Raw genomic sequence first — 144179 nt, 5'->3', positions numbered from 1 at the left:
GCAGCAACTCATGACTTGGAAATGACGATCTCTTATGGAACCAGTGATGTCAGCAGCGAATCAGGACTTGGCAGTGATGATAACACACAGCTCTGATCTCTGTGTAGATGTGGCAACAGAGTCTCTCTCTCTCTATCTCCAACAGTGCAACCCACTCGGGTGGTCTCCTCTCATTGTCCTCTATGAGACTAACCTGAACCCCAGAATTCTCCTTCCCTTTCTTCCTGCTCCAGGTCCCTGTTCTCCTGGAAATTGTAGTTCCATCCCATCCTTGTCTTAATAGAAAGATGTCTCCTGGCGGCTACATTTCCCATAGTCCCAAGTAGTTCCCACCAGTCCTCCTTTCTCCCAGGCTGCACACTGGCCAAAAAGAGATGTGCCCAATTTAAAAATTTGTTTTGTTTTGGATTTGTCCATTAAGTTAATAATTTTGTTTCAATGTACTCATTATGTTAGAATTATTCATTTTCAGAATTTGTTTCGTATGTTATTTTCAAATAACAATTATATGAAGATGGCTATATTCATTCTATTTTATTCTATTCTAATCTATTCTTTTATTTTCTACTCTATTCTATACTTTTATTTTCTGTTCTGTTCATTTCTGTTTTATTCTATTCCTTTCTTTTCTTTTCTATTCTTTTCTATCCTTTTAGTTTCTGGTCTATTCTTTTCTTTTTTCTACAATTCTTTTTCAGAATTCATTTCATATAATCATTATTTTCAAATTGATTAAAAATTTGAATATCAGAAGATGGCTATATTCGTTCTATTTTATTCAATTATTTTCTATTCTATTCCTTTATTTTCTATTCTATTCTATTCTGTTTAATTTTATTCTCTTCTGCTTTATTCTGTTCTGTTCTATCCTTTTATTTTCTATTCTATTCTACTATATAACGCAGCCTAAGTAGGAATAATCTTATTTCACTTCTATACCTTACTGTATTTATTGCAATATGTTTACATTTCGAATTTGAAATTATTATTTTTTAATGCAAATTAATTTTCGAATCCAAAATCATTTTCAAATTTGAATTCATTTTCAAATTTTAATTTGGATAATTAGTTTGTTATAATGTATTTCAGATTCATTGAAATATGTTACTATAGTGATTAAAAATTTGGATACATCCAAATTTCCAAATAACGAACATTTTGTCATAACAAAATTAATCGTACATCTCTACTTGCCAATCATTGTCCTCAGATGTCCCAGGAAGGTGGGCAGGCTCTCCTCCAGACCACTGTGGCTGGCTCTCCCTCTGTCTCTTCTTCTCTCCCTTCACTGTCAGTCGTGGAGAGGAAGAGCAGCTGCAGCACCAGTGGCTGTGAGTGAGCAGCTGCAGCGCAGGCTGTGTGTGTGTGTCTGCAACATTGCTGACAGCCTGATCCGTGTGGCTGCCCTCCTATGGTGCTGCGGACAAGGCTACAGAAATATGACTGTTTGAATAATGGAGCTATGATTTACCTTGTCATGGGATTACACTCATGTTGTACAATAAATGGTCTTTTTGAGGGAACATGGCTATTGATCATGTATTTTTTATATGTTGAAGTGTTGTTGCTATACAGTACACTTACCTTACTTTATACATTATTTCAGGGGTGTCAGACTCCATTTCCTTGTGGGCCGTATCAGCATTATGGTTGCCCTCAAAGGGCTGGTTGTATCTGTAAGACTAGATGTCCAGGGCACCCCACCCCCCATTACATCAGATGTCAAGAATCCCACATCCTCCCTAACATCACCGTGCACCCCCTTTGGGGGCACAGCTGGAAAACAGAAAGTGCAGGATCTGGAGGAGGACCAGAGGAGGAGTGGAATCAGTTGCCAGAGTCTGCTGCATGCTGAGACCAGAGGAGGCAGAGCTGAGGGGGTACTGTAGCTGCACTGAGAGGTGCAGGATTTGGCAGATCAGTTCTATTCTCCTGTCTGCTGCCGAATGCTGAGACAAGGTGGGGGTGGAGACAAGGGGGTACCTGCAAGAGAGGTGCAAGGGCCACATGAAATGACCTGGAGGGCCAGATTCAGCCCGCGGGCCTTGTGTTTGACACCTGTGCAGTATTTGATACACAAACTGCCCATGGTAGTCCATTAACACTAGTTTTGCAAAGCAGGGATGAGAAACACAGAGATCATTCCCTCTCTACAAAGCTCTGTGTTAATTGTAAGCACAGAGCTCTGGGCTGTGATTGTACACAGCCGATCAGCAGGTCCCGGCCATTAATCATTGGCTGGGGCTTGCTGACAGGTTGCACAGTGGAAGCAGGTTGGCAGGGGCACATGTGGCAAAATCCAGCAGCGACGTACGGGTATGTCGCTTTGCCTGTGTGGTCCGTCCGTCTACAATGCATTGCAGGCAGGTGATCATTTAAATGCAAGCAGTGTCAGTACCTGAATATCACCCTTCTGCAGTACCTGTACAGCAGAATTTAGAATGAGAGAGAAAGAAGCAGCACAAGCAGCCAATATGTTTATGTTCTGACAAGGAGCATGCTGATAGGAGAAGAAATCAGAGTAACAAATAGATGAGCTCATGTCAGGAATCAGCGGCAGAGATGCCCAAGTCTGAATGGCTACACCAGACTATATATGTTTTAAGTGAGATTTATTCACAGTGAAACACAATCCATCTGAACACCCACACACAGCCAACATAAAAGTAACATGAACAAAATCCCCAGTGACAGAATACCGGACTAATAAACCTAACAAACTGGAAGCCTAACCAATAAAACTAACTATATACAACATGTACAAAGGGAGGAACATTGACAAACAAGGTAAACTAGAGATGCAGTGAACAGATGGGAAGAGGGAACCAGGACTGGGATCAGGAACAAGGCAAACAGATAAGAGGCAGCAGGGTACAGGATGACGTCCAGGAGCAAGATCAGGAGCAGGATAAAATGGCATACAGTATCTGGCAGCAAGCAAGGAAAAACACTGATGCAACGTGTAATGGCCGAAGAGGACCTATATACCCGCCCAGCAGCCAGCATCAGGCGGAGATTGATCACTGGAGACTGCTGGCTGCTGGGAGACATCCGCTGGTGGACACTGGAACTACAATCCTCCACCCAGGAAACTACAGTGCCATCAGCAGGTGATCCAGGTCCCTGACTGCTCATCACTCTACTACTTCTTCACGGTTTTATTACAGGCTGGGGAAAGGAGTATGTGACAGCCTGGGCTCAGAGGAAGTGGGTTCAATGATACCAGCCATAATTCAACCCAGAAGACTGAGTACATCTTATGACAGAAAAGATATACTGTTATGGATACCTCCAGACAAAAGCTGCTCCTTTTTATCCTTTACATTTTTATTAAACTATAATTTATTGTAATTCACTGGATATCTGCTTTAATGGCTAGTTTATGGCCACCTCTAACCATAATAAAGGGAGGTATCTGAAGCTTCATTTGCTGCAGCAGGACCAGAGTTTAACTTTTTCTTACAGTAATCCTCAAAACAAACTTGGGAACATAGTTTTACAGTTTCCATATTCATTGGTGAACTTTGTGTTGTGCTTGGAGTTCTTTCATGTATCTTTGGCTATTCTTGGTATTTTTTTCTGAATGATTTAACAAGATGGCTTGTGTACGACTTTCAGAGGAGGAATGATGGAGTCGTCTTGTGGCAGAGGTACAATGAGCCGTGTCTGGGAATGACGTATGCAGCAACTCTCCAGTGGAAACTATTTAGCTGATACAACCAGATTTCAGAGACATGAACCAACAAATTGCATGTTACTAACTTAGACTGCAGTACTGCCTAACCGCTGTGCAGAACTTCAGATTTGTAGTCATGGCCTCCTCGCAGCACATTCCAGGAAAACATATCTGACTGCATGGGCTTTTCTTTAACAGATAGATCTGGAGATCTCTAGACCAGTGTTTCTCAACCTTTTTTCAGTCAAGGCACCCTTTAAAATTCTACATTGTCCCGAGGCACCCTTTAAAATGAGGCACCCCATTCTAAAATGGGGTGTCTCGATACTGTCCATAATTTTAAAAGGGCACCCCATTCTAAAATGTGAAAAACTATTCTAATAGTTTTATATAATGCAGCAACATCCACACATGTAGGACACGTAACACTAGAGGTGATTTATTCTTCCAAAGCAAATACACATTTACACGCTGATAGTGACTAGTATTCCAATGTTTCTCTTCTCCCTCAGTTTTTCTCCATCACTGAGCTAAGGTGACCCCAGCACTGATGGAGAGGTGCAGGGGAGGGTCAAACTAGGATTCTGTGCAGGCAGCTGACATCCTCCTTATCAACTGATGATGTCATTGGTTGTCAGGATGCTGGTGGCTAGAAGGTCGTAATGGTGCACAATGAAAACCTGTGGCTTTGTGTAACTAAAAGGCAGGCTTGTTCCACCTGTTGGCTTGTATACACATTTTGGGCATTTGTTATATATTATTATTATAATACAGGATTTATATAGCGCCAACAGTTTGCTCAGCTCTTTACAATGTAACGGGAGACAATACAGCAACAATACAGTTCAATACAAGAGGGATAGGAGGGCCCTGCTCCTTGGAGCATTTTGCCAAGGCACCCCTGAAGAAACCTCAAGGCACCCCAGGGATAAATGGTAGATCCCACGACTGCTTTAAGCAGTCGTGGGATCTACCATTTATGTATGTATAGTAAAAACAAAAAAGCTACATATATTTTTAGTCTGTATGTAGCGCTTCCCCCGCAGGGGCCACTTGATAATGCTTGTCCCCAGTGGTTTCCCTGATCTTGCAAGCCTCCCGACACCTTTGACACTGGGTTCAGACATATTTCAACAGTGTAGAATAATAATGCAAGAGACACGGTTCTTTAGTAACACCTCTGTATTAGACTTGTTCAAAAGAGTAGGCCACAGAAATAATGGGTTTAGGATATACAACTCCAGTTAACACATAAATGCAGAACTTTGGTAAAATAGGAATAATCAATTAGCAATGTTTAACAGATTACACAGTCTTAAGTAGTAAGCTTCAACTGTTACTGTAACACCAGCTGCAAGAGGGGGAAGAAAAGCCTTGTTGACTTATCATCCCTCTGGACCACCAGCATCGAAATGGGGAATGCAGAGAAACCTATACTCTGCTATGAATAGATATAAGTTCCCCAATTTAAATAGCAATGGCCTTAAAAGAGAAGAGGTCCCTTTAACTAGAGATTGCAACTTGAATCCTGTGATGTCCTGTCCTTAGTCCTGTGATGTTTAAAGTTCCTGATATGGTGGTGTCTGTTGTCTTCTGCTAGCAATGGTGGGGCCCAAAAAAATAGCGAATACTGGTAATTCAATGAAGTGGTACAATGCAAAGATGTCCTGGTAATGAGGTGTAAAAGTGTCTGCATGCAGTGTCTCTAAAGTGATGACAGAAAGAGGTTGGGCACCCACCGACTCACCAATCCTATAGATAGCACAGCCTCCTAAGAGCAAAGTTCTTGCTCAAGCTCTTGGCTGTTTGCAGGGATGTGCGGAGTTATCACCTGAAGGCCTGTTAGCGCAGCAAGCAGAGATATCTGTGTGAAGACCAGACAATGACAGTCCCGATGCAGAGACGCTGCTACGATCCCAGTGTGGCAATTAGTGTCGCCGATGTGCTGAACTGATGTGCAGAGTCCCGAATCAGTAGGCCAGCAATCTGTCTCTGGAGGAGACCGGCAGCCCCTCTTTGTTCAGCTCTGAATCCCACACCAAGAGAGAGAGACAGTCCCTTGCAGGAAATATATCTGATTTTCCAGCATTCTTCCCATTCCCCAGCTTTCAGTTGTAGGTCAATCAGCACTCAGGAATACAGGATGTAATGGCTGTAAGACTACAGGTCCCAAGATCCTCTACAGTCAGAAAACTGAATCCACTCTGCTAACAGGAAGTGATGTAACAGTCCCAGTACTGGGCACTAGGGAGAATGAATTAATCATAGACTCATCGTAAATGTCCCAGAATGGCATAATGATATAGCTGTCACCTGGCTACACGTACAAAGTACATCCCTGGGAACTCTCAGGAATGACCTCTGACCCCCGAGACACGGACAATTTTAGCCCTATTTTCAGAATGAATACTTAAAGAACGAAAGGCAAATCTTTTTTTTTCATTTTGGAAAGAGCAAGGGTGGGTATTACCCATGATAGGTTTTTTTTTCTTCATCTCTGTGTCATCTAGGAGATTTCTTTTCACTTCCTGTCCCATAGCCAAATGGAAATGGAATTTCATGTTGTCACCAGGACTAGTGACCTATATATATATGATAAATGTGAGCGCAATGTATAAATGACCAAAGAAAGCAGCTAGCATATAAAGGTAAAACCTCAACACCTCAAAGTAACAAATATACAGTAAATAAATATGCAGTGCTAAAAAAGTATAAATCCTATATAGGCAAATGCATAAACGTAAAGAATGAGGGGCCGGTCTAGGGCTGCAGGGTCATCAGGCTCAGCAGTGGACACTCAAGATAATGTCTCACTCCGCTCACAGATTCATCAAACAGCACTTGGACATTGGCTAAACGCTCCCAGATGGCTCCACCTTATGAGGCCAGAGGTCCTACAGATGTAGATTCAGTATTCTTGTTCATCTGTGGCTCCACAATACAAGGCGTAGTCTTCTACAACGATAACCTGCTATCCAGCTGCCACACCACGATCGATCTCTAGACCTAGAGAACGATCGTGGTGTGGCAGCTGGGATAGCAGGCTATCTGCTGAGCCCAGGGGTGGACTGACAAATCATGGTGCCCCCGGGCAATAGGGGATCATGGGGCCCCTGTGTCCTTGCCCAAACTAAAAAAAACCTATGAAAAAGGTACCAGGGGCATTTCATGGGTCCCCCTAGTGACCCTGGGCCCTCGGGCAGTGCCCGAGTTTCCAAATGGTCAGTCCGCTCCTGGCTGAGCCTGATGACCCTGCAGCCCTAGACCAGATCCCGATGACCCCATCATTAAGGATTTACATATAAGGCGCATATTATATGTACTTCTGGTAAGTGCATCACTTTACCAGATTCTGGCACCAATATTGAAAGTCACGAAGCACGGATTACCATACTTTATGGACATCATTATTTCATGATTGGACTCACTAACACTGTCACGGTACTATAGTTACGTCATCCATAGACGTGATTTCACTGCACTAACTTTTGCGCTCACATCAGCGCCCCCTCATTCTTTATGTTTATACATTTGACTATATAGGATTTTTATACTTTTTAGAACTAGCGACCTGGTTGGAATATTATCCCTTGATTAATGTTTTGAGAACAACCCAAAATCTGAGATTTGACCTCATTAGAATATTATCTCTTGAATAATGTTTTGAGAACAACCAAAAATTTGAGATTTTCTTCTACTTTCACTTTCAATAATAATGGTAATTAGGACAAATAGAGAGGGATAATCTCCTTAACAGGGGCACAGACTGCAGTAAAAACCCGAAAGGTGTTCCAATCTCTCTCCACTCTGTCCAGATCTAAAAAAAAAAGGTTTGCCTTTTGTTATACTTTAACCCCTTCCCACCCACTTAGGCGTCCCTTGAAATAGTTTGGAATGACTGGGCGGGGAATCGGAAATCATGTGATTACAGTTCCAGTGGTCACATGATTGGAAGTCGGTCTCACTGGCTACTGATCTTTCTGTACACCAATTATTGTCTTTTGGGCCCTATTCACACATGGTGATTTGAAATCTCTGGCAGAATTGCTGCGATTCTGCTCATGATTCCAAATTGTGGTAAAACGTGACAATTTTGTGTGCCATAATTCTTCATGGCACCCCAAACGCAGTGCAATTTTGCAGGTCCTGGAAGAGTGGTTAAGCAGGCTCTGCATGCTGTGTGGCCCCTGTACCGCCATGTACATGAAGCCTTTAACTATAATTAATCTATAAGAAAATCTCACATTTTTGGGTTGTCACCAGAACAGGTATATAGGGGAATTCTTCCAACGGGGACACTAGTTCTGGTGACAACCAGCGATTCCCTCACTTTAGAGGGATTTCCTCTTACTTCCTGTTTTAGCTATGGGGCAGGAAGTGAGGGGAAATCTCTGCAATGGGACACAGGTGGCAAAAAACTGGCAGGGGTTATACCCCTTTAGGCTACTTTCACACCTATCCAAGCTGCGGCTGATGAGTTTTTCCGGTGCATTTTGCAGTGCAGGTTACGTATTTCTCCACACGTTTTTAATGCATTTTGCGTTTTTGGGATGTGTTAATGTTGTTGGATGCTGTCATGAAGGAAAATGCACCAAAAACGCATGTATATGCGTTTTTCATGTGTTTCAATTTAAGTCAATTGAACCTAATACGCAACCTACTGACGACAAAAACTCCCTGACCCTTTCTAAAAAACTGCACTGGTTGAAAAAGCACATATGTGAATGTGACCTATAGGAAATCATGTTCAATGGACTGTAGTGTGTGTCTGCAAATCTGAAAACGCTCTGCAAAACTAATAGGTGTGAATCCAGCCTAAATTTTACTTTAGGTTGAATAATATATCTGATGCTAGTTCTGCTTTAACAAAAACGTAAAGTGTTTCTAAACCCACAACAGTAAAATCAGTCTGTATATGCAGTAAAGCATGCTTGTTTTACTCACTGTGGAACCTAAGGGGTTAATCCTCTGCATTGTGTAAAAAGGCTGTTTGACCCTGTCTTCTCTGATCCTCCCCTTCTTCCAGTGTCCCCCTCTTATCTCCTGATAAGACAGAGTGTGGAATCACTCTGCACATGCTCAGTTTGGTGTGTATTGCTAGAGAGTTTTTTTCTTAAAATTCTTTGAACAATGCATGTGATCAGTACAGGGCGAATCAGCACTCTCCAGACAGAGGCCAGGGGTTCTGCATTATCCTAGAGCAGAATGAAAACTCCTCCTACAAGCTGTAACCAGTACTCTGCTGGACACTGATAGAAGTCACAAGACTGCTCTAACTGCTGATGAGAAAAGATATTTAGAAGTTTATATCTACTAAAATAATTGCACTTCCATGTTCTGTGTACTGTGGGAGACCAGATATAGAGAATGCAGGGTCCGGGGTTTAGTAACACTTTGAATAGAACTGACCCAAAACCACTGAGTGTTTCCTGCTGTCCTCAACGTTCTTCATTGCTACCACTTGGGAATCCTGTTGCAGAAATAATGATCATCCACTCAATCAATTCACCACGTGCTGGCTGGTGCACACTAGGGGAGCAGCTAATTAAAAGCATGGACAACACAACATATCCTAGCACTACGCACCACATTTTGTCAAAGAGCACCTGTCTAACCTGCAGGCACACTTTGGCAAATAGACGTGAAAGCTGAAGACCTCTTCAGTATGCCTAGGTCTCCTGTGACCCAACTCTAATCAGTTAAAGCATCAACAGATATACTACAAAATATTCACAAGTTTATCTGTACAGTTCATTTGTGCCTCTGCCCATCAACCAGAATTTGAATCTGCAATGGTTGATTTGTAAGGGGTAGGTCTGCGTGCTTTGAATGCAGCCTTGCCCCCCTCCCCCACGCAAGGCTGCGATTCAGATGACCAGTTTGAAAAGCTGTTTCACGCTAGTTGGGTTAAAAGCACTGACGCCAGCAGAAGAGACACATGGTGGAGGGAGTCTGGGTCAGGATACGGCTGCCTCAAGCCTCTGTCTGCAGGTAGAGAAAGGTCATCCAAAGTGGACCTTGCATGAAAATCCAAGGTCCTCTTATTAGGTTGCCTCCACGCCCAGAATATTAGTATATAATTACATGTTGGATTAATATACAGGATTTATATAGCACCAACAGTTTGTGCAGCACTTTACAAAATAAAGAGAGGCAGTACTGGTACAAGTAGATGTTACAGGGTGTAGTTAATATATTATATTATATTTTTGGTTGGTACCGTAGCTATAGATTTATAGTACTGGTACAATACAATTTAAGACGAGAGGGTTAGGAGGACCCTGTTCATGAAAGCTTACAATCTAAAGCAGGGATCTCCAATATTTTTAAATGATGTGCAATTTTACTATCCTTCAGACTTTATTGGGGCCTGATAGTGGCCAGTTGGAGTAGAAAAATCCCCAGTGTCAGTGGGAGTAATAGTACCCCATCATTGGTGTCAGGGGTAGGAAGAGTGTCTCATCGTTGGTGTCAGAAGGAGTAATAGTGCCTCACCATTGGTGTCAGAGGTATGAAGAGTGCCCTATCATTGGTGGAATAGTGTCTCATATCATCGTGTTGGCGGGTAGCAGGATGCCTCACGTGTGGCCATAGCGAGTAGCCAAGCTGACCTCCAACATAACTTCTAGGTGATACAGAACTTTTGCCCAAGACTCTTCCTGATATGTGGGTGGCAGTTCCTCTCCACCCTCAGGGCTGTGTGGCACCCCTCACTCCCAGGGGTCCTGTTTGCTGGCTTCACCTCTCTCAGGTCTGACAGACAGGGGACATCAGTAAAACTCTCTCACTCTAAGGCAAACCGAGACTCAGTGTAGTTTAAGTTCTTTTACTGAAGAACCTCAAATATTAACATGGCTCTTTCGAGTTGCAGACCCCAACACAGTTCCACATGCAGCACATAAGGAACATTTGATCTTATACCCTGCCAAAAGATGCTCACTCCCTGTAGCTCTGCTACCCTTCTCTTTCTTGGATAATGACGGGAGGAACCTAGGGGTGAACCAACTACTGAGGTCTTCCTCTGGACCTGAACAGACCCACTGGGACTCTCCTTCTCCCTCAGGGCTATGTTGGGGAACTCCAGGCACCCTGCACTCCCCCAGAGGAGCAAGTGCAGTAGCACAGCAGCTAGAAGTTGTTCTTCCTCTTCCTCTCCAGTCTGACCCACCTCCTTCTCAGATCCTAACTAAACTGCCAACCTTTTCCAAGAGGGAGAAGGCACCTTAAAGTGGACCTGCTCTAACACCTACCTACAAGTGGGAGAAATAATGTTTTAAGGGCTGGATAAATGTAAGCTTCTGGCCTGCAAACCACAGTTTGGAGACCACTGATCTAAAGGAATGGGAAACTGATACAAAAGGTAATAACTGTGAGGGGATGAGTTGTTAAAAAATGTAAAATTCAGTTGTTAGCTAGAGGTGGGATAGGCTTCCGTGAAGAGTTTTCAGGAACTGACAAAAGGTGGACAGAGTTGTGAATGGTTTTGTGTTTTGTTATTATTTTGACTTTTATTTGTTGGGTGATTGGAAACCAGTGTAGGGTTTGGCACAGAGGTGTAGCAGACATGATTAGTAAGACAGGCTAAAAGTACTATGTTAAAGAGAGAAACAAAAACAAAATTGGAAGAAATACATATAATACTCATCTTACACCCTGACTTCTGGTAGCTTATTGTCAGTCAGAGTTACATCACTAGCCCTTGTCCCAGGGTTCTAGGAAAGTTGAGTAATCAATATCTATTGATAATGCTGTCCTTTACAGGACTGCAACCTCATGGAGGTTGGGATGTTAAGCTTTCCAAGATTCCAGAAGGGAGACAATTGATGTAACCTTTCACTAGGTGAGGACACCGGAAGTTTGGGTGTAAGGCAAGGATGTATACCTTTTTTCACTTTAACCTAGTGTGTTTTAACTGTGTGTGTGAGGGGCTATCTAATAAGGAAACCTTACATTTTTATGTGAGGTCCACTTTATGCACAGGCTCTCTAGAGCGGATATACAGGTAAAATAAAAAAGTTAGGTTTCGGATTACTGATTAAAGTAATCGAAAAACATGGATAAGTGCAAGGATCTCATGGTTGCCTTGCAGATTGTCTCCGCTAGAGCTCTTCTATGTGCTTCCAACAAGATAAGATTCCCCTTGTGGAATGCACAGTAATCTTTGGCAGATCCAACCCATTAGCACTGTAAGTACATTGAATGATCTAGACGACTCAAGCAGACATTGTCCATGATAATGACTCTTTGGTCTGGTCAGATATACAAACAGCCTTTCTAACTGTCTAAAGAAAATCATAGCTTGAGTATACACTCTCAGTGTCCTGTAGACATCAAGTTCATGTAAATTGTCTGGGTTAGTCTTGTCTGTGAATGCTGATAAAACCCAGTTTTGATTAATGTCAATATAGCACTACGATGAGAGCTACTGATTTTGGGTTCCCCTTATCCCTGCACAGCCAGGCAACACACAGTTTTCAACTTTGTTTTGGAGTCAGTAACCAGTTCATGGGATTTTTTTTGTTTTGTTTTGTTTTATTTAGAGGAAACCAGCTTTGATGGGGTATAGGGGTATATGGGATGCCCAAATTGACTTGAAACAATAACTCTGAGGACAAGTTTCTAAATTCTGTACAAAAGGATGGATACTGGACTTTCTACTCCCTCTGGAGTTGCATCAGTCTCTTGATGGATCAGTAACACAGCCTCTGTAAGGAGCACTTGGTCCCCTCTTTATATGAACCTCTTCAGACCCCAGATAGAACCTGCCCATCCACCTGACTGTCTTGATGAGTATCCCAGAGCAAGAGATTCTAGAACAGACTTGCACCACTGCCCCAGGGAGAACCCATTGGTATGGCACCTTGCAGCCCTCTTCCTTGTAGGCCCTGGGGTTGTAGAGGTACTCACACTGTCCTTGTGTCCTGTAGATTTGGGCAAACTACTTTCAGGCTTTTCGCTGGGCTAGTTTTCTTCCAGGCTAGCAGGCTGTTCTTCCTCAGGGACTGCAGGGCAGTGGAGCTCCCTGTCAATGTCCTTCTCCCATTCTTGCAACATTCAGCCTGGAGGCAGAGCCCCCCTTCTCTGGGGTTCCCTCTCAGGCTACACAGCAGTACACTCAGCACCCCATCTTCCACTCAACTCTCCTACTGGCCAGGCTCTTGCATATTTATGGGCTGATTAGGCCACCTTGCCAGGCCTCCTGCCTGGGGATTAGCCAGATTCCCATAAAAATGCAGAGCAGCACCTTCTGGCTTCCACTTACTAGGTTTTAGAAACTTCTCCAAGCTTCTAGAACCAGATGGAGATACCAGAGGCCTGACCTGTAGATCCCTTTAGTCTGACCTAAAGTAAACCCATTAACTCACACCCAGGCTTCTAACAAGCCTCTAACTATACCACAAACTATGTACACCAGAGGGCTCTACATCAAATTTTAAGGCAACTTATGGGATCAATCTCAGTACTGAATATAATTTGACAAATGGCTTAGAGAAGTCCAGTTGGGATAGTTCATTCTCTAAGGTGTGTAACTCCAAGACCTATTGGGCCAAGATTATTGCAACCAAAAGCAGCCTAGAATGTCAAGTCTGTGTTGGTACAATTATCATCCAGAGCAAACAGCAGCTCAGAAAGGTACTTGAGGACCAGAGACAGGTTCCATTGAGGAAAGAGACAGGTCCTATTAAGGAAACAAACTACACTTTTGTCTAGCCTAAATGTTAACAGCAAAAGAGGTTTCATGGTCTGGTCCACCCCTAAAGGCTCTGCTTCATGTCTGAATACAGTCCATTTGGCTGGGATATGAACTCTGAATCCACTGAGAAAGAAATCCTGTCTGGAACTGACAAATGTGCCTGTGGGCCCTACGCACATTTGGTTTGCAACTGGAAAGCATGCCCAGGGAATAGGACATTGGCAAAGATCAGGTGTCAAAGATTTGAAGTAGATGAAGAAGATATTGTGATTGGGAAGAGAAATGGTTCTCCTGGCTGTATTGAACAGGGCTTTGAAATTAACCAGCTTCTTGGTGGCATTTGTTGACTCTTCTCCGGATTTATAAACCATCCAAACTATAGGAAAGTCAATAGCAAGAATTCAGTCTGTGTTTGAAGGACTTCTCTGCAGTGAGGAAATCACCCAGGTAATGGACATGAAGGCTCTACTCTCTGAGCAGGGCTATAATTGAGATCAGGACCTTTGTGAAGGTTCTGGGTGATGACCGTCCAAATAGCAGGCATGTGAACTGCAGGTAGGTATCTGTCAAAGCAAATTGCAACACCTCTGGATGAACAGGTGGATTGGGATATGAAATTATAAAGCCATCAGGTCCACAGACAACATCTAGTCTCCTGGTTGAATTAACAATTATTCTCTGCAAGGCCTCCATTCTGAAGTACTCATGAAGAATGTATCTGCTAAGCATCTGCAGATGAATGATGGGTATATTTCCATTTGCCTTTTTCTTCAAGAGAAAGTAGAACCCTGATAACCTCGCTGCTGAATAGAATGGGACTATTGCCTTTTCTTTTGGAGAATTTGTTCATACTGGCCAGCATTACCTCTGGGTAGTTGGAACAGTAGTTAGCTTGAAGAATTTCAAAGATATAAGTCCAGGAATGGTTTTACTAGATGGTTTATCTGACCCAGGGGTCTTGACACTGGTCCATCTGGACCCGTGCGTAACATTGTAATCTAGCCCCCACCACACCTGTCATGGAGAGCAAGAAGTCAAAATGGCTTTGTGGGTCCAAGGAGGACTTGGTCTTTAATGACTTTAAGAACATAGTTGGAGTTCCTCACCAGTTTCTTCTGAACTCCTTACCTTGATGATATGCCCTGGAATCAAGGTTTCAGGACTGAGGAATATTTTGCCGTCAAAGCCTATGGTCTTTAGGCAACAATACCATTTTTGCCTCCTGTTGCCCTGGAAATTGCTGACTCTAATTTAGAGCCAAACAAGGATTTTCCTTCAAAGGACTGTATGGATATGGAATTGGCTGCCAAAGATTGTAGCCATAGTGCTAATTTGTCTGTGCCAAAATTTGTCCTTGCTGACCCCTGGATTATGCCAATTAACAAATCCTGCATGGGGTCCACAGCGGTTGCCTTGAGGCCAAAAAAGGTAATGAAAGGTATTGAGCTGAAACACTATTATAGAGATTACTGGTTGTGTTGGTAACGGCATGACTAATACCATATGTATGCTTCTATGTAGGACTTCAGAAAAGTAAAGTGTGGGGTAATCATACAGTTCTTTTCTACAAGGTGGTCACTTGTGGTGGCACTTTTTTCAGTAAAAACTGTCTAAGAGATTTCCATCACTTAGGAGAATTTTGGTCTTACGGTACTTCCTGTTATGTCTTCGAAACAAGATGTCAAGGGAAATTTCCACAGGGGGATACAGATGGCAGGAGATTGCTATAATATATTATGATATATATTGTATCGGACAAATTGGAAGGATTCCTTATTTTCGGATGTTAGTTCAACCCAAGAGAAATGGCATGAGTTGATTGGACAGTATTGATTGGCGTCATGTGCATCTGAATTAATGAATGGAAATTCAGATCCATTCGTTATCCAAGTCCGTATTATCGAACAATTTAAAAATTTATTCATTTCCCCATGGGCCCGAACAACTATCGCATCATGTGATGTCATCTGAATGAAATTAATGCATGCATTAATTGCGTTATAACTTTTTTCAGATTAGTTGACATTCGTTACTATATCCATTTGGAGATTCGCATACATCTGAATCTCCAAAAATAAAACTTTTGTCAGAAAAACGATTCAAAATGAAACACACATCTAAATGACTCAGCGGAGAGGATTTCATGTACATCGAATGTGTGGATGGGGAAATCTAATCTTTTTTTTTATCTAATCCGTTAGTTGAACATAAAAGAAAAGAATCATCTATGGGTTGCCTTAGATACACTATATTGCCAAAAGTATTGGGCCTCCTGCCTTTACACACACACAAACTTTAATGGAATCCCAGTCTTAGTCCGTATGGTTCAATATTGAGTTGGTCCACCCTTTGCAGCTACAGTTGCAAGAAAAAGTATGTGAACCCCTTGGGATTACGTGGAGTTTTGCATGAATTGGGCATAAAATGTGCTCTGAACATCACCTAAGTCACAACAATAGAAGAACACAGTCTGCTGAAAATAATACTACACAAACATTAGATGTTGCCATGGTTTAATTGCACATAACATGTAAACATTCACAGTGCAGGGAGGAAAAAGTATGTGAACCTTTGGACTTAATAACTGGTTGACTCTCCTTTGGCAGCAATAACCGCAACCAAACGTTTCCTGTAGTTGCAGGTCAGACCTGCACAACGATCTGGAGTAATTTTGGACCACTCCTCTTCACAAAACTGTTTCAGTGTAGCAATATTTTTGGGATCTCTGGTGTGAATTGCTCTCTTAAGGTCATGCCACAGCATTTCAATCGGGTTGAGGTCTGGACTCTGACTGGGCCACGCCAGAAGGCGTATTCTGTGCTGTTGCAGCCATTGTTTTGTTGAATTACTTGTATGCTTTGGGTCATTGTCCTGTTGCATCACCCATCCTCTGCGGAGCTTCAGTTGGCGGACAGATGGTCGTACGTTTTCCTGCAAAATGTCTTGATAAACTCTGGAATTCATTTTCCCATCAATGACAACAATCCGTCCAGGCCCTGAGGCAGCAAAGCAGCCCCAAACCATGATGCTCCCTCCGCCATGTTTTACAGTGGGGATGAGGTTTTGATGTTGGTGTGCTGTGCCTTTTTTTCTCCACACATAGTGTTGTGTGTTCTTCCCAAACAACTCAATCTTGGTTTCATCTGTCCACAGTATGTTTTGCCAGTAGTGCTGTGGAACATCCAGATGCTCTTTTGCAAACTTCAAACGTGCTGCAATATTCTTTTTGGACAGCAATGGCTTCCTCCGTGGTGTCCTCCCATGTACTCCATTCTTGTTTAATGTTTTCCTTATTGTAGATGAGTCAACAAAAATGTTAGCATGTGCCAGAGATTTCTGTAGGTCTTTGGCTGACACTCTGGGATTCTTCTTTACCTCATGCAGCATTCTGTGCTGTGCTCTTGCAGTCATTTTTACAGGACGACCATGCCTAGGGAGAGTAGCAACAGTGCTAAACTTTATCCATTTGTAGACAGTCTGTCTTACCGTGGACACATGAACATCAAGGCTTTTGGAGATACTTTTGTAACCCTTTCCAGCTTCATGCAAGTCAACAATTCTTGATCGTAAGTCTTCTGAGAGCTCTTTTCTGCGAGGCATGGTTCACATCAGACAGTGCTTCTTGAAACCAGTAAAACAGGTGTGTGTTTTTTAAGACCAGGACAGCTGTCAGCAACACATCCAATATCATCACACTGATTGGAGTCAAGGTTGGCTTACTCCTGGCTCCAATTAGCTCTGGGAGAAGTCATTAAGCTAGGGCCTCACATACTTTTTCCTCCCTGCACTGTGAATGTTTACATTTTATGTGCAATTAAACCATGGCAACATCTAATGTTTGTGTAGTATTATGTTCAGCAGAATGTGTTCTTCTATTGTTGTAACTTAGATGACGTTCAGAGCACATTTTATGCCCAATTCATGCAAAACTTCACGTAATCCCAAGGGGTTCACATACTTTTTCTTGCAACTGTATAACAGCTTCAACTCTTCTGGGAAGGCTGTCCACAAGGTTTAGGAGTGTGTCTATGGGAATGTTTGACCATTCTTCCAGAAGCACATTTGTGAGGTCAGGCACTGATGTCGGAGGAGAAGGCCTGGCTCGCAGTCTCTGCTCTAATTCATCCCAAAGATGTTCTATGGGGTTGAGGTCAGGACTCTGTGCAGGCCAGTCAAGTTCCTCCACCTCAAGCTTGCTCATCCATGTCTTTACGGGCCTTGCTTTGTGCACTGGTGCGCAGTCATGTTGGAACAGAAAGGGGCCATCCCCAAACTGTTTCCGAAAAGTTGAAAGAATGAAATTGTCCAAAATGTCTTGGTATGCTGACACCTTAAGAGTTCCCTTCACTGGAACTAAGGAGCCAAGCCCACCCCTGTAAAACAACCCCACACCAGGACTGTTCAACGGCAAGAACCGATCTCCTGGAAGCCGTCAAAACCAGACATGTCCATCGGATTTCTACACAGAGATGCATGATTCGTCACTTCAGGAAACAAGTCTTCACTGCTCTAGAGACCAGTGGTGGCATGCTTTACACCACTACATCCGACACTTTGCATTGCACTTGGTGATGTAGGGCTTGGATGCAGCTGCTCGGCCATGGAAACCCATTCCATGAAGCTCTCTATGCACTATTGATGTGCTAATCTGAAGGCCACATGGAGTTTGAAGGTCTTTAGCTATTGATTCTGCAGACAGTTGGCACCTTCTGCTCACTGTGCGCTTCAGCATGCGCTGACCCCGCTCTGTCATATGACGTGGCCTACCAATTGGTGGCTGAGTCGCTGTTGTTCCCAGTTGCTTCCACTTTGTTATAATACCACTAACAGCTGACCGTGGAATATTTAGTAGCCAGGAAATATCACAGATGGACTTATTGCACAGGTGACAACCTATCACAGTACCATGCTTGAATTCTGAACTCCTGAGAGTGACCCATTCTTTGGCTGGCCGTACATTATACAATTATCTTCCAATTTTCTGCCCAATTTCCTTTAGATTTACCTTCAACTGTGTAGTGCAAGGGCCTGCCTAATTGGTTACAACTGAAAGTGTTATTTAGGTTTGTCCTCCTATTATATGGTTTTTGGTAAATCTAAACCAAAAATCTCCAGATAATTGTATAATGTATGGCCAGCCTTACACCAATGTTTGTAGAAGCAGTCTGCATGCCTAGGTGATGATTTTATACACCTGTGGCCATGGAGGTGATTGGAACACCTGAGTCCAATGATTTGCAGGGCTGGCCCAATACTTTTGGCAATATAGGGCATATACTTTACTGAATGCTGTAGCTTTAAAAATATTGAAATATACTTCTGAAGTGACATTAACATGTCATAGCTTCTATGAGTTTTCAGCAATTGTGTTTACTTAAAGTTTAATAGAGGTACTAGAAGGGAAGGGAGTTGAGAATTGAAGCATGGTGTAACATTTAAATAATGAAAGTTATTTTTTTCCTTTTAAATCAAGTGAGGAAAATCTCATTTAGGCATAGTTCCTTAAACACCAGCCTTTATTCCGCCCCCACCACCACCAGCCGATGATTCATCCAAGAGAGACCTTCGCAGTAATCAGCTCTGTGGCCTCATCAGCTATGACCTGTCATCAGCGTGATTTACAGAAAATGACCCCCCTCCAATGCTAGCTAGCCCAATTTAAAGGGAAAGTACAGTGTATTTTCAGTAAGCCCATATTTTAAACTATTATTGCAATGTTTACTCTAATAAGGTCATTTCTGAGGTCAGGTTCAAATTTCACATGCTTTCTGTATCATATTTCATTGGCCGCATTACATATACAGATCTCTCTGTAGTAGCTGGTGGCTAATTCGATGCATATCCTAAGCCTCCCCTGGGGCAAAATGGAATGTTCTCTGGCTATATTCTGTAAAGATTGAATGTTATTCTTTGAAAAAAAAAAAACAGTGATAATGGGAGAAATACCGCATTATTGCCATTAAATGGCGCTGATGAGCATACTTATATCCTATGATACTCAGCGCCATCTAATGACCATAATGTGGTATTTATCCTGTTCATTTTCTCTCTTTTTTCAAGACATTTCATCTTATTTCCTCTTGCACCTCCAAGGCAGGAAATAAAGGGATATTTCCTCAGTGGGACACAGGGAACAAAAAAATGACCAGATATGGTTTTAGTTCTTGCCTAATTGATCCAAAAAAAAAAGTGTTGATTATATATACACAATGGGGGGCATTTTTAAAACTTGTGAGTGCAAAATCAGGCTCAGTTCTGCATAGAAACCAATCAGCTTCCAGGTTTTATTGCCAAAGATTAACTGAACAAGCTGAATTTAGAAGCTGATTGGCTACCATGCACAGCTGCACCTAAGTCTGTTATATTGTAAAGCGCTGAGCAAACTGTTGGCGCTATATAAATCCTGTATAATAATAATAATAACTCTGAATGCACCGGTTTTAGTAAATCTCCCCGAATGTGTCTTGTTTCCTTAAATCACAACTTCATTCTATCAAACAACGTGGACTATTGTTATCTTTATGCTGCTTGCATTAGTAAATAGATAGGAAAGTATATCGTGTTTACTTGTTTTAAACTTTTTTTTTTACATTTCTTCAGTAACTTCCTAGGCAAATGATATACATCCAGGGGCAGACTGACCATTTGGAAACTCGGGCACTGCCCGAGGGCCCGGGGTCAGTAGGGGGCCCCATGAGATGCCCCTGGTACCTTTTTCATAGGCTTTTTTGAGTTTGGGCAAGGACACAGGGGCCCCATGATCCCCTATTGCCCGGGGGGCCCATGAGTTGTCAGTCCACCCCTGTATACATCACAGGAGTCTTCAGGAGAAGAGGGAGGCATTCTCAGCTAAGCACACCCTCCTGCATGCTAAGGGCAATAGGGGATCATGCATCATTCCAGGAAGTGATTGCTACATTAATCATCTGCCCCTACTCATGATGGCCATGGCCATAAATGTCACGGGGTGTTTTTCAAAAGCATGGAGACATGGATGTATTTGTGTAGTGTGGTTAAAATATTAAAAATTAATTAAATAACCTTTTTGGTGGTCAGATACAGTGTAGTTCCACTTTAAAGTGGTTGCAAACCTCAGATGACATAAAATGTGAGCAAAGCAAATCCCTCTGTAGTGTGTTTTTGTCTCAATTCAGTGCACTAAGTGTCATTTCTGTCTGCTGCCCTGTTCCTCCTCTATCTGCATGAGTCACTTCTGACAAGTTTTCCTGACACCAAGAGATGGGTGACATGGGAAGGAGCTCCAACACACAGCCTGTGATTGACAGCCACAACTCCTGTGTGCTCTGTGGAGGGGGGTGTGTCCCTTCCCTCCAATCAACTCTCAGAGCTCAATGTATTCTGTTGCATCTTTGATAAAAAAAAAAAAATCCCAATAAGTAAATATTAATTAGTTTGTGCGAAAATTATAGCATCTACAAACTATGGTATATATGCTGGAAATTTTATTTATACTGCTAATGGCGGTTATTAGCGACTTATAGTGGGACCGTGATAGTGTGGCTGGCAATCTGACTCTAACTGTCACTGACATCACCAGCGACACTAATACAGTGATAAAACCAGGGCTTGAAAAAGCCACTCACCCGCTTGCCAAATGCAGGGAGAAATTTCTCTGTGACGAGCGGCGAGCACAGATGAAGCATGGAGCGACTGCACCTGCGCTCCAAGACTCATTGTGAAGCCGAGTTCTGGTTTACAACTTCCGGTTTCCGGCTTCTGCTGCTGAGGGGACAGGTACAAGAGAGGTCCGCTCTCCTCCACTGAGAGGAGACCCCCTCTCCACCGCCGCGGGGGACTCAGGGGGACTAAGAGTAAGTACTGTATACATGTCATATCACTATATGGAGTACAGGGGAGCTGGAATATACATTACTGTATACATGTCATATCACTATAATGGAGTACAGGGGAGGGGGGACATACATTACTGTATACATGTCATATCACTATAATGGAGTACAGGGGAGCTGGGATATACATTACTGTATACATGTCATATCACTATAATGGAGTACAGGGGAGCTGGAATATACATTACTGTATACATGTCATATCACTATAATGGAGTACAGGGGAGGGGGATATACATTACTGTATACATGTCATATCACTATATGGAGTACAGGGGAGGGGGATATACATTACTGTATACATGTCATATCACTATAATGGAGTACAGGGGAGCTGGAATATACATTACTGTGTACAGTTTTATATTTTGGACTCTTTATTCTATAGAAAAATTTAATTTCATAAGCTTTAAGGGGCGTGGTTTGGGGTGGGCTGGGGGTGGGGTTGAGGGCGGACCTGGGCAAGGTTGGGTGGGGCAACTGGTGGAGAGTAAGTTTTGTGACCGGCTAGTAGGTCTGGACTCGAAATTTTAACCCCTGATAATACTATACACTGTCACTGTACTAATAACACTGGCTAGGAAGGGGTTAACATCTCGGGTAATCAAGGGGTTAAATGTGTGCCTAACAATGTGTAATGTGTGTACTATGTGTTGCTTTTGTGTTGCTTTTTACTAAATATCTTTGTTTCTTATCCCCCTCGCTGTGCCTGTACGGGCTGCCCATTGGCAGTACATTGGCGGGCGGTCCGCAAGCGGTTAAACAGTGCTAGTTTTGTTTATATTAGGTGTGACAGGCACTAGCTGGAAAGTATGTAGGTGTTTTGAAGTATCAAAGCATGTTAAAGGGTGTTACAGCCACTTGTCAACTTAATGCACATAAAAATGCAAGAAGGCACAGGAGGAAAGGTGTGAATCCAGCCTAATAGCAAGACAGAAGAAACCGGATCCAAGTTCAGCAGATTTTTTGCTTTTATTTCTAATAGGTTTTTAACTCATATAAAGTTGCATATTTTATCACATAAAGGCATTTCTGGCACTTTTTGTTTACATTTTAAAATCAGTATTTTTGCTAGAAAATGCCTGGGGACCCCCAAACATTCTATATTTTTTTAAAGCAAAGGCCCTACAGAATAAATTGGTGGTTTTTGCATTTTTTTATGTCACATTGGTGTTTGTGCAGCAGTTTTTTCAAGCGCAATTTTTTGCAAAAAAATACACTTTTGGGAATTTTATCGCAAAAAAACACAATACATACATAACCCATTTTTTCAAAATATAAAAGATGATTTAAAATTGCTCACACGCGCGCAACGTCGACAAACAACGTAAATGTCACTATTAGTTGATGCATTCAAAGCCTTTATTATTATACAGGATTTATATAGCGCCAACAGTTTGCTCAGCGCTTTACAACGTAACGGGAGACAATACAGTAACAATACAGTTCAATACAAGAGGGAAAGGAGGGCCCTGATCCTGGGAGCTTACAATCTAGGAACAGGTTACCACTATAGATTTACAAAGGAGGTCTGGAGCTAGAATAACTGCCCATGGTCTGACATTCACGGTGATACCGTGCTCACGTGTGGGACGATCGCTGTTTGTGTGCATGCGGGACCGATGCGTGCGTTTGCCTTAAAGGGGGACTTTAATTTTTTTTTTTTTTTTTTACACTTTTACATTTTTTTTATACTGTCACTTTAAATTTTTTTAATTTTAATTTTTTTTTTTAATTTCTACTTGCTAAGCTTTTTATACACTGTCGCTTTAATTTTTTTTCTATCACTTTTATTACTGTCACAAGGAATGTAAACATCGCCTGTGACAGCAATAGACACGTGACAGGTATTTTTTAGTCCTCATGCACACTGGACGTTTTGATAATTATGATTGATGATGATGTCACTGCGACTTTTATAAGCATCTGGTTTGCAAAGGTGTTTTTTGGTGGATTTACTGTATATCCTTTGTGGCTATTAGGAAATATACAGCATTTTGATGAAAGTTTTGGAGGCCGAAATTTAGCTTTGAACCTGCCATACACGGTTGCCCTGCCAGTACCAACCCACTTGAAAAAAAGTTAATATTCCAGTGAATTTTTCCGAAGGAGCCAGGTGGAAGATTGTTGGCCATGCAGTGACAACAGCAAATCAGATGCAGTCACTGTTGGGTGTTGTTAGAATAGAATAGCTAGTGGGGGAGATTCCCCCATCCATTCTGGCTGTTTGAACTCTGATTTACCAAACCTGGTGCTCTCAGAATCTGGTACAACTGTGCATGGTGGCCAATCAGCTTCTATCTTCAGAATGTTCAATAAAGCTTTGACAAAAAAAAACAAAAACAAACTGGAAGCTGATTGGGTTCTATGCAGGGCTGTATCAGATTTTGCACCCTCCACTTTCAGTTACCCTTGGCTCACTCCTATGCGTTTTTTTTTTGTGAGTTTAGCAGAAACGCATTACAGTCTATTTCACATGGTTTCCAATGGATCTAGTTCCCATCTCTGCGTTTTGAGCTGGTGCTTTTTTTGGACAGGGTCAGGGAATTTTTTCCTGCAGCAGATTGCGCTTTGTGTGTAATAGACCGCAATGGACCGGCACTAAAAACGTAAGTGTTTTGTTTTTGCGTTTGTGTTTTAATAGGAAAGTATGACAGTTCTGTTCATGTAGTGCGAGTCATGTGACTTTTCACTCTATGGAACTCAAGTAGCATCAAAGTAGTGCAGGAACCTTTATGTGTCCAAAGTTGCATGTTAGAGTTAGGGTTAAGGGCTAGGGTTAAATGTTAGGGTTAAATGTTAGGGCTAGGGTTAAATGTTAGGGATAAATGTTAGGGCTAGGGTTAAATGTTAGGGTTAAATGTTAGGGCTAGGGTTAAATGTTAGGGTTAGATGTTAGGGCTATGGTTAAATGTTAGGGTTAAATGTTAGGGATAAATGTTAGGGATAAATGTTAGGGCTAGGGTTAAATGTTAGGGATAAATGTTAGGGCTAGGGTTAAATGTTAGGGCTATGGTTAAATGTTAGGGATAAATGTTAGGGCTAGGGTTAAATGTTAGGGCTAGGGTTAAATGTTAGGGTTAAATGTTAGGGCTATGGTTAAATGTTAGGGCTATGGTTAAATGTTAGGGCTAAATGTTAGGGCTATGGTTAAATGTTAGGGCTAAATGTTAGGGTTAAATATTAGGGCTAGGGTTAAATGTTAGGGCTATGGTTAAATGTTAGGGTTTAATTTTAGGGCTAGGGTTAAATGTTAGGGCTATGGTTAAAAGTTAGGGTTAGAGTTAAATGTTAGGGCTATGGTTAAATGTTAGGGTTAAATGTTAGGGTTAAATATTAGGGCTAGGGTTACATTTTAGGGTTAAGAGCTAGAGGTAAATGTTAGGGTTAAGGGCTAGGGTTAAATTGTAGGGTTAGGGGGCTAGGGTAGAGTTAAATGTTAGGGTTAAGGACTAGGACTTTGATAACTGTTAGGGCTCAGGTTAAGGACTAAGGTTAAATGTTAGAGTAGAGGGCTAGGGTTAAATTTTAGGGTTATGGTTAAGTGCTAGGGTTAAACTGTAGAGTTAGGGGGTTAGGGTTAAATATTAGGGTTAAGGACTAGGGTTTTGTTAAATGTTAGGGCTAAGATTAAATGATAGGGTTAAGGGCTAGGGTTAGAGTTAAATGTTAGGGCTCGGGTTAACGACTAGGGTTAAATTTTAAGGTTAAGGGTTAGAGTTAAATGTTAGGGTTAAGGGCTAGGGTTACATTTTAGGGTTATGGTTAAGTGCTAGCATTAAAGTTTAGGATTAAGGGCTAGGGTTCAATTTTAGGGTTTATGGCCTAGGGTTAGATTTAAATGTTAGGGTTAAACATTAGGGTTGGAGTTAAATGTAAGGGTTAGGGTTAAGGAGTAGAGGTAAATGTTAGGGTTAAGGGCTAGGGTTAGTGGTAATTAGAACTCTAACCCTAACAATTACAGCTAACGCTAACCCTAACATCTAACCCTACTCCTTAACCCTAACATTTACCTCTACTCCCTAACCCCAACCCTCACATTTAACTCCAACCCTAATATTTAACCCTAACATCTAACCCTAATCCTAACATGTGACTTTGGACACATAAAGGCTCCAGCGCTACTTTCATGTGACTTTGATGCTATTTGAGTGCCAGAGTGTGAAGTTGCATCAAAATCGCACTACATGAACAGAACTGTCATGTTTTAATTAGCCAAAAAACCTCTGCATGTTCAAAAACGCAAAACGCACCACTAAACGTGCTGGAACAACGTATCAACCACAACCTGCATAGATGTGAAGCAACCCCTGTATGTGTGTGACTAACCTTAAATGGCCCATAGATAGATCAAAATTCAGTCAGTTCAGTAGGGACCCTGACAAATTTCGATCCATGTGTGGCCACTGCAGTTGAACAGAAGTTGATGTACCGGCCCTGATAGATAAAAGCTGCTTGATCAGCAGCTGCAGCACTTATCTGTGTATTCTGACAGTGGAGGATCCCCCCCCACCCCCAACTGTCAGAATATAGCACAGAGGGGAGGATTCCCCCATCAACCTTGAATGTGAAGATGGGGGAATTGCTTGTTTTTTTGTTCAGCTTACTGGCTGAAAAAAAAATGAACAGTGTATGGCCAACTTTATTGTTGATACGAGTCTGAACTCCCAGCCATGTATTTTATTGTAAGCAGTGCAAGTACCTGAATTTGACTTGGTGTTGCCTATTCATACCCACTGTACAGTACAGCTCAGTGCCCACACTGCTCCTTTTTTTTAGAGGGGAGCAGAAAACTTACTCGATCCTTCGGTCCTCTAGAAAACGGCGCTCCTACCCAGTCTGTCAGTGGACTCTTCCTGGTCTATGGAGACTGCTTTGGGCATGATATGTCAGGAACAGTCCACTATTTAAAACTGCTGGAGTGCAGGGGTGCCGGACCGGTTGTGCGTGGAAGATGGGAAAATTAGGTAAGTATATCTCCTTTCTCCTCTCCCCTAGACAAAACCGAGCAGTAAACCAGTGCAGGAGTTGGGCTTTAAGGATTAGGACCAACCGGCTACAAACATGAGGGAGCGTAGAATCTGAGGAGTGGGGTTACTCTGTGCCAGTACACTGATCACCTCTGTCATGTGTTTACCAGTCTTCTCTATAATCCTCTCCACCCCCCCCCTCACTCCAACACACTGGTCCCCTCTGCCACATCTTTACTAGTGCTCTCTATCCTCTCACCAGCACAATGATTCTCTGCCATGCCTTTATTAGTACTCCTTATACACTGTCTGTCCTCCAGCACATTGATCTCTTCTTCTCTGCTATGGATCTGCTGGCCCTCTCTATACGGTCCATTCAGTACTGCATCCCCTCTGCCATGTCTTTACCAGTCTTCTCTATACCCCCCAGCACAATGATCACCTCTGCCATGCCTTTACTGGCCCTCTCAGCACATTTCCTCTCCCCCCAGAACACTGATCCCCTCTGCCATGTCTTTATTGGCCTTCTCTCTCTATATAAGAACACTGCCCCCCTCACCACCATGTTCTCATTACTGGACCTCTCTACACTTTACTAGCCCTTTCTATACTCTCCTCTATACTCTTCCCCAGCACAGTGATCCCCTCTGCCATGTGTTTACTGGCCTTCTGGGGGTCTGCCAGGCAATATGCTGTGTTTTCCTGCCCTGTGTTCCTTCTCAATGTATTTACTAATCTTCTCTATGCACTCCATCCCCCCCCAGTACACTACTCCCCTCTGCCATGTGTTTACCTCCCTTCTGTATACTACCCCCCCAGTACACTGCTCCCCTCTGCCATGTGTTTACCGCCCTTCTGTATACTACCCCCCCAGCACACTGCCCCCCTCTGCCATGTGTTTACCCCCCTTCTGTATACTACCCCCCCAGTACTCTGCCCCCCTCTGCCATGTGTTTACCTCCCTTCTGTATACTACACCCCCAGTACACTGCTCCCCTCTGCCATGTGTTTACCACCCTTCTGTATACTACCCCCCCAGTACACTGCTCCCCTCTGCCATGTGTTTACCGCCCTTCTGTATACTACCCCCCAGCACACTGCTCCCCTCTGCCATGTGTTTACCTCCCTTCTGTATACTACCCCCCATACACTGCTCCCCTCTGCCATGTGTTTACCGCCCTTCTGTATACTACCCCCCAGTACACTGCTCCCCTCTGCCATGTGTTTACCTCCCTTCTGTATACAACCCCCCCCCTTCAGTACACTGCTCCCTTCTGCCGTATGTTTACCTCCCTTCTGTATACCAACCCCCATCTCTCTCTCGGTCACACGTGGTCCGGATCAACAGTTGGCTCCTCGGTGACACCCTCAACTTTCCATGCACAATGCCTTCCATTACACGGCCCCCTCTCCCCTCCCCCCACACTGAATATCCAATGACCCCCCCGATCTCTCCGTACGATATGATAATAATGATGATAAGAATGTGCTGAGGCCCCGCCCCGGCCCCGCCCCCTCCTGACAATGGGCGCTCCATGTAAATCACCAGTGCGCAACTTTGCGCAAGAACCGAGCCGCGATCCCGGCTGAGTTGCGGGAGGCATCGTATGCAAATCGTGGCGATGACGTCGGAGATCATGTGGCTTTTGGCGTAGATTCCCCGCTGATCGTCGGAGGATTTTTGTATGTTTTCTCCCTGGCTGCGATCGATGGAAGGTGTGGGATCCCGGGCCGGGGGCGGAGGACACATCGCGGACACATCGTACGAACGGCCCGGCCGCAGGTGAGGAAACTTCCTCCGGAGGAGGGGGGGGAGGGGAGGACACGTGAGAGGGGAGCGGGGCAGGTCACCGGATCGGGGGGAGGATCACACCCCCCCCACTCACCCCAACTACTTTACCGGCTGTTTACCCGGGTGTGTGGGGGGGAAGGGGCGGGCAGGGGGCTGTCGCCCGATCGGGTGTAAGTTGGGGGCGGATGAGCCCCGGGAGGGGGAGGGGAACACATCGACGTTCCCGATGTCGACATAACAGAAAATATGGCGTCCGACACCGACAGGGCGGCACTGACAGGAGAGCCGGGCCCACCGATCCGACACCGACCGATCGCTGTGTAGGGGGAGGGGCCACCCCTGCTACGATCCGATCAGCTCTGCGATCTGCCTGCGGACATCGGCACCCCCCGATCTGCATGGAGGATGCACAACACACCCCACTTTCAGATCTGCATGGAGGGAGCAGAACACCCCCCCCCCCCACACACACTTTCAGATCTGCGTGGAGGAAGCCCCCTTTCCCCAGATCTGCATGGAGTGAGCAGAGCACCGCCCACTTTCAGATCTGCATGGAGGGAGCATGGCTCCTCCCACTTTCATTCTGCATGGAGTGAACACTTGCCCCCCCCAAAATTGCATGGAGGATGCAGAACATACCTCACTTTCATTTCTGCATGGAGCAAGCAGAGGAGCAGAACACCCCCCACTTTCAGATCTGCATGGAGGGAACACTCCCCCCCCCCCCCCCCAATTTGCATGAAGGATGTAGAGCAACTCTCTCCAGATCTGCATGGAGGGAGCAGAGCACCCGTCCATTCCCAGGATCTGCATGGAGGATGCTGAGCAACCCATACCCAGATCTGCATTGAGGGCGCAAGGTACCCCCCCAGAGCACACCCCATTTTTAGAACTGCATGGAGCGAGCACAGCAACCCTCAGATCTGCATGGAGGGAGCAGGGCAGAACCCCCCAACCACACACACAAACACTTTCAGATCCTACTTTCATTTTTGCATGGAGGAAACACCCCCAAATTTTCATGGAGGATGCAGAGCACCCCCCCCCCCCCACTCCGATCTGCATGGAGGATGCAGACCACGCCTCACTTTCATTTCTGCATGGAGCGAGCAGAACATCCCCCACTTTCAGATCAGCAAGGAGGGACCCCCCCCCCCTCCCAAATTGCGGAGCAACCCTCTCCAGATCTGCATGGAGGGAGCAAGGCACCCACCCCCCCAAACTGCATGAAGAATTCAGAGCACACCCCACTTTCAGATCTGCATGGAGGGAGCACAGCAACCCCCAGATCTGCATGGAGGGAGCACAGCAACCCCCAGATCTGCATGGAGGGAGCAGAGCACACCACCAGAGCCTAACTAACTTCCTTGAGTCTGTGAGATGTGTCTGTATGTCGGGCCATACTCCAGGCAATAACACTGAAGGATCAGATCACAAATGACACGGGTGAGGGATGTATGCCGGGTTCGGTGATTGGTTGTGGTGGAAATAATGGATGGAGGTTTCTGCACTTTTGTGTACGAAGACCGATCTCTAGGTGGTGACCATACACAGGGCAATAACACTGATTGGTTGGGTGAGACGAGGGATGTGTGACGGCTTTGATTGACTGAAGTCAGTTGCAGGAAAACAAGTCGGTGAGTTGATAATAGTGACTTTCTTTAATGCCCCTTGTGCATATATCGGACTCTATACAGTGGCCATACACCATGAGATGAAATTGAACGATGTTTCATTCTACGAAATGAGCGATCAGTCAAGTGAGTGATGAGCGACAGGTTCAATCAGCCCAAGTCAGTCGGTTGTGGCACAATTGACCGTACAAGACCGATCTATGGATCTTTGTATTTGGTAACATAAAATGAAAGAATTGTTGTCCGATTGGACGCTGGTTGAGTAATACGTGACAGTAAGAGATCGGGTTGACCCAAGTCAATCGAGTGTGGCACCGAGCTGGTTAATGGCGGGGTTTTGTGCTCTTTTGCAACTATCATTCAACCCATGTGTGATCCTTCTACAAATCTCCCGTCAGTGGAACCGGCACTCATCATACTATTTTTGTTGTCAATCCAGCATCAGTTGTTCTGTTTATTGCACCATGTATGGCCATCAATAGATTCTACTAAACCAATCTGCCATCCGTGTTCTGAACTCTCCGATAAAGTGTAGGAATTGATCGGCATCCTCTAGGAAACAGATGGCTCCTCCCACGATCCCCGAGACTGATGAGGATAGAGGCGACTATTGGTCACCACAAGGGCCCAATTCACACCTCTGTGTCACGGGATCGCGCGTTACGCACGGGGCCGCCCATTTATTTGGTGACAAGCGGACAATAAAGCTCCTGCACCTTTTTTGGGGGCATTCATGAGGCATGCGTTTGCTGGTCGATTTTTGGCGTACACGACACACACTTTTCTCATGTTCTGTGAACAAGTCTGTAAAGAAGTCGTGTACTTGTGTGATTTTTTTTTTTTTTTTTTTTTTTTTTTCCTCAGCATAAGAAATCCCATTATTGTCTATGGGGCCGGATCAGTTCTGTGCAGCACGCTGCTGTGCGACTTGGAAAAAGGTGCAGATGCTTCTTTTGCTGCATTACTGGTCTCGTAGCGCTTTAAAAAAAAAAAAAAACTGCATCAGATCAATGTCAGTCGCTGTTAGGGCACGCAGAAAACTATTGCGCATGCTGCAGTGGAGTCACACGTAAGAAATGCACAGGTGTGAATGTGTCATATATGAAAACAAACAAAAGGAATGTGCCATATATTAAAACAAACAAAAAAACCTCAAACTAATGTGCCATATATTATAACAACCAAAAAAAGGAATGTGCCATATATTACAAAAAAAAAAAGTGTCATATATCAAAACAAACATAAAAACCACAAATTAATGTGCCATATATTAAAAAAAAAAAACAAAAAAAGGAATGTGCCATATATTGAAAAAAAAAGTGTCATATATCAAAACAAGCATAAAAACCTCAAACTAATGTGCCATATATTAAAACAACCACAAAAAAAGGAATGTGCCATATATCAAAACAAAAAAAACAAAGAAATGTGTTATATCAAAACAAAAAAAAAGAAATGTCATATATCAAAACAAACAAAAAAACCTCAAACTAATGTGCCATATATTAAAAAACAAAACAAAAAAAGGACTGTGCCATATATTAAAAAAACAAAACAAAAAAAGGACTGTGCCATATATTAAAAAAAAACAAAACAAAAAAAGGACTGTGCCATATATTAAAAAAAAAAAGTGTCATATATCAAAACAAACATAAAAACCTTAAACTAATGTGCCATATATTAAAACAACCAAAAAAAGGAATGTGCCATATATTAAACAAAAACAAAGAAATGTGTCATATCAAAACAAAAAAAAAAAGAAATGTCATATATCAAAACAAACAAAAAAACCTCAAACTAATGTGCCATATATTAAAACAACCAAAAAAAGGAATGTGCCATATATTAAAACAAAAAAAACAAAACAAAGAAATGTGTCATATATCAAAACAAACAAACCTCAAACTTATGTGCCATATATTAAAACAACCAAAAAAAGGAATGTGCCATATAGTAAAAAAAAAAAAAAAAAGTGTCATATATCAAAACAAACATAAAAACCTCAAACTAATTTGCCATATATTAAAACAACCAAAAAAAAGGAATGTGCCATATATCAAAACAAAGAAATGTGTCATATCAAAACACAAAAAAAATGTCATATATCAAAACAAACAAAAAAACCTCAAATTAATGTGCCATATATTAAAACAACCAAAAAAAAGGAATGTGTCATATATTAAAACAAAAAAACAAAGAAATGTGTCATATATCAAAACAAACAAAAAAACCTCAAACTTATGTGCCATATATTAAAACAACCAAACAAAAAAAAAATGAATGTGCCATATATTAAACCAAACAAAAAAACCACGGTAAGTACCTGCAGGAAGCGGACTGGAGCTCACTTGAAGGTTCCATGTACCATCCATGTGTAGGCACTGTCACTGAGCCGACATACATAGAGATGAATGAAACCTTGTTTTGACATTTCAGTAAAGTTGGAAGGAAGAAAAAACGTACGTGGTGTGATGCCCCTAAACGCACATCGCACCGCCCCTTACTGGACCTCACACTGCCAGCGACATGTACAGGGAAACACTGCATGTTACCAGTGGGAATGAGACCTAAGAAAAGCATAAACACGCGGACACACAAGTGTGATCTGAGCCGCGGTCACATGACCCAAGGATTCTTTAGTCCCCGGTCACACCTGTGCCATAGTACAGTACACAACAAAAGGCTTACCGTGTCTCTTTTTTTTCCCTTTTATATTATTCAGTATTTGTATAACGCCAATCAATCTGGCACATTTATTTATTTCAGGTACTTATATAGCGCCATCAATTTACACAGCACTTTACATATATATTGTACATTCACATCAGTCCCTAACCCTCAAGGGGCGTACAGTCTAAGGTCCCTAACTCACATTCCAGTACTAGGTTCGTTGGTTCGAATCCCAGCCAATTTTAGACAGGATCCAATTAACCTACCAGCATGTCTTTGGAGGGTGGGACTAAACCGGAGTACCCGGAGGAAACCCACGCAGGCACAGGGAGAACATGCAAACTCCAGGCAGGTAGTGCCGTGGTTGGGATTCGAACCAACAACCCTAGTACTGCCAGGCGGAAGTGCTAACCATTTAGCCACTGTGCTGCCCGGCACATTCACACTTGTGTATTTCCCATATGTGTGTCTTGGAAATAAAGCTCAGGTGCATCAGTTTGGTCCCATAGACTTCAATGGGAGTGTGTTAAAAATAACATTGAAAAAAACACCTGCCTGATCCTACCTTTTTTAGGCCCCATTAAGGCTTGTGAAACTTCAAAATCGTGCCTTTTTCTTTTATTGGGATTTTACAGTTCGACTTTGGATGAGTGCAACTTTTGGCTTTGACCAAGGATGATTGTGCTGTACAAAGTCTCACACAAGTATATTATTCAGATGCGACTTTGGAGGCTTTACATTGAAGTCTATGGCCCTCAAGTCACATGGACGTTGGACCAAAGTAGAGCAGAAACTACTTTTGAAGTCGCTGCAACTTGAAGTCACGCAGACATGAATGGTACTCATTGGAAAACATGGGGTGCTACTTGTCATGCAATTTTGGACCCCAAAGTTGCTTGATGGCTCTTGGGGCCCATTCACACTGACTTATGGTAAGATGGATGATGTACATTTCCATCCATTTTAGCCACTGATGTCCATTGACATACATTTTGATGTCGGTTGACATGTATTTTAGCTCGCGTTTAAAGCGTACTGCATTTTTACAGGATATCCTGAGCACTGCATCCATGTTGCATTTTAGCTCAATGCAGGTCAATGCACCATTATGGCGTGAATAGGACGCATTGGAAACTGTTTCTCAGGATCTGCATTTACAGGTGCTCTAAAACTCAGATAAACGCACTGGTGTGAATTGGCCCTTACACTGTACATAGTGGGAAGCTGATGAGTTCCTGCTTGTGCCTTTTTTTTTTTTTTGCGGGGGGGGGGGGGGGTGATAAACATGGTTTTCAATGTGTTGTGCATAGGGCAGCCTGTTTATTTGAATGGGTTTCCAATGCGCGTTTGTCACGCAAAAGAAGCACCTGCACCTTTTTGGGTTGACAAGCTTTGCACTGTTTTTTTTAAATTATTTTACTCATGCACGTTTTGCCGCAATTTCCTCACACTTGTGTCACGCACCAGTCATGGCAAAATTGCGCTGTATTTCAGGCGCCGTTTAAAAATGAATGGTAACCCAAACACTGCCCCAATTTTAGCGCATTTGGAATCGCTATGTATGAATGGAGACATTCGCCCTGGTTCACACTGGATGCAACTTTGAACTCACGCTACTTCACTTGAAGAGGCGTGATTTCAAAGCCACAGATCAGTGCGATTTGTACCTCCTATTTCACTGTGACTTAATTTAACCAGTTTCTGACCGCGCAATAGCAAAATCAGTGCATATCAGTGAAGTAGAAAAATCACTAATTTACAAAACTTTAGAACTGAAACTAAGAAAACTTTTTTTTTTTTTTTTTTTTTTATTTATTTATTTATTTGCAAACTTTTATAACAGAAACTCTAAAACTTTTTTTTTTTCAAAATTTTTGGTCTTTTTTTTGTTAATTTAGCAAAAAATAAAAACCCCAGCGGTGATTAAATACCACCAAAAGAAAGCTCTAGTTGTGTGAAGAAAATGATAAAATTTTAGTTTGGGTACAATGTTGTATGACCGCGCAATTGTCATTCAAAGTGTGAGAGCGCTGAAACCTGAAAACTGGCCTGGGCAGGAAGGTGTAGAATTGCCCGGTATTGAATTGGTTAAATACCACGAAAAGAAAGCTCTATTTGTCTCAGAAAAATGGTAAACATTTAGTTTGGGTACAGTGTTGCATGACCACACAATTGTCATTCAATAGCGCTGAAAATTGGCCTGGGCAGGAAGGGGGTAAAAGTGCCCGGTAGGGAAGTGGTTGACAGAAGTCAATGCAAATCGCAATGAAATCGGAAGAGTAGTGCAGGAACTATTTTTGAAATCGCACTACTTCAACATGCACCATTTAGGACCGTGCCATAGAAATTCGATACGACTTCAGGTGTATGTTTTGTGTCAACCAGGATCGATCGTCTTTGATGGGAGGGTTTATAAATCATGCAAAGGCACTGCAATGGGCTCACCCTGTGCACCTACACATGCTGGGTTGGTGGCAGTGTACTAGAGATTTTTTTTTTCAGAACAAATGAAACAATACCCTGTGTATTATACTCTGGGTGCACTTCATAGATGGCGTTTTCATCCTGTGGCAGGGATCAAAACAGAAATTTGAAGACTTTGTAATTGAGTTGAATAGAAATGACATTGGGATGTATTACACAAGTTAGATCAATTATTACTCTATTAAACATTTGCCCGCTAGAGGATTTACCCTCCCCCCCCCCCCCCCCTTCCTGACCGGGCCTTTTTTTGTGTTACGGCGCTGTTACTTTAGCTGACAATTGCGTGGTCATGCAACGTTGCACCCAAATGAAATTTACATCTTCTTTTTTTTTTTACCCACAAATTGAGCCTTTCTTATGGTGGTATTTGATCATCTGTGCTGTGTTGTTGTGTTATTTTTTTTTTTTTTAAAAATGAGAATTTTGAGAAAAAACAATATTTTTGACTTTTTGCTATTAAACATGTCCAGTAAAAAAATAAAGAAAAAAAAAAACTTTGGCATAAATGTAGGCCAAAATGTATTCTGCTACATGTCCTTGCTTAAAAAAAAGAAAAAATCCCAATACATGTAAATTAATTGGTTTACATGAAAGTTATAGTGTTTACAAATGGCGGAATATATACTGGAATTTATTTTTTTTTTAAATTTTACTAGTAATGTCGGCAATCAGTGACTTATAGTAGGATTGCGGCGGACATTTTGACACTGGTAGGAACTGACTTGGTGTCACTGATATCCCCAGTGACGCCAATACAGTGATCAGTGCTAAAAAAAAAAAAAAAAGCACGGACATTGTACTAATGGCACTGGGCAGGAAAGGGTTAATATGAGGGGCAGCCAAACGGTAACTGTGTGCTTGGTAGTGTTTTACTAGGGGGCAGTGTCAGCGTGCTTCACTGCAATCACACTGCTCTGGATGGCTGTGCTGTGCACAGCCTTCCAGAGCAGTGTGCCTGAGCTGACAGGGAGGAGGACTGTTAGTAAACACAACAGTCCTCCTCCCCGTTGGAGATCTTCAGAAATCAACGGGCGCCGGTGAGTACTTGCTTGCCGGGACCTGGTGATTGACAGCGGCGCAGGGTAGGACACGCACGCCACCTACCCAGAAATGCAAAATCACGTGTGACTATATACATGATTTGCACATCCATGCTGCCCTGTAGCAGTATGTCTGCTATAGGGTAGACGGGAAGCTGTTAAAGTGTTACTGGACCCTGCATTCACTATATCTGGTCTCCCACAGTACACACAACATGGAAATACAATTATTTTAGTAAATATAAAATGCTACATATCTTTTCTCATCAGCAGTTAGAGCAGTCTTGTGGCTTCTAACAGTGGTCAGCAGAGCACTGGTTAAAGTTTGTAGATGGGGTTTTTATTCCCCTCTGACTGTCCTATGAGGCTGCATAACCCCTGACCTTCTGTCTGGACAGTGCTGATTGGCCCTGTGCTGATAACATGCAAAACTGTCCAGCAATGCATACCAAACGGAGCATGTGCAGAGTGACTCCTCTGTACTATCAGCAGATGGATTGGGGACAGTAGAAGGGGAGGGTCAGAGAAGACAGGATCAGACAGCCTTTTTACAAAATGTGGAGGTTTAACCCCTTAGGTTCCACAGTGAGTATAACAAGCATGCTTTACTGCATATACAGACTGATTCTACTGATGTGGGTTTAGTAACACTTAACTTTTTAGATCTCAAAATCACGAGAGAGAATGACAGTACCATTGAGACAACAATTTACCATAAACACACAGCTAACAACAGTTCGCTCCATTGGGATAGCCAGCATCCACTATCACTCGAAAAAACAAAACAAAAAAGGCATCCCAACTGGACAATTTATAAGAGTTAAAAGAAACATTTCAACAGATAAAGCCTTTCAGGATGAAAGCTTACAACTGTTGGAGAGATTTGGTAGCCAAGGTTCTCATATCTGTGATTTAATGCCCGCTCATACCGGTGCGATTTCAGGTATGATTTGCGAATCGAAATCTCTTCTAGTGACTGTCAGAGTCTTAGCGTGCTATTTGCTGCAGCACAATTTCTAAAGTAGTTCTTGCTTTACTTTTTCTGCAGTTTTTTTGTTTTGATTTTACATACATAGAATACAATAGAAATCGCACTGCAAATTGCAACAAATCGTTGAAAATCTTCACAAGTAGTAATAAAGTCTTCTAAGATTGCACGCAAATCGCACAATTTTAAATTGCAGCAGTGTGACCTGTGACTTAATGAGAAAATACATACAGTCCCGAGAGAAACTGTACTCAGAAAAGTTTCAGATGATAATGGGGGAAATGAGAATTATTGGCACTTTCTCGAATCATTCTGGTCAGATATTTAGGGGCCTGGGGTCAGTAGGGGGCCCCATGAGATGCCCCTGGGCAAGGACACAGGGGCCCCATGATCCTCTATTGCCTGGGGGCCCCATGAGTTGTCAGTCCGCCAGTGTGTGTGTGTGTGTGTGTGTGTGTGTATATGTGTATATATATATATATATATATAGTGTGTGGTAGTACAGCACAGCAGAGAAATGCACAGCAGCATGTTTCCCTAGTAAAACAGTACACAGTAAACCCTTTGATTGCTCCAAATGTTAACCCTTTCCTGCCCAGTGTCAGTGCTTTTTTTATTAGCACTGATCACTGTATTAGTGTCACTGGGGATGTCAGTGACAGTTCCCCCCAGTGTCAGAATGCCCACCGCAGTCCCGCTGTAAGTCGCTGATTGCCGCCATTACTAGAATAAAAAAAAATCTAAAAAAAAAATTCCGGTGTGTATATACCACCATTTGTAAACAATATAGCCTTCACATAATCCAATTAATTTACATGTATTGATTTTTTTTTTTTTTTTTGTAGCAAAGACATATAGCAGAATACATTTTGGCCTAAATTTATGAAGAAATTAGATTTTTAAATTTTTCTTTTTTTTAGGGAATGTTTTTTATAGAAAAAATTGTGTGTTTTTTGTTCTCCTTTTTTTTTTTTTTTTTTTTTTTTTTTTTAAATTGTCAGTCTTTTTATGTTTATAGCGCAAAAAATAAAAAAACAGGTGATCAAATACCACTGAATTAAAGCTTAATTTGGGGGAAAAAAAGTACATAAATTTCATTTAGGTGCAGCATTGCACGACCGCGCAATTGTTAGTTATAACACAGCACAGTATCGCAAAAAATGGTCTGGTCAGGAAGGGAGGTAAATCTTCTGGCGGGCAAGTGGTTAATATCCTAAAAACTACTGAGATGCAAAATGACAAAGATCTTTCCAAAATTCTCCCCAAGAATCCTATTTTTACTTCTAGACGAGGGAGAAACCTTAGAGACCTGCTTGTGCATAGTCCTCTAGAGGAAGTGCCAGCAAAGACCATTCCAACATGGCTACCTGGGGAACCACAGGACAGCCGCAGATGTGGACATTGTAAAGCTTGTCCCTTTTTCCCCACTTTAAAGGAATTTGTGAATCCCAAAAATGGTGAGATTGTCAAAATATCACATTTCTGTAACTGCAGTACTGAGGGGATAATCTATGTCTTGAGAAGCTCTTGCCCGCTTTAATATGTAGGGAAAAAAACATTCGCCAATTCAGATGTAGAGTATCAGAACATGTGAATGACATTGCCCAGGAGAGAGATCGACCTATAACTAGACATGTCGTTGAGAAACACGGAGGTAAAGCTGAAATGTTGGATAGTTGATCAGTTTGTGTCGAGTCCAAGAAAGGAGGATCTTGTTAAACATCTTAAAATTGGAAGCCAGGTGGATTTTTCTCTTAAATTCACGTTTTTTCCCGCTTCTGCCCTGCCCCCATGGTCTGAATGAAGGCTTTACCTTTCTCCCATTTATTTATCTGTGATTGATAAATCTCAGATTTTCTGGCTACTTGCCTCTTTAGAGAATGATTGATTTATATTGAATGATTGTAGATCTAAGTTTGCACGAAGATTGGGTGCTATTTGTCATACACTCTTATCCAGCCAAGTCAGGTCATTCCAATGGAAATACGTGCATAAGGTTATTGTGCCGGTTTTGTTTGTCCATTAGATGGTGATCCATAGCTGGTTTCGTATGGTATAAAAGGGTGTATGCGTGATGACACAACATGAGTCGTGACACACGTAATGACGTCATGTGCGACTGAACAGTATGCGTGACGCAACATGCAAGGAAAAATGTCACCAGCACACGAGGATCACCAATATGGGCCCAAAGGTTTTAATAAACGCTCACATAGTTACAGCAAGGCAACGTTTCGGAGTCTCACAGGACCTCTTCATCAGGCATGTGACTATGACGTTACATGCCTGATGAAGGGGTCCTGCGAGACTCCGAAACGTTGCCTTGCTGTAACTATGTGATCATTTATTAAAACCTTTGGACCCATATTGATGATCCTCGGTGTGCTGGTGACATTTTTCCTTGCTGATTTTGTTCGGTTCCAGCCGACGGTCGCTGCAGCACCCACTTATACACACAGCCATTTTTAATGCAGGAACGCGTGCGTTTGGATTGTACACTTGCATAACTCAACATGCGGCGTGATGTCACATACACAGTGGCCATTTTGACTTTACATAGGAGAAAAGCAAACAATTGGACGCCGTTTACATTTGCCATGTAACTACACACTTCTTTTGCTCACCATTATAAATGATTATACTCCCCCACGAGGAAGCTTCATTCAAGGAGTGAAACATGCTAGTTTGCTGCTGATTTGGGAGCACTTTTTCTTTTTGGATGACGCGTAAAATTTTTTTCTTTACCTTGATATTTTTGGGGTAGGGGAATACCCATATTTATGGGGACAGAAATGTGACCATTCCTAGAGGGGTATTTTTTGTGGCATATGGGGCCTGTCCATTAGTGGTGTATTTATATCCACATGGATGGGTGTTCATGTATTACATATCATAGACAGATGATTTCTAATAAGATATTATATTACCGTATATACTCGAGTATAAGCCGAGTTTTTCAGCACATTTTTTGTGCTGAAAAACGGCCCCCTCGGCTTATACTCGAGTCAACGTCTGCAGGGGGCTGCTGTCTCTTACCTGGCTCCGGTCCCACGACGATCCGGTCCAGGAAGCGCGGCTGCTCCTTCATTCGGTTCGTCCACTGGATGTTCGCGCGGCTGCTCGGCTCCGCCTTCTCACCGGTGATTGGCCGCCAGAACTGTAGCTCAGGAAAGGCACACAGGCGGCCAATCACCGGCGAGGAGGCGGAGCTGAGCGGCCCCGTGAAAATCGAGTGAAGGAGATGCAGGTAAGTGTGCCGTGCTTAGGTGCTGCTGCAACCACATATGCTGGCTGCAGCAGCACCATACTGGAACAGTGTCAGTGGGAGGAATAGTGCCCCATCATTGGTGTCACTGATACCAATGATGGGGCATTATTCCTCCCACTGACACCAACGATGGGGCACTTTTCCTCCCCCCCCCCCACTGACACCAATGATGGGGCACTATTCCACCCCCCACTGACACCAATGATGGGGCACTATTCCACCCCCCACTGACACCAATGATGGGGCACTATTCCACCCCCCACTGACACCAATGATGGGGCACTATTCCACCCCCCACTGACACCAATGATGGGGCACTATTCCACCCCCCACTGACACCAATGATGGGGCACTATTCCACCCCCCACTGACACCAATGATGGGGCACTATTCCACCCCCCACTGACACCAATGATGGGGCACTATTCCACCCCCCACTGACACCAATCATGGAGCACTATTCCACCCCCCACTGACACCAATCATGAGATACTATTCCTCCCCCCCACTGACACCAATGATGGGGCACTATTCCTCCACCCCCCCACTGACACCAATGTTGGGACACTATTCCTCCCACTGACACCAATGTTGGGACACTATTCCTCCCACTGATACCAATGACATGGCACTATTCCTCCCACTGATACCAATGATGGGGCACTATTCCTCCCACTGACACCAATGATGGGGCGCCATTCCTCCCACTGACACCAATGATGGGGCGCCATTCCTCCCACTGACACCAATGATGGGGCGCCATTCCTCCCACTGACACCAATGATGGGGCGCCATTCCTCCCACTGACACCAATGATGGGGCGCCATTCCTCCCACTGACACCAATGATGGGGCGCCATTCCTCCCACTGACACCAATGATGGGGCGCCATTCCTCCCACTGACACCAATGATGGGGCGCCATTCCTCCCACTGACACCAATGATGGGGCGCTATTCCTCCCACTGACACCAATGATGGGGCGCTATTCCTCCCACTGACACCAATGATGGGGCGCTATTCCTCCCACTGACACCAATGATGAGGCATGATTCTTCCCACTGGTGTTCCCACCCTCGGCTTATACTCGAGTCAATAGTTTTTCCCAGTTTTTTGTGGTAAAATTAGGTACCTCGGCTTATATTCGGGTCGGCTTATACTCGAGTATATACGGTACTATTCTAAAAACAGCAAAGGTATAAGCCCACATGGATATGGATTGCTCTATAGGTATGTAAACTGACATTGGTTTTGTTTCCTCACCCTCTAGGTATTTACAATTCTTTCTCTCAGTGTTCCTTTTTAATGTTGTAATAAAAGTTTTTTTTTTCTCCAACTTTTGACCCCATAGACTCCAATGGGAGTGCTTTAAAATAAATGACAAATGTATAAAAGTGTACACTTAGCCTTAACCACATGACTGAGGGGTTATTTGGTCTCTATTCACCCCTGTGCCATTTTCTGTGCAACGATGCACGACAAGAGGATCACCATTATTTGCTGTAAAGCCAGTTCACACTTGTGTGTCTATTTCATGTGTCTTGGAGGGGAAAAAAAAGTTACAAGTGCTTATTTTTAGTGCCACAGTGCATGCTTTCGGTCCCGTAGGCTTCAACAGAAGTGCATGAAAAATGCAGACTCACAAGTGTGAGCCCGGCTTCAGCCCCTAGTCACACCTTTAGCTTCCTGTTTCATGATTCCCGAAGTGCGACAACTCAAAATGTACAATACGATTATTTTCAATGGGTTCGTTCACATTTGAAGCTCGATTAAAATACATAAGCTGCTTTGGGGCAGAAATGCGCAATTCCCAAACCATAGCAACGCTATTATTCCTATTATTCTCCATGGGCCTGTTCACACCTGAGAATTGTGTTGTTTGTCTCAAGGTCAAAGTACATGAGCCTTTATTCCAGCGTAGCCACAATCCATCGCACCGCGATGCAGCCAATAGAACTAAAGACAACATATTTTTTGTTTCATTTTGGACTACAACCCCTGTCAGTTTGTTTGCCATTCATGTCCCATTGGGGAGATTTCCCTTCACTTTCTGCCCCGTAGCCACAAGAGGAAGTGAAAGGAAATCCCTCCAAAGTGAGGAAATCCCGGAACTAGTATCCCATTGGAAGATTTATTTATTACAGGTATTTATATAGACGACAATTAACGCAGTGCTTTAGATTTAGTACATTCACATCAGTCCCTGCCCTCAGGAAGCTTACAATCGAAGGTCCAAGTTTCATATATGTATATATGGGGCAGCACAGTGCCTAAATGGTTAGCACTTCCGCCTGGCAGTACTAGGGTTGTTGGTTCGAATCCCAACCACGGCACCACTTGCCTGGAGTTTGCATGTTCTCCCTGTGCCTGCGTGGGTTTCCTCCGGGAACTCCGGTTTCCTCCCACACTCCAAAGACATGCTGGTAGGTTCATTGGATCCTGTCTAAATTTGCCCTAGTATGTGTATGTATGAATGTGAGCTAGGGACCTTAGATTGTACACCCCTTGAGGGTTAGGGACTGATGTGAATGTACAATATATATGTAAAGCACTGTGTAAATTGACGGTGCTATAGAAGAAACCGGAATTAAAAAAAAAAAAAAAATTTATATATATAATTAGGGCCAATTTAGACAGGAACCAATTAATTTAGCTGTATCTCTTTAGCGTGTGGCACAACACCAGAGTAAGGGTTTTCTTCTAATGGAGTGATCTACGTTTGGGGGCTCGTCCGGGATAGCCATCTTGGTGAATGTGGGACAACACCAGAGTAAGGGTTTTCACCTATTGGAGTGATCTACATTTGGGGGCTTGTCTGGGATAGCCATCATAGTGAATGTGGGACAACACCTGAGTAAGGGTTTTCTCCTAATGGAGTGATCTACATTTGGGGGCTCATCCGGGATGGCCATCTTGGTGAATGTGGGACAACACCTGAGTAAGGGTTTTCACCTAATGGAGTGATCTACATTTGGGGGCTCGTCCGGGATAGCCATCATAAGTGAGTGTGGGACAACACCAGAGTAAGGGTTTTCTCCTAATGGAGTGATCTACATTTGGGGGCTCATCCGGGATGGCCATCTTGGTGAATGTGGGACAACACCTGAGTAAGGGTTTTCACCTAATGGAGTGATCTACATTTGGGGGCTCGTCCGGGATAGCTATCATAAGTGAGTGTGGGACAACACCAGAGTAAGGGTTTTCTCCTAATGGAGTGATCTACATCTGGGGGCTTGTCTGGGATATAGCTATAGTAAGGGAGTGTGGGACAACACCTGAGTAAGGGTTTTCACCTAATGGAGTGATCTACATTTGGGGGCTTGTCTGGGATATAGCTATAGTAAGGGAGTGTGGGACAAGACCAGAGTACCTGGAGGGAACCCACAGAGGCACAGGGGGAACATACAAAATCCAGGCATGTAGTGGCATGGTTGGGATTTGAACCAACGATCCTAGTGCTGCCAGCTGGAAGTGCTAACAACTGTGCTGCTATATTCCTAATCTGGTGACAATCCAAAATTTTGTGATTTTTCTTTCACTTTTGATGATTAAAATAAACAGGTTAGAGAGGGACACACAGCTACAAAAAAATTAACAGGTGTTCTAATCTCTCTTCACTGTATCCAAAACTAAAAAAAAGGTTTGACTTTGACACTTCAGTAAAGTTTGCGAAAAAAAAAAAGCAATCGGCACCACTGCCTTCCTGCTGGCGTGATTGGGCCCAGAAACGTACCCTTGAAGCTGTCACAGCAGGCTCAGGTCACAAAGCTGACACACAGGCACATCTATTTTCAAAAAAAGTCGCCATGTTCTTTTTGGGCTCTTTTACACTGGTGGCTAGGGAGTGCTAGAGCTGGGTGGCTGAGCCATGATTTTTCCACCCTTGGCCATCCACTAGAACTCTAATATTACAGCCTGACAGGGATGTATACGTGCTGCAGCCGCAATACTTTTCTCTGTCACAACTATAACTTGGGTTGCAGTTTGATAGACGGCGCTGCCTGTAAAACTTTCCCATTGAGATCAATAAATCCGCACCACAACCTCCAGCCAGATATTTGCAACATGGTTCAGCATTTAAAGGAAAAAAAAAAAAAATAGAAGTCAGGAAGCAGCAGTAGTGTAAGTAGTAATGAAAGCCTGCCAGCCACTGCCTTATCGCCATATGAAAAGCAATCCACTATAGATTGATTTTCAGAGGGCTGTAAACATAAGATCTCTTTGAGATTGAAACATATCGGTCATGTGATTAAAAAAATAATTATCTGGTGTTTTGTGAATTAAACAAAAGCAGGCAATTGTCCTTTAGATTTTTAATGATATGATCACACAATCAGAAGTTGCCGGTTTAGTTCTCCCGGTCTATGGCAGATCGGATCTGCAGGGAGAACTTTCAGGCGGCATCCGTTCCTCACTCCCCGCGTCATCAAACCTACCCCCAACCCCCCCACTAATCTCATAAATGACATTCAAACAAGCTGAGGCTTCCTGAAAACACAAGCCAACGCTCTTCTCATCCAGCCCACTTGCAGTTCTTTTGTCTCCCCCCTCCTTGAACCTGTTTGATGAGCGCGGTCGGGAACGCCAGGGGTTAAACGTGTTTGGAGAATTTTTTTTGGCAGAGGAATGAATGAGTTTGGAGTGTCAGGATAAACTTGTTTATAGGAAGTTCACTTGTGATTTGCTGTTCTGCTCCACCTGATTACTTGACTTCAAAGCCGTGGGGGGGGGGGGGTCGTCCTCAAGTGTTTCCTGGTGGCTTTTGTTTGCCGGAGCTGCGGGAATTCCCAGCGTTCCTCTTATTATGTCTTTATGGTTTTTTTTTTTTTTAACATTCGCTTTGGCTTCAGTGTCCTGTAGTTATTCTGGACTGTATGGCTGCCTGCTGGATCTGTCATTGGGCCTTTGGAGTCTTGAAAGAAATTTTTCTATAAATGCTTAAGTTTATTGTGTGTGTGTGTGTGTGTGTGTGTGTGTATATATGTATATATGTGTGTATATATATATATATATATATATATATATATATATATATATATATATATATATATATATATAATTTATAAAAACTTTTAGCCTTTATAGAAAAACTTCTTTCAAGACTCCAGAGGCCCAATGACAGATCCAGCAGGCAGCCATACAGTCCAGAATAACTACAGGACACTGAAGCCAAAGCGAATGTTAAAAAAAAAAATGTGTGTGTGTAATATAAATATATATATATATTATTTACCAATTTTCTGTATAAATGATATACCTATTCTTGTGACATTGGTGTGTGGTTAGGGATTACATTACTAAAAATCTGTTACAGAATTGCGCATTTAATACTGGAACACACCGAATCTACAGCTGTGTATGGGAGCCAATCAGCTTCTGCCTTCAGCTTGTTCAGTTAAGCTTTGGCAATGAAACCTGGAAGCTGATTGGTTTCTAGGCGTTGTACCAGATTTTGGACTCTATATGTTCACAGCACTGCGCTGATGCGGAATGAATAATGTAGAGAATGCATCACTACTTTTTGAACGCAGTGTTTTGTGACCTATGACAATGTAATTCCTGGGATGGACTAATAATAAAAGTTTGCATACCTATAGTAGTCCCTTTGTGAAGTGACGCACACTTTTCTAGACAGTTCTGCCACTGCTGGAAACATTCCTGGAATAAATTTTCTGGAATGCTGCACAGCATCTTTGTCGTGGCATGCTGATGTCCGGAATGTCCTTAAATCTGTGTCCTTCCCCTTTTTTTTTTTTTTTTTTTTTTTTTTTTTTTTTTTTTTTTTATATATAGCCAAAAGTCGTAGGGTGCTAAGTCAGGGGAATAAGGTGGACACTTCATGTGCAGGAGCATTGTCGTGGTGGAGGATCCACCTGTCAGGTCAGAATTCTGGAATTTTTCATTGAACAGATTCCCATAACCTTTTTCATTTTCCACATTTAAATCTCTCCTTTGCATTTTTGGCTGCCCAGTTCTTGTGTCATCGTAGACCTCTTCCCGCCCCTCCTTAAACTGCCTATGCCATCCAACACTTGAGTTCTTCATGGAGTGTTCTCCATAAGCCTGGTGCAACAGAGCTTACGTTTATCTCACACTTTTTATCAATTTTTATGCAACATTTGATGTTAATCCGCTGCTCTATCCTGTCACTCATTTCTCACCAGCAGTGCAATGCACACACGTGTTTTCTTGTACTATTCCATAAGGACTGAGTCAGCTGGTCTGCAGCCCGGGTGAGTGCAGGCTAGAACATGTCAGAACACGCTCATGAGTGAAAGGCTGAGGGAGTCACCACCATAGGGCTACGCCGCAGGTATTCCGGGAATTAAAATGTTAAACCTTTTATAAAATATTCCAACCTGCTGTAGTGAATAAAAACAAATGAAACTTTTCTTTTGATAAAGAGTAACATGCCCTCAGTCTCTAACCAGCCATTGTGGCACGGCCGGCACTGTTTGGCCGCCTGTGGTGGCACGGCCGGCAGTCTCTGGTTGTATCTATTCTTTATCCTTATATAATATGTGTGGCCCTTTTTTGATGTCAGGGTCCACACTTTATCAAGTATGTTGGCCACCACTAGTCTAACCCCTCTGAAATCCTTTGGGTTATATTCATGAGCAGCAGCAGACAAGTGGCAATGTCCCCGATAGAACAAAATATGTTGTGGGTTTTATAAATCAGATGATTCCTGATCAGTTGTTGGGGGTGACGGCGCCATGTTTGCTCCAGAATCAGTAGCTCGGACTTTGTCTTTGAATCTAGTTGGTTACAGAAGTTGATTCTTGTTCTATCATGTTAACTTCTCACGTGACATGCAGTCGTAGCTGACATTACTGTGATGGTGATTCAGAATATGTGTGTGTGTGTGTGTGTGTGTGTGTGTATGTGTATATATGTGTGTGTGTATGTGTATATATGTGTGTGTGTGTGTGTATATATATGTGTGTATGTATGTATATGTGTGTGTGTGTGTATATATATATATATATATATATATATATATATATATATACACACACACACACTAATATAAAAAATATATGTGTGTGTATATTTATATTGTCATGTCACAAGAGACTGTCAGAGACCCTTCAGGCTGAGTACAGTTGCAGTGAAGTCAATAATATTGTCGCTAAAATTTAGCGCGCTCAGGAGATGGAGAATGTCGGCTTTGTGACAGGTGCCCTTTGTATCTCCCCGTCCTGGGAACGGTCGCTGAGCGCGTTACACTGCGGTGAGATTTGCTCTCTGCTCAGTGTGACGGCTGGCTTGGCCCGCGCCCAGGGAAATGCGCGTACCCATTCAAAAATCAATAGCAAGAATTCCCAGTTTATCCCTCGGTTGTAGTTGAGGTCGGATTCCCATTGTACTGCATGAACGCGCATGTTACCCGAATATCAGGCGGCGCACTGCTGTGCCATTTGTGCAGCGTGGCTGTCGACAGATCTGCATTCTATGAGGAGTATTGTTGCACACTACCAGAAATCCTGCATGCACCTTTCAGGGCTTGGCCCATACAGTGGAAATGGTGACATGTTTGAATTTCTGGGAGGTACAGAGGCAGCACGTATCGCACTAAAGACAACCTGTCAGTTTTTGGGCGAATCGTGCAGCAGCTGGGTGCTGTTTGGGGCGCTCAGGGATGTTTGGCCCAAATGCATGTCCCTGGATACATACAGCCCTCCAGGATGGGGGGGGGTAAAAGCAGGCCTATACACCACCAACAACAAAGCAATGAAGCCGCACAGGACTGTGCCCATTCAGCAAGTAGTACTGCCATCATATGGAAAGCCATTCAGTGCAGTCAGTTGCAGGGTGTTTTCTGCATTTTGAGGGTCTTAATCATTGCCTGTCAAATGCCCTTTGAAAAGAGATCCTTGCAGATTGCTTTTCAGAGGAGCAACTATGTTAGTTGCATGTGTGAAGGCTCCCAAATACAGGTACCACTAGGATCAGCGCATTACAATATATTTCAGGCAGTATTGTCACCAAACTGAACCTATTCAGTGCAGCATTTTGAGTCACAGCTAATGCCTGTCAAATGCCCTCTGAAAAGCGATCCACCACAGATTGCTTTTCAGAACAGCAGCTACATCATCTGCATGTGTAAATGAGTCCTAACTAGGGATGCACCAATATATCGGAGATTAAAATGTATCGGCCGAAGATAGTGTTGATGGCATTTTGTCAGTAGGAGGAAACAAGGTGCCGATAAGCATGTGATTTTTGCTGTGAGTTTTACCCACAATTTTGCCACTATTTATACTGTGATTTTTACCACGTTTAGGGTGTGCTTTTCATAGGTAAAAAAACAGCATCAAACGCTTTTTTTTTTTTTTCCTCCAATTTGCTAACTTGTTGCTGGGCAGATTAAACATGCAAAATACATCAAATGCGTCAAAACCACAGGACGTGTTTTCTCCAGCATCTCCATTTAAGTCTATTGAACCAAAAAATGCAACATTTTGCTTTTTAAAAAAAAAGTCCCTGACCCTTTCCAACAATGTAACAGCTCAAAACCGCATAGATGTGAATATGTCCCATAGGAAACCACATTAGATGGACTATGTAGTATGTTTGTCCAAAAAGCACTAAAAAAAAGCATAGGGGTGAACCAGGCCTCAATGAGGTGCGTTTTTTTTTGTTTTTTTTTTACGCAAAAGCTTTCAAAAACTGCAGTGTAAAAGCAGCCTATTGGCGTAAAAGGTGTTTAAAATTGTACATTTATTTTAAATTCATGATATTAATTAAAAAGTCGAATATAATACAATTTTATATATTAAAAAAAAAACTGATTTCGGTTTCCGGCCAAATGCATCCTGAACTTTCGGTTTCTATCCAGAATTTTCATGGCGGTGCACCACTAGTCCAAACGCAGGTACTGTTGAGAACAACGCACAACTGCCACGTATTTCAGCCTGTCGTAGACTTTGCAGGCAGTATGCTGTACCTGTTTCATCCAAACCCCCCGCCCCAGGTGTCTGAAATCGCCAGTATTTTACGCTGCGTGGGCTGTTCCGCCTCTATGTACGTGCTTTACACTGCCTAGTCAGATATGAGCAGTGCAGATTGATGCGTGTGCATTACATACACTGCAAAGATGGGCCCTACAACCTTGCATTGTGATCTTCTGCTGCCAGATTGCATTCAGCAGGACCCGGATCCTGCGTGTTGTCGCTTGATCTAGAAGTCAGAAAAAAATAAAAAAAAAGACAGGATGAGTTTTAAAAGTTGGGATAGTTTGTTGTTGCCTAGCAACAGGAAGCCCACTGACTGCATGGATATGAGAGCGGGCGATATGTTCTCCTGACGGCTGACATTGAGCCGATCCAACGCTCTGACTCTGCCGCTGACGTCATCCGGGGATGTAAACAAGTAGATTCCAGCGCTGCGCTGTGTTCATTGATCTGCCGCAGGTTTCACTTGGCAGATGGAGGTTTTCTCTGATCTGGTGACTCAGCTGAGGGCAGAGCTGTGTGCAGAGCTTCTCATGCAATCCTTCAGGTCTGAGCCGGTTGTGGTGTACAGTGCGGTGTGTAGGCCGCGTTTCCAGGAATGGATGGGAAGTTCTGCAGAAACGGTGAGGTTAGATCCTGCTTTACAGCCCCCCCTTCTTTTTTTTTTTTTTTTTCTTTTTTTTTTATTGTGCAATTTTAAACCTAAACTAAACAAATATTGTCCCATTGGGAAGATTTCCATTCACGTCCTGTCCTGTAGACAAAACAGGAAGTAAGGAGATCTCTCCTAAGCCTGGGTTCACACGTCTGCAGTTTTCTGTGTGTTTCTCAGTTCGCAGAAACACACTACAGTCCATTTTAACATGCTCTCCTATGGAACACGTTCACGTCCTCCTTTTTTTTTTTTTTTTTTTTCTTTTTTTTTTCCCCCCCTTAGCAGATTGCATTTTTGGTACAATAGACTTCTATGGAACCGCACCAAAAATGCAAGTTTTACTTTTTTTAGTGTTTTGCTTTTTTTAAAAAAATTTTTTGCCAATAGCAAAGTATGGAGTATGACTTTGATGTAACTTTGCATAGGTGCGACTTTGATACTCTGGCAGTAGCATCAAAGTTGCACCCCTCCAAAGTCACATCAGCCCCGGTTGACACCAGCGTGGCTTGTCTTGTGCCTTGACAGATTAAGTCGCACTCCATTTGCCACTATGGAACTGTTCAAATCAGAGCAACTCTGAAAAAGGTTCCTGTACGATTTGTGTGCGATTTCATGTGTGGCTCACATTGACATCTGTGTAAATGAAGTCGCACAGAAGTCTGAAAGCCGCACAGCAAGTCGCACTGATCAGTGGCTTTGAAATTGCACTAAAGTAGCATGACTTCAAAGCCACACAGATGTGAACTGAGGCTCAAAGGCAATATTTTTGTGTTTGCCCCCCCCCCCCCCCCTTCAAAAAAAAAAAAAAAAAAATGCAAAACACATCAAAAAAGCTTATTCAAAAAGCGAAATGCGTTTGGAGAAACTCATCATGATGCATAGGTGTGAGCCTAGTGTGAGGGGTCCCCTGGTTGTTGCCAGAACTAGTGTCCTCATTGGTAGAGGTCCCCTCCTACTCCTGTTCTGGTGACAACCCAAAATCTGGGGTTTCCTTCCACATCTGGTGATATTGGTAAACGTGACAAATCGAGAGGGTGAAGCTCCCTAGGGGACACAGGCAGCAATAAAAACTGACTGGTTCAAATCCATCTCCACTCTGCTGTACATTAAGGCCTCATTTTCTGCTTGTAGTTGGTGAGGCTGAACTGTGTTTTTTTTTTTTTTTTTTTTTTTTTTTACCACTCCCCCTTAAGCAGCAAAGCCAGCACAAGGGCCATGATATAAAATGTATCCCTGCTCTCATGTTCCACGATGCACACAGTTGCGGTGTGCTATTACAGAGTTTGAGGGGTTAAAGGAGACGCTGAGCGGGTGCGATATACTACCTATTCACCACCTGTCAAATGCCCTCTGAAGAGCAATCCAAATGCTGATTGCATTTCAGAGGGCACTGCATGTTGAAATGAGCCCTAAAGCAAGAAATGTATAACATTGGTGTGACCGTACTGAACAATTGACCACAGAGCTGACACTTTTAATGCAAAGGTCATGGGGGGGGGGGGGGCGCATATGTCGTGACTGTGATTCAAAATGATCCATACTGTCACAACCAGTGGGTTGCACAATGTACAGGTGAGCCCCATAACTGCGGGCAATGCTTGCAGATGTGGTGCGCAGTTTAGGGGGTCAAAGCAGGTGGTAAAGGAGCAATATAAAACCGTCAAGTACCCTCTGAAGAGCGAACATGGATCACTGTTCAGAGGGCATTGCATGTGTAAACAAGCCCTAAGGCAAGAAAATGTGACCGTAATGAAGAATTGACCACAGAGCTGACACATTAACGCTCTCTTGAATGCTTCAGAGCTGCTATTCGCAGAAGACTTTGGTGGTGTAGGCCCCGGGTGATTTCTGACGTTCCGTGAGGCTTAGTACGGATGTGGTGGTCACCGTCGTAACTTTGTGTACAGGGATCAGCCTGCCGTCTGTGTCTTTCAGCAATTCTCTGACTTTCTGCGTCTTGCTTGACTTGAACAATGAGGCCTGCATGTCCGCTGGTTCCTGGTTGCTTTTGGCGGCCCTCAGCTAGCTGAAGAGTTTGCTGCGTCTATTGTTTGATGTCATGTAACAGGATCCGGGCTGCATGTGTTTGGTGACTTGGCCAGCCCTGCTTCAGTGGGTTGGTTCAATGCCATTTGTGCGCTTCATTGCCATTTATATCTACGTGGGAGCACAGCTGTAATTTAACTTTTCCCTTTATTGTAGATTAGCCGGACATACGCTCCGTGGTGTGCACAGGCAGATGAACCGTCTCAGGCTCCTCTGGTTACGGCGGCCGAGTGCTGGCAGATGTGCTTTTTGTCCTGGTTAAAAAATTCTATTGGCTGGCCTTTTTTTCTTTTCATTTCTTTGGTCAGATGGGTCTGTAGGCTATGGGCAACCTATCTGTTCTTTAACCGTTTTGCAAATAGAGCTGTTTTTTGTTTTTGCTTTTTTGGGTTGTTTTGGTTTTCTTGTTTTTTGCTTTTTTTGCGTTGTTTTGGTTTTCTTTTTGTTTTGCTTTTTTGGGTTGTTTAGGTTTTCTTCTTTTTTGTTTTTGCTTTTTTGGGTTGTTTAGGTTTTCTTTTTTGTTTTGCTTTTTTGGTCTTTTTTTTCCTTTTTGGGTTTTTTGTTTGTTTTTTTTTTAGGCCTGAAGATTGCATAAAACCCCCAAATATGATATATTTTCCGAAAGCAGACACCCTAGAGCCCTGGTACTCAACCTGTGGCTCAAGGCCCACATACAGCCCTTTTTGTTATTTGATATACAGTCCTTGGACATCAGCAGTTTGTAGTGGGAACATTGAGCACTACTAGCCTCATGTAACATGTTCTCAGCTTCATATTGTTTTCTGTAGCATACTCCCGGTCACAAACATATCCTGTTCACACTTTCTGATCCTCATTTCCTCTATTAGGTCTGCGGTTTCTGACAGTCTCTCAAGCACTACATATGTGGAACATTATGTGTGGCCCTTTGGTAATGTCAGGAGCTGCATTTGAAGTCCCCTTTTACAGTGGGGATCGAAAGTTTGGGCACCCCAGCTAAAAAATTGTATTAATGTGCATAAAGAAGCCAAGGAAAGATGGAAAAATCTCAAAGGCATCAAATTACAGATTAGACATTCTTATAATATGTCAACAAAAGTTAGATTTTATTTCCATCATTTACACTTTCAAAATAACAGAAAACAAAAAAATGGCGTCTGCAAAAGTTTGGGCACCCTGCAGAATTTATAGCATGCACTGCCCCTTTGCAAAGCTGAGACCTGCCAGTGTCATGGATTGTTCTCAATTGTTCTCAAGAAGGCTATAAGAAGATAGCAAAGCGTTTTCAGATGTCAATATCCTCTGTTCGGAATGTAATTAAGAAATGGCAGTCATCAGGAACAGTGGAAGTTAAAGCAAGATCTGGAAGACCAAGAAAAATATCAGACAGAACAGCTCGCAGGATTGTGAGAAAAACAATTCAAAACCCACGTTTGACTGCACGATCCCTCCAGAAAGATCTGGCAGACACTGGAGTTGTGGTACACTATTCCACTATAAAGAGATACTTGTACAAATATGGTCTTCATGGAAGAGTCCTCAGAAGAAAACCTCTTCTACGTCCTCACCACAAAAATCATCGTTTGAACTTTGCAAATGAACATATAGACAAGCCTGATGCATTTTGGAAACAAGTTCTGTGGACCGATGAGGTTAAAATTGAACTTTTTGGCCGGAATGAGCAAAGGTACGTTTGGAGAAGAAGGGGCACAGAATTTAATGAAAAGAACCTCTGTCCAACTGTTAAGCATGGGGTTGGATCAATCATGCTTTGGGGTTGTGTTGCAGCCAGTGGCACAGGGAACATCTCACGAGTAGAAGGAAAAATGCATTCAATAAAATTTCAGCAAATTTTGGATGGTAACTTGATGCCATCTGTGAAAAAGCTGAAGTTAAAGAGAGGATGGCTTCTACAAATGGATAATGATCCTAAACACACCTCAAAATCCACGGGGGATTACATCAAGAGGCGTAAACTGAAGGTTTTGCCATGGCCTTCACAATCTCCTGACCTCAACATAATCGAAAATCTGTGGATAGACCTTAAAAGAGCAGTGCGTGACAGACAGCCCAGAAATCTCAAAGAACTGGAAGACTTTTGTAAGGAAGAATGGGCAAAGATACCTCAAACAAGAATTGAAAGACTCTTGGCTGGCTACAAAAAGCGTTTACAAGCTGTGATACTTGCCAAAGGGGGCAGTACAAGATATTAACTCTGCAGGGTGCCCAAACTTTTGCAGACGCCACTTTTTTGTTTTCTGTTATTTTGAAAGTATAAATGATGGAAATAAAATCTAACTTTTGTTGACATATTATAAGAATGTCTAATCTGTAATTTGATACCTTTTGGAGATTTTTCCATCTTTCCTTGGCTTCTTTATGCACATTAATACAAATTTTTAGCTGGGGTGCCCAAACTTTCGATCCCCACTGTAGCTCAGAAGTTGACAACCACTGCCTTAGAGAAGAAACCAGTGGCGGTTGTTTTTTTTTTTTTTTTTTTTTTTAAATGTCACACAATATTAGCGCAACGGTTTACAATATGTACAATTTCTGTTAAAAAAAAAAAAAAAGCATTAAAGTAAATTTTAGGGCATATAATATGTTACCTTTTTTTTTTTTTTCAAATGAGATTGAGCTGGGTAAATGGATACCAAACATGTCAAACCTTAAAACTGAGTGCATGAGACAACGCCAAACTTCGGTACCCTATATTTTCCATAGGCGACACTTTAGGCTCCTTTTACACCTTAGCTTTTTTTTTTTCTTCTGCAGCTCGAAGCTCCAAAATGCTCAGGGAGAAGAAAATCACACAACTTACACTATAGAGATGGTTCCCCGCAGCTCCAAGTTGGCTGAAGCAGAGCACCTGGAGCTCAAAGTTTTTTGCAGCTACTTTTTGTAGCTCCATTCAGCCAGATTGATGTGTTTTTGGCGTGTTTTCATTCCTTTAGAAATACATGGAAACATGCAAATCACGCGTTTTTTATGCGCATTAGCACGTTTTTAGTCGCGTGATCAAGAGCGTTTTTCTGGCATGGCAAAACAAGACATGTATTTTTTGAAAGCAAAGGCCCTGGGGAATAAAACTGTGGCTGCTGCAGTTTTGTCACACGATATTTGTACAGCTATTTATTAAACTGAATTTTTCAGGAAAAAATACATAAAAACGAATTTTAGCTCACACAATTTTTGGTAAAATATAAAAGATGATGTTGAGTAAATAGACACCAAAGATGTCAAGATTCAAAATTGTGTGCCCCCGTGAAATGGCAACAAACGACAGTACTTACAATTTGTTCATAGGGGATGCGGTAAAAGTATTGCAGGTTATCTGTGTAGCGTTCATTTTGAATGATGGCTTTAAAATTTTTGCTCTCACTCAAACATTGACCTCGCGTGTGGCGCAGTTGCTGTTTACATGTGTAGGACTTGCATGCGTGTAAGCACGAGGGGGATCAAAATGTACTTATTTTTTTTTTATTCTGGTTGTTTATTACCCAGCATGCACCTGTGAAATTGTGCATGTGACCCAAAAATGCAATTCTGGTGTGTTTTTGATGCATTTTCTATTCATTTCAGTGGGGACCTGCATTTTTGGTGTGGTTTTGAAAACTGCACCAAAGATGCAGCATGCAGGACCTTTCAAAACATACTGCGTCTGCAGCACAGTGGTATGAAGACCCCCATAGGATTTAAATGGTGGTATTTTTAGCATGGTAAAAACACATCTAAAATGCATCAGTGTGAAGGCAGCCCCTCCGGAGTCTCTGCCACCCTCCCAGTGCAGCTAATCAAGTACCGATTGTGCTTGATTAGCTGCTTCCATGGCTCTGTAGCAGCCTGGAAATGACAGCTCTGTAACCGGAAGTGATTGAATCATTGTTACTTCTGGCTTCGTTAGTCACAGAGGAGATCAGGGAATGAATGTTGTCAATGTCCTTCGTGTTTGGCTATCCTGGCAATTAGCTGTCATAACCACTTGCAGCCAGGATGGTTTTTTCTTTGTACATTCGGTGGGCAGCAAGTGGTAAAGTAAGCCTTTCTATAGCCAGCTTTAGTCTTTTAGATCAGGGTTTCAAAACTCTCCAAAAAAGGGCCAGTATACTGTCCTTCAGACTTCGGGGGGGGGGGGGGGGGTGGTCAGCCTGTAGCTGTTGGAGGTAGAAAATGTCCTGGCATCAGTGAGAGTAAACCATGCTGGTGAGAGGAATGGTGACCCATCATTGGTTTCATTGGGTAAGAAGAATCATGCCCCATTGTTGTCACTGGGAGTGCCCCATCATAGGTGTCATTTGGAGGAATTTTGCCCTTGGTGTCATTGGATGAGAAGAATCATGCCCTATCGTTGTCACCTGGAGGAACTGTGCCCCATCGTTGGTGTCATTGGGAGGAACTGTGCCCCATCGTTGGTGTCATTGGGAGGAATTGTGCCCCTTCATTGCTTTCGTTGGATGAAATATTGCCCCAAGGGCCGGATAAAAGAAAAGTAAAGGGCCACGACCAGGTTTGGAGACCACTGCTTTGACCATGGCTCGAAGTCGGGAATACCTTACTATAAACACTTCCTTTGCTCTGCCATGGTGCAGTAATGCCAATGAGGTCTGTAGTTTACATGTGATGGGGCTGTCAGTTTTTTTTCTGTTTATCTGCCAATTGACTTCAGATAGCTAAACAAAAAAAGTGAAGGACGGGTGGGGGGTAGAGGAAGCAGATGCTGCGGTTTGTATTTTCGGTGGTGGAGGTTTTGGTGTATTTGGAGGTAGGACTTTTTTTTTTTTTTTTCTTGCAAGCACAGACGGCCAGAGTCATTTGGCACATGTGAGCATGTTTGTAATTGGTACCAAAGATTTTGACCCTCTTTACAGTAGCCACATGTAAATGGCTTAGAATGAGCTGGTAAGACTTAGTGTATCTAAATCCAAACACTGAAACCACATCGGTTGTTGCAGAGGTTCCTGTAATGTCAGGTGTAACTTTCTGGAGTCCTTTGCACTGTGGCTGATGACTTCCCATCTGATGGCGCCTTCTGGGGTCCATGTCTCGTGGTAGAGCAAGGTGCATGACTTCAGTGAGCTTTTTTAGTATCTGTAGGGTTTGCATTTTGAAAATCCTCATAAGGCTCAACTTACACTAGTGTCATTTCAGATGCGACTTGAGTCGCACAGAATTGCGTGACAATGGAAATCACATTGATTTCAATGGGGCCTTTTCACATCAATGGAACGCAATGACAATGTGACTTTTGGAAAGGTACAGCTGCTACTTTGGTGTGATGCAGTGCAGTTTTCTATACCATAAACTAAAATAAATGTTTTTTTTTTTTTAGTGCAATTTTGGCAGAGTTTTGTGTAGTCTCCTTCAACAACCCCCCCCCCCCCAGCAATGTTGGGGACGTTCTTCCCCCGGACCAGCAATGTCGGGGAGACGTTCTTCCCCCAAGCCAGCAATGTCGGGGAGACGTTCTTCCCCCAAGCCAGCAATGTCAGGGAGACGTTCTTCCCCCCGGACCAGCAATGTCGGGGAGACGTTCTTCCCCCCGGACCAGCAATGTCGGGGAGACGTTCTTCCCCCCGGACCAGCAATGTCGGGGAGACGTTCTTCCCCCCGGACCAGCAATGTCGGGGAGACGTTCTTCCCCCCGGACCAGCAATGTCGGGGAGACGTTCTTCCCCCAAGCCAGCAATGTCGGGGAGACGTTCTTCCCCCCCGGGCCAGCAATGTCGGGGAGACGTTCTTCCCCCCGGGCCAGCAATGTCGGGGAGACGTTCTTCCCCCCGGGCCAGCAATGTCGGGGAGACGTTCTTCCCCCAAGCCAGCAATGTCGGGGAGACATTCTTCCCCCCAGCCAGCAATGCCAAGGACGGTCTTCCTGTCTTCAGTAAGGGTTCCCTAAGACCTGAAATAATTCTCAAGGGTTCCTCTGGGGTACAAAAGATGAGAGAACCCGATCTACAGGATGACCATAACATACAAGTGAGGGGAGTCAGCCTGTAGTGGGTGGGGCCTGCTTGGCCCCTCCCACAGTTCTGCTCTTTGCACAGGCTATGTACAGCAGTGATGATGTCACCATCACTTTTACATGACAATAGCTGTGTTTGCGAAGATGATTGGTACACATAGTGGATTTATATCCTCTATGGCTATTGAGGAATATATTTAAAGGAAAAATGTTGTGACCGGAGTCCTGCTTTAAAATGGGGGTGAAGTTCCTTTGTAATAACTCACTTCCACATCCTTATCATTGGAGGGGAGCTCTCCTCCTTGGCAGGGTGTTGTCTTGGAATCTGCAGATGCACTTTAATGAAGCTTTTCCTGCTGTCACCGTGGTATAGAACGCTCGGTTTCTGTATCCACCCTGTGTAGCGTGCGATCCTTGTCCTCCGCCATTCTCGGCGGTTGTCCTCCATCGGTAGGAGTGGACCCGAGGGCTCCTCAGGCTTATTAGGACACGCTGTAGTACTGCAGTGACTTATTAGATTCCAGGCACATTGCAGTATTGGAGCTGTGGGAAGTTGATGCTGCAGTAGATGAAAGTGGATGGGCATTCTAATCAATGGGAGAGCAGAGGAGACGCAATCAAAGCCAACTTCCCTCTGTGCGTTACGGTTTTTTATGGCACCGGCTCGCTCAGTCCTTTGATTCTCTCAACAGACCAATAGCCGGAGAAGTGGGCTTAAAATATACAGAGCTCAACAATATTCTTAGACATTATCAGATGTTATTCAGTAACTCATTTTAATAAAAGCAAAATATTGATGGCAAAGGTTGGTCCACCCCGAAGTGAAATACTTGAACGTTCGGTGCATCAAAGTAAAAGGTGTGCAAAGTCTTTGTTTTCTTTAGAGAGCTGCCACAGCTGCTGTGTAGAAAAGCCTGTCCCCCGCCGGCATGCTGAAAGGAAGGACCCTTGTTCTTTGCGGGGGAAGCAGTGGTCTCTATGTAGAGGTCCATCATGTCCCTTGCTAAGTCAGGCCTAGAGCTGTCCAATTGGCAAAGCTAGGCTGCCTACTGCTTGAGGAGCTTTGACTCAGAGGGTTGTTGGACCTGTGCAGAGGGACTACTGCTTCCATAAGGCCTCTTCTTTGGAGGAGACAAGGCTCACACTTCCTACTGATTGGACAGCTCTAGTTCTGACAACGTAGATAGGGGTTTTGGACCTCTGTAGAGGAAATGTGAAGGAGCTCTCCAAATAGGCAGCCTAAACCCTCTGCAAGGGGGTGTATCAGACTCCTGCATAACTCAAGATTTGACAGCTAGTTGCTTTATCTGCATCCAACGGATCATAGTTGTGCACAGAGGATTGAGGCATGTAGTCCCAACATCAGGTGGATAGGTGACCCTTCTAAATGTGCTCCCCAACCAGACGTTTGGGGAAGTGCTGCCTTTGAGAGAAACCCATGGGTTCAGTTAGGCAGGAGGGAGGAGGCTGAGCCGGACTGAGAATATTGGCTCAGGGATGAGACACTTGTAAATACTGGTGCCTGTGCAGTTCTTGTCTGTGTTCACAAATGTGTGACACTAATCAGCCTCTGCAACAACTTTTATAGCAAAGCACATAGTGAAAGGATGCAGCAGTCTGATCACTGGGGGAGAGGAGACTGAGGAAATGCTTCTTTCTGGCTGCAGCAGAGGGATGACATCCTCTTGGCCTAGTACATTTTTAGATGCGTTTAGAAAGCATTACTAGCGGAGATGGTAGTACAAGAATCCAATCAATAGAAAACCAACATTATTATTATTATACAGGATTTATATAGCGCCAACAGTTTGCTCAGCACGTTACAATAATAAGGGGAGACAATACAGTTCAATACAAGAGGGTTAGGAGGCCCTGGTCCTGGGAGCTTACAATCTAACACAGAGGAGAAGCCTGGAAAGCGTTCACACAAGTGGATCAGAAATGCATACAAAACGCCTCAATAACACAACTTGACGCAATAGACGCATTAATGGGAGTCTATGGTATCTAAAATGTTACAGCACATCTAAACAAGCCCTTAGAGCTCATTTAATCATGCTTTGAGATTTTCGATACCACGGACGCCCATTAACGCACCCATCACATTAAGATGTATTGACGTATTTATGTCACATTAATGGGCGTCCGTGGTATCTAAAATTTCAAAGTATGATTAAATGAGCTCTAAGGGCTTTAAAATGTTGATACCATAGACTCCCATTACTACGCCCTTTGCGTCAAGTTGTGTTTATTAGGGTGTTTTGGATATGTTGCTGATGCGTTTTGTATTAACGCTTTGCAGACTCCTCCTCCTGTGATCCTTCCACGCTGTAGTGTGACCCCAGCCTACAGATATGTAACGCTACCTTTTCGTAGTATGGGTTTTGGTATATTTACCTTCATTATGGCATGTATCAGATGGATATATTTTTGATTGTTATGTTTATATTGTGTTTTTGATTTTCCTCTTTGCGCCGTATGCGAGAGCATCCTTGGTTCTCTGAATGCAGAATAGCAGCTATTATGACTTCCGCGACGAGTGTATACAAAGTCTGCGCTCATTCTTATGTAAACTGGGAATTGCCCGTCACTGGATCCTGCAATCTGTTAAACAATTTCCTCCGTCACTTGCTGTGAGCGGCTTTATGAAAAGCAATTTTCACTTTGGAGGAGACGCTGTTGTGCGTTGATTGGCCATTTGACCATCTAGTGAGGTGTTTGTAGACGACGGCTGATTACGGAGAAAATTGGTGGGCCGGAGATGGTTATTGAGAAATAAAAATATTGCCCCTCATTGGCCCTATGGGGAGGGGAGGGCTGCAGGAAGCATTGAGGTCTGATTGCATCTTTTTTTTTTTTTCTGTTTTAGTTCTAGCCGGCCAGGTCCTGTTCCTGATAACAGGTCCTGGAAACTACTGCTTGGCTGTAGGTGGTGAACGGGTTGTATTGTAAATAGGATAGTCTGCTCCAGGGGCCGACCGGGCGCAGTCTGGGAACTAAAGGAAACAACTACAAGTCCCTGAAAATCAGCTGACAGCGCGGTTCGTGGTTGTTAGTTACCCTTCTCTGATCTGCGCAGTGTTAAAGTGACCCGGACAGAGGTGTTAAATCTTTTAAATATGCAAGGTCACTGCTTTTGACTTTTTTTTACATTTTGTTTTACCCTAAGGCCTCATTCACATGGAAGAACTTATGCGTACACTTAATATGAGAACTGCTACTATGGGGGTTCTGTGCATCCTGGTGCAGGCAGTCCCATTCATGACAATTGGGACAGAGCAGCTGGATGGACACAGGACTAACTGCCGCCGGCGCCGGCTTTAACTGCCGCCGGCGCCGGCTTTAACTGCCGCCGGCGCCGGCTTTAACTGCCACTGCCGCCGGCGCCGGCCCTAACTGCCTTTTTTTCACAGACTTCTCTGTAGCCAGGAACATTAGATACATTGTATCTTTTAGGCTACGTTCCCACTAGCCTTGTCAGCAAACGGCAGACAGGCGTTTTTACCGTTTTCCAAACGCCTCAGAAAATTCTGCACATTGCGGCACATAGTGCTGTTCACACGGAAGCATTAGCGTCTCATCGTGGCAAAACGGACGCCTCTGGTTGAGTCAGGAGGAGTTGCAGCCTCCTATTCAAGTCCATGGTGCCGCTCCACAAACGCCCGGCTGGCATTTGCGGTGCGGTTGCAAGGCGTTTGCGGAGTGTTAACGCCATTCAAACTTCATTATAGGCATTTGTGGGGCGTTTTTAACGCTTGGCAAACGCCTAGCAACCACTGCTAAACCACGCATATGGCCTTAAAAACGCTCTGCAAACGCCGGACCAACGCTTTTCAAACGCTATAGGGGCGTTTGGCAAGAGTTGGAAAAACAGTCAAGTGTGAACGAGCCCTTAGAGAAGAGGCAACACAGGCATAGGCTGCAGAATGAATGGTCACTGTGATAGCCAGTCAGAGGATGTCACAGTAATCATGTGATCAGTATTGGGTTCCTCTGGGTCGCAATCATTCATAGAGACCCGGGGCTGTCATGGGAGTGCTGGGAGCATGCTGCATATGTGTTACTGTGTCGTAAAGGGGTTAAACTGGCTTAATGCATTCCAGGGGCATCAAAACAAAAAGGTGTGCAAAGTCTTTCCCTAGGTTCACACCTATGCAGGTTGCGTTTGAGGAGTTTTTGCACTTGCGTTTTTGCCGTGTCTTTTTTTTTTTTCCTTTGTTTTTTCTTGTTGCTAGATATATGTTAAACGCAAAACGCAGCAAAAACGCAATACATGCTTTTCTGCAGCATTCCCTTTGAAGTCTATAGAACCAAAAATGCAGTGTTTTGCATTTAAAAGTCCCTGACCCTTTCCAAAAAACGCACTGGGTGAAAACGCGGAAATGTGAATCTGTCACATAGGAAATCATGTTAAGTGGACTGAACTACGTTTCTGCAAAACGTTGCAGAAAACACATGGGTGTGAACCTAGGGTTAGGGCTCATTTACACTGGCTGCAGCCCTTGATGCCCCTCTGAAGAGTGATCTGTAGTACATTGCTTTCCAGAGGACAGATGGGAGGAGCGATATGTTGCCACCTCCTTGTTTTAACCTTGAAAAACCTGCATGCAGCTGCCATGCAGCTCCATTCACTTGCATGGGTCGCATTTTGGAGGCAGTAGTACATGGGATATCATTTTTGCAATAGAAAACGCCATCTGGCTACTGTTGGGTTAAGAGGGGTGGTAAAACTGCAGCTCATCCTTGAATTTTTACCCCCCCCCCCCCCCCCCTCCTGCTGCCAGTGTAAATAAGCCGTAGCAGTTAATTTTCTTTAGAAAATAGTCACATCCTGAGAAGAAAAGATGCTCTTTGGAAGAAGTGGTCTCTCAGCAAAGGTCCAATGTGTCCCCTGCTGGTCGGACCTATAGCTCACACTGCTTACTGATTGGAGAGCTCTCACTCCATAGAGGGGGTGTTGCACCTGTGCACAGAGACCGCTGCTTTCATAAGGATTCTTCTTTGCAGGGAACAGGCTTTTCTACGCAGGCTGTGGCTGCTTTCTAAAGAAATCAAACGTCTGATGGCAAGGTGTGAATTGACTACTAATGTCGGTGAGACATAAACCAGATTATATCATGTGAGTTCCTTTCTGATTGCTCTATAGATAAGTAGGTTTGCAGGCCGTGTTGGAGGCCATGTGGCAGAGCTCTGCATTGGTTGTATGGTCCATGTCTTCACTGCAATTCTCCCTGCTGTATCTGCCTTGTGAAGACAATTTAGGACAAGCCTGGCTCTGCTCGTCTTTCTAAAGCCGCGTACACACGATCCGAAAATAAGCCGCGTACACACGATCCGAAAATAAGCCGCGTACACACGATCCGAAAATAAGCCGCGTACACACGATCCGAAAATAAGCCGTGTACACCCGATCCGAAAATAAGCCGCGTACACCCGATCCGAAAATAAGCCGCGTACACCCGATCCGAAAATAAGCCGCGTACACCCGATCCGAAAATAAGCCGCGTACACCCGATCCGAAAATAAGCCGCGTACACACGATCCGAAAATAAGCCGCGTACACACGATCCGAAAATAAGCCGCGTACACCCGATCCGAAAATAAGCCGCGTACACCCGATCCGAAAATAAGCCGCGTACACCCGATCCGAAAATAAGCCGCGTACACCCGATCCGAAAATAAGCCGCGTACACCCGATCCGAAAATAAGCCGCGTACACCCGATCCGAAAATAAGCCGCGTACACCCGATCCGAAAATAAGCCGCGTACACCCGATCCGAAAATAAGCCGCGTACACCCGATCCGAAAATAAGCCGCGTACACCCGATCCGAAAATAAGCCGCGTACACCCGATCCGAAAATAAGCCGCGTACACACGATCCGAAAATAAGCCGCGTACACCCGATCCGAAAATAAGCCGCGTACACCCGATCCGAAAATAAGCCGCGTACACCCGATCCGAAAATAAGCCGCGTACACCCGATCCGAAAATAAGCCGCGTACACACGATCCGAAAATAAGCCGCGTACACCCGATCCGAAAATAAGCCGCGTACACACGATCAGAAAATTGGACTAAAAATGTCTGTCTCAAAGCAACCATCTGAGGGGACAAACAAAATTGTTTTCCGTGCAATTCCAGATCGTACGATTTTCATTACAATCAGTACAGTATTCATCCGAAGCAAATTGCAAGAGCAAGACCACGCATGCTCAGAATGAAAGAATACAACACATTACACGACTTCTGAAGTTGTATTCTGTTGTACGAGAATTTTCGTAATTTTAGTAACCTCTTAATTTTCGATGTGAGACGTGCAATAAAAAACAAAGACGTTCATTCGACCGATATTCACAATGTGTGTACGGGGCTTTAGATGTGCTTCACAGCTGCCGAGGGTCCGTAAGACCTCATTCTGCTTGTATATTGATGGCCCACTCTACCCAACACTGATGTCCATTTTTTTTTTTTTTTTTTTTTGGATGGGCACCAAGAGATGAAATAAACTGTCCATTTCTTATATCTGGATTGGTCAGATCTCGCCACCAAAGTATGTGTCCCCATCCAAGCTAGTGTGTGTCTTCCACCAGGACAGGACACTGGTGTCACTCTTACCTGTAGATGACATTCTTCTCACCTGCATTTTATTTATTTATTTCAGGTACTTATATGGCGCTGTCCATTTATGCAGCGCTTTACATATATATTGTACGTTCACATCAGTCCCTCAAGGGGGGTACAATCTAAGGGCCCTTTCATATACAAGGGCCAGTTTAGACAGGAGCCAATTAACCTACCAGCATGTCTTTGGAGTGTGGAAGGAAACCGGAGTACCCGGAGGAAACCCACGCAGGCACAGGGAGAACATGCAAACTCCAGGCAGGTGGTGCCGTGGATGGAATTCGAATCAACGACCCAAGTACTGCCAGGCGGAAGTGCTAACCATTTAGCCACTGTGCTGCCCATTGTGCTGCATTTGACCGACTTACATTTTCATTTTTGCGTTCCCCTAGACTTGTTTAGAGTGAAAATGATATCCTGACATGAACAAAAGTTCACTGACACATGGCATCAAAGAGTAGCTATATGCAAAACCTTTATTTTTTTGGATGGAGTGGAGAGGGATTAGACCACCTTTTCAGGTTTTATTTTCCTGTTTACGGTCATCACCGAAAGTAAAAGGGGGAAAAAAAAAATTGAGTCGACATCAGAACAATGATGGAGGAAATCTTCCAGTTGGGACACTAGATCTGGTAGAACACCAGGATTCCCTCACTTTGTTCTGGCATTGGGACAGGAAGTGAAGGGAAATCTACCCTGTGGGACGTAGATGGCAAAATAACTGGCAGGTTATACCCCTCCCTTACTCTATTCAAAATGGGGGGGAAAAAAGTGTTTGTTTTTTTTTTTTTTTTTGTTACTTGAATTGGAACACTCACTAGCTCATCTGACAGCACTTCATCCTCTTCACTGTTATCTGCCCTCGCTTCCCTCTGCATAACCAGACCGAGTTTAAATCCAGATCTCTGTTTGTGTGTGTTGGAGCTTATATGGTAATGATCGTTGTGTCAGAGCTTACACAGGGTTAATGGCTCCTGTATCAGAGCTTACACAGGGTTAATAATCACTGTATCAGAGCTTACACGGGGTTAATGATTGCTTTGTCAGAGCTTACATGGGGTCATTGATCGCTGTGCTGGCTTTTCAGTGTCAGAGCTTGTACAGGGTTAATGATCGCTATGTTGGTTTTTTCAGTATTGGAGCTTACAAAAGGTAAATGATCGCTGTGTCAGAGCTTATATGGGGTTAATAATCACTGTGTCAGAGCTTATATGGGGTTAATGATCACTGTGTCAGAGCTTATATGGGGTAATGATCACTGTGTCAGAGCTTACTTGGAATTAATGACTGCTGTGTCATGCCGTATACAGGGTTAATAATCACTGTATCAGAGCTTACACGGGGTTAATGATTGCTGTGTCAGAGGTTACATGGAGTCATTGATCGCTGAGCTGGCTTTTCAGTGTCAGAGCTTGTACAGGGTTAATGATCGCTATGTTGGTTTTTTTCAGTATTTTGAGTTTACACAAGGTAAATGATCGCTGTGTCAGAGCTTATATGGGGTTAATAATCACTGTGTCAGAGCTTATATGGGGTAATGATCACTGTGTCAGAGCTTACTTGGAATTAATGACTGCTGTGTCATGGCGTATACAGGGTTGATGATCACTGTGTTGGTTTTTCAGTGTTGGAGCTTCCACGGGGTAATGATCGCTGCCTCGGAGCTTCCACGGGGTAATGATCGCTGCCTCGGAGCTTCCACGGGGTAATGATCGCTGCCTCGGAGCTTCCACGGGGTAATGATCGCTGCCTCGGAGCTTCCACGGGGTAATGATCGCTGCCTCGGAGCTTCCACGGGGTAATGATCGCTGCCTCGGAGCTTCCACGGGGTAATGATCGCTGCCTCGGAGCTTCCACGGGGTAATGATCGCTGCCTCGGAGCTTCCACGGGGTAATGATCGCTGCCTCGGAGCTTCCACGGGGTAATGATCGCTGCCTCGGAGCTTCCACGGGGTAATGATCGCTGCCTCGGAGCTTCCACGGGGTAATGATCGCTGCCTCGGAGCTTCCACGGGGTAATGATCGCTGCCTCGGAGCTTCCACGGGGTAATGATCGCTGCCTCGGAGCTTCCACGGGGTAATGATCGCTGCCTCGGAGCTTCCACGGGGTAATGATCGCTGCCTCGGAGCTTCCACGGGGTAATGATCGCTGCCTCGGAGCTTCCACGGGGTAATGATCGCTGCCTCGGAGCTTCCACGGGGTAATGATCGCTGCCTCGGAGCTTCCACGGGGTAATGATCGCTGCCTCGGAGCTTCCACGGGGTAATGATCGCTGCCTCGGAGCTTCCACGGGGTAATGATCGCTGCCTCGGAGCTTCCACGGGGTAATGATCGCTGCCTCGGAGCTTCCACGGGGTAATGATCGCTGCCTCGGAGCTTCCACGGGGTAATGATCGCTGCCTCGGAGCTTCCACGGGGTAATGTTCGCTGCATCGGAGCTTCCACGGGGTAATGTTCGCTGCCTCGGAGCTTCCACGGGGTAATGTTCGCTGCCTCGGAGCTTCCACGGGGTAATGTTCGCTGCCTCGGAGCTTCCACGGGGTAAATTAATGCTGTAATGGCTTTTCAGGGTCAGAGCTTACACAGGATTAACAATCGCTTGGTCGGTGCTTACATGGGATCAGTGATTGCTGTTTGACGCTTACACAGGGTTGGTGATCACTGAATTAGTTTGTAAGTATTGGAGCTTACCTATGCTTAGTGATCGCTGTGTTGATAGTTACGTGGGGTTAATGATCATTGTGGTGGTTTGTCACTGTTGGAGCTTACACAGGGCTAATGATCACTGTGTCAGCGCTTACACAGGGTTAAGGATCGCTGTGTTGGCTTTTCAGTGTCAGAGCTTATACAGGGTAAATAATTACTGTGTAGGAATTTATACAGGGTTAATTACCACTGTGTCTGAGCTTATAGAGGGTGATCATCACTATCAGAGCTTACATGGTGTTCATAATCTGTTTAGGAGCTTACACAGGGTTAATGATCACTATGTTGGCTTTTCTGTGTCAGAGCTTATACAGGGTTAATAATTGCTGCGTTGGTTTGTCAGTATTAGAGCTTTCACAGGGTTAGTGATTGCTGTGTCTGAGCTTTTATGGGGTTAATGATTGCTGTGTCTGAGCTTTTATGGGGTTAATGATTGCTGTGTCTGAGCTTTCACGGGGTTAATGATTGCTGTGTCTGAGCTTTCACGGGGTTAATGATTGCTGTGTCTGAGCTTTCATGGGGTTAATGATTGCGGAGTCTGAGCTTTCGCGGGGTTAATAATCGCTGCGTGATTTGTCAGTATTTGAGCTTTCACAGGGTTAGTGATTGCTGTGTCTGAGCTTTCACAGAGTTAATGATCGCTGCGTGGTTTGTCAGTATTGAAGCTTACACTGGGTTAATGATTGCTGTGTCAGAGCTTACAGAGGGTTTGTGGCCTCCGTGTCAGGTTGTGGCAGAGCTTACACAGGGTTAATAATTGCTTTGTCAGAGCTTACACAGGGTTAATGATCGCTGCGTTGGTTTGTCAGTATTAGAGCTTTCACAGGGTTAGTGATTGTTGTGTCTGGGCTTTCAAGGGTTAATGATTGCCTTGTTGGAGCTTACACGGGGTTAAGGATCGCTGCGCTGGTTTGTCAGTATTGGAGCTTACACTGGGTTAATGATTGCTGTGTCAGAGCTTACACAGGGTTTATGGCCTCCATGTCAGATTGTGGCAGAGTTTACAGACTAGACTTACAGGCCTGGTGATTGGCCATTCAGATGGAAGCACTTCATCATGGGGGGAGAGGGGAAAGGTCAAATGCACCCTCATACCTGAGATGATCATCAGAGGAAGGGTACATTAAAATAATAGAATTTTTGGACAAAGTCCTCTTTTTGTGTTTACCCCATTGCTGTAACCTAAGCAAACTACTACCCCCCCCCCCCCCCCCCCCACAGATTTGATTGGCCATTCAGATGGAAGCACTTCATACTGGGGGAGGGAGGGAAGGCTGTGGCCTCTGGTGATTACATCCTGTGCCTCATATCACATTCTCCATGCTGCACCTCTTCATAGACTTCTATGGTGCCGTGTCCTGAGGTGGTCAGGATGTAAACGAACCGTGTCCTAAGGTGGGAGGTGGTCAGGATGTAAACTAACACTGGAGGCCGTGGTCATGGGACTGAGGCAGATTAGGGTCTGTGGAGGGGGAAGGTGAAGATGGTTTAGGTCAGTGTAAAGGGGCAGAAAGGATAAAAGCAGTTTGTCTGACAGTGTACGTATCCTGTAAGGGAACCTGCCACAAAGTGACAACGTCTTTTCCAAAATGTAGCTTGCTCTCCAATGTGGACTTTGTCTGTACACTCCATAGTGACTGGGCCTATATCATGAGACAAAATGGCTGCCGCTCCGCCTGTGGAAAAACTCGACTTTGCTTTGTGAGGTTTCACATTCAGGATAGCTGAGGACGAAGGCTGGAACTGTACCAATCGGAAGAGATTCATTGCGGCTCTTTAACGAGGACGGGGAAAAAAAAAACGTTTAATCAGTATTTTTCCACAGCCTTAAACGAAGCTGCAGCATATGGTCATGCCGGCTTCTCTGGCAGGGAAGGGATTTGTCATGCGGGACCTTCCTGGCATTCGCTGCATGAAAGGCGCAGTTCAATGGTCAAGTGACTTCCTGTGCAGCGCGCCGAGCCTCTCTGACGGTTTACTGGACTGAATCCTTTTGCGTTTACTCATTAAACCTGCTGACTGGCTGGCCTTTTGTGCTCGGCGGTTTAGGTTTTAGCTTTATTTTTATACCACTTTCAGCTCTTTGACGTGGGAACGTTGTTACGCAGTACGGGCTTTGAAGACGAGAATTCGTTTAGGGATTTTTACACTCTCTGCTCACTGAAAGCGACGCTGGCAAATATCCGAATGTGTGTGTTTGCTGTGGTTTTGTTTGTTTGTGGTGTGTTGGGTTTTTTTTTTCTTTTTCATTTGCTTTCTTTTTTAGCAGGTGAAAATTGGCCTTGCGTTTTGTATGTGCTAATTATAAAAAAATTGTTCTGCTCAAAAAAGGGATATGAAGCTGCGTTTGGCACATGTGTTTAACCACTTGCCTACCGGGCACTTATATCCCCTTCCTGCCCAGGCCATATTTCAGCTTTCAGTGCTGTCACTCTTTGACAATTGCGCGGTCATGCAACATTGTACTCATATGAAATTTGTATCATTTTTTTGAGACAGAGCTTTTTTTGGTGGTATTTAATCACCTGTGGGTTTTTATATTTTGCTAAACAAACCAAAAACAACTAAAAATTTTGAAAAAAAAAGTTTTTTTCTTAGTTTCTGTTATAAAATTTTGTAAATAAGTGATTTTTCTCCTTCACTGATGTGCACTAATGATTGCTGGGCACTGGCAGGTGGCATGGATGTGGCACTGGCAGGTGGCATGGATGTGGCACTGATGGGCACTGGCAGGTGGCATGGATGTGGCACTGATGGTCACTGGCAGGTGGCATGGATGTGGCACTGATGGGCACTGGCAGGTGGCATGGATGTGGCACTGATGGGCACTGGCAGGTGGCATGGATGTGGCACTGATGGGCACTGGCAGGTGGCATGGATGTGGCACTGATGGGCACTGGCAGGTGGCATGGATGTGGCACTGATGGTCACTGGCAGGTAGCATTGATGTGGCACTGATGGGCACTGGCAGGTGGCATGGATGTGGCACTGATGGTCACTGGCAGGTGGCATGGATGTGGCACTGATGGGCACTGGCAGGTAGCATTGATGTGGCACTGATAGGCACTGGCAGGTGGCACTGATGGGCACTGGCAGGTGGCACTGATGGGGCTACACTGATCATCAGCCCTGATGATCAGTGTACATGTCCCCTCTGAGGAATGCCGATTACCGGCTCTCCTCTCCTCTCCTCACGAGCTGTCAGCATGACAGCTCGTGAGGAGAGGAATGCCGATAACCGGCATTTCCCGATTTACATGTGATCAGCTGTGATTGGACACAGCTGATCACATGACCGAGCCAACGTCATCCGCTCTTTCCGTTGATCGGTGATCTGCTGTGTCCCAGGAACACAGCGCACCGCAGATCGCTGCACTTTGCGCCCCTTGGGGGTTAGAATGGGAGGACGTCATATGGCGTCCTCCCAGAACGAGAGAACCGCCTTTGCGCCCGTCATTTCCTTATATGGCGGGTGGGAGACGGTTAAATGCAGTTAGGCATTTTCAAGCGTTTAGGCATTAAGATTCAATTGGGCAATATAAAATTTGATTCTGTCCGTTGCAATGCATGAATGCATCTAGTGTTTAGGCACGTCACGCATTTTTTCTGCTCTTCTCCTAAACACGCTGGTGATGGTTTTTTTATTTTTCTCAGCCTGTAAGGATGGATGTTAATGTGCGTCTAATTTCCCTTTCCTCTGAAGTGTTCGGATCGCGCTTCAGAGGCTACTGACAGGCAGTGAGGACACCACCTCACCACCCATTTTAACCCCATGTTTGCTGAAAACTGCAACGCAGCCACATGCATTGCATGCGGAAGCTGTGTTTGCAGCACTTCATTTGCTTGACTGTGTAGCATTCAGCAGGCTTGCCACCCTCCAGTCGCTACATGTCGGGTGATCTTTGCCATGGGCACGAAGCATCATTGTCATGGCATGTAAACACCCCGTCCGCTGCCTATTGCAGCTTAAGAGAGGGGGTTAGCGTGTGGAAAAAACACAGCTCAACTGTGCATTTTTGCCACCCCCATCTACAATCTAAACGAAGCCTAAATGCTCCTCTCCTAATACTCCTGTAAACGCTTATGTGTGTATGGACGAGGGCTAACCTAGAGGAGCTTTTACAGGCTGAAAAAGATGCAAAACGCCTGTAAAAGAGGACGTGCCTTTTTTTTTTTTTTTTAGCGCTGTGTGTATGCCTTTTTGTTGTTGTGTTTTTTTGTTTTTTTTCTGCTTGTAAACACACCTACACTCTGTTAGCCTTTGTGTCCATGCACTTGTAGGCAGCACAGGCATATTAGAAGAGGAGCATTTACAGGCTGGGAAAAAAGCATCACCCGTGCATTCAAGGGAGGAACTTTTGGACAGAAAAAACACTGGATGCACCTAAACGTGCCTAAAATGTTAGACGCATTTTAGAGCTTGAGCATTCATTCCAGTGGCCAGAAAAAAAATGTAGTGTTCTGGCCAATGGCATCCATAAATTCCTAAAAGCGTGATGCGTCTAAGTGCGCGTGCAATACGCGACAAGGAGTAAAAAGCGTTCGGAGGAGAAATTAAAGTGTTACCCAGGACCCTGCATTTACTATATCTGGTCTCCCACAGTACACAGAACATGGAAAGACAATTATTTTAGGAAATCTAAACTGACAAATACCTTTTTCTCATCAGCAGTTAGAGCAGTCTTGTGACTTCTGTCAGTGTCCACCAGAGCACTGGTTATAGTTTGTAGGAGGAATTTGCATTCTGCTCTAGGAGGATGCAGAACACCTGACTTCTGTCTGGACAGTGCTGGTCACATGCACTCTCCCAAGAAAAAAAAAAAACCCTCTAGCAATACACACTAAACTGAGCATGTGCAGTGTGTCTCCACATGATATTTCTTATCAGGAGATAAGAGGGAGACACAGGAAGAAGGGGAGGATCAGAGAAGTCAGGATCAAACAGCGTTTTTAAACCATGCACAGGATTAACCCCTTAGGTTCCACAGTGAGTATAACAAGCATGCTTTACTGCATATACAGACTGATTTTACTGTTGTGGGTTTAGTAACACTTTAAATGCTCAGTGCCTAAATCTGCAGTTTGAATTAAAATGATGGTCCTGCCATGAAGCTCTTAGTGTATAGAGTGCAGGGTTTGGGTTTATGTAACACACACTATAGTGTGAAAAGTGCAGGGGTCAGCCCTATGTAACACAACTCCGTGTATGGAATGCAGGGGTCAGCCCTATGTAACACAACTCCGTGTATGGAATGCAGGGGTCAGCCCTATGTAACACAACTCCGTGTATGGAATGCAGGGGTCAGCTCTATGTAACACACAACTCCGTGTATGGAATGCAGGGGTCAGCACTATGTAACACAACTCCGTGTATGGAATGCAGGGGTCAGCACTATGTAACACAACTCCGTGTATGGAATGCAGGGGTCAGCTCTATGTAACACAACTCTGTGTATGGAATGCAGGGGTCAGCTCTATGTAACACACAACATAGTGTATGGAGTGCAGGGGTCAGGTCTGTGTAACACACAACATAGTGTATAAAGTGCAGGGGTCGGTCTATATAACACACAACATAGTGTATAGAGTGCGGGGGTCGGGTCTATGTAGCACACAACATAGTGTATGGAGTGCGGGGGTCAGGTCTATATAACACATAACATAGTGTATAGAGTGCGGGGTCGGGTCTGTGTAGCACACAACATAGTGTATAGAGTGCGGGGGTCGGGTCTGTGTAGCACACACATAGTGTATAGAGTGCGGGGGTCGGGTCTGTGTAGCACACACATAGTGTATAGAGTGCGGGGGTCGGGTCTATGTAGCACACACATAGTGTATAGAGTGCGGGGGTTGGGTCTGTGTAGCACACACATAGTGTATAGAGTGCGGGGGTCGGGTCTGTGTAGCACACAACATAGTGTATGGAGTGCGGGGGTCGGGTCTGTGTAGCACACAACATAGTGTATGGAGTGCGGGGGTCGGGTCTATATAACACACAACATAGTGTATGGAGTGCGGGGGTCAGGTCTGTGTAGCACATAACATAGTGTATGGAGTGCGGGGGTCGGGTCTGTGTAGCACACAACATAGTGTATGGAGTGCGGGGGTCAGGTCTATGTAGCACACAACATGGTGTATGGAGTGCGGGGGTCGGTCTATATAACATATAACATAGTGTATAGAGTGCGGGGGTCGGTCTATGTAGCACACGCATAGTGTATGGAGTGCGGGGGTCGGGTCTATATAACACACAACATAGTGTATGGAGTGCGGGGGTCAGGTCTGTGTAGCACATAACATAGTGTATAGAGTGCAGGGGTCGGGTCTGTGTAGCACACAACATAGTGTATGGAGTGCGGGGGTCAGGTCTATATAACACATAACATAGTGTATAGAGTGCGGGGGTCGGGTCTGTGTAGCACACAACATGGTGTATAGAGTGCGGGGGTCGGGTCTATGTAGCACACGCATAGTGTATAGAGTGCGGGGGTCGGGTCTATGTAGCACACAACATGGTGTATAGAGTGCAGGGGTCAGGTCTATGTAACCCTTTCCATGTGCTTTGCAGTATGTCTATCAGAACTATGCAATATATACATTTCCTAAGAGAACCTTTGGTGCTGCTGTTGTATTTGTGTTCGGAGTGTGTCATGTACAATCTAGTATACAGAGTGCAGCAGTCAGTAGTATGTATCCTAGGGCCCCTCGTGTTGCTGATGGGTGGGAGGAGAAATGCTGCAGCGTCAATGGAAGCCCGAGCGTCTCCACTGTGGTGTGGGAGTCCGTTTATAGAAATAGTGGCCTTATGGCGGTGGTCAGTGATTGGGGAAAATGTCCATCATCAGTGGGAGGGGAAATGCCCAGGGTTGGTGGTCAGTGGGGCAAATAATGTCTGGCACCAGTGTCTGTGGGTGGAAGAATACCTTGATAGAAGTTGTAAAAAAAAAAAAAAAGCATTGGTGTCGGTTATGTGGAAAATAAAATGCATTAGCCCAGTTCACACCATCATGTACACTGCTGGATTTCTGGCAGGATCAACACGTATGCAGAGTCTGTGTTTGGCTGGACTGCATTAGCCATTTTCTGATTGCCTGGGTTTGCTCTCCAAGTTCACACAGCATGAGCATAGTGTCTTGTATCCCAGGGATTTCATTGGTGTATTTATTTAGTGTGGGAGGTTCAGAACTCCATGTTTTCGAAGTGTAACGGTGAGCACTTTTGTGGAGATGCACTGAACGTGTACTCCAACCACATTGCCGATGAACCCCCCCCCCCCAATCTCTACAGCCTGATACTTCACCTCAATCTCTTCCAATCAATACACTCCCAAAATGAACTCCAGGCAGGATTGAATTTGTGGTGGGAGTCCTTGGTCTGTGGCTTCTCATTTCATCAGTCAGTTACTATCACTGTTAGCCAGATTTGAAATTCCAGCTGGTGTGCAGGCATTTTTTTTTTTTTTTTAAATCTAGAATAACCTCTTCTGGGGAAAAGGAACATGTTATCGCGACTTTATTATCAGATTCTCCTAGCCATGTTAAACAGCATGAATGGAAGGATTTCTGCTGACGGCTATTAAAGTGGTTGTAAAACCTTACATCTACCCAGTGAAATGACTGTCCTCAGGTGATGCACAGAGTTGAAACAAATCCCCTTATATAAGTTGTACCTGTTTATCTGCAGTTCTCTTCTGTACATCTGTTCAAAGTGCTGAATTTATAAAGCTTGTCAGAGTTCAGAAAAAAGGAGGCAGAGATCTGAAGTTACACACTGCAGAGCTCAGTGAGAAGAGCTCTGAGATCTGATTAGATTTAAGAGACGCATCCCCCCTTCACACAGCTCACAGGAACAGAGCTGAGGCTTATCCATCTGCTGTAGCTCCCTCCCCTGTCACCATTTTTCTCTTGGTGTCAGGAAAACTTGTCAGAAGTGATTCATACTGACAGCAGAGGAATGAGGCAGCAGACAGAAATAACACTTAGTACTCTCAATTGAGACAAGTACACACTGTAGAGGGATATGTTTTGTTCATATTTCATGTCTGAGGTTGACAACCACTTTAAAAGTGGTTGTAAAGGCTCAAGTTTTTCTACCTTTGTGCATTCTATTCTAACCTTCTCTATGCAGTATCCCCCCCCCCCCCCAGCCTCCCCTTATACTCGCCTAAGCCCCCTCTTGAACCCAGCGGTGTGAATGGAGTCTAGCCTATCCCTACGCCCTCTCCTCATTAGCTGAGACAGAAGCGGGAGCCTTTGGCTCCCACTGCTGTCAATCACAGCCAGTGAGCCAATGAGAAGATGGGACGGAGCCAAGCCGCTGTTCTATGTGTGAATGTACACACGTAGCAGCCGGTGCCCCCACAGCAAGCTGCTTGCTGTGGGGGCACCCGACAGGAGGGAGGGACCTGAAGTGCTGGCAGGGGATCATAGAAGAGGAGGATCCAGGCTACTCTGTGCAAAACTACTACACACAGCAGGTGAGTATAGACACGTTTGTATTTAAAAAGCAGTTAGAATCACTTTAAATTCTGACAGCAGGGAGTGGCAGCCGTCAGAAAATGCAAACAGCTGATGGGATGCAGCTGCTGTACAGCCAACAATTTTCCAACGGAGTCCTTGGATTCTTAGATTAAAGGATGTCAGGCAGGAGGATGGTGCTGCCGGGGAGGAGCAGAAGAGAATACTACTATAGCTGTTCACAGCTGCAAGTCTGCAGGGGCTGCCAACATCATATTCATGCTGCACTCCCAGGGCTTTTGGATGTCTAAAAAAAAAAAAAAAATCTAATTCTTTTGTAAAGCATCTCCTCCTTTCTTCTTCTAGGTGATAATTAGTAGTGCACAAAAATGAAAATTCTGGTGCCGAAACAGATACCGAAAATTCAGAATACATGTGGCCGAAAACCAAAATGTCTGTGTATGTGGGGGTGGGGAGGCTCCAATATTTTTTTATTTTTTTTTTGTATTTTCAGTTATAAATCATAAGAAAAAAATAAATAAATATATATTTATATTTTTTTTAACTTTTGATTTTATTGCTATCACATAGGGGACCAATAGTCCTCTAAGTGATAGCATATGAGTGACAGGTCCTCTTTGTAGGGGGGAGACGGTGGGGAAAGGAGCAGTGGAGGGGGCAGGAGAGGTGCAGTGTATACAGAGAGGCTCCCTCACTGGCTGTCACTATATGTCAGTGCCGATTTTTAAATGCAATTGCTGGCTTTTTTTTTTCACTATAGCTCACAGAATTAGCTGTCACTTTCCCCAGAGCTAAAGGAAACTTTTTTTTGTTTCTTTTAACTCATGGAAATAAACTAAAAGGAAACTTTTTTGTTTCTTTTAGTTGGGGGGAAGTAACAGCTGATTCTCAGAGCTATAGTGAAGGAAGAAAAAAGCCGGTAATTACATTTAAAAACCGGCACTGACATATAGTGACAGCCAGTCACTGTATATGCTGCTCTTCTCCTGCCTTTCCCCGCTGCCCCCCCCCCACATCTGCAGTACACAGTCTCCTGAATTGGCTAAATATTTTGGATGATGTGTTTCGTTGGCCGAAGTTTCGATGCATCCCTAGTGATAATGAAGTTGCACTCCCTGGTGCCTCTAACCGCGCATGCTCACTGCCAAACTTCGTGCGTGTGCAGATGTGCCACGAGGCTTTAGGACCCGGAGGAGACCTGCGGCCCATCTGTGCATGGACAAAGACAACTTGGTTATAGAGGTCCAGCATTTTGGGGTGCCAATGTCCCCTGCCAGGTCCTGGAGATTAGGCAGAGCCCTTCAGCACATCTGCTCACGTGACGATTTTTAAAGATTACAGGGGGACTGATGATCCTCTTTAAGCTTTGCTTACACTTGTTTTTGGGGTGGTAAAAACACAGATGAGCTATGCCACTTTTTTTTACCACCCAAACTGCTACCCTTAAGCTGCAAAGGTGGTACATGGGGTGTACGCATGCCATGGCTGTGCACGTTAACATTGCAGACTGGCAAAGGTGATCCCCCTGTTGCATTCAGTGGGCAGTATCGCCCACTGAGCTGAATGCAATCCATCCAATTTGGTTTTAGGGGTTAAAACAGGTGGTATGGAGGTGACAACCACCTCCCCCTAAGTTGTGAAGGATGTACATGTGTCCAGACTGCCATGTTTTAAGTCCTGATTCACTTAGCAATTTGGAATCGCTGGCAGAATTTCAGAAATTCCAAATCATGGCAAAACATGTGATGTGTGTTTTGAGCTCTTAATGGCACCCAAAACGTAGTGCAAATTTTTTATTTAAATTTTTTTTTTGCCGCACGATAATGCAGATTTAAAAATCACCCAAAAACGTGCATGAGCTTCTTTTGTGTGACAGTGAGCTTTGCATGAACACATATAGGGTAGCCCAGCCAAATGAATGGGCTGCCCTATGTGTGCGACATGCGGAAACCCATGAAAATAATGCACATGAAATCGCAAGTCGGAATGTGAAATATGAATGGGGAAAAACAATCCGGCCCCCCCCCCCGAGCCTGGGGGATATTATCAGCCAAACAGTGACTGCATCTTTTCGGATGTGGACACTATTCAGGTTTTCAGACAGTTGCGGGCGCTGTGGCTGTCCTTAATACAATAGCCATCAATGGACATTGCCCCATCTACGTGGTTTAGCATAAATGGAGGAATCGATTATGGGCAGCACAGTGGCTAAATGGTTAGCACTTCCCCTTGGCAGTACTAGGGTCGTTGGTTCCAATCCCAACCATGGCACCACCTGCCTGGAGTTTGCATGTTCTCCCTGTGCCTGCGTGGGTACTCCGTTTTCCTCCCACACTCCAAAGACATGCTGGTAGGTTCATTGGCTCCTGTCTAAATTGGCCCTAGTATGTGTATGTATGAATGTGAGTTAAGGACCTTAGATTGTACACCCCTTGAGGGTTAGGGACTGATGTGAATGTACAATATATATATGTAAAGTGCTGTGTAAATTGATGGCGCTATATAAGTACCTGAAATAAATAATAAATACATGATTCTCTGGTTCAGCCCGTCTATGGATACCTTCAGGGCGATATGCTAAAAATATAAATCTGCACTAATGGTTAAGCGGCATCAATCTAAAGCAGTGGTTCTCAACCTTCCTAATGCCGTGACCCTTTAATACAGTTCCTCATGTTGTGGTGACCCCCAACCATACAATTATTTACCCAGTAATTATAATTCATGAGTGTCATTTTACCTCCAATACTGCTGCTTTCAACACAGCAGCTGCTTTTAACAGAGTAGCTGCTTTCAACACTGCAGCTGCTTTCTACACAGTAGCTGCTCTTTACACATCGGAAATATGTGTTTTCTGATGGTCTTAGGGGACCCCTGTGAAAGGGTCGTTCGACCCCCAAAGTGGTCGCGACCCACAGGTTGAGAACCACTGATCTAAAGGATCGATACATAAAATCCTAATATTCGGAAAGCAGTGCTACTATGGGAGTATTGCCTCCAGTGTGAGTTTGTTGTAATAATATAGATCAGGGATCTCCAAACGTTCTATGAAAGGGCCAGTTTATTGCCCTTTAGACTTGAGAGGGTCTGGACTGTGCGCAGTGGGAGTAAACCATGCCTGATCTTTGGTATTAGGGGGAGAAATCGGTGTGAATGGGAGGAATAGAGCCCTATTTTTGTTGTCAGTGGAAGGAATTATGTCCCATTGTTGGTGTCAGTGACATGAATAATGCCCTATTGGTGTCAGTGGCACGAATAATTTCTCAAGGGCTGGATAAAGGCAAGCAAAGGGCCGCATCCAGCCCCAGGGCCACAGTTTGGAGACCACTGATATAGAGAATGGAGTTAATAGCACAGAGTCACTTGTGACGCGGCCGGCCTGGGGCAGGTAGCTGATTAAAGCGTGGTCCTTGGTGGTAGAAATGAGCACAGCAGGGCCTATCTGAGGCCCGAATCATTGTGACAGATTTAGCCGAGGCATTTTGCAGCGAGCTCGTTGGCTGCGTCACAGCAGTTGTGAGATTTTGAAGGTCACGGAACGGAGAGGGATGACGGAACAGATTAAATCTCTCTGGACTTGGAAGTGTTGCTTCATGTTAACCGTCAATGACACCATAAAGCTTCAATTTGGCAATCCTCCTCCCTGCCAAACCGAAAAGATTTCAGATCTAAGAGGTGAACACGTCAGTTGTCTGTGCCAGGCGTGGCTGCCGGTTTTCTTCTATCCATGTCTCAAAAAACCAGCTTAATCCTCCTCATTCCTCCATACTGCAGTAGGGGAGCCTTATTAGATGAATAAGAATTCCCTAACACTTAGCCCTATTAGCCTTCAATGAGGACCTGTTACCTTCAGATAAAAACGCAGGTCTCCGCTGCATGCCTTTTGCAAATTTGTGGCAAATGCACACAGCTGGCTTGTGCTCCATGCTGTGCAGCCTTCCCCTGTATTGGAGTTGCGGACATTGGGGCTACTTAAAGTGTTACTAAACCCCGGACCCTGCATTCAGTATATCTGGTCTCCCCGGACCCTGCATTCAGTATATCTGGTCTCCCCGGACCCTGCATTCAGTATATCTGGTCTCCCCGGACCCTGCATTCAGTATATCTGGTCTCCCCGGACCCTGCATTCAGTATATCTGGTCTCCCCGGACCCTGCATTCAGTATATCTGGTCTCCCCGGACCCTGCATTCAGTATATCTGGTCTCCCCGGACCCTGCATTCAGTGTATCTGGTCTCCCCGGACCCTGCATTCAGTGTATCTGGTCTCCCCGGACCCTGCATTCAGTATATCTGGTCTCCCCGGACCCTGCATTCAGTATATCTGGTCTCCCCGGACCCTGCATTCAGTGTATCTGGTCTCCCCGGACCCTGCATTCAGTGTATCTGGTCTCCCCGGACCCTGCATTCAGTGTATCCGGTCTCCCCGGACCCTGCATTCAGTGTATCCGCTCTCCCCGGACCCCGCATTCAGTGTATCCGCTCTCCCCGGACCCCGCATTCACTGTATCCGCTCTCCCCGGACCCCGCATTCAGTGTATCCGCTCTCCCCGGACCCCGCATTCAGTGTATCCGCTCTCCCCGGACCCCGCATTCACTGTATCCGCTCTCCCCGGACCCCGCATTCACTGTATCCGCTCTCCCCGGACCCCGCATTCACTGTATCCGCTCTCCCCGGACCCCGCATTCACTGTATCCGCTCTCCCCGGACCCCGCATTCACTGTATCCGCTCTCCCCGGACCCCGCATTCACTGTATCCGCTCTCCCCGGACCCCGCATTCACTGTATCCGCTCTCCCCGGACCCCGCATTCACTGTATCCGCTCTCCCCGGACCCCGCATTCACTGTATCCGCTCTCCCCGGACCCCGCATTCACTGTATCCGCTCTCCCCGGACCCCGCATTCACTGTATCCGCTCTCCCCGGAGCCCGCATTCACTGTATCCGCTCTCCCCGGAGCCCGCATTCACTGTATCCGCTCTCCCCGGAGCCCGCATTCACTGTATCCGCTCTCCCCGGAGCCCGCATTCACTGTATCCGCTCTCCCCGGAGCCCGCATTCACTGTATCCGCTCTCCCCGGAGCCCGCATTCACTGTATCCGCTCTCCCCGGAGCCCGCATTCACTGTATCCGCTCTCCCCGGAGCCCGCATTCACTGTATCCGCTCTCCCCGGAGCCCGCATTCACTGTATCCGCTCTCCCCGGAGCCCGCATTCACTGTATCCGCTCTCCCCGGAGCCCGCATTCAGTGTATCCGCTCTCCCCGGACCCCGCATTCACTGTATCCGCTCTCCCCGGACCCCGCATTCAGTGTATCCGCTCTCCCCGGAGCCCGCATTCAGTGTATCCGCTCTCCCCGGACCCCGCATTCACTGTATCCGCTCTCCCCGGACCCCGCATTCACTGTATCCGCTCTCCCCGGACCTCGCATTCACTGTATCCGCTCTCCCCGGACCCCGCATTCACTGTATCCGCTCTCCCCGGACCCCGCATTCACTGTATCCGCTCTCCCCGGACCCCGCATTCACTGTATCCGCTCTCCCCGGACCCCGCATTCACTGTATCCGCTCTCCCCGGACCCCGCATTCACTGTATCCGCTCTCCCCGGACCCCGCATTCACTGTATCCGCTCTCCCCGGAGCCCGCATTCACTGTATCCGCTCTCCCCGGAGCCCGCATTCACTGTATCCGCTCTCCCCGGAGCCCGCATTCACTGTATCCGCTCTCCCCGGAGCCCGCATTCACTGTATCCGCTCTCCCCGGAGCCCGCATTCACTGTATCCGCTCTCCCCGGAGCCCGCATTCACTGTATCCGCTCTCCCCGGAGCCCGCATTCACTGTATCCGCTCTCCCCGGAGCCCGCATTCACTGTATCCGCTCTCCCCGGAGCCCGCATTCACTGTATCCGCTCTCCCCGGAGCCCGCATTCACTGTATCCGCTCTCCCCGGAGCCCGCATTCACTGTATCCGCTCTCCCCGGAGCCCGCATTCACTGTATCCGCTCTCCCCGGAGCCCGCATTCACTGTATCCGCTCTCCCCGGAGCCCGCATTCACTGTATCCGCTCTCCCCGGAGCCCGCATTCACTGTATCCGCTCTCCCCGGAGCCCGCATTCACTGTATCCGCTCTCCCCGGAGCCCGCATTCACTGTATCCGCTCTCCCACAGTACACGCAAAATGGAAATGCTATTATTTTAGTAAATATAGACTGCTAAATACCTTTTCTCATCAGCTGTATATAGCAGTCTTGTGACTTCTATCAGTGTCCTGCCGAGCTGTGAAGCTGAAAGTATATTGACAGCCTCCTGTTTAACCTCTTGCTGTCTATTGCGCATGTGTGGTGACAGAGGGTTGGCTTTAACCACTTTCACCCCCTTCGTGCCCAGGCCAATTTTCAGCTTTCTGTGTTGTTGCACTTTGGCAATTGCGCGGTCATGCAACACTGTACCCATATGAAATTTTTATAATTTTTTTCAGACAAATAGAGATTACTTTTGGTGGTATTTACTCGCCACTTGGGTTTTTATTGTTTGCACTATAAACAAAAAAAGAGTAAAAAAAATGTTTCTATTAAAATTTTGCAAACAGGTAACTTTTCTCCTTCACTGATGTGCGTTGATGAGGCTGTATTGATAGGTAGCACTGATGAGGTGGCACTGGTGGGCACTGATGAGTGGCACTGATGGATGGCACTGCTAGGCGACACTGACAATTAGTGCCCTGATTATCAGTGCAGATCTCCCCTGTCACATTTACCGGTTATTGGCAGTACTTTCCTCATGCTGTGACAGTGTGAGGAAAGTGCTGCCAATAACCGGCAACTGTATTTGCATTGCGATCTGCTGTGTTATCGGACACAGCTGATCACGTGGTAAAAGGCCGCTGGGGGGGCGTGCAGGGGGCGCGTTCTTGGAGGACGCCCTCCCAGAAGTGGACAACCGCGCTATAGCCGAAAGACAGTTGGGAAGCCGTTAAAGCCGCAGTTAGGCATCCATGGACAGCAGAGGTTCCTGTACTGAGAGCACACTCCCAGCACCGTGATTGAGCTGTCAGACTGTCAGGCAGCTCCCACCCTTTAGTTATGACAGCCAATCACAGTGGTCACGTGATCAGGTAGACCTTCCCACTCCGTGGGCATAATAGCCCAGTTGTGGGAGGTATGGGAAGGGTTAAATGAAAGATCAAGTTGAGGAAAAAAAAACTCAAGTAGCTCTAAGGCTCCATTTACACTTGTTATACGCGACGTTGGGCATTACAAGTCGCAAACCTACAACTAAAAATTCTTCCTGCGCCAAGTGAAAAAACATTACTACAGGATCTATCCTGCTGCTGTGCAATGTGATGAACACAAAATGTGATAAATATAAATAAACAGCGCAAACATAGACCTCTAAATCAAATCAATATATAAAGTGCAAACATATATAGGAAATTATATTAATAGTGAAAGTCCATCATGATAATAGACAGCAAAAGTTCATAAATCTAAGAAAATTCGTGCAAAAAGATCAAAAATTCTTCTAATGCAAAGAAAAACTTCCACCTTCCACCCGTGCAAACCAACATCAAATGCACTCACCAGATTTAGGTGAATGAAACGCCTTTTAGGAATTTTTATGGGATCCTAAACCCTCTTTCGTATCCACTCTATAGGAATCCTCACCTTCAGTGTAGGCTCCACCATACAACCGGGGAGAGAAAATCTCAGATAGTGTGATATTGCAAAATACCGTTTTTAAATAAACAACAGAAGCTCTCCAGAGACCAAACATGCACAGACGTACGGGGTGAAGACCGGAAATGCGTCAACGCGTTTCGCCCCTCCCATCGGGCGTTCTCAAGACCTTGGTCTTCACCCCGTACGTCTGACGTCACTTCCGGTGAGTGGAGCGCACGCTGAGCGGTGCGTTCCAGCGGCCATCTTTTGGGATCTGTGCATGTTTGGTCTCTGGAGAGCTTCTGTTGTATCCTGGAGCTGTGATGTGAGATTCCTGAGGAGGTTGTCTGACATTCATTGTCTATCTGGAAGAAGCTTGTCCTAATAAATATGCCTTTTTAAAGTGATTTAAATGTGAGTGGCCTTAATCCTTGATTTTATTTAAAAACGGTATTTTGCAATATCACACTATCTGAGATTTTCTCTCCCCGGTTGTATGGTGGAGCCTACACTGAAGGTGAGGATTCCTATAGAGTGGATACGAAAGAGGGTTTAGGATCCCATAAAAATTCCTAAAAGGCGTTTCATTCACCTAAATCTGGTGAGTGCATTTGATGTTGGTTTGCACGGGTGGAAGTTTTTCTTTGCATTAGAAGAATTTTTGATCTTTTTGCACGAATTTTCTGAGATTTATGAACTTTTGTTGTTTATTATCATGATGGACTTTCACTATTAATATAATTTCCTATATGTGTTTGCACTTTATATATTGATTTGATTTAGAGGTCTATGTTTGCGCTGTTTATTTATATTTATCACATTACAAGTCGCAGCCCATTCTTTTCAGTAGCACCCATTCGGATCTGTGCGACTTAAGTTGCAGCGATTTTGAAAAGATGTTTGCATTACTTTGATGCGACTTAGATCCAGAGAGTTTAAAATTCGATCAAACTCGCACTCCAAAGAGTCTCGCAAATGTGAATGGAAAGTAAATATGGCCTCAGATGGTTCGAAATTTGACCGGTTCAACGGGTACTGGCTGAATTTTGATCCATCTCTCCATTCTTGCTCAGTAATTATTGACTTTTGTTGAACAGAATGTTGGGAAATTTTTTATTCAATCAGCAGCTGCAACCAATCGACTGCAACGTGGGCAGTGGAGAGGTTGAGCTGTCAGAACTCCATCCATCTCACTTGTGTGGATGGGGGAATACTTTTTTTTTTTTTTTGGTTTTTTTTTCGATCAGCAGATTTGAAAAATAATGATCCATCTACGGCCAGCCCTAGCCTAACTAATAGAGATTTAAGCTGGCCATACACTATACAATTTTCTGCCCAATTTCCTTTAGATTTACCTTCAACCATGTAGAGCAAGGGCCTGCCTAATTGGATACAATTGAAAGTGTTTTAGGTTTGACCTCATATGGTTTTTGGTAAATCTAAAGCAAAATTCTAAAGATAATTGTATAGTGTATGGTCAGCCTTAGACTTCTCAAAATCACTTGATTTTCCTCATCCTCGAACTCCACTGCTGAATACCCAAACAGTGACTGCAGCTGATTGGCTGTTTGGTTGACATTTTTCCACCCAGCTCCTTCTATTTTCCAGGCAAATGTGGTTGATCCAGGTGGTGCAAAAGGACCGGCAACAGCTCAAATTTTGATTGATGCCGCAAGAATTGGCTGAAAATTGAGCCAATGCATGGCCAGCTTAGTGCCATCGGTGCAATTTAAATCCCATCTCCTTGTGGTCGATCGAAACCAACATTTTATGTCCTCGTTTGCTTTGCAATGGGAAAAAAAAAAGTTTTTTCAATATTAAATTGTCACGTATATGTCTGACTTTCTGTCCCAGTTTCTGACTTTAGGGATCCGCACTCCTGGGGGGATGGGAGAGGTGCTCCGTACATACTACAAAGGCAGGCGTGAGATTGTTGGCTGGCTGTGATGTTGTCAGTTTGGGGGGTGAGGGGTGGAGGGTGTTTTTTGCACTGTTGGGGGGGGGGGGGGGGGGTTTCTGAGGAGTGGAGGGTGTTTTTTGCACTGTTGGGGGGGGTTTCTGAGGAGTGGAGGGTGTTTTTACACTTTAGGGTGTCCAGGGGTGGGGCTGTTTTGGAAATGGTCCTTCAGAATTTAATCAGATGCTCCCTTAACTGAGCTTCTAGTGAAGACTTACACGGCTAATTAGCACATCACAGCCCCAGCAAATGGCTGCATACAGAAAGAGGAGAGGGAGGGGGAGGACATTCATTAACTAGCCCTTTTAAGACCTGCAACTCTGTTTTGGGTTTTTAGTTTTTTGTGTTGGTTTTGCGTGTTTTGTGGTTTTCTTTGTTTTTAATTTTAAAAGGACCATTAACCCCAAAATGAAGTTAAATCCTATAAAAGACCTGATGATGACCATTTCATGTGGACGTTCCCGTACCTGCAGGGATTTGGAGATCTTGCATTGCTCTAGCCTCTTTATTCTTATTATACACTATTTATATAGCTCCAACCGTTTGCACAGCATGTTACAAAATGAAGGCAGACGATAGTTATGACACTATTCATTACAAGAGGAATCTGAGGACTCCGGAGAGCTTACAATCTAATGGTTATGGAAATGGTTGTCCTATGTTGTTTGACAAGTTAAAAGTGCCACCTATACGGCTGCTGCTAATTCCCTGTGATCAGATTATCGGGCTGTGCTTTATATAGAGGCTGCATGGCGGAGAGAAATATTTTTATTAATCTGCCTTTAAGTGTATGTAAACCCAAACATTGAGCTGATTGACTCCCTCTCAGCCTAGGGGTGGGGCAGCGTGTGCAAGGAGGGGGCAGGAGAGGAGCAGTGGAGGGGGCAGGGGAGGAGCAGTGTATACAGAGAGGCTCCCTCACTGGCTGTCACTATGGGGTTTATTTACTAAAGCTGGAGAGTCCAAAATCAGACTTACTTCTGCATAGAAACCAATCGGCTTCTAACTTCAGCTTGTTCAATGAAGCTTTGGCAATAAAACCTGGAAGCTGATTGGTTTCTATGCAGAAGGGAGTCTGATTTTGGACTCTCCAGCTTTAGTAAATAAATCCCTATATGTCAGTGCCGGTTTTTAAATGCAATTGCTGGCTTTTTTTTTTCCTTCACTATAGCTCAGATAATGAGCTGTCACTTTCCCTAGAGCTAAAGGAAACTGTTTCTTTTAGCCTTGGAAAGAAACTAAAAAGAAACATTGTTTCTTTTAGCTCAAGGGTGACAGCTCATTCTGTGAGCTATAATGAAGAGAAGAAAAAAAACCCACAATTGCATTTAAAAACCGGCACTGACATATAGGGGTTTATTTACTAAAGCTGGAGAGTCCAAAATCAGACTCCCTTCTGCATAGAAACCAATCAGCTTCCAGGTTTCATTGCCCAAGCTTCATTGAACAAGCTGAGGTTAGAAGCTGATTGGTTTCTATGCAGAAGGGAGTCTGATTTTGGACTCTCCAGCTTTAGTAAACCCCCTAGTGACAACCAGTCACTGTATACACTGCTCTTCTCCTGACTTTCTCCACTGCCCCCCCCCCTCCCCCCCCCCACACACACATCTGCAGTACACACAGTCCCCTGTATGAGCACCTGTATTGGCTAAATTTTTCGGCAGGCTATTTTCGGCTATGTTTCGGTGGCCGAAATTTCGGTGCATCCCTAATATATATTTTGTTGTGTTGATGAGGGGATTTCCCTTATAGGCCCGGAAAGGAAATTTTCATGTTAAATGCCCCCCCTGCCAAAACTTCAGATACAGAAAAAAAATACCCTCTGTCAGGTTTTTATTACTGTGTCCCCTTTTGGGGAAATAAGGGTTAGTAACGGTCAATATCTTCCTCTGCTGGTGACAACCACTCCCCTTATTTCTTGCCTTGGTGTCACAGGGACAGGATGTGAAGTATTCTACTCACCAGTGGTCACGAAACAAAGCTAAATGGAATTATTTACTCTTTCTAAGCCTATCCAATATAAGTAAAAATGGCTGTGTGTTGTAAAGCCTCATGCACCCAGGACAACAAAAGTGCCACCTTTACAGGCATTTTAAGTGTTTTTTTTTTTTTCTTTTGTTTTTTTTTCTTGCCTCTAAATGTTCCTCTAGTTAGCCTATGTTTCCATGCATACATAGGCAGAAAAAAGTAATGTGTTTAGAAAAGGAGCGTTTGGGCGCCAAACGTTTTTTTAACACTAGATGCGTTTTAGGCACATATAGCGCCAATAGTTTTCTCAGCGCTTTACAATATAATGGGAGACAATACACGAGACAGTACAGTAACAATACGATTTCAATACACGAGGGGTTTGAGGGCCCTGCTCCTTAGAGCTTACAATCTAGGAGATTCATGTATTCTGATGGCCAGAATAAATGAATATTCTGTTCAGTAATGCCGAACGCATAAATACACATGCAAAATATGACTTTTGGTGCATTTTTTAAGCTGTATTTTCTTCCCTTGGAGTGTAAATGGCTAGAGGAAGTAAAAAAGCGTCCTGTGTGTGTGAGGCCTAAAGATTGCGTTTTTTTTTTTTTTTTCCTGTTTATGGTTCAAGGACTAGTCTTGGAGATTTAAAGGTGCTTTTTTTGTTTTTGTTTTTTAATGTAAAATGGTCGCTTGCCTTTGTTCTGTTTTGGTAAACACACCAGAGGAGCCACATCAATAGCTTCACAGGCCAGCAAAATGGCCGCCCCTCATCTAAATGCTAATGAATAATTAAAAGTTGCAGCTCTGCATATGAAATGCGTGGACTGAGGCGCAATTAGAAGCAGGCGGGAGCCCAGGAGAGAGGCTGAGAAGTGCTGCGTCACTGGAAAGATGATTAATTAGGGAGAGGAGCTAAATAAAAACACAGGAATAGATGAGGCCTGCGTGTATGGCTGATGGGGAGGGGGGGGAGATCGGCTCTGTATGTGGGTACAGCTTATAGGATGGATGTTCTGTGAACAGATTTGGGGTCTGGAGTGTAAAAAAGAAATCCTTTTTGCTCTTTTGGGTGTTGTGGTGCAGTCTGATGAAGTGTATATCTGACAATGTTGGTCTGCAGCAATGCTGGGCCACCTTTGTGGTACAGCCATGACCGGGCGTGATGAGGGCCATGTCCTACAGACCTGACTGAGGGCCATAACTGGGCGTGATGAGGGCCATGTCCTACAGACCTGACTGAGGGCCATGACTGGACGTGATGAGGGCCATGTCCTACAGACCCGAGTGAGGGCCATGAACGGGCGTGATGAGGGCCATGTCCTACAGACCCGACTGAGGGCCATGTCCTTCAGACCCGACTGAGGGCCATGTCCTTCAGACCCGACTGAGGGCCATGTCCTTCAGACCCGACTGAGGGCCATGTCCTACAGACCCGACTGAGGGCCATGTCCTACAGACCCGACTGAGGGCCATGTCCTACAGACCCGACTGAGGGCCATGTCCTACCGACCCGACTGAGGGCCATGTCCTACCGACCCGACTGAGGGCCATGTCCTACCGACCCGACTGAGGGCCATGTCCTACCGACCCGACTGAGGGCCATGTCCTACCGACCCGACTGAGGGCCATGTCCTACCGACCCGACTGAGGGCCATGTCCTACCGACCCGACTGAGGGCCATGTCCTACCGACCCGACTGAGGGCCATGTCCTACCGACCCGACTGAGGGCCATGTCCTACCGACCCGACTGAGGGCCATGTCCTACCGACCCGACTGAGGGCCATGTCCTACCGACCCGACTGAGGGCCATGTCCTACCGACCCGACTGAGGGCCATGTCCTACCGACCCGACTGAGGGCCATGTCCTACCGACCCGACTGAGGGCCACGTCCTACCGACCCGACGTGATGAGGGCCACGTCCTACCGACCCGGCGTGATGAGGGCCACGTCCTACCGACCCGGCGTGATGAGGGCCACGTCCTACCGACCCGGCGTGATGAGGGCCACGTCCTACAGACCGGGCGTGATGAGGGCCACGTCCTACAGACCGGGCGTGATGAGGGCCACGTCCTACAGACCGGGCGTGATGAGGGCCACGTCCTACAGACCGGGCGTGATGAGGGCCACGTCCTACAGACCGGGCGTGATGAGGGCCACGTCCTACAGACCGGGCGTGATGAGGGCCACGTCCTACAGACCGGGCGTGATGAGGGCCACGTCCTACAGACCGGGCGTGATGAGGGCCACGTCCTACAGACCGGGCGTGATGAGGGCCACGTCCTACAGACCGGGCGTGATGAGGGCCACGTCCTACAGACCGGGCGTGATGAGGGCCACGTCCTACAGACCGGGCGTGATGAGGGCCACGTCCTACAGACCGGGCGTGATGAGGGCCACGTCCTACAGACCGGGCGTGATGAGGGCCAGTTCACACTACAAAAAACGCACTCCGGATGCATTCCAAATATGTTTCTACAGTTCACACCACAATCTGTTCCGGTGCAGTTTTGATGCACTTTGCCATGTTCCAGTATGGTTCTGTGCAGACAAAATGCAGCATGTTGTTTTACTTTTTTCTGCACCAGAAACTGACCACACTGGTCTGAACTAGGGCCATTGGAATACATGGAAGACACTGGGCAGGAAAAAAGTGTGTGTGTGTGTCGTTTAGAGGCAGGAAAAAACAAAAGGATTACTTGCATGTTCAAGAGAGGAGCATTTTGCCAGAACTCTTGACATGTGGAAACGTGCCTAAGGCTAGGTTCACACCTGTGCAGTTTGTGTTTGATCCATTTTGCAGTGCGTTTTTGATTGTCTTTTTTTGTTTTGTTTTTTACTTGTTGCTGGGCAGATTAAAATGCATCAAAAACGCACTGCATGCTTTGTGCTGCGTCTCCACCGAAGTCTATAGAACCAGAAACGCAACTTTTTGTGTTTATAATAAGTCCCTGACCCTTTCCAAAAAAAGGATTAAAATGCATCAAAAACGCACTAAATGCTTTTCTGCTGCGTCTCCATCGAAGTCTATAGAACCAGAAATGCAACTTTGTGCTTAAAATAAGTCCCTGACCCTTTCCAAAAAAACGCACAGATGTGAACCTGTCCCCATAGGAAATCATGTTAAACGGATTGCTGTGCATTTACGCAAAACACTGCAGAAAACGCATAGGTGTGAGCCTAGGATAATGATCTATTTCTTTTCTGACCGATCTTATCTGATAAGAATTATCGATCAATAGTCAACAACCCATTGGATCGATATGCCACATATGGGGAAGTTGATTTTGAGCATTAGTTAGGATACTATTATTTATTTATTTCAGGTACTTATATATCGCCATCAATTTACACAGCACTTTACATATATATTGTACATTCCCATCAGTCCCTAACCCTCAAGGGGCGTACAGTCTAAGGTCCCTAACTCACATTCATACATACACATACTAGGGACAATTTAGACAGGAGCCAATTCACCTACCAGCATGTCTTTAACTTTTGTTATCGATCACATCTCTGTTTCCACCGTGTAATCTCCTAATCCAGTTGATCAAAATACAATCATCATCATTCATGAATAAAGTATGCCTTTGCTGCTGATCGATGCAAAATGATCTATATTATTCCATTCCGTTTGATCAGATCCAATTGAAATGGAGTCTACATTGATCAGAGGGGTTTGCGGATTTGATCATTTTTGATTGAATCATCTATAGATCTGATTAAAATAATCAAAGTTTGTATGTTCACCAAAATCGATCTGACAAGAGTGTTGGAAGAAGTTGTGATGACCATACACTGAAAGATTTTATATGGCCGATCATTTTTGACTTGGGATAGTTCTGGTCACATAACCGTATAGATCATCATAATTTCTACATAATTGATTGTTTCATCGAGACATCGAACGTAGTTTCACTTTGTACTCCATCGTATTGATCTTTGGTAGATTTGAACACTGCATGTGACAGTGACATGAGAGATTCTAGATCTTGACAATGCTGTTTGATGAGCATGGATTTGCCAGCATGCTGGACAATCTAAGTGGTTTTTATATTTGTTTCTGTGGATCTCTGTAAGACTTGCCGTACATGTTACAATCTGACAGTGCAATCTATGTACAATTGGCTTTCAATCTACTAAAATACCAACCTAAACTTTCCAATCGTTTTGTACTCCTATCACGTAGACAGGCCGTTGCACTACATACTTGTTCATAGATCTAAAGGAGGTTGTACAATCTGATTGTATTGTGTATGGTGAGCCTAATAGTAGAGAAGATCACAGCAGGCCCCATTGATCCTGGCCTTGCACTGTTTCATGGGACAGATGGTTGGGTTGTGGTCTTAAAGTATAACTAAACCAGAGGACATAAATCTCATATGATGTCTACCAGTCCTTGGATGTGGCAGCTGCATTAGCTTTCCTTTTTCAGGCTTCTGCAAGTACTGAAAATACCTGTTGGTCCTGCAAGAAATATTGTGTCCCTGTTGCTTTCTGTGAGCACAGTGGCAAAGTGGTTAGCACTTCTGCCTGCCAGTACTAGGGTTGCCGGTTCAAATCCCAACCACGGCACCACCTGCCTGGAGTTTGCATGTTCTGCCTGTGTGAGTTTCCTCCAGGTACTCCGGTTTCCTCCTACACTCCAAAGACATGCTGGTAGGTTAATTGGCTCCTGTCTAAATTGGCCCTAGTATGTGTATGAATGTGAGTTAGGGACCTTAGATTGTACGCCCCTTGAGGGATAGGGACTGATGTGAATGTACAATATATATGTAAAGCGCTGTGTAAATTGATGGCGATATATAAGTACCTGAAATAAATAAAATGAAATGTAAATCTTATCAGCGTTCTCAGCTATCTTCTGTGAACTACATAGCACCGCCCTCCTATTTTAATGGAGATGAAGAGAGTGGAGAGTGTTTATAGTCCAACCCAAGAGAGTGCTCAAGAACAGGGTAATAAAGGAGAAAAAAAGGGGAAACTAATGCAACCACATTGAATCATTGGTAGGCTGCAATATATTTTTTTATTTATTGGTTCAGATATGCTTTAAAGTAGAACTCCACATATTTCTGTCAACTTTTTTTTTTTTTTTTTTTGGGACTATTTTTAGATATAGCAAAAAATAATTTGTATTGCTTGGTGCCAATTGCTTCTAATGTGTCACTGGGACAGGAATTGAGAAGTATTTCTATAATGGGGACATGGACAGCAATGAGGCCCTTTTCACACCTGAGCATAGCAGGAACACGCAATGCCGCTTGTGGTTTCTGTTTTTTTTTGTGTTTTTTTTTTTTTTTTTTCCCAGGCTTTTCATGCGTTAACACACATCATGCATAGGGCAGCCCAGTCACTCCCATGTCACTTGCTAAACCTTTTTGGGAGCAGAGAATGTGCGTTTGTAGCATGAAAACGTGTCCACTACCTGTGCTTGGGGTGCCATTAACAATTGATGGCACTGCAATCACATTGATTAATTACAGTGCAGTTAGGAAATACACAGGTGTGAATGCAGCCTAAAGACATTGCCATTCACACCAGCTAAGTCCACCATAGTTTGGTAAACACGTCTGCATTGGTTTTCAGGGTAACCTGTGATGAAACAAAGGTTGCGCTTCCTACATTTTCAACAAATCGCACAAGTGTATTCTGAATTGCGTAGCAGCAATACATATAATGCATACATTACTGAATGACACTGGTGTTTAATAAAGTCTCCAGGGTTTAAAGCCTAGTACACACGATCAGAAAATCCTACGAAAAAATGCCGCTTTCAAAGCGATCGGACAGTAATCTGATCATAAGTACACAGCTTTTGTCTGAAATGTTTTGAAGGGACAAGCACGAACCTGTTTCTTGTATGATACCAGAGTGTACAATTTTCGTTTAATCAGCATAGTATTCAATCAACAATACCATCCCTTACATCACTTCCAAATTTTTTTCGGTCATACAATAATTTTCGTAACTCTTCATTTTCAATATGAGACTAGCATGCAAAAAAAAAAACCGATCAGTTGTCCGAGATTCTTATCCTATGTACTGGCTTAACTCTGCCTTTAATTTCCACTGATTAGTTTTAGAGCTAAAAGGAAGTCTTGGTGTGACAGGTTCACTTTGAAGTGCAGTTTTGTGGTGGGGTGGGGGGAGGGGGGTTGGCAGCCTCATTCCCCTCCCTCCTCATCAATTTCAGTGATACAAGTGTAGATCTTGGACTCAGACCAAGCAGAGATTCACTGCTGGATTACTCAGGGCTGGAGCTTGATTGCGGACTTGTTCATACAGGTAAAAAAAAAAACTTTTTAAAGGCATAGTCCTTCTTTTGCAAAAAAAAAAGTAAGTGCACTCATATTGTCATTAAAAAATGTGCATGTATTTATTTTTTGCATTGGAGCCTACATGATCAGCCATGATCAGTGGATTGCGGGTGCGATGCTGTAAATCTGGCTCCTGTAGATTATTCCTCCAGCCTCAGGTCCGCACAGAGGTCTGGACCTTCAGTTATGGGGTTGGAGGAAGTATCAGTGGTATTAGAAGTATGGTGATATCACAGCACTTGTGCTTCATTGAGGACAACTCACCATGGCGGTAGATGGGATTCGTAGTTTTCTCATTCACAGATTCCTGTGATTCTGACATTGGTTTGGGTGAGTGGACCCATGCACAGCTGCTCCAAAGTCAAATAACTGGAGGATGCTGTAGGGACAGGAGCCCTGAGATTCTGTAAGGGGAAAGGGGGCAGTTTGAGGGAAAAGGCTGTGGACTTTGACCTTGTTTCATGTTGCACCCTAAATATTGGTGTAACATGAAACCTGGTCTGAAGATGGACATTTCTTGAGTTCATTGTTTTTGGTTGCTTTGTTACTTTAAAGATCACTAGCCCATAACCAAAACCTGGTATTTGCGTGTTTAAGGTCAATAGTGGTGAAAGTGCAAAGATTTTGTAACTTGCACCATTCTTAAAAGGCTAACCACAGCAGTCCAGGACAGATTTGCAGACTCTACCTCTAAGGTTTTGGATATTTCCAACAGTGTGATCCCCTGCCATTATCCCTGACTCTTCCTGCCCACCTGGTTGTTTGGGGTGTTCCCGCCCTCCATTGTGTGGCCCAGCTCTTCCATTTACATACAGTGTGAAACCCTTATAATGGGCACAACAGGTGTCCAGGAACCAAGCAGAGATCTCCACTCTACAGTCCTCAAGAGGTGTAGGAACATATCAGGTATCCCTCTCCAGCATCTAACAAACACTGAAACATCTCTTTTGAGGTGGACTAATGTTTTAATTATTTCATTCATTAACAAATATGATTTTATATTATTCATTTATTTTGTTTGCAGGCTATGTTAAGACCATGGCGCACCGTGTGACACATCGAATAGGAATCCATTATAACCAAGTGATGATCTGAGGTAAGTCGGTATACAATGGTGTTATTGTGTTCACAAGTGTGATTGGAATGTATTTTTTGATAACCACTGTTTGGAATGTGGATGAGCATTTCAAGAAACTGAAATACAAAAGGCAACATCGAAAAAGTAAATTTTTCATGTTATGTTCCTATAGAGGGCTTTTAAATGAGTTGACACAAATTTATACATTGCACTAGCTGTGGCTATCCCTACAGCTGCTTGCTTAACTATGCGTGGCAGCCATTGCAAGACAAGGTGTTTACACCCCATGGCTGAAATCTGCCTCACCACTGGCAGCTCCTGTAAAGTGAGCATCTGCTTTAGAGACTTCTATGGAACAGTCTCTGGAGATGATTACATTGGAAGTGTCTCCTAAGCATCTCCACTCTGGAATGCTGGTTCTATTGGAAGTCTGATCATCTCCAGTATTAGGAGATGGTCCCATAAGAAGAGTCTTCTAATCCTCTCCATCCATATGGTTCCACAGGAAACCATCTATGGGACCATCTACTGAGACTGGAGATGCTCAGAAGACTCCTTCTATGGGACAGGAGTCTTAGGACGATCTCCTGAAACTGGAGATGCTCATGTTAGAAAAGTCCTCTGATCCTCTCCACTCTCCATATAGTTTCATAGCAAAGTCTTCTGAACGTCTCCAGTCTTGAGAGAGATGGTCCCATAGGATGTCTTCTGAGCATCTCCAGTCTCAGGAGATTGTCCTGTTGAATGAGTCTTCTGAGCCTCTCCACTCTCCATATAGTTTTATAGGAAGAGCCTTCTGAGCGTCTTCAAACTCGAGAGTCCTATAGGAAGATATTGGCCGCAGAATGTAAATTTGATATATATAGTAGGTAAGTAAGCAGCTGGAGGTAGGACAGATCAGAAGGAGCAAGGGAGTGTACTTGCCCTTAAAGTAGAATTCCATGCTAGACTGGACTATCCTAATTAACCTGACCTGGAAAAATGCTCCTTCCCCTCACCTATTCTGATTAACCTGTGTAAGAAAGATCTGTACCCCCCATGAGTCTGGCAGAGCTGGCTGCAGGGGACAGGAGAGAACACTTCACAATTGCTAGGAATGTAGTGTGATGCAGCACCATTCATATGCAAGTTTGTTGTGGTGCCATTCATTTTGAATACCACCCCAAAGCACTAAGGTAACACTCCACCTTCTCTTCTTACCTATGCTCTGGTAGTCAGATGCCCTTTTCATGTCATGTAGTCCAATGCAGAGCCCATAGCCCTGCAATGGGTGTGTGAACGCCAAGGGACCATTCACTACCAAAGCATAGAGGAGCAGAACAAAGCGCCCCCTGGTGGATGAGAACAGGGCCAGGTAAGTAAGAGTGCTTTTCACTGCCCTCTGGACCTAAATGAGCATTTAACCCTTGCATGGGGGGGGGGGGGGAGGTTAGGGAGCATTATTTGTTCTCCCCAGAGGTGGGTATTAAGCAGTGGGGTTGGATTCTGTGATACAGGTAATCAGAGGGAATTTGATTGGTCTGGCCCCTTGTCTATGGCTCTCAAAGAAGAGGAAATATTCTGGCAAAATGTCTAAATACTTTACATTCTATAGAGGATTGTAGCAATGCTGGCTGGACTTCCCCTTTAAATCAGTGCTGTGCTTGCAGCACATAAAATGGCTCTGATCGTGCTTGGTCAGCGCTTTCATTAACATTAACCATCTGTAATAACAGGAAAGGCTTGTGTCATAACCTTTTTAAATGCGTCTCGAATGCCCTTCTTCAAAGTAGCAGTCTGACATCACTCAGTCAGACTGCGATGATGTCATGGAAATTTCCAGGCAGTGACTCAGCCAGTGACCATCAGGAGACAGAGATGGGTGTACTTTATATATGTCTCTAAAGGAGAACTCACTTAAGAAGTGAAGATCTGTTTGCCTGTGTCAACAGTTTCAAAAAAACCAAAAAATTCCTAAGGCTGCTCTTGCAGCTGATAAGGAAATGTAACAAATTTGCACCAAGTGGCCATTACACTTAATTGCTATTTCACCTAGCAGTGATTTTTGTTTTTCCTGCATCCCAGCAAGTAAATGGTCTTTGCTCTCAGGCCTGCAGGTTGCTTGGTGAGCTTTGCAGCTTACCAATCCATGGATGTGGTGCCTGCATTGGTTTTCTTTTTTCTGCCCATTTGTTTTTTTGTGATCCTGCCAGTAGCCTACTTCCTGCACTAGAGTGACAACACTCACTGAACTGTAGTTATGGTGGTACAGCATTGTCACCGTAGGACAGGAAGCAATAGGTCTACGCTTCATAATTCAGGGGGAGGTGTTCTGTAGTCCAAGAACTGAAATGTGCAGGATAACTGGGTATTTGTTTTCATTTATCAGATATAAATAACAAACTGTTTCAGTGATGTATTTAAAGTGTAACTAAAGGCAACTTTTTTTTTTTTTTTTTTTAAGTTTTGGATAAAGTAGAGGGTGATTAGAACATTTGTCAGTTTTTGCTGTCTGTGCCCACATTGGGGAGATTCATACTCCTTTATTTGAGATTTTCTTTACTTTCAGTGATGACAGTAAACAGGAATAGAGGCAAAATCTTCCAATAAGCTGACTGGTTCTGGTGATAACATGGGATTCGCTTATTGTGAAGGGATTTCCTTTCCCTTCCTGTTTTGGCTATAGGACAGGAAGTTAAGGGAAATCTCCCCAATGGGGACACAGATGGCAAAAAAAAAATGGACAAGGGTTATAACCCTCCCCTACTCGATTTAAAATGGTTTGTGGGGGTGTTGCCCTTAATTACACTTTAACAGACCAAAAGGGAGTAAATAAATGTTTGATGTTAGGGTTTACATACTTTAAAGCTGACCTTCAGAAATGCTATGAAAAAGGTGTTGTTTTTTTTTTGTTAACCAAAAGGCGTAAGCTGCTGTACTTTTTATTGAGAGAACGAGTTGCCGGCTCTTCACTGATCGTTGCCATTACCAGTAAAAGAAAACAAATCTGTGTCTGTGTATATGTATGTATGTATGTATGTATATGTGTGTGTGACATATATATATATATATATATATATATATATATATATATAGCCATTTGTAAATACTATAACTTTCACGTAAACCAATCAATTTATACAGTGTGTATTGTGATTTTTTGTTTTTTTGAAGCAAAAACATAGCAGAATACATTTTGGCCTAAATTTATGATGATAGTATTTTTACTGGACATGTGTAATAGCAAAAAGTCAAATAATTGTGTTTTTTGTCTCAAAATTGTTGGTCTTTTTCTATAGCGCAAAAAATAAAAACCACACAGGCGCTCAAATACCACCGAAAGGAAAAAAAAAAAAGGATATAAATTGTATTGGGGTGCAGCGTTGCGTGGCTGCGCAATTGTCAGTTAAAATAAAGCAGAACCATAACGCAGAAAATGGCCTGGTCAGGAAGGGGGGTAAATCCTCTGGAGGGCAAGGGGTTAAAAAAACAAAACAAAAGTGCTGCTTAAGCTAAAGAGCATTGTGGATATTGTTAGCGGCTGCAGAGACAGTATATTTGCAGTCATATTGGGTGAGGTTTACTAAAACTGGAGCACTCCGAAGCCGATTGGTTACTATGCACAGCTGCACCAGATTCTAACTTCAGCCTCTTCATTTAAGCTTTGAAAATAAATCCTGGAAGCTGATTGGTTTCTATGCAGAGCTGCACCACATTTTGCACGCTCCAGTTTTGGTAAATCTCCCCCAATGACTTAATCGATGAGATAAGAGGATCAGGAGGAGGCAATTTTGCTAATGTAATAGGCATTTATAGCTGCTGCCCCTGCATGTGTATTGTGACAAATAGTACATATGAGGTTCTTCAAACATGAACTTGTACCAAGATTAAAAAACAAACCTTTAAAATGTCTCTTTCAGCTCCTTTTAACAGTTAAAACTCGACGGAGAGTTACACTAAGTCTGTAATTGCACCCAAGTCTGATTACCTAGGTCTGTCCCATAATCCTTAGCAGCTGGAAAGGTTATGTTGTCACTCCGGCACAGTCTGTCTCTGCGGTAATGTTCTACCCAATTGTGGATCTAGACCGTGCTGAGAGCCCTTGGCCTGGACTGGAGGCAGATTCTATCAGTCACTGTGTGCCGGACCTGTCAGGATCTATATTCTGCTCTACAGTCACTAGCTGAGACCCTGACCTAGATTTCTCCCCTTTCCTTCTGCTTCATATCATTTCGCTGCGGCCGCAAAATATTTCACCTGTTTTCCTGTAATTCACAGACTATGGCTTACTGTCCTAGTATTGGAGCCTGAGATGAATAGGTGCTCTTACTATGGTGGAGCAGGTGCAGAGTTGGGTTGCTGCCAGTTCTAAGCAGCAGGAGTCCCTTAACCCCCCACCCCCCCACCCCAATCCAGCGGTAAAGTGAGTGATCGCAATGCATTGCAGATGATGCCCCTACGAATTGCATCAACCTTGTATTGGAAATGATTGGCAATCTCGTAAGCAGTGAGTGGGTTACTGGGTCCTTTTCATAGACACTGTCACTTTGCCCTGAATGAGCAAACTTGGTGTCTTTTTTTAGGGCTCATTCACACTTGTGCATTATGGTAACGCACCTTCTCTATGTTTGTTGTGGTGCATTGCATTTTGACCTCATCCTGTCCAGCCCTGGCGTCCCTTTTAAACACTTGCCCTCCTGAGGATTTACCCCCCTTCATGACCAGGCCATTTTTTGCGTTACAGCGGTGCATTACTTTAACTGACAATTGCGCGGTCATGCAACACAGCACTCAAATGAAATTTATGTCCTTTTTTTCCCCAAAAAATTGAGCTTTCTTTTGAGGGTATTTGATCGCCTGTGCGGTTTTTTTTATTTTTTTGCACTTTAAGCAAAAAAAGACCAACAGTTTTGAGAAAAAAACATTACTTTTTGCTATTAAACATGTTCAGTAAAACAATTAAAAAAAAAAAAATCAAAATCCCAATACGTGTAAATGAATTAGTTTACGTTAAAGTTATAGCATTTACAAATAGCAGTATAGATAATGGGATTTTTTTTTTCTATCAGTAATGGCGACGATCAGCGACTTTTAGCGGAACTGCGGTGGACATTCTGACACTGGGGGGAAGTAACTTGCTGTCACTGACGCCAATACAGTGATCAGTGCTAACAAAAAAAGTACTGACACTGTACTAATGGCACTGGGCAGGAAGGGGGTTAACATGAGGGGCAATCAAATGGTTAATTGTGTGCTGGGAGTGTTTTACTAGGGGGCGGGGGTGTGTGCTTCACTGTAATCACACTGATCAAGGATGGCTGTACTGTGCACAGCCATCCTGAGCAGTGTGCTCGAGCTGACAGGGTGGAAGATTGTTTGCTCGGTAATCACTGGGCGCCAGCGGTAATTACCGGTCGGGACCCGGTGATTGACATTTGCGGTCACAAATGGTGGCGCGGGTAGGGCACTCGCGCCCCCCCCCCCACCTGGAAATGCAGAAAGACGTGTGTCTATATACATGATTCTGCGCATAGGTGCTGCCCTGTTGCAGTATATCTGCTATAGGGCGGTCCTTAAGCGGTTAACTGAGGTTTTTATACCCGGGAGGCTAGAACTACTGCTTAATTGTGACCACTGTGACAGGGAGCAGTGTATGACAGCTTAGCTGGGAGCGCACTTTTAGCACAGAAACGCGGCCATCCATGTACACGTATGTGCAACGCGTGGGGGTTAAAGCCCACCCCTTTTGTTGCTGAACTTTGCATTATGTGGACGGCAACAGGTAAAAAAAAAAGTCATGTATGTTTTTTCATCTGTTGCGGTGCATTGGCAACCAGTTAATAATGGATTTCCTTTACTCATCGCACATTACACGTGTATCAGAATGCTCAAGTATGGATGAGCCCTAAAACACAAAAATAAACACAAACTATAGAAAGCTAAGCTTTCTAACATGTAGTATCCATGCCTTGGTGAACATTGGGTTTGGTTGTAAATTTCCTACCTAAACAAGGTAGTGGCTTCTATTTACCAGAGAAATTCTGCAGCAGCCTGTGGAGAGCTGGTATTTGTCACCAAGCTGGAAATAAGCACGTGATGTGCCAGGATTCTCTGTATAAAGATCTTGACGTATATTGATTGTCAGCCTTACAGAAGATGGTGTGCTTGATGCAATGTACGTCTCTGCTTTGTGTGCATCTCTTTGCCTCTTCAATAAGCTGCGGAAGTGCAAAACCAGCCTGCCAGCTAAAATGGTGCATATACACTCAGTAGTCACTTTATTGGGTCCACCTGTTCAATTGCTTGGTAACACAAATTGCTAATCGGCAATATACAATAGAAGATTGGAAAAACGTTGCCTGGTGTGATGTCTCGAGTTCAGCTGAATGTGGTGTAAACAACATGAAAGCATGGATTCATCCTGCCTTGTATCAACAGTTTGTGGATGTGCAGCCGACAAATTTGCAGCAACTGCGTGATGCTATCATGTCAACATGGACCAAAATCTGAGGAATGTTTCCAACACCTTGATGATTCTATGCCTCGAAGAATTAAGGCAGTTCTGAAGGCAAAAGGGGGTCAACCCATCCCCCCGGTACTAGCAAGTTGCACCTAATAAAGTGGCCGATGAGTGTGTAACCAGAGCTTTGTTTTGTATAGAGTAGCGAAGGGTTATAACCTCTGTCAATCATTTTATTGCTTTGTGTGTCCCCCACCATTGGGGAGAGTCGCCCTTTCTATTTGTCTTGGAGATCGTTGTGCCTGGTACAAATAAAGTGATAGTAAAACTATACAGTTGACTCTACAAAAAGCGATAAGGTGGGATATTCAAATGGGAACTGTTAGAGGCATCCTCTTTCTTCACCTGTAGTATCTTCCAATGGGGACATCAGGAAAGGTTTCCTCTGGGGACATCAGGAAAGATTTCCTCTAACTTACCTGCAGTATCTTCCAATGGGGACATCAGGAAAGATTTCCTCTGGGGACATCAGGAAAGATTTCCTCTGGGGACATCAGGAAAGATTTCCTCTGGGGACATCAGGAAAGATTTCCTCTGGGGACATCAGGAAAGATTTCCTCTGGGGACATCAGGAAAGATTTCCTCTGGGGACATCAGGAAAGATTTCCTCTGGGGACATCAGGAAAGATTTCCTCTGGGGACATCAGGAAAGATTTCCTCTGGGGACATCAGGAAAGATTTCCTCTGGGGACATCAGGAAAGATTTCCTCTGGGGACATCAGGAAAGATTTCCTCTGGGGACATCAGGAAAGATTTCCTCTGGGGACATCAGGAAAGATTTCCTCTGGGGACATCAGGAAAGATTTCCTCTAACTTACCTGCAGTATCTTCCAATGGGGACATCAGGAAAGATTTCCTCTAACTTACCTGCAGTATCTTCCAATGGGGACATCAGGAAAGATTTCCTCTAACTTACCTGCAGTATCTTCCAATGGGGACATCAGGAAAGATTTCCTCTAACTTACCTGCAGTATCTTCCTCTGGGGACATCAGGAAAGATTTCCTCTGGGGACATCAGGAAAGATTTCCTCTGGGGACATCAGGAAAGATTTCCTCTGGGGACATCAGGAAAGATTTCCTCTGGGGACATCAGGAAAGATTTCCTCTGGGGACATCAGGAAAGATTTCCTCTGGGGACATCAGGAAAGATTTCCTCTGGGGACATCAGGAAAGATTTCCTCTGGGGACATCAGGAAAGATTTCCTCTGGGGACATCAGGAAAGATTTCCTCTGGGGACATCAGGAAAGATTTCCTCTAACTTACCTGCAGTATCTTCCAATGGGGACATCAGGAAAGATTTCCTCTAACTTACCTGCAGTATCTTCCAATGGGGACATTGGTGGAGATTTCCCACTAAGTGTATCATAAGGACTGTTTATTAATAACACAAAATCAGCAACTCGCATTAGGTCAACAGGCTCATCTATAAAAAAAAGACTGCTGTTCTGTGTGTGATAGGTCTATCCCTCTGTGCGCTGGCTGGCAGTACGGCACCTTGAAAAAGTTTTCATGTGTTAGAATGGCCTGGTCAAAGACCAGACCTAAATACAATTGAGAATCTGTGGCAAGACTTGATGATTGCTGTTTAAAGACGCTCTCCATCCAATCTGACAGAGCTTGAGCTATTTTGCAAAGAAGAATGGGAAAAAAATTTCACTCTAATTGTCCAAAGCGGGTAGAGACATACTCAAAAAAGATTTGCAGCTGTAATTACAGGGAAAGGTGGTTCTACAAAGTATTGACTCCGGGGGGCTGAATATAAATGCACTCCACACTTTTCAGATGTTTATTTGTAAAAAAATGTTGAAACCATTTATCATTTGCCTTCCACTTCACAATTCTGTGCCACCTTGTGTTGGTCTATCATATAAAATCCCAATAAAATAAATTAGAACCACAAATGTTGAAAATTTGAAGGGGTGTGAATACTTTTTCAAGGCACTGTATATCCGGATAGATGGTGGAAAAATGGAAACTCAAACATTCGACTTCCAGGAACCACATTGGAAAGCATGCTGGTACAGGTGACATCGTAGCAGCGGGTTACAGTTGGCTACGCATTTCAGAACATCCGCATTCGATCAAGCCAGCATGTGTGTCAGAGAGTGCACTGGCTGGATAAAGTGTGGAAGTTTTGAAACGCGTAGCTGATTATATCCCGCTGCTGTGACGTCATCTTTACCAGCATGCGTTCCAACATGGTTCCTGGAAGTTGGATGTTCAAGGCCCCATCTTCGAGGGATATGGGTAGAGATTTCCTCTTACCTGTTGTATCTTCCAGTGGGGACTTTGGTAGAGATTTCCTCTTACTTACCTATTGTATCTTCCAGTGGGAACTTCAGTAGAGATTCCCTCTTACCTGTTGTATCTTCCAGTGGGAACTTCAGTAGAGATTTCCTCTTGTTGCATCTTCTAATGGTGACATTGGTAGAGATTTCTTCTTACCTATTGTATCTTACAGTGGGAACTTCAGTATAGATTTCCTCCTACCTGTTGTATCTTCTAATGGTGACATTGGTAGAGATTTCTTCTTGCTCTCCTTTTGTATCTGCCATTGGGACACTGGTAGAAATTTCCTCTTCCTTACCTCTTGTATCTCCATGATGGGAAGTGGAGAGTATTCTATCCAAAGCACACAAAGATTCCAGTAAGAATGACTTTTGTATTTTAACCATATTTGTTTATTTCAGAGTTGAGCTTTAAATATGTGTTTCTGAGCACAATACAGAGGTTGGTGGAGTTTAGTTCGGCGCAGTGACTGTGTGATCAAGTAGTATGACAGTCTTTTCAGGATAAGGACTTGTATTGAGTAAAATATGTTTTAATCAGATTGGCAATGTGCCATTGCTATTGTAAAGGGCTGGGAGTTGCGAGTTTATAAAAAATAATCAAATATTTCATAATGTGTTGGGTCATCAGTGGTGCCCCCTCATAATTTTGAGAGACGATTGTATAAAAGAGAGACGCAGCATGTGTGATTCAATTCTAAGAAACTGTCTCGAGGTGTATTGTCAGCTTTGTGGGTTGAGGGTTTCCTGAATATAACTATATAGAAAACCGTAAACTGGAGCACATTTCAGGAAAGGAACAAAGCTTGATGGGCAGTTCGCTCAGCCGTACTGTCCGCTCGTGTGTAGCCTGCGCCGTCTCCATAGCGATGCATTATCCCGTGTCCGCTTCTGCGGAAAATCGATTTGTGGTGCATTCACCAGTATGAGCCAGTAACCGAGCCAGCTATTGTCTAGGTGTGACCAAAATGTTTCAAACATTTTTTTAATTTTTTTTCCCAAAATAGAGGGAGCATTACTTTAAATGAAACTCTCCTCTCCCCATAGGTAGCGTCCTTTTCCCAGAATCTGCGTCATTTGGTGACTGAGCCCTGTGGTGGTTAATTGCAGGCGGCTCTCTTCTGCAGTATGACCTCATTCTCTGCTCGCAGCTTGTCTGCTGCTAGGCTCATTAGTGCGTCGATTACGTGACTGTCTTTAGCCGCTCCCGAGTTCTGCTATGTACGGATGAATAGATCTATACTCCTCTCCCTGCGGGGGGTCGTGTTAAAGTGTACCCGTCGCACGTAAACAGTGGCAGCCATTTTGCGAGCTTAAGACTTGTTACACCATGCCACATCGATGTTGCCAGCATTGCCTGTGGGAAGAAGTCATTTTGTGTGCTCAACTGAAACATTAACACTTTAAAGGGAACTCTGAACTAAAATATTCCTGTGGTTTACTAATGGAGAATTGCTCAGATCGTTTGACAGCGAGCGAGTAGAAGCTTGCTCCCACCAGCATTGCCCAACGCAGACCGAAAGCATAAGCCAGGCAATTTGCCTTTATGCCTTACGATTTTGGTTCACACCGATGCCCGGCACTTAGGGTGTGCTTGAAGAAGTAGGAACAGTTGCATTTTTTTTGTTCAACTCATTGCAATGTGCTGCCGTGTGGGTGTAGAGTTGGATTAAATATATTGTGATCTTTCAACAAAGTTTAAAAAAGCGTACAAAAGAAAAAAAGCATCACACCACCTGTACACATGCGCCTATACACACCAGAGGGCGTGCGTTATGCAGAGCGTAGATTGCCCGCTGGTATGAATGGGCCGTACGCCGAAATGCCTGTTTTGTGTACTTGGTCAGGATCAAGACAGTTGGCCACCATGAGAACCAGAATGCTGGATTATTATTTAATATATTTTATTTTTCTGATTCGAGAGTTGCTGTTTTTATGACATGCAAGGACAAATGTCTTCCTTTTGAGTGGCAACCACCTACCGAAATGTTTGCCTTTTATCCCAGGTTCCGAGTTGCCCTGCCCAGCAATGTACTACAGCCTTTTCAGAAAGGCCTGTATGTGTCCTCCTGGCCCATTAGTTCCTATGGCTGTATCCAGAGGAACTAATGGGCCAGCCATATAGGAGTATGGCTGTAGTCGTATGATTGGATGGGCTAAGCAGTGCCCATGTGCAGCAAAAGCTGGGCCACAGCTCGGGCTTGGGGCTGAAGGTAAGCATACTAGGTGGATCATTTAACACTCAAACTGCTGTGGATGTAAGCCTTACAACTGGGCAAGACTCTTCCAGCTAGCCAGGTCTGTGCGCTTTATGTCCATGAAAGCTTCTGGTTGCTTCAGCGATCAGGTGCTGCCGAGTAAAAGAATAGCAGTGATCAGCGGTGATCAAGTTTTGGATAGACTGGGGAAGGGTTAGACCCTCTGTCAAGTTTCTGGCCTCATTCACACTGGCAATGATGTGCATATACAGTATGTGTTTTATAGGATATTTCTTAAAGCGGAAATTTCCCATTAAGAAAAGTCCCATCAGCACACATCTCTGCATGCTGATGTGAAATCCTCTTAACATTGTTTTTATTATTTGGATTTACTTGCCTTGTATCCACTGCCTGGTTTCCCTGAAGGTTCTGATGTAATCTTGGCCACACTGATACCCCCTGGGAACGCAATGTCATCTGTGGCTATAGGGAGACCTTGCACCTAATCTGTGAGAACCTGCAGTATTATTGAGCTGGGTATGTATGAGATGAAGCACATGACAATATACGACTCATCTGGCACATGCACTGCGCAGCATTACATTCATCTGTTAACCACTTCAAGTCCGGACACTTTTACCCCCTTCCTGTCCAGGCCAATTTTCAGCTTTCAACGCTATCACACTTTGAACGACAATTCCACGGTCATGCAACACTGTACCCATATGAATTTTTTAGCATTTTTTTGAGACCGATAAAACTTTATTTTGGTGGTATTTATTTACCACTGGGATTTTTTGCTATATAAATGAAAAAGTCCAAACATTTTGGAAAAAAAAAAGTGTTTTTCTTATAATATTTTGCAAATAAATAATCTTTCTTCATAAATCTTGGCCAAAATGTATTCATCTATCTTTTTAGTAAAAAAAAAAAAAAACCCAAATTCGTTTATAACCAAAAATTATAATTTTTCAGAAACATTTTTTTACATTTTTATTTATTTTTTTTAAACATACTATCACCCTAGCAGTACAGTGTCACCATAGTGACACTGTACTACTTGGGGGTGATGAAGATTTTTTTTTTCTTTTTTTACACTGATTGCTTTTACACCCATAAAGGCTGTAAAAGCAATCATTTCTCCTCTCTGGCTGCATTATTGCAGCCATTGAGAAATGCTGTGAGAGCTGTGATTGGTCACAGCTTGTCACATGGTACAAGGCTATTCACAACAGCCTTGTACCATGTGACCTCTGTGATCATTCACAGATTTCACATGTAGTAAGCAATGATGTCAGGATGTGACATCTGGTTTACTACTGTTCCTGTGATCACTGATTGGCCAATCAGTGATCACATGAATCGGGACCTCACACAGAGGTCCTGGACGTACAGTGGGCACGGGATCGCGGTGCCGCGCGCTCCCAGGTAGCGCGCCCAGGCAGTAAATGTGGAGGCCGTTTATAAACGGCCACCCACTCCTGCACTGCTCCCGTCCAGTCGTTTATGTACATGGGCCAGACGGGAAGTGGTGGAAAAAAAAAAAAAACCTCTCAATGTCAGAGGAGGGCTTTTTTTTTTTTTTTTTGTAAACAAATGTAATGTTCTACACATGCTCCAGATGAGATACATGATGACGTCTTGCGCTCCATCTCACATATTTGCATTAGAACTAAATTATGATGCGACCCCCAGAAAGATTTTTCAAAGTGACGCCACAAGTGCATAGGCAGCAGGGACGCACAATGAAGGGAATGAGAGGAGAGGCAGCATATAGGTATCTGTGCACTTATTTATGTTTAGATTATCTTCTTTTTTTTTTATAAGGTTTGGGGGGAAGGGGAGCTTTTTAATGGCCCTTTTTACAATGATTAGTTTTTGATGCTGTCCTATTGACTTACAATGGAAGGTGCTTTTGAAAAACTGCACCAAAGATGCAATATGCAGGGCTTTTCAAAGCGCAGCGCACCTGCAGCGTGAAGCGTTCCATAAGATTTAGGCTCCGTTCACACCAATGCGTTTTTTTAGTGCTTTTTGCAGAAGCGTACTACAGTCCATGTAACATGATCTCATCTGTGCTTTTTTGATCTGCTGCATTTTTGGAAAGGGCCAGGGAGCTTTATAAAAGCAAATGCAACATTTTTGCTATAATGAAGTTCAGTGGAGAAGCTGCTGAAATGCATGGTAGTGCGTTTATTTTTCTTTTGCCACGTTTTTGCATTTTTATTCTGCCCAGCAACAAAACAAAATTCCACTTTAACAAAAAAAAAAGTGTTAAACACAAACGCGTCAAAGACACTTGTAGAAAAACGCAAAACAAACTGCAAAAAGCACTTGAGAGAGCCTCAAACACAAAATGCATATATGTGAACCAAGGCTTAAAGGGATGCATTTTTCTTCTGCTTTTTAACCAGTTGCCGACCGCAGATAGCCAAATGACGGTTACACTGCGGCCGGCCAGTTCTGGGAGGGCGTCATATGACATCTTCCCAGAACGCACTCTCCTGCGCGCCCCCTCCAATCTCCGTGATCGTTGTGTCCTACGTACACAGCTGATCACATGATGTGGAAAAAGGCCAATCACAGCGGCCTTTTACCACGTGATCAGCTATGTCCAATGACACACTGATCACAGGGAAATGCAATTGCCGGTTCTCAGCTGCACTTTCCTCATGCTGTCAGAGCGTGAGGAAAGTACTGCCGAGAACCGGCAGTTGTCAGAGCGGGGATCGGCACCGATCATCAGGGCACTGATTAGTGCCCTGATGATCGGTGCCCAGCAGTGCCACCCACCAGCTCCGCCCACCTGTGCCCAGCAGTGCCACCCACCTGTGCCACTCACCTTGCCCAGCAGTGCTGCTAGTCAGTGCCCAGCAGTAACGACAGTCAGTGCCGCCTATCAGTGCTGTCTATCAGTACCCATCATCAGTGCTGCCTATCCATGCCACCTCATTAGTGCTGCCTATCAGTGCCCTTCAGTGCTGCCTCATCAACGCACATCAGTGAAGGAGAAAAATTACCTGTTTGCAAAATTTTATAATAGAAACAAAGAAAAATTTTTTTTTTCAAATTTTTTTGCGCTTTTTTTGTTTATAGCGCAAAAAGTAAAACACCCAGCGACTATTAAATACCACCAAAAGAAAGCTCTATTTATGAGAAAAAAATGTCATATGGGTACAATCTTGCATGACCGTGCAATTGTCATTCAAGTGCGACAGCGCTGAAAGCTGAAAATTGGCCTGGTAAGGAAGGGGGTATAAGTGTCCGGTAGGCAAGTGGTTAAACCCCAAAAGTGCATCAAAGTCTGATCAATGTGGAAGGGCCCTAAGGTACGTAATGATCCTAAATGGTATTATTCACATTCTGTACCTGTATTACATTCAGCTTAGCTGTATCTAAAGAAAATAGAAAGCACAGGCAAGCATTAAGCTGATTTTTTTTTTTTTTCTTTCACATTAAAAGACTAACCATTGGTGAAGACTGTAACCTATACATCCATACTGGCCATAGACTGCAGCCCTCTACAGACTCTACATCGGCAAAATCACTGCAGTGATCTATAGCCGTATTTAGGTATTCAGTGTATTCAACAATCTAAATCACATAAGGCAGCTCTTTCACCAAAGAGACATGGGAAGAAAAATATTTTTATGGTAAAGGATGTCCTTGGATGTTTAAAAATTGTAGCTCTCTAGTGTGTTGGAAACGCTGAAACATTTCAAACCAAGAGCTTTTTCTTCCACAATCCGTCAGCTACACATTTTCAGTGGGTGTCAGGAATCCAGATGTTGGTCCCTAGTAAGGTGTCACAGTGCCATCTGTCGTGTATTTATAACTCAGAGCCCTACAATTGCGTACATGCTGCACCAAACACATTCCTTTTTTTGAAGAGGATAAATTTGTCTAAAATGCCTAACAAGCTTTCAGCAGAAGAATAGAGACACAGGTCGCATGTGTGGCAGAACAGCGATTAATTCAATACCACAAAATCTAACGAATGTGGAATTCGATAGTAATCTGGAATCAGGGTGCACCCTCTGTCAACTGCTGCTCTGCATAATGTAGAGCAGGGGTGTCAAACTGGTGGTCCTCCAGCTGTTTTGAAACAAGTCCCATCATGCCTCTGCCTTTGGGAGTCATGCCTGTACCTGTCAGCCTTGCAATGCCTCATGGGACTTGTAGTTTGGCAATAGCTGGCTGCCAGTTTGACACCCCTGATGTAAGAGCATAGCTGAACAAATCCAAGGAGCAAGGTAGCCAATACCCCTTCAAAATTCTAACTTTTGAGATTATCTCTAGTTGTCAGTGGAGATGGCTCCTAGAAAAACAAAAAGCAGTATGGTATATACCATGAAAGGCCACCACATCCCTGTGCTAGTCATACAATTACATTTTCTATGTCCGTGGGACTTAAATACAGCCAAATCCTATTATTTATTTATTTTTTTAATTTAAATATTCCATATTTTAATAATACAAAAAGTTAAAAATACACATCCTAAAATTACATCAATGATCTGATACATGTATTCTAGAAGATACATGTATATTCTTTTGCCCTAGAAACCTGAAGCAGGATGATTCACAGATTTTTTTTTTTATTTTTTCTAAAATAACTTCAAGAAGTATATCCTGCCAGGAAAGTCCCAACACATTTCAGTTGATCTCTCAGAAAGTTCAGGCAACAAAGGAAAATGTACCCTAAATGTAATGAGTGTGTTTAAATGGCAGATAGCGTTACCACAAACCCATGAGTTCCAAAAGGCTCAGTAATGCCCATCATCAAGCCCATGAGGAACCACTTGAACTATCCACCATAGGCTAGTGAAATCCACCAACCAGGGGGACAGGCATATATGTCAACTTTTAACGCTTGATGGAAGTGTATTCTTAAGATTATTTAGGCAACTTCAAAAACAAGGGTGGGAATCCCATCAGGCCTAGGATCAAGCAGCCTGTCTCTCATCTAAGTGGTCGCCTCCAAGCATGTCAAATTGACATTTATGGCCCTTCCCCTGGTTGGTGGCTTTTGATTTAGACACTGATTGTTGAAAGATTTTCCTTGAGCCAGGTGGCACCTACAAGGCCACCCACAGTTTGGATTTCAGCTGACGGTTCAGGGAGCAGCTAAAATTTGAGCTGTGTTTGGCCAGCTTTATACATCTGATTGATGAAGCAATTTGCTTGTCAATGAGAGTGGGGAAAAAAAGGTGTGTATGAACACTGCTGCCATTTTATGTGAGGACTGGCCTTATTCTTTTATTTATTTATTTTTAGACAAGAAAATGGCTGTCACTAGGAAAGAAATCAAGCCACAACAGCCACACAGGCCCTGGTGGCAGGGGGTGGGTTCAGTCTCTGTGAACACAATACAAAACTTGTGGGTGCTGCTCAGACTCTAAGGCAGGGGTCCTCAAACTTTTTAAACAGGGGGCCAGTTCACTGTCCCTCAGACCATTGGAGGGCTGGACTATAGTTTAAAACAAAAAAAAAAACTATGGTCATCTCTTGTACTGTGTCCGCATTTGTTCAGAGACTGCGGACATACAACGGCAGTGGGAATACTGGGCCGGCCGCTCTATAAGACGCACAGACATTTCCCCCCAAGTTTATCTTATGGAGCGAAATAGTGCCCCATCATTGGTGTCAGTGGGAGGAATAATGCCCCATCATTATTATTAGTGACACCAATGATGGGGCACTATTCCTCCCACTGACAGCAATGACACTTAACTAGCCGATCCCTGTTCCAGCATGGTGCTGCTGCAGCCAGCATACCTGGTTGCAGCAGTACCATCTGCACGGCACACTTACCGGGCGGTCAGCTGTCCTCCTTCCTTCACTTCGGCCTCTCCCTCCCTTGATTTTCACGGGGCCGCTCGGCTCCGCCTCCTCGCCGATGATTGGCCGCCTGTGTGCCTTTCCTGAGCTACAGTACTGGAGCCCAATCACCGGTGAGGAGGCGGAGCCGAGCGGCAGTGTGGACATCGAGTGAGGGAGCGGCCGGAGTGAAGGAGCTGCGCGTCCTGGACTGGATCGTCGTGGGACTGGAGCCAGGTAAGAGACAGGATTCCCCTGCCCGCCCCTGTACTTAGTGTCCCCTGCCGGCGGGCTGGATGAATGTGCACGGCGGGCCGCATGTGGCCCGGGGGCCTTAGTTTGAGGACCCCTGCTCTAAGGGCTTGTTCACCATGGTGCAAAGAAATCCGTTTTTCTGCACAAGTTCTGCAAGGGCACAACAAAATCTATTGTTCTCTATGTGCCCTGTTCACACCACAACACTAGTACAACGTGCAGAATTGTTCTGCGTAGGAATCTGCAACATATATAAAACTAATTGAAGCGTGTGTGAAAACTGATGCAAACTGATGTGTCTGCAAGTGAAATCTGTGCATCAGTTTTTCTAAACTTCTGAACGAGGCCGGGATCCTGATCTGTAAGCTAACTGCTGTGAGTGCCAACTAGGATGGACCTCGTCCTGGCTCCACACAATGTATGAAGATAAAGGTGTCCTGTAAGCTACATATCGCTGGAAACCCTGTACAGAGAGTGTATAACAGCTAGGCCACATCCCCAACAAGTTTCACACCACCCCTGGAGCTTATTCATCAAGATCCGGTGGTGGAGCAAAACGCGTTGGTGGTGGCCTGGTTGGAGCCTGGGCTGAGGCTGTTATACACTGTCCTTACAAGGCTCTCAGCAATGTGTGGCTTACAGGACATCTTTCTCTTCATACACTGGGCTCCGTCCATGTCGGAAAAAGAATAAGTACAATACTTACCTTATTCCTTGTTCCCAGAAGAGAGGCTCCCAGGATTAAGGTAGGCCCTTGGAATCTGCATATAGGGTACAATGCTGCTGGATGTGTCTGTGTGCCTGCTTGGTCCGCAACCGCAGTCCGTGAACATGAAGAAAGGAAGCAGTGGTACTCCAATGTACAAGCAGCAGACTTTACTATTCAACCCATGAAGATAAAGAGGCCACAATACATTAAGGGAACATCAGTAGATGTGTTTCATACTCCTTCAGTGCTTATTCATTACTGAAAGCTCCATGAACTCTCACTCCTTTTGATCCTCCATCAACAGGTAAAGTCAACCCAAATGAACCCTCCCCACATAAAGTGGAAGGGTAAGCTCAATAGCAAACATTTAAACTAGCAGGAATATCTCTCAACTGATCCCCACTGAGCAAACGAATGACAGGTCCGTGTCCACTCCTCTGCTGCAGAGCACACTCTACTCACTGTCCTCTATGAGCGGTCTGCCATCTCAATCCATCCGATGGATTGAAGGGGAATGGATTCCCATCCATCTCTTTTTGGCAGATCAGATTGGATTGAATGTTGCAGATGTAAACAGACACCTGTCCGTTTACACTTGCCGCTCTGTAAATGAGAATAGAGGGTCCGATCAGGTCCACCTGAAAGGCAGGCAGAACTGATTGGAACGTCCGTGTAAAAGGGGCTTTAGATAAATCCACCTAGGAAGTCCACACCTACCTTTTAAGAGCAATCTATAAAGGTATGATGTGGAGATCCACACAAACCCATTCCGGGTAGAGACAAAAAAAGCCCTTGGAATCCTTGTGTACGGTACAGCTGGTCAAGCAGCGAAGAGAAGCTCAAACCAGCTTTGTTTTCAATAGATTATGAAGCACAAGCTGTACTCCGTGTCCCTCTGACATCTGTACAAGAAAGAAGTGAAAGGGAAAACCTGACAAATGAAGTTAGACAAAAGTAAAAACCTGGCAGAATTTTTATAGCTGAATCCTGGTTAGGGTAAAAGTTAATCGTCTGATACCCCAGAACTACTGGAGTTTAATGCTCATTTTGTTTACAGGGGTAGGAATAAGGTGAAATATTTTATTCCTCACTTCTGCAGGCTTCCTCTTTTCCAAATGACCGTTCTCCCAGAGCTGCACGACTGGTCGCAGCTCTCGAATGTCGTCATATAGGATACAGGGTTAGTGGTCCTGTATTGTACACAAGGATGTAAAGGGTCTGCCTTCATCCAGGTAGTAGAGGAAAACCCTGGGAGTGAGGAATAAGGTAAGTATGGTGCTTATTCCGATCTCCCTAGACGAAATAAGCATTGGCGGGAGCACTGCTAGGTTAACTTTTTTTCCATTTACTAAGACTAACTTCTGTATTAGAAATTGGTAAATGGTCATTCTACCCTAAAGTCCTATCTCATAATTGATATTTAGGGAACCAGATGCCCAGTAGTGTCTCTTATGTCTTGAGGGCGCAAACCTGCAATTGTCTCTAGCTTTGTTGATCTCCACGTTGGAGCCCAAAGTCTTCCACTTTTTGGGTTTTAGCCATTTTGTACTCCCATGGTGCCTAATCTGTGGTCCCTGGTCTTAACAGTACAGTCCTCAGGCCCAGCAGCTAGTAATGTGAGCAATGATTAATGAAGAAGTTTTAATGGCCATGGTCTCAAGCAGTTTAATGCAACCTGTTCCCAGTCTCAGTACACATGTAGCATGTCACCAGTCACCACCCATCTCTAATAGTATGTTAGTCAATTTCTATAGTGCTACAGAGGATTGTCTGAAACTGTTATTATATGTGTCTCCCTTGGAATGTCAGGGACTGCAGTTGAGGCCCTGTGTTTGCAACCAATGATCTATCTGAATCAAAAAATGTACTATTATGCAAGAGCAAGGCAGGCAGGTTTGCAAGTCACATAATTCACTTAACTAGATGATAGATTAATACAAATATCAGATGACTGATATCTGTGCTGAAAGCAAAACATTACCGTATTCCATTTTTTTTCCACAGGTGTAACAAGTTCCAAATTTATGCAGATTCGTGAAGTAAAATATAATTCATACTGGATGATCTGTGGATTATAAACTCTTCATCAAAGTCATTTTATCTGTTCAACCTCCTACTGAAGAAGTAGTAAACGAACAGCATGGCTAGTAAACGAAAGTCTACAACACCGTGCATGGTACGGGCCTCTGAGCTTGTGGATCAAGACGATCAGGATATGGACATTGTAAGTAATGCCAATGCACCCAGTCCTGAAATCAAGAAAGACTGGTCTGGGGACAAGGAAAAGGCAGCTGAGAACAATGAAGTGGTGGAAAGTAAGCCTCCTGAAAATCAATCCAGAAGGCTTCAGGGTGGTTACGAGTGCAAGTATTGTCCATACGTAACACAGAACCTTAATGAATTTACTGAACATGTAGATATGCAACACCCGAACGTCATTCTTAATCCACTTTATGTTTGTGCTGAATGTAACTTCACAACAAAAAAATACGATTCTCTATCTGACCACAATTCAAAGAATCACCCTGGAGAGAGCAACTTCAAATTAAAACTCATGAAGCGCAATAATCAGACTATCTTAGAACAATCCATCGAGGGTGGTGGGGATGTTTCTAGCACCCACGACAACACTGAGACTGACGATAATGCGTCAGGCATATCAATACCTAAAATGCCTATTATGAAGCTTGGAAGAAGCCGATTTGAAGGAAGGAGGTCATCAAGGAGGAATGAGGAATCTTTGCTTGACTATCAGTTTGGCTTCAGTGCATCTCTTCCGGAAACAAATGGCTTTTCTGGGAATGGTCTAACTCATGTCATGCCATCTGTTCAACTTCCACCCAACATCCACCTCCTTCCAAAAGTTGCGGTGCCACTGAACAGCAACAAATATAACTCTGCTCTTGACACTAATGTAACCTTGATCAGCTCATTTAACAAATTTCCTTACCCAACGCAAGCAGAGCTGTCGTGGTTGACCGCGGCTTCAAAACATCCTGAAGAGCAAATCAGAATCTGGTTTGCTACCCAGAGATTAAAGCATGGTATAAGCTGGTCCCCAGAAGAGGTAGAGGAGGCCAGAAAGAAAATGTTCAATGGGACTATACAGTCTGTTCCCCACACCTTCACAGTATTACCAGCCCCCTTAACTACTACGGCTAAAATTGCACAGCCTATTATCCAGACTGCAGTACCGTGTCAAATCATTGGTCAGCCTGGTCTAGTCTTAACTCAATTAACAAATGCTTCTGCGGTTACAATTCCTTCACTCCCTGTTAGTATTGGCACTACTCCAAGTCAAACCCAGAAACGCACCATGCAGAGCCCCCAAGAAGCACCTGAGCCAAAGCGTCAGAGTACGGGACAGGTTCCATCTCCATCTACTCCCAGGTTACACTCTGTGTCCTCACGGCATGAGCGTAAAAAGACCCATGAACAGATATCGCTTTTAAAAGCTAGCTTTGTCATGAGCCAGTTCCCTGATGATGCCGAAGTTTACAGGTTAATAGATGCCACTGGCTTGCCCAGAAGTGAAATTAAGAAATGGTTTAGTGACCATAGGTATAGAAGCCAGAGAGGTCTTGTTAATATCACCAGTGAAACCTTAATCAAAGACCAGCTGTCTGGCCGGACCCGTCGCCCTTACCATTACAGGGATTTGGGTCGAAAGGTTGCACTGACAACAGAGGATCAAATTCAATGTCTTGAAAGCAGTTTTGCAAAAAGCCCGTATCCCACACAAGCGGAAATTGATCGCTTGCGATCAGAGACGAAACTGTCCCGAAGAGACATAGACTTGTGGTTCTCCGATAGAAGGAAGACGAAAGATTCCGTGGAGCAAGAAGTTTTAGATGCTATGGGCTCTGAAAATGATGGGTTTATGAATGGGGCAACAACTCATTCTGGGGGCTCTTCCCCACAGATCAAATCAAGACAGGAGCAGCTTCACCTCTTAAAAAGTACCTTTGCAAGAACCCAGTGGCCATCTCCACAGGAGTACGACCAATTAGCAGCACAGACTGGGCTTGTTAGGACAGAAATTGTAAAATGGTTTAAGGATCACCGATGTGTTCTCCGAACTGGCAGTTTAAGATGGATGGAACAATACCGCAAAAATTACGAACGCTCTCTAGAAGAGCGGAAAAGGTTCATCAAAATGGTGTCTGCCACAAAGGCAGGCAAGGAGATTCTAGTGGAGTATTTCCAGGAATATGGTCAGCTCCATGATGAGGACCTTGAGCTTCTCATGCTCAAGAGTAAAATGAATTCTGAGCAAGTCAAGGCTTATTTGGGGGAAATGCAGGAACAAGTGGCTCTAGATCAGCTGGACAATGATCAAGATGATAAATACGATACAGAGAGCGAACCCAAGGACTGGAACAGGTCCTTACATGATGATGAAGACATCATTTCAGATGGTGGGGACAGCTGGAGCCATACTGGACAGGATACCCTAGATGACACAGCGGACTATGAGTATGAAAATATTCCCAATGAGGACTCTAACCAGGTAATTAACACAAGGATATGCAACATTTTCAAAAAAGTAGTTTTATGTGCTTTTTCTTCTTGCTAATATTGGTACTAATAAACCATGTCTTAAAAGGTTTCCTGGGTAGGAAACCATCTATTATGGATTCAGAAGACATTTAGGGGCAGCTCTGCACAGAAACCAATCGGCTTCCAGGTTTTATTGTCAAAGCCTAACTGAGCAAGCTGAAGTTAGAAGCTGATTGGCTACCATGCACAGCTGCACCAGATTTTGTACTCTCCAGTTTCAGTAAATCAGCCTATTTGTTTTCAGTTTAGGTAACTGAAATCTGTTTTTATACTTAATTGCCAGATCAACTTAAATTGAAATCAGGCTTGCACTCTGAGCATCTGGATAGTAGTTTGAACAGTAATGTATTAGAGGCTGAATGGGTTTTGTAGTGACAAGATGGATGGTGCCACCCAAATATGAGCAGTGTGTGTCACCAGCACATGCTCAAATAGTGTGTTTTTGTTCTGTGGTTTTTTGGGGTTTTTTTTTTTTTACATTGAGAATCTGGACATTTCAAGACCACACAAGGGCCTCTTTATCTAGACAAGTGATATTGCTTACAGAGCATTGAAAAAGTATTCATACCCACTTGAAATTTTCCACATGTTATGTTACAACCAAAAACGTAAATGTATTTTTTGGGAATTTTATGTGATAGACCAGTGATGGCGAACCTTTTTGAGCCCGAGTGCCCAAACTGCAACCCAAAACCAACTTATTTCTCTCAAAGTGCCAACACTGCAATGAAACCTGAATATCGAGCTTTTGGTTTAGAAAAAACAACTCGTACAGTAGTGCAAACTAATTAACAGTACAGGGATGACCAGAGACTGTGGACACAGTACAGGGATGACCAGAGACTGCGGACACAGTACAGGGATGACCAGAGACTGCAGACACAGTACAGGGATGACCAGAGACTGCAGACACAGTACAGGGATGACCAGAGACTGCAGACACAGTACAGGGATGACCAGAGACTGCAGACACAGTACAGGGATGACCAGAGACTGCAGACACAGTACAGGGATGACCAGAGACTGCAGACACAGTACAGGGATGACCAGAGACTGCAGACACAGTACAGGGATGACCAGAGACTGCAGACACAGTACAGGGATGACCAGAGACTGCAGACACAGTACAGGGATGACCAGAGACTGCAGACACAGTACAGGGATGACCAGAGACTGCAGACACAGTACAGGGATGACCAGAGACTGCAGACACAGTACAGGGATGACCAGAGACTGCAGACACAGTACAGGGATGACCAGAGACTGCAGACACAGTACAGGGATGACCAGAGACTGCAGACACAGTACAGGGATGACCAGAGACTGCAGACAGCACAGGGATGACCAGAGACTGCGGACAGTACAGGGGATGACCAGAGACTGCGGACAGTACAGGGATGACCAGAGACTGCGGACAGCACAGGGATGACCAGAGACTGCGGACAGTACAGAGATGACTGCTGACCTTTGGGGAGGGAGGGGGAGCGGGTACCTGAATTTGACAGGTACCCGCTCTTACTTCCGCAGAGTTTTTTTTTTATCTTACCTGTTCCTTTATCCAGCCGCGCGCTGTCTTCCCGGCTTCTGTAGTGTGGGCGCTCGTCGGACAGCCGGATGCCCAGTGCGCATGCGCGAGAAGCGCTGCGCTTTGTGATTGGTCCGGCGGCTTCTGGGATCTGTCATGTGTCCCAGGTACCGCCTTACCATTCACAAAGAGCACTGCTTCTTGTGCATGCGCACTTGGGACCCGGCTGTCACGCACACTACAGCCGGGAAGACAGCGCGCCGCTGGATTCTCCTGGCGTGCCCACAGATAAGGCTCGGCGTGCCGGCTGTGGCACGCGTGCCACGGGTTCGCCATCACTGTGATAGACTAACAGAAAGTGGCACATAACTGTGAAGTGGAAGGAAAATGATAAATAGTTTTCAAAATGTTTTACAAATATGTGAAAAGTGTGGCGTGCATTTGTATTCAGCCCCCCTGAGACAATACTTTGTAGAACCACCTTTCACTGCAATTACAGCTGCAAATCTTTTTGGGGATGTCTCTACCACTTTGCACATCTAGAGAGTGAAATGTTTGCCGATTCTTCTTTGCAAAATAGCTCAAGCTCTGTCAGATTGGATGGAGAGCGTCTGTGAACAGCAATTTTAAAGTCTTGCCACAGATTCAGGTCTGGACTTTGACTGGGCCATTCTAATACATGAATATGCTTTGATCTAAACCATTCCATTGTAGCTCTGGCTGTATGTTTAGGGTTGTTGTCCTGCTGGAAGGTGACCCTACATCCCAGTCTCAAGTCTTTTACAGACTCTTGACAGGTTTTACTCTAAGATTGCCCTGTATTTGGCTTCATCCATCTTCCCGTCAACTCTGACCAGCTTCCCTGTCCCTGCTGAAGAAAAGCATCCCCACAACATGATGCTGCCACCACCAGGTTTCACGGTGGGAATGGTGTGTTCAGGGTGATGTGCAGTGTTTATTTTCCGCCACACAGTGTTTTTTGCTTTTAGGCCAAAAAGTTCAGTTTTGGTCTCATCTGACCAGAGCGCCTTCTTCCACATGTTTGCTGTGTCCCCCACATGGCTTCTGCAAATGGGACTTCTTATGGCTTTCTTCTTGCCACTCTTCCAAAAAGGCCAGATTTGTGGAGTGCACGACTAATAGTGTGTTCCTTGGCCTTCATGAAGCTGTTTGGTCACTAATGTTCTCTAACCTACCTCTGAGGGCTTCACAGAACAGCAGTATTTATACTGAGATTAAATTACACACATGTGGACTCTATTTACTAATTAGGTGACTTTTGAAGGCAATTGGTTCAACCAGATTTTATTTAGGGGTATCAGAGTAAAGGGGGCTGAATACAAATGCATGCCACACTTTTCAGATATTTATTTGTAAATAATTTTGAAAACCATTTATAATTTTCCTTCCACTTCACAATTATGAGCCACTTTGTGTTGGTTTATCACATAAAATCCCAATAAAATACAGTTACATTTCTGGTTATAACATGACAAAATGTGGAAAATTTCAAGGAGTAAGAATACTTTTTCAGGCGCTGTATGTGCTTCGAGATCTAAAGGGAGGTTGTGTAGGTGGACTCTGTAGAAGTGAGGAGGATCAGTACAGGTGCCCTTAGGCATGATACAAGACTTCAGATTATCTCAGGCATGTGGGCAGCTGCTGACAGATCCCAGCGTAACAAGCAGTTAGACCTAAAGGACCTTCAGCCAGTGCTGTTCACTAAGCTTAACCAGTGCAGTCTTCAGTATCTGCACTGTGCCTTCCCTCCAACTGCTGTGTGAACTAAATAGGTAAAATGACCCTTGTAGTGGGGCTTCCCTCACAATGCAGGGGTTAAATGCTTGTTAAATCTTGGGCAGTGGTTTAGAACTTCAGTCCTTAACCACTTGCCCTCCAGAGGATTTACCCCCCTTCCTGACCAGGTTATTTTTTGCGATACGGCACTGCATTACTTTAACAGACAATTGCGCGGTCATGCAATGCTGAACCCAAATGGGATTTATGTCCTTTTCCCACAAATAGAGCTTTCTTTTGGTGGAATTTGATTGCCTCTGCATTTTTTTATTTTTTGTGCTATAAACAAAAAAAGACTGACAATTTTGAAACAAAAAAACAAAATAATATTGTTGACACTTTGCTATAGAACATGTCCAGTAAAAAAATATAATTTTGTCATAAATTTTAGGCCACAATGTATTCTGCAACATGTCTTTGCGAAGAAAAAATCCTGGTACGTGTAAATTAATTGGCTCACGTCAAAGTTAATAGCGTTTACAAATGGTGGTGTATATATACTGTTTTTTTTTTTTACACTAGTAATGGCAGCGATCAGCAACTTATAGCAGGACTGCGGCGGGCATTCGGATAGTGGGGGGGGGGGGGGGGGGGGACTGACTAACTGCCACGGACATCCCCAGTGACACCAATACAGTGATCAGTGCTAATAAAAAGCACTGACACTGTACTAATGACACTGGGCAGGCAGGGGTTAACATCTGGGGTGATCAAAGGGTTAACTGTGTGCTGTGTGTTTACTATGTAAGCATACTGCTCTGTATTGCTCTGCTCTGCAAAACAATACAAAGCAGCATGCTGGTGCTGACAGAGGAGAGATCTGTATTGTTTACATACAGATCTCTCCCCTGTTAGTGTTCCTTAGCGATCACTGGGTGTGGGTGGAAAATCTCTGGCTGGGCAGGGTGGCGTGTGCGTGCCCCCTACCTGGAAAGGGGAATACGAAATTGTGTGTGTGTCGCTGGTTCAAATCCCAACCTTGGCACCACCTGCCTTGAGTTTGCATGTTCTCCGTGTGCCTGTGTGGGTGTCCTCCCAGGTCCTTCAGCTTCCTCCCACACTCCAAAGACATGCTGGCAGGTGAATTGGCTCCTGTCTAAATTGGCCCTGGTATGTGTATGTATGAATGTAAGTTAGAGACCTTAGATTGTACACCCCTTGAGGGTTAGGGACTGATTATTATACAGTATTTATATAGTGCCAAATGGTTTGCTCAGCGCTGTACAGTAGGGGGACAGAACATGAGACAAGACAGTAACAATACAATACACGAGGGGTTCGAGGGCCCTGCTCTTTCGCGCTTACAATCTAGGAGGGAGGGGAAGGTGGTATAGGAGGAAATGGCTGTGGGGGATGGAGTGGTGGGAGGAGTGGAGGAGGTTAGTTGTTAGGTGAGGTCGGGTGTTAGGTGAGGTTGGGGTAGGCTTCCTTGAAGAGGAGGGTTTTCAGGGTGCGCCTGAAGGTGAGGAGGGTAGGTGACAGTATGGTGGATTGGGGTAGGGAGTTCCAGAGGATGGGAGAAGTCCTAGAGAAGTCCTGCAATCGGGCGTGGGCTGATGTGAATGTACAATATATATAAAGCGCTGCTTTAATTGACGGCGCTATATAAGTACTGAAATAAATAAAAAATAAAATATACGTGATTTTGCGCAGCCCTGCCAACCTGTAGCAGTAGTTCTGCTATAGGGCGGTCCGGAAGCGGTTAAGTACCCCCTTAACAGGTCATGTTTTCAGGACTTCCTTGAATTTGCACAGGTGCTTTAAATCAATGTCAATTTTATCTAAGAGAAATTCCCAAAACATGGCCTGTCTGGGGGTACTTGAGTAATGTGGTTGGAAGACACTGGTCCAGGGGGATAGGAATGAAGGCAGGAATACTTGGCTTTTTAAAGTAGTCCATAGATGACTCAATTTTTCTTTCCTTCCACCATGGATGGAAGGAAAGAAAATCACTCAATTCCCCCATCAACACAGTCAGTGTTGACTAGGGAATGCATCCTGCAGAGCTATTGTGTTCTGCCAGCCGGGAGGAATGCAGAACCATCTTGGCCGGCAGAACACGATTACTGCTAGCCGGTATAGCCGCTGGCAGTAATTGAATGCAAGAAATCCAACAGGCTGGTTGCACCCAAGTCAATTCAATTGGCCTGCCCATATGTAAATTGACTCTTAGCTGCTCCCTGCTAAACCAGCTAAATTTCGATGCTCTACTTTCACATTGAAGAGCTACTGTAACTTTGCAGGGAATATTGACCGTGTCTTAAAAAAAAAAAACCCTGACTCACTGATGCGTACCTCTGCAGTGATTCAGCTGCCGCTGCTTCTTTCATTGCAGTTGTCACCAGAATACCCAGTGTTGGCTGTCCTTAGAGCCCAGAGGGAGCCATGACTTCACCCTTCTGACAGTACTTGGGCCTGCCTGGTGCTTTGTCTGCTAGACTCTCGCCCTGTCACATGGGAGGGGATCACACATACCCAATACCTGGAAACAATGGGTTAGTTTGTGCCCCTTGAGGCAGGAGCAGCTGATGGGGGTGTTCTGGACGGGTGTGTCACTTTGAATATTCAGATGTCTCTTTAATATAGTGTAATTTGTGTCCATAAAAAGTGCAAACATTGAATAATATAGAGGTTTTTTTTAGGTATTTAATATTGGAAGTATATTTTATAGGTTACAAAGGTCAAATGAAAACCAAAAGGTGTCCCTTTTTATTTATAAAATATTTAACTAGTGGAATATTTTATTTAAATGGGCTGTTGAGGAAAACCAAAGTTTTTCTCTCTCTCCTCAGCCCTTATGCCCGGGGGTTCCATGTGTAAGGGTTCCTGGTTTTCGGTGGGCACAGCAAGCTGGAATTAGATATTGCCTGCAGTGCCACCTACTGCCGAAATCTGGAATGGCAGCACAGAGACTAAAAGCATTTTATTTTACTAGATGGACTTAAAAGTATAGGTGAAGCCAGCTGTTTTGAATTTCTGGTTCCCCATCACATACTATGGTTCCTTTCGTTGGCTCGTTCATCACTGTAGTGTGTAGGAGATGGCTGGAGGGGCCTAAGTGCACAGCAGGGAAACCAGATATTCTACACATTTGAAAATATCAGGTACATGCAGCAGCTGAAGATCTGCAGCATGGTAGAGTTTTAGGACTCGGGCAACTGGAAAGAAAAAAAAAAATGAGATAATAGCACAGTGGCTAAATGGTTCGCACTTCTGCCTGGCAGTACTTGGGTCGTTGGTTCAAATCCCAGCCACGGCACCACCTGCCTGGAGTTTGCATGTTCTCCCTGTGCCTGCGTGGGTTTCCTCCCACACTCCAAAGACATGCTGGTAGGTGAATTGGCTCCTGTCTAAATTGTCCCTAGTATGTGTATGTATGAATGTGAGTTAGGGACCTTAGACTGTACGCCCCTTGAGGGTTAGGGACTGATGTGAATGTACAATATATATGTAAAGTGCTGCGTAAATTGATGGCGCTATATAAGTACCTGTAATAAATAATAATGGCGGATGAATGTTGATTCTAACTTATTAAATTTGAAGGAAGCACCTTGCAGCTTCAGAATATGTTTCGGTTTTATCAAGATCTGGGATCCATGGCTTCAGACTCCAGGCTTACCCCCCCCCTTGGCCCTGGTGTCCCTGTGCATTCTACAATGCTAGTTGGCTTCATAATTATAGTCCCTGTTCAGAGGAATGCTGTTGCTAGAGTAACGGAATTGTATGGTAATGCCAATTGGTAGGAATGCAGGGGCGGACTGACCATTTGGAAACTTGGGCACTGCCCGAGGGCCCAGGGTCAGTAGGGGGCCCCATGAGATGCCACTGGTACCTTTTTCATAGGCTTTTTTGAGTTTGGGCAAGGACACAGGGGCCCCATGATCCCCTATTGCCCTGGGGCCCCATAAGTTGTCAGTCCGCCCCTGGTAAGGCAAGAATTATATGGGCATAACTTTTTTCACTTTTGAGCTTTGTACTTTGTTGGTTCCTAATCTATATTTCTGTGGGTTGCATAAATGTTGCATGTATACTATGCCTCACTTTAGGAATGAGCAGTCTAAGTAAGAATGGTATTAGCTGCTGTATTCTGTTCCATTGCTATATATCGGCCTTGGTGTGCTGTACTGGTACTATTTCTTGCTCTGAATTTATCTGATAATGTATGTGTAAGAATTTTATTGTCTCTTGTGAAGAGTCAGCCCCGGTTCACATATATGCGGCCGTGCGGGCCGCGTTTTTCACAGGCACGAGAGCCCATTCATTTGAATGGACTCTCGTGCCCATGACACACAGGGAAGAAGTCCCTTCACTTCTTTTGAAAACGCAGCCCACACGGGAAGCTCTGCTCCCGGTACGGATGCGTTTTCCAGTGCAGGCAGCATGCCATTAGAAGTAATGGCACCTGCCCGTGGGTCCGCATTTCTCTGTGTGGGTGGTGCAGCTGCACGGATTTTCGTGCGGATCCGCAGTGGCACCACCGGCACAGATGTGAACCTAGGGTCAATTGTCAGATTGTACAATTCTGTTTTTGTTTGTTTTATGTTTTGTTTTTTTTTTTTTTTTTTTCCGGTTTTGTGGATTGTAAAGTGAAAAAAAAACTCCAATAAAAAGGTAATTGGGGGGAGGGGGGATATAAAAAAAAAACGCTGTGTCAGAACAGTAATATAAATTTAATTTGGATATGGTGTTTAATGGTGGACTAATTGTCTGTCAGTCAAACTATTGCAGCACTGAAAATTAAATGATCATACCACAGTACGCAAATATAAAGAGAAAGGGGTACGAGACTTCAGTTGGACTGTAAAATCGCCCACAGGTGGGGAATTGACCCGGAGGAGTAATGCAAGCAGCAGGATTGAATTCCTATTACAGGAAGCCGATTTTATATTTTGACTGTTTTTTTTCTTTTCTTCCCCCAGGTGTAAAGGCAAGTGGCGAAGATCCTGAATACTGACGATAATAGCAGAGATTTATTTTCCTACTGTCAATGAGAAAACATGCTGGTTTTTTTTTGTTTTTGGATCAGCCCCTGTCCATGCACTCGTCTTGGTTTATAAAACTAAAAAGTTCTTTTTTGCCAAAGAACTAAAACCCTACAGACTTTGTACAATCCCCCACCCATAGCCTCTTTACTGGAACTGCTTTCAAGTGTGGGATTATTTGGATGCGCAGTTTTTTTTTCTTTTTTTTTTTTTAATTAAAATTTGCATTGTTTAGAATTAGTAACCACTAAGTTGTCTAATTTGTTCATTTTTTATGTATATAGAACATATATATTTAAGTCCTTGTGAAAGAGCCATGGAAAAATGGGACCACTGCCTTTGTGGGAGTGTCGAGCTGGGTGGGTCAAATTCTAAGTGGGAGAGGGGTGCAAAACATTCAGCTCAAGGAGAGCACCTGATATGTTAATATCTGTTGTTTCTATTTTATTCCATCAGAATGAACTGCCTTCTCCTGAAAACCAACCATTGGCATATCAGGGCTTCGACATTTGGCCAATTTGTACACAAACTTAAAATTTAAAAGGGCTTCCTGGGTTTTTTTTTAGGTATACCCGGACATTCAAGTACTAAAGAGACAGTAGAATGGGGTCGCTAATATGTATGTGTGGAATAGTTTAATTTTTCAGAAAGACTAATTTGTTTTTTGTATTTTTTTAATATATAAAATTGATCTGAAAGACGTGAGCACAACTAAAGACTGTTTGTCGCGTTTTAGGCCTAGGTTATCCTACCCTGTGAGTGCACTTTCGGAATAACTTTTTATTTTCTCGGTTTGGATCCCTCATCTCCTAAATGTATATGATAAAAAAAAAAGAATAGTTCTCATTTCAGTACACTGCACAAAGATACTAGGAGGTTTGAATAAAACTTACGAAAGATAATTTAAATAAAACCATTTTTATTGCCTTGTTCATAAGATTTGATCGCATTTCTTTCTCCCCCCCCCCCCCCTTTTTTTTTTTTTTTTTTTTTTTGCCTTCTAAATTGCTGCTATTGAAAAAGGATAACTTTTTTTTGTGTGTGTGTGTATGTGTTATTGTTTTTTGTTTTTCATTTGTATATATTTATAGGCATTTACAATGAATATAAAAAGTCTACACACCACTATTAAAATGTCAGGTTTCTGTGATGTAAAAAAAATTAGACAGATGAATTTCAGAAGGTTTTTCATCTTTTAATGTAACCTATAAATAATACAACTCAAGTGAAGAGAAGTAAAAATAAAAAACAATAATAGGGTTGAATAAGTGTGCACACTCTTAAACTAATACTTTTGTTGAAGCACCTTTTTGATTTTATTACAGCACTCAGTGTTTTTGGGTATGAGTCTGTCAGCACGGCACATCTTGACTTGGCAATATTTTCCCACTCTTACTTGCAAAAACTCTCCAAATCAATCAGATTGCAAGGGCATCTCCTGTGCACAGCCCTCTCAATCACCCCACAGATTTTCGATCGGATTCAGGTCTGGGCTCTTGCTGGGCCATTCCAAAATGTTAATCTTCTGGTGAAGTCATTCCTTTGTTGATTTGGATGTATGGTTTGGTTCGGTGTCATGCTGAAAGATGGAGTTCCTCTTCATGTTCAGCTTTCTAGAAGAAGCCTCAAGGTTTTGTGCCAATATTGACTGGTATTTGGAACTGTTCACAATTCCCTCAACCTTGAAGTGGGCCCCAGTTCCAGCTGGAGAAAAACAGCCCTAAAGCATGATGCTGCCACCACCACCACCATGCTTCAATGTGGGTATATTGGTTTTTTTTTTTTTTTTTTTCTTGGTGATGTGCATTGTTGTTTTTGCACCAAACGTATCTTTTGTAATTCTGGCCAAAAAGTCTAACCTTGGTTTCATCAGATCAGAACACATTTTCCCACATGCTTTTGGGAGACTTCAGATCACTGTAAAATTTAGCCGGACGTGGATGTTTTTCTTCGTAAGAAAAGGCTTCCATCTTGCCACTCTACCCCATAGCCCAGACATATGAAGAATACAGAAGATTGTTGTCACATGTACCGCACAGCCAGTACTTGCCAGATATTCCTGCAGCTCCTTTAATGTCGCTGTAGGCCTCTTGGCAGTCTTTCAGACCAGTTTTCTTCTCGTCTTTTCATCAAGTTTGGAGGGACGTCCAGTTCTTGGTCACTGTTGCGCCATATTTTCTCCACTTGATGATCACTGTTCCATGGTATATTTAATGCCTTGGACATTCTTTTGTACCCTTCTCCTGACTGATCTCTTTTAACAGTGACATCCCTCTGATGCTTTGGAAGCTCTCTGCAGACCATGGCTTTTGTTGTAGGATGCGACTAAGAAAATGTCAGGAAAGACCTACTAGACCACTGAACTTTTATTTGGGGTTAATCATAGGCACTTTAAATGATGGCAGGTGTGTACTGACTCCTATTTAACATGATTTTGAATGTGATTGCTTAATTCTGAACACCTCTACATCCCCAGTTATAAGAGGGTGTGCACACTTGTGCAACCACATTATTTTAGTTTTTTTCTTGTTCAAATATTTTATTGTCATTTTAACAAAGGGAAACGACAAAGGTAAAAGACATTTCGCAAACAAAGTCATAGACAGTAGTATCAGCGGTAGTTATGTCTATATAAGGAAGGGGAGAGGAGGAAAATGCTGGTATAACAATGTGGTATTACAATTGACAGAAGGTGAGCAGAAACATTTTACATAATTACAGACAGAATTTGGAAAGAAGGAGAAACCTACTCCCCAATGCTTTGTAAGGGAATTGGAACATGTGAGTGTAAAATTATGCAGGATGGCATATGAAGAGGGGACATAGGGGAAAAGGAAAAAAAGGAAACCAGGAGGGGGGGGGGCAAGTAGGGAAGGTCCAAAGGAAAGTGGGAATGGGAGGGTGTGAGTGGCTCCACAAATGATTACAAGAAATGAAATGTGTGGCGTAGGTATAAGATGGTACCAGGGTAGCCTAAAGTAAAGAGGTTTATCATGGGATAAGAAGGGAGTCGTCAAAGTTTGACAGGAGAAAACACTCAACCCAGGGGTTCCAAACATTCAAGAATTTAGGGATAGTGTCTAGAATTGTAGCTTCCACTTTAGCATGAATCATAGCCTGTGTAACTCTATTTTTAACAACTACGATGCTTAGGGAGGGAGATTTCCAAGATTTGGCTATGACCTGTTTGGCTGCCGTGGTACCTTGCAGCATAAGTTTGAATTGCGAGTTGGTGACCCCGGGGGGCGTAGATTAAGCAGAGCTGTAACTGGGTCTGGCTGAAGTGTTTTTGCGCTAAGCCTGGACAAAATACCAAAGACATCAGCCCAGAAGGCTTGGGCTATTGGGCAATCTCACCAGATATGTAAATGTTTACCCGGGTCTACACAGCCCCTAAAGCAAGCGGGGGAGTAATTTGGTGTGTACTTTGCAATTCTCGCTGGGACCAAGTAGCAGCGGGTTAAGATTTTATAATTGGTTTCTAAAGCCACTATATTTTGTGTGGATGATTTGGTACTGGACCATATACGGTCCTACTCAAAGGGATCCAATTGCCGGCCAAGGTCCGTCTCCCACTTGCCGGTGTATGGAGGAGAAGACATTACTGAGGTTGTAAGAAGGGAGTACAAGCATGAGATGAGGCCTCGTCTATGGAGGTCTTTGTGACCAGCCCGCTCAAAGGGAGACATAGTGTTTGATTTGGCTGGTTGTAGTATATGGAGCGTAAAAGTGTTGCAATTTGTAAGTATCTGAATATTTCAGAAGCTGGAAGGCCATGTGTGTCGCGCAATGAGGCAAAGGATTTAAATTTATTCCTTAGCAGAAAATGGTGGGTCCGGAGGAGGTTGGCTGAGGTCCAATGTGTGAATGAGAGTGGTGATGACCATGCTGGGGGAAAGGCCAGATTTCGGAGATATGAGAGCAAGGGGTTATGTAGTGATTGCAGGAGATAATGGGATTTCAATTGATGCCAGAGTGACATAAAGTGAGATGTGATGGGGTTTGTTAGCGAGCGAACGTCTAAACCATAAAAGGTTAGCAGTGGGCAAGGGGCACAATCTATAGATTCGAGGACGACCCATTGAGGGATTTCGTGGGTCGTGTGGTACTTGGGTAATTGTGCTAGGTGTGCCGCCTGATAGTATTTGCTAACATCTTGGAGACTGAGACCGCCGCTCGTTTTGGGACGATACAGGGTTGAGCGAGGTATCTGGGGGTGAACGGAAATCCAGACGTAGGAAAAAATGTTGCGCTGTAAGATGCGAAGATAATGCGCGGGTACCGAGATTGGAAGAACTCTAAATGGATATAAAATTTTGGGAATAATTGACATCTTCATGACAGCTATCCTACCCAGCCAAGCAAGTGGTAAAGAAGACCACTTGGTCATAAGGGCTGTGAGATGGGCCAACATAGGTGTGTAGTTGGCAGCGTATAGATCTGATAAATTGGGAGTCAGTTTTATACCGAGGAAAGGAATAGAATGCTGCGACCAGGAAAACGGGAGGTTCAGTTTCAAATGGGCCAAATCTCGAGGGGGAAGGGATATATTAAGTGCTACTGATTTCTGGGGATTAATTAGGAGGTCGGAAAGTGAGCCAAACCATTCGAGGAGCCGGAGGAGAGAAGAAGAAGATATCAGAGGAGAAGTAAGAGAGTAGAACGTCATCCACAAAAAGACATAATTTATAATGAGAGCCGCCTATCTCGAGTCCACGAACATTCGGGTTAGCCCTAATTAGAAGGGCCAACGCTTCTATGGCCAAGGCGAAAAGTAGGGGGGATAAAGGGCAGCCCTGTCTGCTACCACGGGAAATTGAGCTGACCTATGTCCTAGGTATCTAATTTTGGCCGAGGGCTCACGGTATAGTGAAAAGATCCAGGATAAGAAGTGAGTGGCAAAGCCCCATCGGCGCAGGATGTAGTGCAAATAGGGCCACGATACTGTGTCAAATGCCTTCCAGATGTCTAGGGACAAGAGACAGGCGGGAATATTGCAAGAACTAGCTAAATGTGCTAAAAGGGTTGTGTCTGACGTTATCACCGGCTTGTCAAGTTGGAATGAAGCCCACTTGGTTGTTGTGGATCAGGGATCCTATACACGAGTTGAGGCGCGTGGAAAAAATTTTTGCTAGCAGTGTGATATCTATATTGAGGAGAGAGATTGACCTATAATTGGACCACTGTTTGTCGTCAGAAGTAGGTTTTGGGATCATGGAAATGTTGGCCTGTTGTGTTTCTGGGTTGAAGGTATGGCCCGAAAGTATGGCATTGAAAGCATTAGTAAGGACGGGCATTAGAAGGTGGGCAAATGTTTTGTAATAGGTGGCAGAAAAGCCATCTGGTCCTGGGCGCTTATGAGGCTTTAAGTATTTAATAGTGTTTAAGGTTTCAGCTGGGGTAATTGGCTGCTCTAAAGCTGTTAACTGGTGGACCGATAACTTCAGGAAGGATAGGGATGCTAAGAGAGTGTCAGCCTGGGATGGGTCAAAGGGTGTAGAGGAAGAGTAGAGTTGTGACAGATGTTTGTGGAAGACTTGCAGAATGCGTTCCAGATTGCTAGTGAGGTTGCCAGATGAGGTACGTAGTCAGATAGGTCTGGTGATCTGATCAAGCCTACGAAGCGAGAGAGCTAAAAAGGTACCAGGTTTATTAGCTTTTGTATAGTATTTATGTTGAGATCTGCAAAGTGATAGCTCCCCTTGATCCGTGAGAAGATCAAGAGCCAGTCGAGATCGCTCAAGGGCTTCTTGGTTGGCTGGGGAAGGGGTCGCCTGGAAGGCTTGATGAGATTGGCTATGTTTGTTCAAGAAGGTGGCGTTGTTGTCTTGTCTCTTTAAAAAGAGACACTTTTCTAATGCAGTACCCACGTAGAACCGGTTTATGTGCTTCCCAAAGTAGGATAGAAGAAATATCTAGGGTCTTGTTTAGAGTTAGTCTTTAAGAGCGGCTTCGATATCCGTGCAATGTGTCTGATTTGCTAACAGATTATCGTTGATGATCCAAGAGGAATCCGGAGGGGATGGTGCCAAAGAGGCGATGGATGGGAGTACAGCGCTATGGTCTGACCAGGGAATGGGGATGATATCCGAGGCCAAAAGCTGGGGGGAGGAGCTAGCAGTCATGAAGATGTGGTCTAGAAAAGGTCTTATGAGGATGAGAGTAGAAAGTGTATTGGTGCTTTGTCGGGTTACGTTCTCTCCAAGTGTCAATCGGAGTAATGCTGTAATATGGTCTGGAAAGTTTGTTTAGAGGTTGATGATGGGGGAAGTTGAGGGGATTTGTCTAAGAAGGGCTATAAGTTACAGTTTGAATCCCCGCAGCCAACCAGAGTACCACATTTATGATGGTCAATAACCAATAGCAAGTGGGAAACGAACGGTAAGGGACCTTGGTTTGGGGCGTAATATGTAGCGATGGTAACTTCTACATCTAAAAGTAGTCCGGTTAGCAAGAGATAACGGCCTTCAGGGTCTTTAATCTCATTATGCATTGTAAAGGGAGTCGTGCGGTGGAAGGTAACGAGTACCCCTCTGTGTTTGTTTGCAGCGGAGGCTGTGTAGACCTGTGGGTAACGGGGGCCAAAGAATTTGGGAGTAGAAGTAGGACTAAAGTTTGTTTCTTGTAGGCATACTATATGAAGCAAATGAGCGGAAGGCCTTGTTGCGTTTCTGTGGTATGTTGAGGCCCTGAACATTCGGGGTGAGATATTTAGAGAACCCATGGATAGAGTGTATGGTGTATTAAATGATAGGGTATCATCAGCTGCTTGGGAATCTGGTAGTCACGGTAGAAGGCAATTGGGTGGTATAGGAGGAGAGACGAGGTTGTGGAGTCATTTAAGAGGGAGGGGAGAAGGATAGATCTAGGGATAGGTGCTGGGGGGGGGGGGGGGGAGTGGCTGGCCATTCTAGGCCAAAAAAAAAAGGTGGTCCCTAAAGTCACCCAGTAACAGGGTGGTCTAGGGAACAGTGGTAGCCCAAGCAGTATTAAAACTGCAATACCGCAGGGGCTAGTGGTGAGTGCGCAGGTACGTGGACCGCGGGGATGACAGTATTAGGATAAATATATTACAGTAAGATCCTGGAAATAACAGAAGAATGAGTTCCCGAAGGAACCAAGGGGTCCTGAGTTCAGGCGGCACAGGCCATCAGGAAAAGCCAGTGAGGATAGGGAAATGCAGCTTCGTGTGCCGCCAGAACTGGGGTCCCCATACATATGTTTAAATACAACCATAACAAAATAGTGCAACATGTAGCATGTAAGGCACAACAAACTCTCAGAAACATGGGAGAGAAAAGAGACAAGATAACTATTAACTCTCGGGAAGAATAAAAAATTGTTCCCGATACATAAAAAAAAAAAAAAAGAAAATTAGAGAGAGGACAAAATAGGCCCCTGAGGGCTAGTGCAAGGATACATGGCGTCCGCATCCTAAGGAGGGCTGAGGAGGGTAGACACCGTGGACGTTGCCCACTGTGTTGGCAGAGCTCAGTAGTGCCACGTGAAGGTGGCGAGGCAAGAGGTGAATGGCAAGACTCAGTCCATAGAATCTTGTGGAGACGGAGCAGGTGATGAGAAGCGCCTTCGTTTGTGGGCGTTAAGTTGACCATTGGGGAGGTGTGGTGGGTGGGATTTCTGCGGGGAGCAAGACACAGACCGCCGTCTGGAGCTTTCTGACGGTGTTGGTGGTGGTTGCAATTGGAGGTTCCGTAGGGTGTCCGACAGTTCGTCAGCGGTCTTGCAGATGTAGTCTCGGGTTTGGTAACGGAAACGCACTGCGAAGGGGAAGCTCCATTTATATGGTATACCATGTTGAAGCGCTTGTAGATGAGGTTTCATAGCTCTGCGTTTAGCAATAGTGGTGGGGCAGAGGTCTTCAACTCTTACAAGCCACCCGCTTGTAACTGTTTCCTCTTTGGTACGAAAAAAGTGGAGTTTAGCTATAATATCACAGGGCGGGCCTTCAGTGCATTGCGGAGCTAGTGCCCTATGGCACTATGTCCATTTCTAGGTGATCTATAGGGATAGCTGGGGCGAGCTCTTGGAACAGTGCTGTGATGGTTGATTGTACGTCAGTGACCGATTCTGGGAGGCCACGAATTCATACATTTGAGCGTCTAGCCCGGTTTTCAAAGTCCTCAAGGTGTGTTTGCAGTGTCGCATTTTCATTGTGTAAAAGGTCGAGGTTGTCTGCGTGTGTCTGAAATGAGGCGTCGAGGTCATCCACTCTTTGTTCCAGGTCAGCAGTGCGTTGCCCTAGTTCATGAATTTCTCTGGACAGCTTGTCTGTGATGCGGTCAGAGGTCTGTTTCAGGGCTTTGTGTAGCATTTTTTCAAACTGCATGAGAAGGTCAGGAAATGTGAGGTCGGAGCATGTGTGGGGGTCTCCAAGTCAATATCTGACCTACCATCCGGTGTACAGGGTGGACTGGGTTGTGCAGCTTTCTTGCTGCCTGGAGATGATGCGGTAGCCATCTTAGAGGTGGCTCGAGCCAGGGCCTCCTTAATGGGCTTGCTGGGCGGCGGAGCCTGATGCCGGGGTGCTCCCCTGACCATGCTGGCTTGGATCGGAGACCGGGGCTGCTTATAGGGTTGTGTTGGCCGGGATCTACGAACGGGCGGCTGTCGTCCCTGCGGTGTGATGGAGCCTCAGGGAGACATGTCCGTCCTGCCGGCCGCAAATGCGCACCATTTTTTTATTTTCTTTACACCCTCCTCTAAAAGATTTCAGTTTGTTTTTCAATTGAGTTGTACAGTTTACAGGTCACATTTAAAGGTGGAGAAAGTTCTGAAATGATCTCTTTGATTTTTTTTTTTTTTTTTTACATTGAGAGAAACCTGACATTTTAACAGGGGTGTGTAGACTTTTTATATCCACTGTAACTATAGCATTGTGTTAGACATCATTTTGAAAATGTGTAGGACTTTAAAGATTTCATATGATTTCATGGACAAAAGCGAGGGTTAGATTGCATTCACAAGGGTGTACTATAGTATATAGCTGGGCATGCCAGATCTAGCCTATATGATCTGGGGGGGTTACCGTAAAAAAAAAAAAAAATCAATAGGGTGACATAGATGAATGGAACTAATATTCCCTGTTCACGTGGCATGCTTCTGTAGCACAGAGTCACAACCTGGGAGTAATATCTGACAGGCAGTGCAGAGGCGGTGCAGGAGTGAACAGAGATTGCTAGTATTTGGCTGTTGAGATTAGGATGATCAAACAGAACCTGTGCCCCCTTATATCAGGTGGCTATATCAGAATCCCTCCTTACAGCAGGAGTTCTCAGGATCCTCCTCCTCCTTCAGGGTTCTCATAAAAGTCCCCACCTCATCAGGTGTCATCATCAGAGTGCCCCCTTACATCAATTATTCTCATCAGTGTGCCTCCTTTCATCGACTGTTCTCCCCCCCCCCCCCCCCATATCAAGAGTGTCCCCTTACATTGACGGTCCCCCCCCCCAATCAAGACTACCCTTTACATTGACGGTCCCCCCCATCAAGAGTGTCCCCTTACATTGCCTGTCCCCCCCCCCCCCCCAATCAAGACTACCCCTTACATTGACGGTCTCCCCATCAAGAGTGTCCCCTTACATTGCCTGTCCCCCCCATCAAGAGTGTCCCCTTACATTGCCTGTCCCCCCCCCCCAATCAAGACTACCCCTTACATTGACGGTCCCCCCCATCAAGAGTGTCCCCTTACATTGCCTGTCCCCCCCCCCAAATCAAGACTACCCCCTACATTGACGGTCCCATCAAGAATGATCCCCTTACATTGCTTGTCCCCCCCCCCCCCAATCAAGACTACCCCTTACATTGACGGTCCCCCCATCAAGAGTGTCCCCTTACATTGACTGTCCCCCCCCCCCCCCCCCATCAAGTCTAGTTTAGTGGATGCACTTTGCGATCTGGGTGAGGCATAGCTCACCCCAGCTCCCCCCCCAGATGGGCCTGTGTGTGAGGGCAGTGTGTACCCACACAGGGTTGCATGGACAGGTGTTCTGTGCATCGTCATGCAGGTAGTCCCAACTATGTTAATTACGATGCAGCAGCTGTTCCCAATTTGACATCGGGGTGGGTGCTGGTGCATGGCTCTGAGCACAAACGGTGTGGGGGAGATTAACCAAAACTGGTTCACTCAGAATCTGGTACACCCGTACCTGGCAGCCAATCGCCTTCTAACCTCAGATTGTTCTATTAAGCTTTGGCAATACAACCTGGAAGCTGATTGGTTGCTAAAGTGCTCCTGATTTTGCACTCTCCAGCTTTAGCAAAATAAACCCCCATCTGTCCAGGACCATGCACCCACATGGCTGAGAAAAAGGGAGTAGTTGCTGCATCTATACAATTGCTGTGTCCCAATGGACAAGAATGGGGATACACGGAACACCTGACCATCTTCATGCGGACAAACAGTCCTTGCATGGATTTATGCTATAGTAAGCCCATGTGAATGAGGCCCTACTGGTTAAAGTGCTTGGTGGGAATAGTAATTGCTTTCATGATACAGAGACCCTACTACTGGTTGAAAGTCAAAGTACCATCTATATTTCAGGCTAGAGGGAACTAATTTATGGTGGTCTGCGAAGTGCAAAATTTGGCCACAAACCTGAATCTCACTGGAACTTGCTGAAGGAGGTCGAAGCTCAATCCCAAACTGGAGCATGATTTTTCAGCTGCCTGTTGGGATGATTTCACACCACTTCCAGTTGGTAAGGGACCTCCTTGGGGTGAGGGATGGGGATGTACACAGACAACACAAACAGAAGTCCTGAGCCTTCATCCACTTACCAATAGCAGAGCTTTTATTCTTACCAGTGTCTCCTTTGGATAGATTTGTATAAATTCTGTAACTCAACAGGAAATGAGGGAAATCTCACCAAATGGAACACAGATAACAATAAAAACGTAAACTATAAATGGGGTATGTAGCGCTAGAGAACAGATATTAGGCACAGAAGTTGTTACGATATGAAGCAACAGTGCAGCAGTTCTTATAATAGTTCATATAATCCGGCCAGAAAAAGCATGGAAAAGGTCCAATGATGTTCCAAATCGCATTCAGTAGAATAGGCAAAAATAATGAGGTTGTGCGCTTACCACAAGTACACACAATATGAGCATTGTATGCAATTTCAACAGCAACCGGGCATCATGGTCTGGTCAGCAGCCTGGGCGACATCTGGTCATATCCGGACATATGGATAACAGGTACACCGCTGTCCAGGTCCCCTCTGGCTTCCAAATCCCAAACGCCACCTTGCATAAGCTCATTAAAAAACGAGCCGGGAGGCAAGAAAGTGCTAATAGTGAAGTACGTTTATTAAAAACATAAAACGTGAGCAAAGCAACCAGAACTCACATCAACAAAATATACATCCAGGCCCAAATTGATGGGCTCCCTGGTGGTTAGTGGATCACTCAGCATGCACTGCATACAAATAAAAGTCCAATAGATAACCCTGGTGGCTAGTGGTATCATTGGTATATAGCCATAGAGTAAGGTAAGTAATATGCAGATATACTCATCCAGGTCTGGTGGGTTTGTTCCCTGGTGGCTAGTGGTTCATTAATAGTAGAGGCGTCAATAGGGTGGATCCCCTAACATGTTTCGAGCGAAAGCTCGTTCTCAAAGTTCTTTGAGAACGAGCTTTCGCTCGAAACATGTTAGGGGATCCACCCTATTGACGCCTCTACTATTAATGAACCACTAGCCACCAGGGAACAAACCCACCAGACCTGGATGAGTATATCTGCATATTACTTACCTTACTCTATGGCTATATACCAATGATACCACTAGCCACCAGGGTTATCTATTGGACTTTTATTTGTATGCAGTGCATGCTGAGTGATCCACTAACCACCAGGGAGCCCATCAATTTGGGCCTGGATGTATATTTTGTTGATGTGAGTTCTGGTTGCTTTGCTCACGTTTTATGTTTTTAATAAACGTACTTCACTATTAGCACTTTCTTGCCTCCCGGCTCGTTTTTTAATGAGCTTATGCAAGGTGGCGTTTGGGATTTGGAAGCCAGAGGGGACCTGGACAGCGGTGTACCTGTTATCCATATGTCCGGATATGACCAGATGTCGCCCAGGCTGCTGACCAGACCATGATGCCCGGTTGCTGTTGAAATTGCATACAATGCTCATATTGTGTGTACTTGTGGTAAGCGCACAACCTCATTATTTTTGCCTATTCTACTGAATGCGATTTGGAACATCATTGGACCTTTTCCATGCTTTTTCTGGCCGGATTATATGAACTATTATAAGAACTGCTGCACTGTTGCTTCATATCGTAACAACTTCTGTGCCTAATATCTGTTCTCTAGCGCTACATACCCCATTTATAGTTTACATTCCAAGGTATTGAGGATTACCCTGTATGTTAGCTGCTTACCTGATCTGTCTGCGCTCACTTACCCACCTTTTACAACAATAAAAACGTAATAGAAATCCTAATGCTTCTCTGCTCTATCCCAAAAAAAAAAAAAAAAAAAAGCTTTGACTTGATTTTTTAAAGTCATGATGAGCCAAAAAAAAACAAAATGTCGCTTTGTGTGAATTAGTAGAAACCACATTGACAGAACCTGCTTAGAGGTCTCCAGACAGGAAATGACTGTAGATATTGGAGTTTAGATAGCAGTTCAACGTAGAGAAACATCTCTGGCACACCAAGGATTGGTGTTGGGTGGCAATATTAATCCCCTAACAATGGTGTCAGTGACTGCAATAATATTCTCTTAACAAACAGAAAAAAGTGAGCGCTACTGATAAAAGACAAGTAAGCAGCTAATAGCACTAAAGATGATCACAACCACCTTTGGTATAAATAAAATAAGTAAAGTGCAGCGCTAAAATGACAATTGGAAAAAGTTCAATCTCCAAAGTTCGATAAAGAAGCGATCTAGACACACACATAAATGTTCATAGGATCAAGCAAAATAAGTGGACACAGCTGAAATCGGATCCGGGAAATGGCAAGAATGCACACTCACCAACCGCACAAAGGGAATGCGCGTTTTGTTTTATATCCCATCAAACGAGTACCGATACCCCACAGGGAGAGATGTCCTCAAACGGTCTGCTGGGCTAATATGGTCTCCTCAGTTTAAAATGGATCACTCACGGCACACGTCCCTTCCAGGTACAGGTATCCCTCCTCTGGGTGATGTGTAGCTGTGTCTGCCGACCCCTCAGTGGGGGGTAAAAAATGGAGAAGTACCCATAGTGTAGTATATCCAAATTTATTGGTAAAGAAAGGGTTAACAACCCAGGTCAGCAATATTACTGGCAAAAAGCCAGAAAACACAGAAATAAGATTGATTAAAAAAGTAAATTACTGACCCTTTAAAAGCAAAACACCCAGACCTCCACGTGGTCTGGGTGATAGAGAGGCGTCACAGGCTGTCAGTTCCTCCTGAGGCCTTTCGTGCTAAGGCACATCTTCAGAGGGGATGCTGATCTGAATATTCTCTTAACATTGGTGTCAGTGAGTGCGATAATAGCCCCCCAGTATTGATGCCAGTGACTGCAATCATAACCCCAGAGAGTGGTGTCAGTGACTGCAATAATATTCTCTTAACATCGGTGTCAGTGACTGCAATAATATTCTCTTAATATTGGTGTCAGTGAGTGCAATAATAGCCCCCCACTATTGATGCCAGTGCCTGCAATCATAACCCCAGAGAGTGGTGTCAGTGACTGCAATAATATTCTCTTAATATTGGTGTCAGTGAGTGTAATAATAGCCCCCCACTATTGGTGTCAGTAACTGCAATCATAACCCCAGACATTGGTGTCAGTAACTGCAATCATAACGCCAAACAGTGTAATTGACTGCCATCATAGCCCCAAACAATGGTGTCATTGACTGCAATAATAACCCTAACAGTGGTGTCAGTGACTGCAGGTATGGACTTCAGGATTTGTGTCAGTGACTGCAAAATGAAAACGTTGGGAAGAAGGATTTTTGCAAAGTGGGACAGTCTGGAGAAGACAATGTGGTGCATGTTATGGCAAAAAGTACAGTAGGTGTTGCTACATTGCACAGAATATTGGGTGTGGATTACAGGGGTACGGTTAAATAGAATCTAAATCTATGCACTTATAATGCCCACATCTGGCACAATTGTACTACTACTGGTTGTCAGGAGAAATATACCCCCAGCAATTCAACAAGTGTAGCTGCAGACCGGTCAGGGTGCCCATGCTGACCCGTGTCCACAGCCAAAAGCACCTACAATGGATATGTGAGCATCAGAACTGGACCATGGAGTTAGGCTCCATTCATGTCAGCATAGCATTTTTTTTTTTTTTCCTTTTTGTTTTTTGCAAACGTGCACAATTTGTTCAGGCTTTTTGACTTCTGGCGTTTCTGGCCAATAGATTTCATCTATGACATCAATTGATGCCATGCCACAAAACGCTCCTAGTCGTGCAACAAAAAGCGCATGAAAATGTGCGTTTCTAAGTATTTCTATGGGAATAAGAACGCATGAATCTGCCTGAATGGAGCTACCAAAGTAGCTCTAAAACAATTTTGAGCTTCAGGTGACTTGGAGTGGAGATGCGAACCATCTCCAGAGAGTAATACTGATTTTTTTTTTTTTTCTCTCCAAGCGTTTTGGAGCTTCAAGCTGCAAAACGCTCAGGTGTGAATGAGGCCAAATGGAACAAGGTGGCCTTGTCTGATAAATTCAAGAATGGTTTGAGGAATACAATAATGAGTATGAGGTGTTGACTTGGCCTCCAAATTACCCAGATCTCAGCTCCAACAAGAATCGGTGGCTTATACTGGAGAAAAAAAGTCCAATCCATGGAGGCCCCCACCTCACAATTTACAGGACTTAAAGGATCTGCTACTGCCAGCTTGGTTCCAGATATCACAGCATACATTCAGAGGTCTAATGGAGCCCATGCCTTGAAGGGTTATGGTGGGTGGTCATAATGTTATGGCTGATCAGTGTATATTTACCCTGTGACATCACATTGCAAAATCCTATTCCTGCTGCCCAGACTTCCAGTGTTGACACAGAAAAAAATAATTGTCCTGACAATTCTCTAGGTGGGATCAATTCATTAAAAAACATGTTCCCTGCATTTCCTAATAGGTCCACTTGGTGGCACTGTGGTCATGGTATTTTCCTAGTGTGAGAGATGGCAGTAGCATTTTGTTCCCGGATAGACAACTTTTCCGTTTTTCATGGCAATCTGCATGTCAACTTGTATCATGATGTACAGCAGCACATGTTCTGATGCAGGCCGATGTACATTGTAGCAAGTGTTAAACTACACAGTGCATTGACTTGGGTGGAAACCGCACCAATATGCAAAGGTGTAAATCGGTATTATTTATTACAGGTACTTGTATAGCGCCATCAATTTATGCAGTGCTTTACATATATATTGTACATTCACATCAGTCCCTAACCCTCAAGGGGCGTACAATCTAAGGTCCCTAACTCACATTCATAAATACACATACTAGGGCCAATTTAGACAAAAGCCATTTCACCTACCAGCATGTCTTTGGAGTGTGGGAGGAAGCCGGACTACCCAGAGGAAACCCACGCAGACACAGGGAGAACATGCAAACGCCAGGCAGGTGGTGCCGTGGTTGGGATTTGAACCAACGACCCTAGTACTGCCAGGCAGCAGTGCTAGCCACTGTGCTACCCACATATCAACCACTTCAATACCGGGCACTTTCACCCCCTTCCTGCCCAGGCCAATTTTCAGCGCTGTTGCACTTTGAATGACAATTGCACAGTCATGCAACATTGTACCCAAACCAAATTTTTAGCATTTTGTTGAGAAATTTCTTTTGGTAGTATTTAATCACCACTGGGGATTTAATTTTTTCCAAACTAAAAAGACAAAATTTTGAAAAAAAAAAATAAACGTTTTTCTTAGTTTTTGTTACAACATTGTGTAAATAAGTAATTTTTCTCCACTGATGGCTACTCACAGGCATCATTGATGGGCACTGATAGACTGCACTTACGAGGAGGCACTGAAAGGTACTGATAGACTACACTGATGGGCACTGATAGACTGCAGTTAGGAGGGGGCACTGATAGACTACACTGATGGGCACTGGGACATGGCATTGATATGTACTGATTGGTGGCATCAGTGCTCATAATCAGTGTAGATGTCCCCTCTGCAGAAGGCCGCTTACCAGCTCTCATCTCGCGCTGTCAGCGCGAGGAAAGGACTGCCCATAACCAGCATTTCCTGTTTACATGTGATCAGCTGTGATTGGACACAGCTGATCACATGGTAGAGCATGTCATTGGCTCTTTAGCACAATCTGTGGTCCAGGGACACAGTGCACCACCAGTTGCCGGGGCGCACATGTGCAGCTCGAGTGGGATGACGTCATGTGATATCCTCCCAGAACAAGAGAGCTCCCGCCTGTCTCTCATTTCCCTATACGGCAGGTGGGAAGTGGCTAAACTAACACTAAACTGATTAAAAATGATTTAAGCTCTGGAAGGATTTACCTCCTTCATGACCTGGAGATTTTTTGCTAGTTGGCACTGAATTTCTTTAATGGACAATCACCTGGGCCTGCAACACTTTACTCAAATTTATATCTTTTTTTTTTTTTCTTCACACAAATACAGTGTTCTTGTGGTGGTATTTGATCAGTGCCGGGTTTTTAAAATTTTTGTTATATAAACAAAAAGACTGAAAAAATAAAAAAAACACTTTTTTTTTACTTTCTGCAATATAACATCCAATAAAATTTGTTTAAAAAAACTAATTTAAACCAAAATGTGTTCTGCTACATGTCTGTTAAAAAAGAAAATCCCAATAAGCATATATAAATTGGTTTGCGTGAAAAGTATATCATCTACAAATAATGGTATACAGTATATACTGGAAATTTTTCTTTTTTCCTTTTAATAATAGTAATTCCGGTGATCAGCAACTTATAGAGAGACTTTGATAAGTGCGACGCACATCTGATACTAGGGCGGAAAAGACATCACCAGTGACGCTAATAAAGTGATCAGTGCTAATATTAACACTGTCACTGTACTAATAACACTGGCTGGGAAGGGGTAACATCTAGGGGTAATCAAAGGGTTAACTGCCTACCAAGTGTAATGTGTGCCGATTTTACTAAGTAATGTGACTCTTATCTCCCTGCTTTGCTTGGTAGAGCCCTATGTTGTTTACCAGTCTTCAGATTTCATAAGGCCATGCACACGGTCAAGACATCCAGTAGAGACAAAAAGAGACCCCTCAGTGTAGACTTTAAAAAGTGCAAATAATATTAGTATAACAATTGGGAATGCACATAGTAGACAAATCAATCGAGCACATCAAATCCATCCAAGAGGGGTGGGGTGGTATTAAGATGCAATGCATTCATGTGTACAGTATGTTCAGCTCCCAGAGTTGTGTTGGCCAAGATGGAGGAGATCCCAAACCGATGACTGGCATGCACTTAGAGGAATACAATGATCAGTACTAAAAATATACACCGTCACAGTACTGACAATGGCTGGGAAGCGGTTAAACATCTAGGGCTATCAAAGGGTTAAATGTGTGCCTAACCAGTGTTTGTGTACATTATGTGTTTTCATTAAAGAATGTGCTGATTTTTATATCCTGTGGAAAAAGACCCAGCACATCCCCATTGATAGCACACAGCTGTGCCATGTCTTCCTCCTCAGCGATCAATGGGTGCCAGCAGTTAATCATCGGCCAACACCTACTGATCGGCTTATGCTGTGACTAATCACAGCACAGCCAGGGGCACGCGCCCTACCAGGAGGAGTCGGATCATGTACTAGATACGTGATCCGGCACACGAGAGCCGCTCTGCCATCATACTCCTATGGGAGGTGGTCGGCAAGATGTTAAATCAGAACTTTAGCCTCCACATCGACTTTACACTGATCACCCATAACATTATGACCACCCACCTAATATTGAGTAGGTCTCCCTTTTGCATCAAAACAGCCCTGACCCATTGAGCCATGGACTCCAATAGACCTCTGAAGGTATGCTGTGGTATCTGTCACTGAGACAGCAGGAGTCATTTACTTGCTGCCTAATATATCCCACCCACTTTCAGGTGCCATTATAATGATATAATCAATGCTATTCACCTAACCCAGTGTTTCTCAACTCCAGTCCTCATGGACCCCCAACAGGTCATGTTTTCAGGATTTCCCTCAGATGAAACAGCTGTGGTAATTACTAAGGCAGTGAAACTGATCAAATCACCTGTGCAAAATAATGGAAATCCTGAAAACATGACCTGTTGGGGGTCCATGAGGACTGGAGTTGAGAAACACTGACCTAACCTGTCAGTGGGCATACATTTATGGCTGATCAATGTATATCAATCTCCTCCTTGCTCCCTCACTAACAGAATTGGACATTTTTAAAAAGTCTTTATGGGGGGAAAAATACCATTTTTAGATACCCCTCCCAACACATCCTTATTTCTGGCCTAGGCCACAATGACGTGTACAGTGTCTGCAGCCTCCTGGGATACTCACATCATGGGTCCGAGGATACAGGCTACTCTATGGCACATGTGTGTTGCCTATGTGTTAAAAATCCAAACATTATGCTGTAGTGCAGACTGCAATTTTGTGGCATTTCAAAAGTTAAAAGAAATAGTAAACGTAATGTGTAATGCATTTAAACAACACATCACACTTCACCTACACAACATACACCAGCGTGCATGTGTTTTAGCTTGAAAGCTGTTGCGAACAAGCCCTTGGAGGAGCCTTTCTCAACAGTTTTACCCAAAAGAAACCTCAAAATAGTATTCATGTCTTAGGAAATACTGAAATCAGTTCATCTGGAGGCAATGGGAACATGGCTCATACATTTGTAGTCAGCGGGATGAATAAAACCTTTACAGACAGCTAAAAAGATCTTTGGTATCATGCCACTGGCTTTGCCAAGTGGCCTTGATCCTAGAACTATGCAGACACCATTAGAATGGAAAAGTAAACAGAAGAAGACGCTCCGGCCTAGTGCATTATTATAAAACCTATTACTATAAAATATTCCAACGAACATGA

At 44.3% G+C, this 144179-nt stretch overlaps 1 protein-coding gene across 1 annotated transcript; it reads left to right on the top strand.

Moving 5' to 3' along the window:
• Nucleotides 1–27720: 27720 nt before the first annotated feature.
• On the top strand, nucleotides 27721–126043 carry ZHX2 (zinc fingers and homeoboxes 2). Its single transcript, XM_089659070.1, has 4 exons — nucleotides 27721–27994; nucleotides 94419–94490; nucleotides 114247–116752; nucleotides 125044–126043. Exons 3-4 carry the CDS (start codon nucleotides 114383–114385, stop codon nucleotides 125047–125049), a joined length of 2376 nt encoding a protein of 791 aa, XP_089515196.1. The 5' UTR covers nucleotides 27721–27994; nucleotides 94419–94490; nucleotides 114247–114382; the 3' UTR covers nucleotides 125050–126043.
• Nucleotides 126044–144179: the final 18136 nt, after the last annotated feature.

The sequence above is a fragment of the Staurois parvus genome, unplaced genomic scaffold (genome assembly GCF_062004578.1).
Source record: "Staurois parvus isolate SC_StPar_1 unplaced genomic scaffold, SC_StPar_1.0 ptg000030l, whole genome shotgun sequence".
Classification (NCBI taxonomy): Eukaryota; Metazoa; Chordata; class Amphibia; order Anura; family Ranidae; genus Staurois; species Staurois parvus.
Note: the sequence above shows the minus strand (reverse complement) of the source record. Positions and strands in the feature narration are given on the sequence as shown.

Coding starts and splice junctions, on each gene's coding strand:
- ZHX2 (XM_089659070.1), top strand. CDS start 114,383: ATGGCTAGTAAACGAAAGTCTACAACACCGTGCATGGTACGGGCCTCT.